Source organism: Canis lupus, chromosome 1 (genome assembly GCF_048164855.1).
Source record: "Canis lupus baileyi chromosome 1, mCanLup2.hap1, whole genome shotgun sequence".
Lineage (NCBI taxonomy): Eukaryota > Metazoa > Chordata > Mammalia > Carnivora > Canidae > Canis > Canis lupus.
The window spans coordinates 118,213,543-118,333,204 of record NC_132838.1 but is presented as its reverse complement, the minus strand read 5'-3'; the positions used below and the strand labels follow the sequence as shown (position 1 = coordinate 118,333,204).

The window sequence follows — 119,662 nt, the reverse complement described above, 5'->3', positions numbered from 1 at the left end:
ACTCTGCCATCTAGGTTATTAACTCTTACTCCTTGTTTTGTATCATTTGTAAATTCAGCATGTAATCAAAGCCTTCAGAAAAATCATGTTGAACAAGACTCCGCCCTCAGGAGCCTGCCGGTTGATGCCTGCAGGATGGACTGACTTCCAGCCTTCAGATACAGCACTGAGCTAGCTGAATCCCACCTACAACTGTATGAGTGTATGAGGTTCTCTTTGCCTTTAGAGTCTTACAAGATGTTCCATTTTCCTCCAGGCGAAAAAAAAGTCTCAAAATTATAAAACTATGTAACAGACAATAATGAAATATTCTGGAAATCCACCTCTCAGAAATGTTTTGGTTAACTGGTTGGTCACTGGTGATCATGTTCAATTTTGAAATTCCATTCCTAAAACCTCATACGACCCTTTTAGACTTCATTATCAATGTATTTTTCCAGCATTTTATATATTTCTTTTATTCTTTTCCATTTATATGTACATGGCAGTAAGTGCCAGTTTGACCTGTAGAGTGAGGTTTCTGTTTTGGGAGACCAGTGGTTTTTTTTTTTCTTTTTTTCTTTTTTTTTTAACCTCTGCAACAACTCTTATAACTACCTTTTCCAGCAGGTTCTGTCCATTTTGTACCTGTTTCTATAAAATCAGGGTTTATCAGCAAGGCTGGTCCAATGCAAGGGACCCAGTAGACTGAGCAGATCCAAGCTGCCTCCACACCCCTGGAGCATGGAGACACTTTAGATGTGGCCTGGTATTGGTGGTTCTCCTGTGCAAGTTGTCTTCTCAGTTGGGGAGCTAGATGCAGAACTCGTCAGGGGCCTTTCCCCAGCAGCTCTGTCCTGAAATACAGTCTGAAAACCATCTTCCAGCCTTAATGGGAACGGTCTGGTGATTCAGGTTTACCATCTAGTCTATTGTCCCAAAGATCAGTCCGCATACTGCATACTTGGCATGCATGAGAGGACTTGGTGTTTTAACATACAGCCTGACCCTTTAAATAACCAAGCAGACATTAGTGGATGCCAAAACCTTTCATAAAAAGTTGTTGAGGAACAGAATCTTTACGGTGCTCAAGTGTTGCTGTACAGAGAACTCGCAGAAGGGGAAAAAAAAAATCAGCTTTTGACCATGTGCTGGTCTTGTCACCACTGTAATCGCCTACTCAGACCTGGCATCAGGAACGGGACAACGGGACGTGTGCTTCCCAATGAGATGATAGACTCAGTCAGCAGCATGGAGACAAAAACCATGTTAACCTGAACCTAATGCAGCTTCTAGACCTAACTTCCAGCTGGCAGGAAATGGGGGGGGGGGTGGTAAGAGGAGCAAGCTAAACATTAGGAAGAAACGGACAAGTACAGAATACGGGATGTTCTCGAACTCAAGTTCAACATACGTGACTTTAGCAATTCTTGTGACAATTGGAAATGGGATATGGTGGTCATGAAAGTATTTTTTTAGGTATGGTAACGTCCTTGTACTTTTGTAGGCCAGTGTCTATTCTTCGAATATTAGGGATGAAGCTTCATAACAACTTTTAAATGGCTCAGCAAAATACACAATACAGGAAGAAAAAGATGAAGTTACCCATTTATTGAATCTAGGTGGAGCCTACATATGTTCATTGTACTATCCAACTTTTCTCTGAAAGCCTTCGTAATAAAAGTGGAGAGAGAGATATATATAGTCTGTATTTTCATTCTGTGCCTATGTGACTTTCAAGTTTTGTAATGAATATATCCTATGATTTAAATCAGAAAGGCAATAAAGATTATTAAAAATATAAGTTGGCATGAAAAAGTGTTGCAGTGATTCCTGGGTCCAAGATTGATGAAGTCCGCTTTGTTCATTCTTGTTGCTAGGCTGTGATTTAGGAAGAATTCTCTTTCATTTGATCCTCCAGAGAACTCAGATGAGAGCCAAGTTGCTCCCAGTAGATTAATGGTTCACTTAGAAGTTCCAGAAAACATTTGGTTCATAATAGATGTTCCTGTTCCTGGAAATTGCCCATGGGTGGCACACATGTCTAAGTGGACTTGCTCTGTGGCCAAAGAACATTGGCAGATGTAAGCTTCCTACTAGCCTTTTGTAACGTACAGAAGAAAATAGAAACTTAAAAGGAAGTAAAGGAAAACCCAAATCAGGGGAGAAAATGTGACAGATGTTTCTAGTCACTGTGACTTGGGAAAGGAGTAAAGGCCTGGAATCTCCATTTGACCATTTGCAGGAGGATATATTTAGAGAAGTATTTTTATAGACCCTTTCATGCTGGGAATACATTATTTGCATTCTGCACACAGAACTTTTTTCCCCTGCATCTAATTTAAAATAAATTCCAGCCAAAAGTTTGAGAAATTTTTGAACTGTTCTCAATAAAAAAGATCATCTGAGTTGAACTACAGAACTGTGATGATGCTGTGCAGTTTGACTATCCTGAAGATATGTTTTCCTGATAAAATAACATTTTTGGGGGGTTTTGCTGAATATCTGACTCAGCTTTACAAACTCTAAATCTGGGGCATGTGGGTGGCTCAGTGAGCGTCTGCCTGTGGCTCAGGTCGTGACCCTGGGGGTCCGGCATCGAGTCCCACATCAGCCTCCCTGCACAGAGCCTGCCTCTCCCTCTGCCTGTGTGTCTGCCTTGTTTGTGTCTCATGAATAAATCTCTTTAAAAAATTAAAACTTTCCTAAGAAAAATTAAAAAATAAATAAAAATTAAAAATTAAAACTTTCAATCTTGCAGCAAGTGATGACTTACGCAGGAAAGGGCTCTGAGGAAAATTTTACTAGAAGTACAAGTGCTCCAAGTAGGTCCCTCGGGCTTTTACTTTGAAACACACCAACAGTTCACGTTCTCTGTCCCAGAAAAGTGTACTCCTTGTGCACGCTGTCATTCACTTGTCCTATAAACGTGTACTGCATCCCTACTCTGCACTATGCTACACTTAGAAGACCTTGCCAACCTCGCCGGCCTGGGTAGAAATCTTTGAAAGCAGTAAGACACTAAGGGCTGGTGTTCACAGAAACTTCTTACCTACGCAGCAAGAGGTGGTGGTGGGATGGGGTTCCCGTGTGTTGTCCGGCTTCCCAGTTGCTCCTGTCAACTTCTAGCAGCACTAAAAATCATGAACACCCAACTTCCTGCTCAAAAATGTGCTAATGGACGCCTGGGTGGCTCAGCAGTTGAGCATCTTCCTTTGGCTCAGGGCGTGATCCCGGGGTTCGGGGATGGGGTCCTGCATCGGGTTCCCTGCAGGGAGCCTGCTTCTCCCTCTGCCTGTGTCTCTGCCTCTCTCTTTGTGTCTCTCATGAATAAGTAAAATGTTTACCAAAAAATATAACAAATCTGTACGAAGCAGCATCCCCAAATGTCCTGGCCCATGGAACTGCAGATGGCTGGGAGTTGGCCCCGGACAAAGTTTGTGTACAAATTCCCTTTCCTGGAAGCAGGGCAAGATAGTAAAGTAAAGGTCATTCCAAGGTGGCCACTTTCTCCCCGATGAAGGAAGCAAGCTGTAATCATCGGATCCTAACCCTGATTGTTAGATTGGGGAGCCAAGCCTGTCCATGGTTTCAGCTGTCAATGCTTTGACCCTCCTGTGTCCCTGAAGGGGATACCAGGACCAGGGGAAATTGGTGGATGCAAGTCTGGTTGAAAGAGCCGGGCCTCCAAGGAGAAGATGGAAAAATCCCTTTAGGCACAGCTCCCAGTAAGATGTCCTGCCAGGAGAGGAGCATCACAAAGAACACACCTTGGGTCTGCGTGGGAAGACTGGCTCTTAGGAGCTGAGCCCGAGAGGTACGGGTGGCCTTCCCCACTGCTCTCCCCAGGAAGCACTATTTTATGAGGGTAAAGATCGTTGCAGGCTGGAGAGAGAGAGGAGTGGATCCCAGAAACTCCTCCACGGGGAGTTTGGCCATGTGCCGCCATCCCTCTTCCCTAGGAACCCAAGTTCAACAGCCACACCTGATTGGCATCTGAGTGTGTCCTAAGACTGGGGAAACTCCTGACTTGTGTGCATAATGGGGGTCCAGACAATACAGACACTACAGGGGGTCTGAGGGAGACAGGAGGGGGGATCTTGAAGTCCCCGTTAGTGTAGACCTTCTGTGTAGGATCGGCCTCTGGGGAATTGGAAGGAAAAGACTACGGTTTAGGACTTGGTGTGAAACTAGACTGAACATGCCCTGAGTGTGTCCCCATCCCCAGAGCATGGGATGAGAGACAGAACCCCACAACTGTGTCGTGAACCGGCTCCTACTAGCTTCGGAGAGGTGATTATACTCCTTTCTTCCCCACTCCACGCAGTAACCCGCTTGAAATTGCCCACGGTGGTACTGCTGAATGCTACAAACCGGGGCTCCCGGTTGGTACGATTCTCCCCAAGAGCACTGGTTGTTGAACAGCTCTCAGCGCACCCCGGGCCCAGGAAGGAAGAGGCCGCAGAGAGAGGGGAACGCGGGGAACATCCCTACGTCGGTGGAGGGCGGAGAGGGCCTTAGCGGAGGTGGGAGCGAGAAAGCAGACATTTCAGATGGTTTGTGGGCATTCGTTATCAATTAATTAATTAATTACCATTAGAGCAGGCAATGTGTGTCGCTGACTCCAACACGCTGCTGAAGTCTGGTTGAAGGCTCTGGTTGGGCAGGTGGGGATGAAAGGGTTAAGAACTACCTGTGAGGGCGGAGAGGTCCTTCGCAGCAGGCCAGACGTCCTGGGACTGGATAGACTACGTCAAGAGGAGGAGAAACACTTGTGCTTGCGTCACCGTCTGCAGTTTGGACGCCTTCCCCAGAACAGTCTCGAGCATCGCTGCGCATAAGAGCGCTTTGGTTTGTTGATGACACTAAGACCGCGGAATCGCTCCTGCTGACGGGAGGCACCCACTACCCTCGCGCGGTGACACGCACGCCCGCCGGGCCACAGTCTTGCCAATGCTCCCATTTTTAAATAGTAGGTAATGTGCTGGGTGACAGGCGATGTTGCATTGGCCATTTTAATTTGCTGGTCTTCGAGCGGAGATCATTTCTCATGGGATGGCTCCTCTGGGTGTTTGCTCCCCCAAAACGCTTGCGTCCACCTGCACCTGCCCCCACCCCCAGCTCGGCTGCCTCGCACCGTCGAGGCCCGAGGTCCCCCCTGGTCAGGCTGCGCCACCACCGTCCCCACCCAGGCTCCCTGCCTCCCCGACCTTCCTGAAACTCTCTGAGCCTTTGGGGGGGCGGTTCCTGCCAAAGAGAGAAACCCTTCCCCACTCGAGTGGTTTTCCTGGGGCCACAGCAGGTCGCGCGCGGCGGGTGACGTTCGCTCTTCCCTACGAGCTGTTTGAAATACACCACAAGGGCTTTGTAGCTTGTGCCTCGTTCGCCTCCCTCCCCCCGGCGAGGTCCCCGGGGCTCCACCGTGTCCCAGGGCCTGCCTCCTTGGCGCCCCCCAAAGGCTCTGAGGGCAGCTGGGGGGAGAAGGGGGTGCCCCCCCCCGCCCCGCCTGTGGCCCCCGCCTCTGGGCTCCCCGCCCCCGCGGAGCTTGAGGCTGCTTCCGGCCTGCCTGGGGGTGGGGGGGGGTGTGAGGGTGGGTGAGGGGGTGTGGTGGGGTGAGGGGGTGAGGGGGGGTGCGGGTAAGTGGGGGTGAAGGGGGTGGGGGTAAGGGGATGAAGGGGGTGGGGGTGTGGGTGGGGGTGAGGGGTTGGGGGTGAGGGTGTGTGTGGGGGTGAGGGGGGATGGGGTGGGGATGGGGTGAGGGCGCGGAGCTTGAGGCTGCTTCCGGCCTGCCTGGGGGTGGGGGTGGGGGTGTGAGGGTGGGTGAGGGCATGGATGTGGGGGTGAGGGGGGCTGACGGTGTGTGTAGGAGGTGGGGGTGTGGGGGTGAACGGGGTGGGGGTAAGGGGATGAAGGGAGTGTGGGTGGGGGTGAGGGGTTGGGGGTGAGGGTGGGTGGGGTGGGGGTGGGGTGGGGGGGTGAGGGTGTGGGGGTTGAGGGTGGGTGGGGGTAGGTGGGGGTGAGGGGGGTTGGGGGTAGGTGGGGGTGAAGGGGGTGGGGGTACGGGTGGAAGTGAGGGTGGGGTGGCGGTGGGGACCCTGCGCACAGCGGCCCCCACGGGCCCGGCCTCCAGCCCCCCTCCCACCCCCACCCCCCGCCCCCACCCCCCGCCCGGGGCCGCTGCGCCGCCAGGGGTCCGTCGAGGGCCCGGGGTCCTCCGGGGTCCGGGGGCGGCCGGCGCCGGCGAGGCGGAGGGGCCGTCGGTGGCCGCAGCGCGCAGCCCGGAGCCCGGAGCCCGGAGCCCGGAGCCCGCCCGCCGCCGCCGCCGCCGCCGCCGCCGCCACTCCCCCCGCATTCCACAGGCCGCAGCGCCGTGTCCTTCCTCGCATTCCTCCCCCACAAAGGAGTCCCTCCGCCCCGCGGCCGCCGGGGAGGGCGCGGCCCGGGCTCGCAGCGCGCCTCCCGCCGCCGCCGCCGCCGCCGCGCGCGCCTCCCCGCGGAGCCCGCGGCCCCCGGAGCGACCCCGGCCCGCGCGCGCCCCGCCCCGCCCCGCGCCCAGGGCTCCCGGGGCGGGCTCCGGGCTCGGGGCGGACGATGCGGCGGCGCGGCCGGAGCGGCGGCGGGAAGCGGAGGCGGAGGTGACGCGCCGGGGCCGCGGGCCGGGCCATGCAGCGCTCCCGGGCGGCCGCGGACCAGGCGGCCCTGCTCCTGGCCGGGCTGGCCCTGCGGGAGCCCGAGCCCGGCGGCGCCTCCCCGGGCCGGGGGCGGTGGGGGCCGGGGCCGGGGCCGGGGCCGGGGCCGGGGGACGAGGCGGCGCCCAAGCCGGGCCGCAGGGGGAAGGGCGGCGGCGGCCCCGAGCGAGGCCCGCGGCGCACGGCAGCCGCCGAGCTCCCGGCGCAGCCCGCGAGCAGCCCGAGGGCCAGCCTGGCGGCCTCCGACGGCGGCAGCGCGCGCTCCAGCGGCATCAGCCTGGGCTTCGACCAGCGCCACGGCAGCCCGCGCTGCGGCCGCCCGGACCCGCGCCCCGGCCCCGGCCCCGGCCCCGGCCCCGGCCCCGGCCCCGGCCCCGGGCCGCCGTCGGGGGGCAGCGCGCGCTCCAGCGTGTCCAGCCTCGGCTCCCGCGGCTCGGCCGGCGCCTACGCCGACCTGCTCCCGCCCGGCGCCGGGCCCGCGCCCGCCCGCTCCCCGGAGCCCGCGCCGCCCGCCGCCTTCCCGCTGCCCGCGCTGCAGCTGCCCGCGGCCCGGGACGGCGGCCCGAGCGCGGCCGAGCGGAGGCTGGAGGCGCTGACCCGCGAGCTGGAGCGGGCGCTGGAGGCGCGCACGGCGCGGGACTACTTCGGTGAGCGGCGGGCGGCGCGCCGTCGGGGCGGGGGGAGGCCGGGGAGGGGGACCCGCGGACCGGGGGGGCAGGCCCGGGGGGACCCGCGGAGGCCGGGGAGGAAGGCCCGGGGGCGGGGGGGGGGCCGCGGCGGCGCCCGCCGTTCCCGGGGTAGGTCGTGGCCGGGAACGGATCGTGCCTCCGTAGCCCTCAGCGCGGGCCTCTGCTCGGCCTGCACCCCGCCAGCCCCAGCCGGGTTGGGGACCCTGGCCCGCATCCCCAGGCTGACCCTGGCCCGCATCCCCAGGCTGACCCTGGCCCGCATCCCCCAGGCCGACCCTGGCCCGCCTCCCCCAGGCCGACCCTGGCCCGCCTCCCCCAGGCCGACCCTGGCCCGCCTCCCCAGGCCGACCCTGGCCCGCATCCCCCAGGCCGACCCTGGCCCGCCTCCCCCAGGCCGACCCTGGCCCGCCTCCCCCAGGCCGACCCTGGCCCGCCTCCCCCAGGCCGACCCTGGCCCGCCTCCCCCAGGCCGACCCTGGCCCGCCTCCGCAGGCCGACCCTGGCCCCCATCCCCCAGGCTGACCCTGGCCCCCATCCCCCAGGCTGACCCTGGCCCGCCTCCCCAGGCCGACCCTGGCCCGCATCCCCCAGGCCGACCCTGGCCCGCCTCCCCCAGGCCGACCCTGGCCCGCATCCCCCAGGCCGACCCTGGCCCGCATCCCCCAGGCCGACCCTGGCCCGCCTCCCCCAGGCCGACCCTGGCCCGCCTCCCCCAGGCCGACCCTGGCCCGCCTCCCCCAGGCCGACCCTGGCCCGCCTCCCCCAGGCCGACCCTGGCCCGCCTCCCCCAGGCCGACCCTGGCCCGCCTCCGCAGGCCGACCCTGGCCCCCATCCCCCAGGCTGACCCTGGCCCCCATCCCCCAGGCTGACCCTGGCCCGCCTCCCCCAGGCTGACCCTGGCCCGCCTCCCCCAGGCTGACCCTGGCCCGCCTCCCCCAGGCTGACCCTGGCCCGCCTCCCCCAGGCCGACCCTGGCCCCCATCCCCCAGGCCGACCCTGGCCCCCATCCCCCAGGCTGACCCTGGCCCCCATCCCCCAAGCTGACCCTGGCCCGCCTCCCCCAGGCCGACCCTGGCCCCCATCCCCCAGGCTGACCCTGGCCCGCCTCCCCCAGGCTGACCCTGGCCCGCGATCCCTAGTTCCTTGGAGACCTCGTAGGACCCTCCCTGCGTCGCTGAGAGGGAAGCAGGAAGACGAGGCACCTGGCCGGGGGTGGGGGGTGGGGGGGTTCTCACGCCCAGGGAACTCCGCGCCCCATCCGTGTGCTTCGTGCGTTCGCTCCCGCGGGCAGCTCAGGACCGCCCCGAGCTGGATCTCGACACAGGAGGGTGTGTAGGGGCCAGGCCAGGCCTGGGGGGCAGTCCAGGCGGAGGAAGAGTGTGAGCCGGGGAGGCGGGGAGCCCTGCGCTGCACCCCTGGCTCCCAGGGTGGCCGCCTGGGAGGGCCCAGGTGTTCAAGGGAGTGACTGGGCCACGGGTGGGTGGCCTTTGGGAGGGGGCGCCAGGAAGGGTTTCAGGCCCTCCGGGGGGGTGGGGCGTTAGGGTGAGAATCTGCAGTTTGGTAGGTCTTGTGGCTGCTGTCAGGTGGCCTTGGGGGCACAGAGATGGGCGAGGGAGCTGTCGCCTCTCATGCAGGGCAGGTGCACCCGGGGGAGGGGGGGGTCTTCTGGAGAGAATGACTCCGGTGCTCTGGTCTCCTGTCCCCCCCTGCAGGGCCCCGGGCGGGGTGGGTGCTGCAGGGCCTCTGCAGCTGCTGATGGCATCTTTGTGTGAAGCGAGGTGGCCGGACCCAAGCAGGTGGTGGGACGGTGGAGGGCGGGTGGCCCGAGACCTCAGAGGCCGGTGGTCATCCTCTCTAAAGGGCCCCGAGGGGTGGGAGGCGAGTGATGCTAGATCTTTTTTTGATTTTGTTTTTTTCCCCAAGGGAAGCCAGATCTAGGGAACATTTTCCTAATTTCGAAAAACTCGGGCAACTATCGGCTTGAATTGCTGATGACTTAGTGCTGATACTTGGCCTTCTGGAGCTCTAAAAGGTGGCTCTTTCACACACTCCACCTTGAAGAACGCAAAGTTCTGCAAAAGGAAGCGTGCAGGTAGCGTGAGCTCAAGCCGTGTGCGGGAGTCCACCCCCGCAGGGTGTTTCTTCCTCTCCTGCCGTCCCCCCTTCTCCGGGGCCCTGACGCTCACTGACCTCCTGGGCCTTCTCTCCATTCATTTACATCTTTAGAACTTTCCCGTCTCTCCTCACAGAGTTCCGCGGCCCTTAGCCAGCCAACAGCCTCAAGCTTCCAGAACCTTTTTTTTTTTTTTTTTTCTTTTTCCAGAATCTTTTTAACTTGGGCCACCTCCCTCCCTCCCTCCTCTGGAGCCACCACGGCCTCCCAGGGCCACACTCTGTTTTTGCTTCGCTGAGACGGCCACCTGGTCTCCCTGGTGCCTCAGTTTCCTCAAATGACCTCTGCTCTGCAGAACCCCGACCCCCAGTCAGTGCCCCAGCACCCTTTTTTGCTGCTACACCGGCTGGCGGGGTGCTGGTCTTGAACCTCTGTGATCTGGGCACCACCCGTCGCGTGGCCCTAAGCCTTGGTTGGATCCCACTTTTATTCCCTCAGTCATCTTCGTGCCCTTCTGGCTCCTGCACTTGCCTTGTGCTTTGCTGCAAAACTTGAGGTCGGCACATGCAGGCGGCCTGGTACCCTCAGGGTGTCAAGTCCGCGTCCAGATCTGAGGACCAGGGTCATTCCGCCTCCAACCCCACCTCCTCCATCTTCGGCTCTCCTCTTTCCATTGGTCTTTTTCTTTGGTTGTAAGTATATCAAGGGTCTTTCATTAAAAGAAAAAGGGGAGAAAGAAGCAAACCCACCCCTGCGTGGCCACCACGTCTCGCTGGCGTGCTCACCTCCTCCCATCGCCACACCTGGTTGGCACTGCCTTGCTCACCTGCCCCCCTTCAGGCTCAGCTCTCTGTCCCCCCTCACGGGACCGAGCCAGCTCTTGCATAGGACCCTGGTGACGCCCTGGCCCCGCCGGCGTTTGCCAGGCCTGGTCTCACCATCCCATTGGTAGAGTCCACCCTCTTCAAAATGCTGCGCTCCCTGAGTTTTGTGGAGACTGTGCACTTGGTTCTCCTCCTTTGGTGTCCTTTTTTTTTTTCTTATTCATGAGACACACAGAGAGAAAGAGGGAGAGACAGAGGCAGAGGGAGAAGCAGGCTCCCTGCGGGGAGCCCGATGCGGGACTCGATCCCGGGACCCCCGGATCATGCCCCAGGCTGAAGGCAGGTGCTCAACCGCTGAGCCACCCCAGCGTCCCTTCGGTGTCTTTTTATGAAAGTGATGCAAGCGCATATTTAGAAAAAACCCAAACCGGAGCAAACACTAGTCATACAAAGTCACAGCCTCCTGCGCTGCTTCCACGGCCTGGGGACTCTCGCTCTTCAGAGTGGCCTCTGGTAACGTAGGAAGCGCCCGGCGGGGCTCCCAGAGCCCGGGGACAAGAGCTAGGGGCAGGGCCTGGGTCATTTTCACTTTAGAAGGAGAAGCGGTGGGCTGTTGGGGGCCAGGCTGCAGGACACCCTGGACGTGGCCTTTGGGAGGAGAATTGGGGACTTGCGTCAGGCCCGGGGAGGGGGGCCCGAGAGGAGGGAATGGAGCCAAAACGGGAGAACAGAGGAGCTGCGATTGAGAGTCGGAGGGAAAAAAAAAAAAAAAAAAGAGAGAGTCGGAGGGACCCGCGCACCCTGGACACCCCGAGCGGGCCCGGGGGCGAGAGCAGGTGGGGCGCGGGGGCGGGGGGCGTGGAGCCGCGTGTGGAGCCCCACGGGCCTGCTGTGTCCTCTCCTGCGTTTTCCAAACCTCCAAGTCAGCAGTTGAGGTCCCGGGGTGACCTTTCACGGACGGATCTCGGTTTCCAGCTTCTTTTGAAAATCCTGACCCGTTAGCGGTTCTGGGCCTGCGTTCCCCCAGCAGCCGGGCGTGGCGGGGACCCCGGCGGCTCTGTTCTCCGGCCCCCTGGGCCCCCTGGGTCCCCCCTGGGCCGTCAGCCTCCCTTACGTTCCGGCCCGGGGAGGCCAGGCCCGGGAGCCCCCAGTAGAGCTGGGGCCGGGGTGCGCCAGGCCCCCGACGCCGCAGAGGAGGAGCCGGCGGCCCCCAGCAGCATCGGGCCGGGAGGTCCGCGGTCGGGACGCGGCCACCCCGGGCGGCGGGACGGGGACAGGCGCAACCGTGGCTGATGTCACCACCCCAGAGCTCTGGGGGAGACCGGAGGGAGAGCGTGAGGGCAGCGCGTCCTGGAGCACCCGGGAGATTAGGGTCTAGAAGGCCCGGGGAGCCCGTCTCCCGGCTCTGGGAGGGATGGGACACCCCGGGCGCTGAAGGGAACTTCGGACTTCAGGCTGGGCGCCCCGTTCTGGGTCCCAGGAGTCCCCCGGGACCAGTGCCTGGCTTCGTCCTGCCATTGCTGGTCACCTTTTTCCTTACCACGCACCCCTGACTGCTGGGCACCCCGGCCTGTGCTGCTAGAGGCGCGTCCCTCATCCCACCCAGTAATCCCAGGTGGCACCTTCCTCCCCAATTTCGTCCAGACCTTAGCTCAAATGTCACCCTGGCACTGGGGCCTTCTCCGTCATCCTATTGAAAGCTCACACGCTCAGATATATACTTCATCAGCCTTACGTCCCCCCACAGCGCTTGTCTCCACTGGAGATACCGCTTACCTGTGGTCACCCGTCCCCCGTGACCCCCCTCCCCGGCATAGAGGCTCCTCGAGCCCGGGGACTTCCCTGGTGCGTGGCCGGATCTCCAGCCCCTAAACCGTGGGACATGTGACAGGCCAGCAGTGTCGCTGTGCTGATGTGGGACTCAATCCTGGGTCTCCAGGATCACACCCTGGGCTGAAGGCAGATGCTCACCCACGGAGCCACCCAGGTGTCCCTTCTTTCTGGCTCATAGACAGCAGGAAGGATTTTCTATCAATCCAAGACTCTGGTCACTGGTGAAGGGGCTCAGAATGACTCTCAAGTATAAACGTGTCACTCGTGGGGCCCCCTGGGTGACTCAGTCAGTTAAATGTCTGTCTTCGGCTCAGGTCATGATTCCAGGGTCCTGGGATCGAGCCTGGCATCGGGCTCCCTGCTCAGAGGAGAGTCGGTCTCTCCCTCTCCCCCTGCTCGGGCTCTCCTGCCCCTCAAATAAATAAATAAAATCTTTATTAAAAATGTCCTTACTATTTTTAAAGATTACTTATTTATTTATTGGGAGAGAGCGTGTGTTTGAGGGTGCATGTGAGCAGGGGAAGGGGCAGAGGGAGGGAGAGACGCTCAAGCAGGCTCTGAGCTGAGCAGGGAGCCCGACGTGGGGCTCGATCTCCCCACCCTGAGATCACAACCAAGAGTCAGATGCTGAGCCGACTGAGCCACCCAGGCGTCCTGCGTGTCGTTGGTATTTTGATGCCAAGGGCGGTGCTGGGGACTCTGCTTACTTCTTTGAATCTCAAAGAGCAGCAGACACAAACCCAGGACACCCTCGTGGTTCCCACGTTAGCTGTTAGCTGTTAGTACCTGAGCGATGGAGGCCTTGGGAAGCTCATTGGCCCCAGGTGAGGCAGCCTTAGGTCGGGGGCTGACCTCTCCTGCTTCTCTCCCGTAGGCATTTGCATCAAGTGCGGGCTTGGCATCTATGGAGCGAGGCAGGCCTGCCAGGCCATGGGGAGCCTCTATCACACGGATTGCTTCACCTGTGACTCCTGTGGTAGGTGACCTCTTCCTCGGCCCTCTGACACCTAAGTGCCCAGCACCTGCCACCAGCTCTGGCCCAGGTGGAGTGTGGAGGAGGCTGAGTTGTGGCCCCTCTCCTTCTGGGCCTGGCCTGCTTGGGAGGTCCAGGCCCCCGGGGAGATCCGCTGGGCCCTGGGGAGGGAGGTGTGGAACCAGGAGGGGAGCCCTGTGCCGCCAGAGGGAAAGGCTGCCCCTCGGGCCCTTGGCCTTGGGGCCCCATGTCTCCTGGCTGCCTGGGTGGGGTGCGTGGTGCTAGAACTGTGCTTCCTGCCTGGGCGTGGGGCTGCTATTTCTTTTCCCTGCAGTTTACTTATTGTTTTTCTCCCAAGTATCAACTAAAATGTTATAATTTAACCTAGACGAAATTCTAAAAAGAAAAAAGTAGCTATTATCCAACCAACCTAATAAATCTTCACTCTTGATTCCACCCCCTTTTCTTCAAGCTTTGCCCCGAAGCAAATATCTTTCATTTATTGATACTAAGCACTTTAATATTTTATGTTACAGGAGTGTAGTACACGCACAGTGTTAAGTCAGAGTGTCCTGAGAAGCTGTTTTTGCCATAGCAGAAACCACTCCTCTTTCCATTTCTGGTCCCATTCCCCAGAGGCAACTGCTTGGTACTTTTTTTTTTTTTTTTTAGCAGTTTCTAGAATCTAGTACACATCCCTGCATCTGTAACAATCATACACTGCTGTCTCTTTTTCTTTTTTAAAAAAGATTTTATTTATTTCTTTATTCAGAGAGTGCGGGTGGGGATGTGCCATTTTCAGACTTATTTTTGCTTTGACAGATGAGGAACAGGTTCTTACACTGCCCACTTCTCTTCCTTCCAGTTTTCTGAGTGTAATTCCATCATAAGTTGTGGTCAAGGGACGCCTGGGTGGCTCAGTGGTTGAGCATCTGCCTTCAGCTCAGTCATGATCCCGGGATCCTGGGATCGAGTCCTGTGTCAGGCTCCATGCGAGGAGCCTGCTTCTCCCTCTGCCTGTCTCTGCCTCTCTCTCTCTCTGGGTCTCTCATGAACAAATAAATAAAATCTTTAAAAAAATTAAATTAAATAAATAAGTTGTGATTAAGTCAATAAGCCAGGTTTATGTTACTTTGAGTATTTAAAAATTCACGGCAGAGCCAAAAATTATACTGTGATCACATTCTGTAGTTTTTTACGTTTCCTTTTTTTTTTTTTTCCTTTTTTAACCTTTTCTTTCCCTTGTATTGGCTTGTTTCATCCTATCTTTGTCCCTCCACCTCCTTCCCCAGGCCCCATTATATAAGGCATCCTACTGAATTTCCACTGGGAGGCCCTCTGGACCCCTGTGGAGTGCCCATTCATTGCTTTGCCCTGTTGTATCCTCCCTGCATTGAATCCACTCTTTCCTGGAAGCTTTTAGCTGGGGAGAACAGAGATGCTGCTGAGGAGGCTTAAACTCAGAATATTTTTTGGCTCCCTGAACTGGGAACCCAGAGATAAGGGCTGGCTTCAGGTTGTGATTGATCTAGTGGCTCAGGCCCTATGAGAAGCTTGGCTCGGTTTCTCTTGGGTTTGGCTTTTGCCTTGGGGCAGCTTTTTTTAGGGTGGTGAAATGTCTGAGGCAGCTTGAGACTTCCATTGGTGCCCCGCTGGTCTGGAGGAAGAGGGGACATCTGTTCCGGTCACATTTTTGGAAATTTCTTTTCCAGAAAGCACCTAGCAAATATCTCTTTGTATGTCATTGGCCAGAGCATCTCACACATCCATTCCTGAGCCAGTCTTTTTGGCGGTGGGGAGTGTGATGATTGATTGACCGACTTGCCTGCGTCTCTGAGTAATACCGTAATAAGGGAGGAGGAGTTATCTTTATACTAATCAAGCCCATCGAGGGATAAGGGGAGTGGATTCAGGCTTCCCTTGAAGGAACCAGGCTGTGTGAGGTAAGGCTGGCTACTGAACAACGTGGAGGAGAAAGAAAGAATCAAAGCTGTGAAGCATTGCCTACGAGATTTTGCTCCCGTTACCTAAGAAAGGGCACGTGGGAGGTCAGTGTTCTGAATTCTGCTCTAAAATGCCTTTATTCTATGCTCATACATCGTAGTTTGGAATAGATTCCTAAATTTGAAACATTTTTCACTCCGCATTTTTTTTAATCTTTTTTTTTTTAAGATTTTATTTATTTATTTGAGAGAGTGAGTGAGAAAGAGCACAAGAGGGCGCAGGAACAGGAGTGGGGATGAGGGTGTGGGGAGGAACAGAAGGAGAGGGAGAAGCAGGCTCCCCGCTGAGCAGGGAGCCCAGACTCGGGGCTTGATCCCAGGACCCTGGGATCATGACCTGAGCCAGAGGCAGCTGCTTAACAGACTGAGCCACTGAGTGTGTGTGTGTTTGTGTGTGTGTGTTTTAAAGATTTTATTTTTAAGGAATCTCTACATCTGACTTGGGGCTTGAACTTACTACCCTGACTGTGATCAAGAGTCCTACTCCCCAAGGCCTCAGCCAGCCAGGCGTCCCTCACTCAGCATTCTGAGGTCGTAGTTTTACCTTCCAGCGGCCACTGTTGCTGCTACGTTCTGATGCCCTTCTGATTCACGTTTGTGTGTGCGTGCTCCGGGTTTTCCTTTGGGGAGCTCTTGGGAGGACTGTCACGTTGCACAAGTCCTGGCTACAGTGGCCTCTGGGCAAGGCCGTGTGCTGCCCAGTTCCAGGTGGTGTCACTGACCTCGATACAACGGCAGCCGTGCTCTTGAAGTTGGACGATACAGCTTGTGTGTTTTATTTATGTGTGGTGTAGGCTTTTTACCACTGCGGTTGTCCTGGGCACACACAGAGCCCTGCGAGACTGGAGATTTGCCCCCTTGGTTCTGGGAATTTTTTGTGTGTGTGTACTAGTTATTTTATTCCCCTTTTTTTCTCCAGAACCGAATTCACCAGTGTATAATCAAGATAATACATTATGTCCAAGTTGAGTTTATTTGAAGACGACTAGGCCGGATTCACATTAAAAAACTCATTAATGTATATATAGATGCCTGGCTAGCTCAGTCGGTAGAGTGTGCGGCTCTTTTTTTTTTTTTTCTTTGAGAGAGATTTTATTTATTTATTTGAGAGAGAATGAGAAAGAAAGAGCACAAGCGAGACTCCATCCAGGACCCAGGGATCATGACCTGAGCCCAAGGCAGATGCTTAAGTGACCGAGTCACCCAGGCGTCCCTAAAGTTTCAGGTCTTTTATCAATTTAGGGAAAAATCTTAGCTATTTTATTTTCAAAAATTGCTTCTCTCCCATTCTATTATTTACTTCTAGAATTCAAATTCGGAGTAGTAGACTTTCTTATTCTATTGGGTCTCTTAATCTCTTCCTCTCATATTATCCATTTCTCTGTCTCCAATTCTGTTTAATTTCCTCAGATCTGTCTTACAGAAACTAGAATCCAGATCACTTATTTTTGTCTTCAGCTGCGTTTTTTCTCTTTAAAGATTTATTTATTTATTTATTTATTTATTTATTTATTTATTTATTTATTTATGATAGACAGAGAGAGAGAGAGAGAGAGAGAGAGAGGCAGAGACACAGGCAGAGGGAGAAGCAGGCTCCATGCAGGGAGCCCGATGTGGGACTCCAGGATCGTGCCCTGGGCCAAAGGCAGGCACCAAACCTTTCAGCTGCGTTCAACCTCCTACTGAACTCTTTCATTGAGTTTTTCATTGCATTAATTGGATTTCTTTTATTTCTAGAAGTTCTCTTTGGTCCTTTTTTTTAAAAAAAATATTTATTTATTTTTCCTTTGGTCCTTTTTTCAAAATTTGCCTCAACATTTTTGATAGTGTCTTGCTTTTTTTTTTTTTAGGATTTTATTTATTTACTCATGAGAGACACGGGGGGGCGGGGCAGAGACACAGGCAGAGGGAGAAGCAGGCTTCCTACGGGGAGCCCCATGTGGGACTCGATCCCAGAACTCCAGGATCACGTCCTGAGCCAAAGGCAGATGCTCAACCGCTGAGCCACCCAGGCGTCCCAGAAGATTTTCTTTTTAAGTAATTTCTACACTCAACATGCGGCTCGAACTCCTATCCCTGAGATCAAAACTCACATGCTGTACTAAGCCAGCCAGGCACTCCTATACTTTTTTTTCCTAGCAATGGAGTTTCTGGGTCCTGGAGTAACATTTGTGTCACTTTAATATATGCTGCTAAGCGGTTTACCACAGTAGACAAAACAATGTATTATCCCACTGGCAATGTATTAGAATTCCAGTTTTTCCTCTTTCCCACCAGCAGGTAGCATCGTCAGTCTTCCACCATTCGAGTGGGGGTGGTGTGGTATATTAATGAGATTTTATTTTATTTTATTTTATTTTATTTTATTTATTATTCTTTAAAGCTTTTGTTTATTCATGAGAGACACACAGAGGCAGAGACACAAGCAGAGAGAGGGAGAAGCAGGCTCCCTGTGGGGAGCCTGAGGCAGGACTTGATCCTGGGACCCCAGGATCATGCCCTGGGCCGAAGGCAGGTGCTCAACCGCTGAGCCACCCAGGCACCCATGACACTCTGTTTCATCACATGGTTTTGTAATTTTTGATTGTGGAGGTCAGCCTGTGGGAATTGGGTGAGGTCTGTGTGGAGGGAGATTTCCCCGGGGGAGTATTTTTTTTTAAGCTTTTATTTTTTTAAATATTTATTTATTTATTTTTAAAGACTTTATTTATTTAATCACGAGAGACAGAGAGAGAGAGAGAGAGAGAGACAGAGAGAGGCACAGGCAGAGGGAGAAGCAGGCTCCATGCAGGGAGCCTGACATGGGACTCGATCCCGAGTCCCCTAAGTAACCTCTGTACCCAATGTGGGGCTCCAACTTGCATCCGCGAGATCAAGAGTTGCACGCTCTACCGTCGGAGCCAACCAGGCGCCCCCCCATCCATGTATTAGTAGCTCGCTCCTTTTTATTGCTGAGTAGAATTTTATTGTATGAACATACCACAGTTTGTGGTACGTTCACACACTGATAGATTGTGCTGTGAACATTCTCGTACAGGTCATCTGTGGACAAATGTTTTCATTTCTCTCTCGGGTAAATTCCAAGGAGTGGAATTTCTGGGTCATAGGCTAAGTGTATGTTTAACTTCATAAGAGACTGCCAAACTTTTCCAAAGGGGGTTGTGCCATTTTCATACTCCCACTAGAAATGTTAGAGTTGGGTTATTCTATGTGTTTGCCAACAAGTGGTATTTTCGTCTTTTTAATTCACCCATTCTAATGGATGAGAAATGGTATCTCTTGGTTTTAATTGCATTTCCCTGATGACTAATAAGGTTGAGCGTCTTTTTTGTCTGCCTCTTGGCCATTTATATCTTCTTTTATGAAGTCTGTCCGGGTCTTTTGCTCAGCTTTTGAATTGAGAGTTACTTGTCTTTTATTACTTAGACTATATATATTCTGAGTAGAAGTTTTTTTCAGATGTATGTTTTATGAATATATTCTCATGGTATTTTTTTTTTAAGTAGGCTCCATGCCCAGCATGGAGCCCAGCATGGGGCTTGAACTCACGACCCTGAGATCAAGACCCGAGCTGAGATCAAGAGTCGGACGCTTAACCGACTGAGCCACCCAGGCACCCCTCATAATGTACTTTTGTGTATGGTATGAGGTGAGGAATTGAGTTTCATTTTTGTTCCATATTTCATTTTTTCCCTTCAGTTGTCATAGCACCATATGCTGAAAAGACTTTGCTTTCCAACTTGTGTGTTTATTGAAATATTTATGGGTCTATTTTTGCATTCTGGTCTGTTCCACTGATCTTTAGGTCTTTCCTTACCCCAATATTACACTGTCTTGATTACTTGAAGTCTTAAGATAGGCAGTGTAAGTCTTCCAGAATTGTTAATCTTTTGCAAGATTATTTGGCTATTTTGGTTCTTTGTATTTTTTTTTTTTTTTTTTTTTTTTTTTTTTTTTATTTATGATAGTCACAGAGAGAGAAAGAGAGAGGGGCAGAGACATAGGCAGAGGGAGAAGCAGGCTCCATGCACCGGAAGCCCGATGTGGGATTCGATCCCAGGTCTCCAGGATCGCGCCCTGGGCCAAAGGCAGGCGCCAAACCGCTGCGCCACCCAGGGATCCCCGGTTCTTTGTATTTTTATATAAATTTTAGAATTGGAAGGCAGCCCTCAACGCAAGGGTTTGAAAGAAGAAAAGAATGAAACAGAGTAGAATGGCATGTCAGTATCCACAAAAAAATAAGAATGCTGGGATCTTAATTGTGTAGTGTTGCACGTACAAATCAATTTGGGGAGAATTGATGACAGAACATTTGAAGCCACGAAGATGATGGTCAGGGACTGAGAGGTTTTTTTTTTTTTTCCCTACGTGCAAGCTGATGAGTTTGTCTGCCACTGTTCCACCGATGCTGACTGAAGACATGAGTCTCCTGGGGCAGAAGCTCACAGCCCTGCAGGCAGGATGAGCCTCACATTTGAATCCTTGTGCATGCCCTCAAGTCCCATGGGGGTGACGCAGGGGGGGCCAGGCGGGTGCTGCAGAGCAGTGGGTCTCTGTCAAGGCTGGGAGCCCTGAGCTTAGGGAGCCCTCATGTTTTATAGTGGGCTGCCAGCAACGCTATGTGACCTGTGTTTCTGAGAAGCACATTATCTGTATAAACTGGACGGCAAACAAACCTGCTTTTGACTTCAGAGGGACATAAGCCATCTTTGTTTTCTAAGCCGTTTGTTCCACAGATGTCCTTGGGGAGGTAGTTCTGAACGAAAGCTGCAAGTTCCCTGTAACATATGCAGAAGTGTGAGAGACCCAAGGGGGAGCTGGTCTTCCAGCAACGGTAGATTGTTCTACTTATGGAGGGTTTTTTTTTTTTAAGATTTTATTTATTTATTCATTCATTCATTCATTCATGAGAGACAGAGGCAGAGAGACACAGGGAGAAGCAGGCTCCATGCAGGGAGCCCGACGCGGGACTCGATCCCAGGACTCCAGGACCATGCCCTGGGCCAAAGGCAGGCGCTAAACCGCCGAGCCACCCAGGGATCCCCTATTTATGGAGGTCTTTTGAAATTCCTCTCATCAAAGTCTCGTTTGGCAGAGTGAGGGTCACACATATCTCTTATTAAATTTATCCCTCAATATTTTGCAGGGTTTGGGGGAGGCTGTTATAAATGCAGTTTTAAAAATTGTAAGTTCTTTTTCCACTCATTCATTACAGGATATACAAATATATTTGGTTTCACATTTCACATTCTACAACCCTGCTAAGCTCATTTATTAGTTCCGGTAGGGTTTTTTTCAGGTAGATTCCCTATGATTTTCTATATAACACAATCATATCCTGAAGAAAGATAGTTGTACTTTTTCCTTTCCAATTTTTAATTTTTTTCCCCTGTCATATTGCACTGTGTAGGGCCTCTAGTCCCATGCTGAATCCTAAGGGGAAGGAAAAGCCTCTAATGTTTCCCCCTAATGTCTGATGGCAGGTCACGGTTTCTCGCAGGTGCCCTTTATCAGGGGAGGAGGCTCCCTCCTGTTCCTGGTTAGGCGCTGTGGTTTTTCTCCTGACTCCGGTGGGCTGCCTCTAACAGCAGGCAGGTCTGCTGGGGCTCTTGTTTTGACAGGAACACCCCTTTCACGAGGGCCTTAACTGGTGAGAGTTATACTTCTAATGTTCACAGATTATGACAATTCATTCTGGAACGTCTGCTCTGAGTCCCACTGAAGTGATTTTTTAAAAAACATTTTATTAGGGATCCCTGGGTGGCTCAGCGGTTTAGCACCTGCCTTTGGCCCAGGGCATGATCATGGAGACCCAGGATGGAGTCCCACATCAGGCTCCTTGCATGGAGCCTGCTTCTTCCTCTGCCTGTGTCTCTGCCTCTCTCTCTGTGTCTCTCTGTCTCTCTCATGAATGAATGAAATCTTTAAAAAAATTATTATTTTTATTTTTAAATATATTTTACTTATTTATTCATGAGAAACACAGAGCGAGAGAGGCAAAGACACAGGCAGAGAGAGAAGCAGGCTCCACGCAGGGAGCCCGACGTGGGACTCAATCCCGGGTCCCCAGGGTCACGCCCTGGGCCAAAGGCGGCGCTAAACCGCCGAGCCACCCGGGCTGCCCCTTAAAAAACACTTTAAAAATATTTATTTATTTTAGAGAGAGACAGAGATCATGGGCGGGGGGGTGTACAGAGAATCTCAAGCAGACTCTGCTGAGCACAGAGCCTGATGCGGGGCTTAATCTCATGATCCTGAGATCATGACCTGAGCTGAAACCAAGAGTCAACTGACTGTACCACCCAGGCACCCCTGAAGCAATTTTTTTTTTTTTTAAGATTTGTTTATTCATGAGAAACACAGAGAGAGGCAGAGACAGAGGCAGAAGGAGAAGCAGGCTCCCTGCGAGGAGCCTGATGTGAGACTTGATCCTGGGACTGTGGGATTGTGACCTGAGCCAAAGGCAGATGCTCAACCGTTGAGGCACCCAGGGGTCCCACAAATGTATTTTTTTTTAAAGACTTTATTTCTCTGACAGAGAGAGAGAAAGTATAACCAGGGGGAGCAGGAGAAGGAGAAGCAGACTCCTCACTGAGCAGGGAGCCCGATTCAGGACTCGATCCCAGGACCCTGGGATCATGACCTGAGCTGAAGGCAGACGCTTAACTCATTGAGCAACCCAGGCGCCCCAGCAAATGTATTTTTAAAAATTGACCAGAACAGCAGTTTACACATGAAAAGCACTTCCTTATATATTTGCTTTGAGAACCTCTTACAACAATCTGTCAGTGGGTTCTGTTTAATTTAAAAAATATATTTGTTACTTTATCTTTTTTAAGATTTTATTTATTTATGATAGAGAGAGAGAGAGAGAGGCAGAGACACAGGCAGAGGGAGAAGCAGGCTCCATGCAGGGAGCCCGACGTGGCTCGATCCCGGGTCTCCAGGATCGTGCCCTGGGCCAAAGGCAGGCGCTAAACCGCTGAGCCACCCAGGGATCCCAATCCCCTATTTATTATTTTAATAGTAATGACCTACTAATAAAGGGAAATGTTAAAATTTGCCCATAATCTGCTTCTCATCTGTTGGAGAAGAGTCCTGAGAAATGGAACCAGGGGCTCGTCGCTGGGTTCCAGTGGCCCAAGGCCCCCTTCTCGATCCCCGTCCTTGCAGGGAGACGACTCCGAGGGAAGGCGTTCTACAATGTGGGTGACAAAGTCTACTGCCAGGAGGACTTCCTGGTGAGTCGGAGCTGGGCCCTGGCTGGTGCCTTGGGTGGGAGCAGGGGAGGGGGCCCTCCTGCTTCACAGGGAGACCTGGGGCCGGGAGGCAGGTGCTGGCTGGGCAGCGAGTGCCCCTTTGTCACCTAACATTCTGGATCCCTTGTGTCCCGTCAGTACTCCGGGTTCCAGCAAACAGCCGACAAGTGTAGCGTGTGTGGACACCTCATCATGGAGATGGTGAGACCCTCCCCCAGCCTCCTGGAGCCCCTCTGACAAGAGCGGTCTTAGGACCCCCCGTCACCTGTTGCAGACCTGCCAAGGGCTCAGAGCCAGAGCCTCTTCGGGGGCTGTGCTGAGCCTTCCGTCTGCACTGACCCTTCAGTGCCTCCCACCTCCAGATCCTGCAGGCCCTTGGGAAGTCCTATCACCCAGGCTGCTTCCGGTGCTCGGTGTGCAACGAGTGCCTGGACGGGGTGCCCTTCACAGTGGACGTGGAGAACAACATCTACTGTGTCAGAGACTATCACACGTGAGTCCCGGCGCCGTGGGGCAGGTGACCCCCGCCGTTTCTCCCGCCTCCCCGGGAGCATCTTTCCCCCCTGCCTGTCTGGATTCTCCATTCCTGGCCTTTCCACCTCCAGCCTCCCCATCAGTCGGTCCTCAGTGGTGGGCGCAGGGCCTGGATCTGTCTGGAACCCTCTCTTGGATGATTCAGCGCCAGTCGTCTCTTTCCTCTCCCTGCCTTTGCCTGCATGTTCCGTCTTCTTAGTTGGCGGTGGGGGCGGGGCGGGGACACTCTCCTGGCTGCCCCACCTGCACCTGTCCCTCTGCTCCCAGGGGCCGACCACCTCCCTGGGGGGGGGGCTTGGAGCCTCTGCAGAGTCCTTTCCCTGGCCGGCTGGCGTCCACGTGAGCAGCCAGTCCTTTCCCCCAGCTGTGGCTCCAGGCCCGGCCTGCTGAGCTCTGGTCCCGTGCGGCTGCCGCGCGTGGGGTTGGTGCCCTGCATGGATCACGAGTACTCACTGTGGAGCTGGGCTTTGTGGGGGTCTCAGCTAGGGGAGCCCCCCTACCCCCGGACAATTAGGGGAGAGGGTAAGGAGAACCTGAAGCCATCCCGGAGGAGCTGATGGGGTGGCTGTGAATTGGGGAGCCAGATGAAAGGCCCAGAAGGCACCGCAGAGGCTGCCCCCCTGCAGTGTGTCCACATAAGGAAAGGGGTCCTGAGGCTTGGGGCCATGTCGAGGGGCTCCCGTGGGTAGGTGGGTCTGCCTTTCTGCCCTTGGCCTCTGGCCACTCAGGGGTCACTCCTGGTTTCCTTTATTCTTCCAGGGTTTTTGCACCAAAATGTGCCTCCTGTGCCCGTCCCATCCTCCCTGCACAGGTAGGAACCACTCACGTGGAGATGACCAGGTGCCTGGCCCAGCCTTGCCTGGTTCTGCTCAGGCTGGCCCCAGGCCTTGGGACCCCGGGGGAGGAGGAGCAGATGCTCCTGCCCCGTATCCCTCAGGGCCGAGGGCTGTGTTGTGCCCATAAGCGCCCGTGTGTCCCAGCAAGAGTTAGAAGTGGTGGCCCTCAGCTCCGTTGCCCACGGACGTAAGGATGGCTCCGCGGGTCTGTTCGCCCTGCAGGCTGAGGTGGTGGGGGGAGCAGGCGAGAGAAGGTTGCAGTCTGTGCAGGAGACATCCTGGGGGTGCTCTCCGGCACCGTGCCTTCCACCCACGCTGGCTCTGCCCCAGGCTGGTGTGCCTGGGGAGGCAGGACTGGCGGTGGCCCTTCCTGACTGCAAAGAACTGAAAAGAACATGTAGACACACGTAGACACTCACGTGACAGCTCTCACGGATGCGTGTGCGTGCTCTTGGGTGTCGCTGCGGGGGGACATCCATTCGTGTGCACCTGCCGATGCCCGTTCTGCCCGTGGGAGCACCACAGGCAGGGTCCACATGGGCACGAATGCGCACCTGCCACGACCAGGCCGTGTTGTGTGGCGTGTGCACCCCACACAGGTCGCCCCAAACCCCAATTTGCTGATTGTGTCCGAACTTCGTCTCTTCCTCCAGGGCTGTGAGACGACCATCCGTGTGGTGTCCATGGACAGAGACTACCATGTGGAGTGTTACCACTGTGAGGTGAGCCTGGGCCCCCCCGGAATGCTGGTGGCTGGGCAGCCCCCCTCCATGTAGGACCCTTTTTTTTTAAAAAAAAAAAAAAAAAGATTTTTATCTGTGAGAGAGCACGAGTGGGGGGGCGGGGAGAGGGAGAAGCAGGCTCTCCACTGAGCAGGGAGCCCAACACTGGACTCGATCCCAGGACCCCAGGATCCCGACCAGCGCCGAAGGCAGCCGTTTAACCAACTGAGCCAGCCAGGTGCCCACACGCAGGTGTCCACTTCTCTCGGTGTCCTGTGGGCCCAGCTCCCCGGCTCTGGTTCTGTCCCGCACTCCCCGCCGCCCCAGGGGGCCCTCTCCCTTCTCCCCAAGCTATGTCCTCAGCCCACTTCCTATTGGATCAAATATTTACTGAGGGTCTCCAGGGGGTGGGGTGCTGGGGATGCACAGGGATGAGCCTGGAGCCCCCACTCTTGCAGCAGGGATGAGTGCTCTGGCAACGTCTACACAGGTCGTTACCGCAGTCACGGTGACTTGTCAGAGTAGGTGGGAGGCCTTGGAGAATCAGGGAAGGCTTTCAGGAGAGGGGGACGCCCCAGCTAAGACGGTGCCAGGGCGAAGGTGCGCAGCTGAGTCAGGAGGAGTTGGCAGGAGCTGGGACGTGAGGCTGAGGACCACGCACTGATCCTGGGGGCGGTGGAAAAGGGTGACACGGTGGCAGGAGCACTTTGGGGAGGGGGCTCTTGGCCGTGCGGAGAAGGGCGGGGCTGCGGTCCTGGCTCGGGGTGGCTCGTGGGGTTGCGTGCTCGCCAGGCAGTTAAAAGGGACTGGGTTTGGTCAGTGACCGGACAGGGCAGTTTGGGGGTTAGGAGGTGGCCACGGGGAGCCCTGGAGAAAGTGAGGGCGTGGGGGGGAGCGGAGAGGTGCCCTCATCTGGGGCCCCGGGGACGCCCGAGTCCAGGGGCAGCAGCTACACGGGCTGGAGTTCAGACTCTGGCTGCGGGCCTAGGAATTTGGGAGTCGGGGCACCCATAGGTCTCTCTTCTCTGATACTCTCCCCCGAGGTCTCCAGTGGTTTGGGCCCCCCCAAATTTTCAACTCAAGGACAGTGGGCCCTCTTTGGGGCCTGGAGAACCTCATGAGGTGGTCACCTGGGCACTTGTAGGGCTCACCCCTCTGCTCCCCCGTCTCCAGGGCCCGAGGGTCCGTGTCGCGTATCTCGCACCCAGAGCAGGGGACGTAGGGTGAGACCCAGGCCTTGCTGCCGCGTGGCTGGAAGCCCGAGGCCCGAGGCCCGTGTGGGGGAGGCCAGGGCGCGAGGGAGTCTCCCAGGGAAGTCGCAGCGGCAGGAGAGGGGCCCAGCACAGCCCAGCAACGGCGACCTTTGAGGGGTGCTGAGGGGCCATACGGGGAGGCCAGGCCGAGTGAGCACAGGAGAGGTGGGAGAAAAGCCGAGAACAGCATGTCGGGCCTCAGCCCCAGGGAGAAGCGGGAGGGAGGGTCAGCGAGAGCTTCAGTGGCACTCAGGGGACGGCCTGGAAGCAGGTGGCCCTGGTGGGGGCAGGCGGCCCAGCGGGAACTGGGATCCTGCTGCGGGACCCGGGAAGGAGGCGCCCTAGTTCCCCCGTGGCAATGACAGGGCGTCCTGTCTGCTGTCCTGGGGGCCGTGGGGTCCCCCTGGGGCCTCTGAGCACTAGAGCGGGCGATCAAGGCAGGCTTCAGGGGTGGGGCGCCAGGGCCGGGGAGACCCTTGTCCCCAGGCCTCCCTGGTGTGTGGTGGTTAGCGGCAGGGCCCGGTGCGAGCAGGACAGGTGTTGGGGTCAGGGCTGCGGAACCGTCAAAGCAGGTTAGCCCTGGGTGTGGTGGGAGTGTGACCAGAGGGGGCTCCTTGGGGAGGGGACGGAAGAGGTTGTGTGGTGGCCTTGCCCTCCATGACCCTCGTGTGTGTGGGGGCGAGGGAGGCAGGAGGGAACCCCTGGGTGGGGAGGCAGGAGGGGACCCCTGTGGGGGGGGCAGAAGGCACTTCTCAGTTGTCACTGTCCTGCTCTCAGTGGCTTTCTGCCGTGGACCCTCCCTCCGAGACTCTTGAGACTCTTCGCTGTGCCCTCGGGTCCACCCAGTTTGGGTTTTTTCTAACTTGGGCCCCATCCCTCCGGCTCAGCTCCGCCTCCCCCTCCCCCCCCCAGGGAGTCTGGGCGCCTGAATCCACTTCTCTTTTCTGGTTCTCTGGGCTCCCTGCGCTCCCTGGGAGGCGCTGTTTGTTGCTGTTTTTAATTTCTTTGAGGTGGGGGGAGAGGGAGGGAGAGAGCCCCCGAGCGCGCGGGGAGGTGGGGGGTGCGGGGTCGGGCAGCCCCAGCGGCCCCTCGGCGTGGGGTGCGCGCTCATCTCCCCGCCCTGAGGTCGCCCCCTCCGCGCCCCATCGCGGGTCCTTACGAGCCGCCCCCTCCGCCCCCTCCGCGCCGCGGCTCCCGGGCCGCCCCCCCAGCCGCCCTCCCTCGGGCGCCCCCGCGCCCCGCTTACCCGCCGGCTGTGCTCCCCCTAGGACTGCGGGCTGCAGCTGAGCGGGGAGGACGGACGCCGCTGCTACCCCCTGGACGGCCACCTGCTGTGCCGCCGCTGCCACCTGCGGCGCCTGGGCCCGGGGCCCCTGCCCTCGGCCGTGCACGTCACGGAGCTCTGAGCGGGGCGGGGCGGAGCCGCGCGGGGCGGGGGCGGGGCCGGGGCGGGGCCGTGTCGGAGCCGGGCGTCCGCCCCCCGCGCCCCCCGCGCCCCCCGAGCCCCCCGCCCGGCCGAGGGGCCGGCCCCCGGCGAAGCTGCTGCTATTTATTCACCGTCTGTGCCTGCCGGCCGCCCTGCCCTCCTCCGTCCTCCCTCCTCCCTCCTCCTCCCTCCCCTCCTTCCCTTCCTCCCTCCCCCCCCACGCCTGCCGTTCCCGGGTCCCCCGCGCCCCTCCGCCTGGGGCGGGCACCCAGACCGCGTGCAGGGGCGCGGCGTGCGGGGCCGGCCCCCTCCCTCCCGGAGCGCCCTCGGGGCAGGGCTGGTCTAGCAGGCGGGGGCCTGGCCGAGGGCCCGAGGGCGCGCGTGTCCCGGCGGGTGGGGGTCCCGGGCGGGTGGGGCCCCCTTGGGGCGGGGCCGCGGAGGAGCCCCGCCTTCGGCCGCCGCGGGGTGGCCCCCGGGGTTCCGCCGGGTGTTTGCAGGCGCGGCCCCGCCGGGGGACCCGATCCCGCGCCCCCGGGGACCCGATCCTGGGCCCCTGCAGCCCTGGGCGGGAACTCGCGCGACTGCAGCCGCAGGGCTCGGTGGACAGAGGCCGCGAGGGGGCGCCCGGCCGCGTGGTCAGGCTCCGGGCACCCGCTACTCGACAAAAAGTGTATGATTTGACTTAAATTAAGTTTTTCCTTTGAGAATATTTTCATTTTCTTTAAAAGAATATAGTTTTCTTCTAAAAAAAGCAAACTTGGCCCCCGGTTGTTATTTCTTAGAAAAATTACAAGAAACTCACAGGTGTCCCCTTTGGAGGTCGCATAGCTCCGTTTCAGGGGATAAAAAAAAAAAAAATGTGTTTTTAAACTTTTTTTGTATGAATCCCTCTGAAATCCCAAAGTAGGTGTTTGCTTGTCAGGCTTCGGAATAATGTGGGGCTCTGTTTGTGGGGCTGTCTGAAGGGCAGTGGCCTAATGGGATGTGGTTTGGGGAAACTAGGAGAATACCCTTTCTCTGAAAGGCGGCGCATCAGGGTTGGGAAGCGGGGACTTGCAGGGGGGGGGCCCTGGGGGGGCCCTGCGGCCAGAGGCGCCTCTGGATATTTGGACTTAAGTCCCTTTGTGCCTGGACCCCCCCATACCCGGACCCCCCTCACCCCTCACACCCCCACCCCGGCTCCTGGCCTTGCCCTCCCCTAGTAGGTGCGGTCTCTCTGGTCTCTCTGCCGGTAGGGTCGGGCCAGTAGGTCGCGGCCAGGGAAGCAAGGCTGTGGGACTCGGATCAGGCCCTGGCGCGGCAGTAGGGTGCCACAGTGGGGTGCCACCAGGGCCCAGCTGGAAGGCCCCCTGGAGGACTGAAGAAGCACCTCCCCGGGTCGTTGGGTGTTGGGCAACCAAGTACCTAAAGGCAGAGGCTGCCCTGGGACGGGAAAGCTGTTTTCCGAGAAGGGGACTGACCTGGGCAAGATCAGGGAGGCTTCTCGGAGGAGGAGGAGGCGATCCCAGCGAGAACGTTTCAGGAAGGGGGGGCTGGTTCTGGCTCTCGCTTACTCTTGAGCCGGCTGCTCTGCTCTCTAGCCAGGGCCTCCCAGGCTTCCCCCTTTTTCGCCTCTGATGTCCAGGCGGCTTTGGCCTCGGTCCCTCCTGGCTGCACACTCAGCCCTCCTCCTTTCTCTCCCTTCGTGGGGGCCCTGGAGGCACGCTTGTCCGCACTGCCCACGGGCTACCATGCTTCCCTCGGCGGGGGGCCCGAGTCCTCCCAGCCGAGCCCACCCCAGTTGGTGTGCCACACTTGGTTGGAAGTCGCAGCAAGGGAGCGCGTGACCCTGGGTGGGGGGCAGTGGCCGCATCTCTGGCCACGGTGGCCTCTTTTCTCCAGTTACTACACGTCGCTGAAAACCCAGAATTTTGGGCCATGCTCTCCACGCTCATTTGCCAAAAGCAGCATCTTCCAGGCCACTTTCAGGAGTTAGTGCTGCCCCGACGGTTGTTGAGACCGAGGGAGCCGTGGGAGAGCTGGACTCTGAGCCACGTAGATTGCCCATGACCCCCCGCCGGGGGTGCCCACCTGTACCCACCTGCCCCTGGGCTGCCTCCCCTGATGTTGGCGCCTGGTGATACTAGCTGCGCCTTTGTCACTGCTGTACTTCTGTGTATCCCGTTCGTGTCTGTCCTCTCACTGGACTGTGAGCCCTCCAGGCCAGGGTGTGTCTGCGCGGTTCGCTTCTGTGTCTCCCCCGTGCCTGAGCCACACCTGCCCTGGCCTTCCGGGTCGCAGCTCAGGACTCACCACCACCTTGCTTTGCACGTTCACACGCAGCCTTAGCTGCCCAGTGGAGGAGCCACGGGTGGAAGGAATATGAAGACCCAGGAATAGGAGCTGAACACAAATGCTATACACTGTGCACATCAGGTGTGTGCGGGTGTGTCCCAGGCAGTACACTCCCAGCTGTGCCTCTGTGCCAGGGCCGCAGTTCAGTACTCCTGCCTCAAGGCCCAGACTTTTGAGTGCTGGGTCCCCTGCTCTGTGTGTGTGTGTCTGGGATGGTGGGCTCTTGGAGGGTTCTGGGAGTGGTTCAAGGGCGCGGGGTGTCTTCATGGTCCTGGGGTTGCAGGGGACGGTGCTGACCCCTCCTGGTCAGTGCTTCCTGTCCCTCTCTGGCCAGGAAACACAGATGAGCACCCGCTGAGCTGCAGATGAACTTGGGTGCCTTTGGTGGCCTTGCTCGGGAGGATCTAGAAGGGGTGGGCAGCTGGGGCAGTGTTTACGGGCCCTGGGAGGGGCTGGGCGTGGAAACCCACAGAAGCCATGTGGGCCCAGGAGTGACTTGGGGTCTGTGGGCCAGTCTGTGGCGGTAACAGGGTGAAGCAGCGGCGAGTGGGGCTGTGCTCGCCACCAGCTCTCTCACCTCGCCCCCCTCTCACCTCTGGTTAGCAGCTGCTTCCTGCAGCTCTGGGGGTAGGAGTGGCCTCGGCCTGCAGGGGCTCCTGGAGGGCTGTGGGTTGGGATCTGAGGCCAAGTCTGCAAGTGGGGGCAGCACCTAGGTTTGCTGGTGACCTTCCACCCAGGACAGCTCTGGGGGACCTGGCCCTGCATGCTGCGTGGTCTCTCTGCACCCTGAGTGGATGTGGTGGGTCCCCCGACTAGGGGAGGAGTGCATGCCCTGAGGACAGGGCAACTGCTTAGAGGAGGCCTGGGTGGGGGGCTCACAGAGGGAGGGGCCCATGTGGCCTGGCTGGAGGTGGGGAGGCTCCCAGGAGGGATTCTGTGTGACAGTGTCTCCTGGGATAGCAGGACCATTCTGAGGCTGTAGGCACTCACCCAGTGCTTGGTTCCTGGAGACACAGCTGGGGAAGTGTGTGGGGTCCCAGGGAACCTGGAAAACCCAAGAGGGATACAGCTGGAGTGGCAAGGTGCCTTCTCCCCTTCCATCTTTTTTTCTCTGGCCCCGACAGCACTGCTGGGCTGCCCTCCCTAAGCCTGGGCGGGGGTGTTACAGGTTGACCCTTTCCTGCAGAGGACAGCCTTGGGAGGTACCATGGGGACAGGGAGCAGAGAGGTGGCCCATGCTGTCGTGTATGGGGGTCAGGGACCACTCGTGAGTGAGGAGCCACCAGGTCCTAGGGGAAGACCACAGGAGCCCTGGGTGGGAGTGGGGGGGGGGGTGTCTCACCGCTAGGGGTCAGGGGGGAAGGATTGCATTTAGCTGTGAGGTGGGCCCACCTTTTCTCTCTGTCCCCTTCTTTTTCCTTTTTTTCTCTTTTTTATTTATTTATTTTTAAAGATTTCTATTTAAGTAATCTCAACACCCAACGTGGGGCTCGAACTCATGACCCCGAGATCAAGAGTTGCATGCTCTTCTGGCTGAGCCAGCCAGGCACCCCTCTCCTCCCCCTCCTCCTCCCCCTCCTCCTCCTCCCCCCTCCCCCTCCCCTTCCTCCTTCTTTAAGTATTTAAAAACAGTCGTATTTGGTCTGATTGGGGAAACAAAGAATAACTCACTGGCTTTTGGACTGAGCACCTGAGTGGATGTGTCTTACCCCTTCCTTGGAGGGGAAGCATGTGGTAGAAACAGGTTCTGTGTGGGAGTGTAAGTTGAAAATTCCACTTTGCCACATGGAGGCAGAAGACAGACGCCCCTGTGTATGTGGCACAGGCCGTTGGGTATTTTAAGTGTGGAGCTCAGGGAGGAAGTCAGAGCTGTAGATACAGAGGTGTTCGTGGCTGAGATCACGGGGAAGGAGGGTGAGACAGAAAAGGGAATGGGCCCTACATCTAACTCGGCAAGGGGGTTGGAGCAGGGGTGGCTAGTGGGGCGGGCTGGCAGGGTGGGGAGGGTGGACAGGTGGCATCGGAGAAGCCTTGCAGAAAAAGGGCAGGGCCTGCAGCGGGGGTTTGGGAAAGATGGAGATCACTGTGACCTGAGTAAAGGTGTTGCAGGGCAGCAATGGGGCAAAAGCTCCCTGCCCGTGTCTGTGAGAGCATGTACGCCCCACATGGGCATTCCCAGGGTTGAGTTGGTTGAGTGGGTCAGTGAGGCTCTGAGAGCACTAACAGGTGCCTGACAAATGCTCAGTAAAAGCGAGTTACTGTTGTCTGGTGGATGGGGAAGTAGCCGAGACTCCGTGGCAGCCCTTCTGGAGGTCCTGGTGCCCCCATGTAGACTGGGGTGGTGGCTCCAGGTCCCGAAGGATGGAGGCGTTGGAGATGCCCAGCAGCACCTGCAGGCCAGCTTCGGGAGTCCGTGCTGAAACTGATTGCACCACCACCCAGGAGCTCCCAGCTCCGTTACTTGCCCCAGCCTGGGGGAGACCCTGGAGGAGGGGGCTGACTCCGGGAGGAGTCATTTATTGGACCTCACCGGGACAGCTATCCTCGCAGATTCATCCTCCAGCCACTATGGTGCAAACTGGGGGCGCCAACAGCTTTGTGCTGAATGGGGAAGCATCCAGTGGTGGCACCGTGAATGGGAGCCGAGGACTGTCACCAGGGGGCCTTTTTGACCTCCTGTCTGACCAGAGAGATGCGGATCGCCACCGGGTGAGGAATGCCCAGATTCCCTTGTAGACCAGCTCAGTGCCACTGGAAGATGAGCCTTAGGACTCCAAACGCTAGTGGAGATCTACAGGCAGATGCACAAGGATGACGGCTGCAGACAGAGCTGAAGGAGCCGGACTGGCAGAAAAGCTCGAGCGGATCCAGGCTGCCCTGAGAGCCTGGCTCCAGAGGAAGCTCCGGACCAGAGAGCGGATTGGGGTTAACTGCTGCTCCACACCCCTGCCAGTCCCACGGGTCTGAGGCTTCCAAGGTATCGACTTGCTCCCTGTGGAAACCATTCCTGCCTGGAGCCTCTTGACAGACCAGCCTACGGAGCTGCGATGGTCCTGTTCTGGAGCGAGTTTGGCCATGTGGTGGTGGCTTTCTGGGGCTGAGAAAGGAAGTTGAGAAAGGGAGAGAGCTGTTTTCGTCTTCCTCTCAGGAAGGCAAGACTGAAGAAGCCCCGGGAGGCAGTGTGGTTCCCATTCCATCCAAACCCAGGTTAACCCTGACGAACGGAGGACCGAGTTCTCAAGTTCATGCTGGCGGATTTTAAGTGGGGTCTCGCTTGGGCCTGGCTTCATAACAGAACTTCCTTTCTCCCTTAGATGCTCACCTCAGAAGCTTTATGTTCTGTTTGCAAAAATAAATGTTTTAAATTAAATTCAGATACTATCAAATAGCATATGTTTATGATACTAGAAAAGAAAAAAAAATCCACAGCCACTTTATTTTAACATGTTGAACGGTAGTTTCCGGAGCTACAACCTGCTGTGTACAGCCGTGTGTTGATGCCCACTCTGCTCTGTTAGAGACGTGAAATGGCGTTGGTGACTGTCTGAGATGTTATGGAGAGGTTTAATTGTAATTTGTAATAAAAGGTTTACCGCAGTCTGAAAAAAAAAGTGAGTTACTCTTATCACTTAGGTGAGCGAAAGGAGGATCGGGCATTTCTGCGGTTTGACTGCACTTGGGTCCCTATGTGGCAGTGTCCGTGTCACTTCAGCAGTGGTGTGGGCACACCTTGTGTCCATGAGACCTCTCACTGCACAGCTAGGACCACCTGCCAGGAGAGGACACTGGGCCGGGGCATGATGTGTGAAGACCTCCAGGCTCTTGCTTTTGTGATTCCAGAAAGATGTTGAGGTCACAGTGGTGTCCCTGACTCAGGTCAGCTCCCCCCTCAGAAGGGGCCACCGAGCCGGCTGTAGACCTTCTGCATGTCACCCCCGGCACCATGTCCATGTGGGAGGTGGGTCTTTGGGGCCAGGGCCCTCTGAGCAGCCCCCTGTGTCGGTCCTTCCCTGGGTCTCATGGCCATTCTCCATCACTTCCCTTCCTCTCGTGCCACAGGGGCTCAGCGCACCCCTTGGTGCTGCTCTGAGCCCCCTTAGTGTGGTCCTGGTTACCTCCCTTCCCCATCCTGCTCAGGGCTGGGGCGAGACCTTTCCCTATGTCTTCATCAGGAGGAAATGTGCTGCTCTCAAGGTCCAACATGGAGTCATGGTTTTCTTGTCTTTTTTCATTTTATGATTTTTTAGAATTTTATTTCTTTCAGAGAGAGAGAGAAAGCATGAGCAGGGGGAGGGGCAGAGGGAGAAGCAGGCTCCCTGATGAGCAGGGAGCTGGGTGCTGGGCTCCATCCCAGGACCTTGGGATCATGACCTGAGCCAAAGGCAGATGCTTAAGCCACTGAGCCCCCCAGGTACCTCTCTTTTTTCAGTTTATATTGAGAAATAGATCATGTATACTGAGACTAGAAAACATCTATGTATAATTTAAAGAAAAGAACACATGCCAGTGGATCTACTTCCCAGCTTGAGAATAGAATACAACCTGGATCCCACATGTGCCCTTACCCCGGGCAGACCCCCTGTAGCTCCCCTCTCGGGCATAACCAGCACATGGAGTCATGTGTTGACTACCCCTGTACTGTTCTATATAGTTTTGCTACCACGTACCCTTAAACAATGTATTATTTAGTATTGAATGCTTTAGGACTGTCTTATATTAATCGGATCACCCTGTATGTTTTCTGTGTGTACTTCTGCTCAGTCTTACATTTTATTTTATTTTATCTTTTTTTCAGTCTTACATTTTAAAGATTCATCCATGTGCTTATGTGTGGCTGTAGTCATTCATTCTGGATGCTGGGTAATATTCTTTGTTTCTTTTTTTTTTTAAATTTTTTTATTTATTTATGATAGTCATACAGAGAGAGAGAGAGAGAGAGGCAGAGACAGAGGCAGAGAGAGAAGCAGGCTCCATGCACCGGGAGCCTGACGTGGGATTCGATCCCGGGTCTCCAGGATCGTGCCCTGGGCCAAAGGCAGGCGCCAAACCGCTGCGCCACCCAGGGATCCCTCTTTGTTTCTTTTTAAGATTTTACTTATTTATTCATGAGCGACACACAGAGAGAGGCAGAGACACAGGCAGAGGGAGAAGCAGGCTCCCTGTGGGGAGCCCGATGTGGGACTCCATTCCAGGACCCTGGGATCACAACCTGAGCCAAAGGCAGCCGCTCAACCACTGAGCCACCCAGGCATCCCAAGTCTTTAATCCATTTTGAGTTAATTTTTGTGAGTGGTATAAGATAGGCACCCAATTTCATTGTTTTGCATATAAATATCCAGTTTTCCCAAGACTATTCGTTGAAGAGCCTATCTTTTCCCCATTGAGTGTTTGTGGCTCCTTTATCAAATATCAGCAATGACTGTGCATGCACGGGTTTCTTTCTGGGCCTTGGATTCCGTTCCATTGATCTAGGTGTCTGTCTCTCTGCCAGTGCCATGCTGTGTTGATCCCTACAGCTTTGTAGTATAGTTTGAAATCAGGAAGTGTGGTTCCTCCAGCCTTGTTCTTTCTCAGGATTGCCTTGGCTATTCAATCTCTTGTGCTTCCGCATGAATTTTTGGATTGCTTTATTTTTGTGAAACATGCCATTGGAATTTTGATAGGGATTAGGATTTAATTATTAACTACATTGAATTTGGAGATGTTTGTCGTATTCCGGGTTTTTTTTTTTTTTTTAAAGATTTTATTTATTTATTCATAGAGACACAGCTAGAGAGAGAGACAGAGACACAGGCAGAGGGAAAAGCAGGCTCCATGCAGGGAGCCCGATGTGGGACTCGATCCCGGGGTCTCCAGGATCACACCCTGGGCTGCAGGCGGCGCTAAACCGCTGCGCCACTGGGGCTGCCCCGTATTCCGGTTTTGGAGAAAAAAATAACATACATTTATTTAGCGCAACTTTTGGAAACTACGCAAACTGTAACTGGGTAAGAAGCATTTTTCTACCACTGATCCACTAAGTCATGAACTGTAATTTTCTTTCAGTTTCTTAATGATACGCACTCATCCAACAAGCTCCCCTTCCACATACAGCTGAGAGTATGTTGGCCGATTTGAGTTTTTAATTGTTATCGAAATTCTTATTCTCTAATATATCATCAAATGTCTCATAGTCAACACTGGTACTATTTAGTATTTCTGGAATTTGTTAGCTGAATGCACATTTTGCTTTCTGTTGTTTTTCATTACATTTCATTACAGAAGCTTTATTTGTCAGTACTTTGGATCTTTCCTCTAATTTGGGAGCGTGGAGGCAAATTGTATCTAGTTCTTCAGAGGTTTCTGGATCCTTAATTCAGTCAAGCCCTCCTCTGAGCTCTCCATGAACAGAGCTGGGAATAGATGGGCCAATTGGAGTAAGTTTTGAGGACCTGATGAACTTCTTCACCTGAGAGGATATCAAATCTGCTAAACCAAAAATTATGTTCGTTAAGAATGTCTGCCATCTGCTTGCTGAACCCGCCACATGGTTCCTGAAGAGTTCCTGTCATGAACAACCTGCAGGGAGCAGCCTGGGTGAATTTCTTCAGGCTTGGTTGACATCTTTAGGATCCTTCCTACCGCTAGGTGGAAAGGAACCACCTAGATGCATGTCCCTGAACTTTTTGGATCAACTCTTGCGTGTGTGCATCATCTAATCGGTCAGTTTTCTGAGAATTCTTGAAAAACAGAAAAGTGGGAACTCATTTCATACCTTTTAGATATGTCAGGAACAGCTTTAGTTTCCAGCTTTATAGACGACACTTGGGGGTGTTCTTTGGCTCACTCTGCCATTAAGTTGTTCATCTGGGTACACTCTGGAGCCTATGGTGCCTAAAAATAAAGCACAAGGAGGGACTTGGCTCTGAGGTGCAGCAGCTCCTCAAAGTGTCAGGCCAAGCCAACCTCCACCGTGACCCCTGTTGCCTCAGCAGCCCGAGGGCAGGCTGCTGCCACCAGACCGGGAGTAAATTTATAGACAGCTTTGGGTGGTATGGACATATTAACAATATTCTTCTGAACCACGAGCATGGGTGTCTTTCCATTTATTTGTATTTTCTTCAATTTCTTTTTTTTTAAGGTTTTATTTATTTATTCATGAGAGACACAGAGAGAGAGAGGCAGAGACACAGGCAGAGGGAGAAGCAGGCTCCATGCAGGGAGCCCGATGTGGGACTCGATCCCAGGACCCTGGGGTCACACCCTGAGCTGAAGGCAGATAGATACTCAACCACTAAGCCACCCAGGTGCCCCTGTTTTCTTCGATTTCTTTTACATCAGTGGGCAGGTCTTTTGTTACTTTGGTTAAATTTATTCCTAGGTATCTTATTCCTTTTGATACAATTATGAATGGATTTCTTAATTTCTCTTTCTGATAGTTTATTAGTATGTAGAAACACAACACATTTTGTACATTTCTTTTGTATCCTGCAACTTTACTGAACTTGCTGGTTAGTTCTGTTTTGGTGGAATGTATAAGGTTCTCTATATAATATGTCATCCGCAAATAGCAACAGTTTTACTTCTTTCTTGTTTGGATGCCTGTTATTTCTTTTTCTTGCCTGATTGCTCTGGATGGGACTTTAAATATCATGTTGAGGGACGCCTGGGTGGCTCAGCGGTTGAGCATCTGCCTTCAGCTCAGGGCATGTTCCTGGAGTCCCAGCTTCGAGTCCCACGTCGGGCTCCCTGCACGGAGCCTGCTTCTCCCTCTGCCTGTGTCTCTGCCTCTCTCTGTGTGTCTCTCATGAATGAATAAATAAAATCTTTTAAAATAATAATAAAGTAAAATAAAATATACTTTGATATTGAGGGAGAGGGAGTCGAAAACAACCCCTATACTGGGCCCTCCTCAGTGGCAACTTTTTGTTGCATGGGGTTAAGAAAGACTGAGGATATAAAAATTGTTTGGAAAAAATCCAGATGTGGTTGGTTTGTATGTGGTTACGGGTAGAAGGAATGAAGAAGGGCACCCTGGGTGGCTCAGCAGTTTAGTGCCGCCTTGGGCCCAAGGTGTAATCCTGGAGTCCCAGGATCAAGTCCCACGTCAGGCTCCCTGCATGGAGCCTGCTTCTCCCTCTGCCTGTGTCTCTGCCTCTCTCTCTCTCTCTCTCTCAATCTGTGTTTCTCATGAATGAATAAATTTTTAAAAAATTAAAAAAAAAAAAGAAGGGATGAAGAAGTGAAATGTGAAGGCCCCTTACACCCTCCATATTGTTTCAGATTGTGTTATGGAAGCCTGGAGCGGAGCAAGCATCGCTTGCATTCCTGCTTCTTAGGCTTGCTGATGGCCACCTAGTGATAAAGAATGATAAGCAGGAGGAGCAACACTCCTGACGTGTTGGCAAGGATGGCAAACTGTCTCTGTGATCATCCTGATTGGCTGGGCTTGGCTTCAACCTGGTGTGTGACTAGTTCCATAGGAGACCATAGGAGTTCCAAAAGGTGTGTCCGTTTTGTTTATTGCTTCAAAAATCCAGCTCTTAATTTCAGTAATTTTTTTGTTTGTTGTTTCTATTTCATTTATTTCTTCTGTGATCTCTATTTCCTTCCTTCTGCTAACTTCGGACTTAGTTCTTTTTCTGGTTCCTTTATAAATTGTTTGAGATCTTCTTTCTTTTTTTGGAGATTTTATTTATTTGAGAGAGAGAGAGAGAGCGAGAGAGAAAGCATGAGTGGGGATGAGGGGAGCAGAGGGAGAGGGAGAAGTAGACTCCCGGCTGAGTACAGAGCCTGACACAGGGCTCGATCCCAGGACCCTGAGATCCTGGCCTGAGCTGAAGGCAGATGCCTAACTGCTTGAGGCCCCCAGATGCCCTAAGGTCTTTCTTTTTTCTTAATATAGGTGTTTATTGCTATAAACTTTCCACTCAGTACTGCTTTTGCTGCATCCCACAGGTTTGGTGTGTTGTGTTTCTATTTTCATCTGTTTCAAGATATTTTTCGACTTCCTTTTTTTAAAAAAAAATTTTTATTTATTCATGAGAGAGAGAGAGAGAGAGGCAGAGACACAGGCAGAGGGAGAAGCAGGCTCCATGCAGGAAGCCCGATGTGGGACTCGATCCTGGGACTCCAGAATCAAGTCCTGGGCCGAAACAAAAAGGAAAAAGAAAAAAAAAAAAGAAAGCTGGGGGGTGGGGGTCTGTATTGCTGGAGGCTTGGCCTGTGAGCCTAAGAGCGGCTCAACAGCCCCTGGGGGCAGGGAAGGCCTGGGAAACCTGAAGAGTGATGCAGGGGTCCGAGGAGGGGGGGATCATCTGCCCCAGCCTCAGGGAGCGCAGGTCGGACTTTGTGGGGGTGGGGCAGGGCTTTTACGATCCCGGAGGCAAGGGCGGGTGAGCATCAGAATCAGAAGCAGAAAAAATACCCTCAAGTTTCTGACACGTACCCTTCAAGCCATTGGGATTTGGATGTCCAAATGGGGTTCAGAAGGGCATCTGAACTTTTTTTTCTTTTAAGATTTTATTTATGTATTTATGAGAGACAGAGAGAGAGAGGGACAGAGACAGAGACAGAGACAGAGACACACGTAGAGGGAGAAGCAGGCTCCATGCAGGGAGCCCTGGGCCGAAGGCGGCGCTAAACCCCTGGGCTACCCAGGCTGCCCTGAACTTGGTTTTTTTAAAAAGATTTTATTTATTTATTAGAGAGAGAGAGAGAGAGAGAGAGCGCACAGACGGGGAGGGACCGAGGGAGCCCGATGCGAGGCTCCATCCCAGGCCCCGGGAGCATGACCTGAGCAGAGGCAGACGCTTAACCGACTGAGCCCCCCAGAGTTCTCACCCTGGCCCCAGGTTAGCCAAAGATTGCGGAGGGCGGGGGAAGGCAGTGGGGGGAGGGTGCCGGGAGCCCCCGGGAGCTGAGCAGCAGTGGGGACACTGGTTGGCTCCGTGAGAGCGAGATGCCCATCCCCGACTCCTCACCCGGCCGGCGCCCCTGGCTCCCTGCACTTGCTGCGGGCCGTGGCGACACTGGGAGAGCCCCCCCCCCCCCCCACCGCTCATCCCCGCGGGGCCGGCTCTCCTTTCAGTATGCAGAGGGGGTGCGGAGCCCCGGGGTCACATGTGCCAGGCGACGAGAGGGGTCTCTGCCCCCGCCTGCTCACGCCCCGGCCGCCACTTGCCATCACGGGGCAGTTTCCCACCTCGGGAGCAGCCCCCAGCCACCCCGGGGGGCAGACGGTGGGCCCCGCGCTCACAGCGGGCAGGGTGGCCCCCCAGGGTGTGCTCCAGAGCGGGGCGCCCCGTGGGGGCCTCACCCCGAGGGCCGCAGAGCTACCCCTCCTGGGGGGCGGCCTGCGGTGTGAGCTCAGCGGACGCCTCGGGGGAGCGCCGGGCGGTGGGTCAGGGCGGGGGGACACGGCGGGGCACAGGGCCCGCGAAGGCTCCAGAACCGTGGCGTGGAGCCGAGCCTGGGGGGGTCCTGCGGCTCCAGGACCCCGCCGCGCCCCTGAGTGGTAGAGGGCGAGGCGGCTAAATCCACGGGGAACTGCGGCAGAGGCCGCCAGGTTCAGCACTTGCACTTTGACCCTTGGTTTTCTCTTTTGGGTTGGGGGGTCCGGTGCTAAGGACCGGGCCGCCTCCCATGATTTGCCCCCGGCCCCCCCAAAGAGGCCCTGGACAGGGGACTCCTTTCTGTTTCATAGGTGGGAATCAGAGGCCAGACGAAGACTGTTCTATGCCCAGGCTTGCGGGGCATTGGCTGAGCCTGAATCCCAGCTGAGCCAGAGTCCCGCAGGGGCTGGGCAGTAGGGGTGTGGGACCAGCAGGTTCTGTCGCCCCCAAGCAGGGTCACCTCTGGCAGGTAGTGACCTCTCTGAGCCCCAGGGCCCTCGCTTGTGAGCTCCCAGATGTTACCTAACACCTGGTGGGTACCGCCCGTGACCGAGGGCCCCCCGCTGCTCTGGCTGTTCTAAAGGTCATCACCACTCCCCGTGGGAGTCAGTGTGGGAAGAACGTGGGACCGCGTGGACACGCAGCCGCACTGGGACCCCCTCCGTCCGGCCCAAGACCAGCCCAAGGAGCAAGCCGCTGTCCCTGGATTCAAGGCTTTTATTGCTGGAATCATCGAGTCAGACACCGGATGTGGCAGGCTGCTGAGATGACTTAGCCAGTGATCAGTTAAGTGACTTCCTTGGGCCCCCCCCCACCGCGGCACACATGGCTCCGTCAACACAAGTCACTTGCGTATATTTTATCCTGCAAAGAGAAGGTCGGGACACCTGGTGAGGCCTGCAGGTGTGACACACGCGGCTCTGCCGTGCTGGCCGGACACACCGTGGGGAGGGGCCTGCAGGCCTGTTCCCAGGGGCGCTTCTGGATCTGAGCAGGCAAAGGTACATTCCTCCCAATCTCCCGCACCACGAGAGAGTCCCAGGGTGGGCCTAGAAGCTTCATCCAGTGGAGCAGAGTGAAGAAGGGGGGTCACCGTGGTGGGGTGGGGGCGTCCTGGGGCGGGATGGAGAGAGGTGCTGAGAAGGTCCTGGCGGGCTCCGTTGCACCTGCGGGCGCCTGGGAGTCTCGGGCTGCCCCGTGGACGCTTGCTGCCGAAGCAGTAGCTTGTTCCCACTCGTGGGACAGCACAGGGAGGGGGCACCGTGCTTTTCCACTCGGGGCATTGCAGGCCTGGGAAGGGCCAGAGGGGGCTTTTGGAAGCTGCCTTCTCCCCTCCCCTCTGCCCCCCTCCGCCCTCCCCCCCTCCTGGCATGTGAGGCACAGAATGGCTCTCCAGGACTGAGGGAACGAAGACAAATGGGGGTCTTGGGGGGAGATGGAATAGGGAAGTTAAGGTAAGGGAACCCAGGAAGATGCAGGCTCACGTGCTGCAGAGGCTGGAGTCAGGGAGGCCAGAGCTGAGGGCCTGAGAGCGAGGCCAGGCGATGCCAAGGACGCAGGAGGGCCAGGGCCAGCCCGAGGGCTCAAGGGCTGGGCTGAGTCTTCCCCACCCCATCCCCCCTACTTGCCCATCCATGAGGTCTTTCTCCTCTTGAATTCCCGGGGAGGGCCTCGGTGGAGAAGAGAGATGCCCCCGCCCCGCCCCGGCCCCAGCAAGGCCCAGAAGGCGCCAGAGGCGCGGACACGGAGCCAACCCACCAGCACCGAAAGGGCATTCTGCTTGTCGCCGTCTGTCATTTTCCCATCCACGCACTCCTTCAGTAGTTTCGCATTTTCCAGTATCACAGGGCTGCTCTGGTACCGCGCCACGTTGTCCACGTAGTCCTCGGTGGAGCCCGTCAAGAACAGGCTCACATCGTCCCGCACGGCTGGGCAGATCCTACAGTCTGGAACAGAGAGAGACGCTGCCACTGCCTCCAGGGACCCTCGTGGCCCTTCTTGCCTTCCCCTCCCCGCCTTCTCCCAACTGCCCCGACAGGACCGGCCGCGCCCACCTCCGCCCGAGGCCAGGAGCAGGGCAGCCCCGAGAAGCAGCAGCGCCCCGACCCGCCTCATGGTGCAGGTGGCAGGTGCTGCGGGGCGACGCCTTTATAGCTGCGCGGGCGGAGGGGCGCGGCCTCTCGGGGACACCCGCCAGGCTGCGGGGAGGGCGGAGCTGCGTGTGCCCACGAGGCCCTGAGGCCCCCAGTCAACAGGAGGCGCTAACTTGGCCTCCCTTCCGCACCTCCAGGGCTCTGTCCAGAAGCTTCAGAACTGAAATTTCCTGGCTTGACGGGGGAAGGGGGCGGAGAGTCTCCCAAATCAGGGCCAGTGTCGGCCTCTCCTGACCCGTGACCTGGAGGACGGTGTTTGGTCTCAACTTAGGGATTTTTCAGGACACCCAGTGCTTGGCTCGTGGTCTCACAGCTAGTAGATGCCAAAGGAAAGCCACTCCCTGGTGGCCCCTGCCGTGCCTGCATCAAATCTCTGTCCTTGACCTGCTCAAGTGGCCTCCCTTGAACCAGTCCTTTGAATCCGTTTCTGGAGCCCTGAATCCTCCCCTGTGTGCTAGCCCAGAGGTTCTACTTATCTGTTGACCAAGTCCTGGCACCTGGTCACTTGGACAGCACCTCAGTCTGGCTCAGAAAGGTCATTTTTCCCCAACCGGTGTCTTTTTTTGAGTTTCTCTGTACCGTTCACGCAATTCCCTCTCCACAGATGGAGTCTGAGGAAAGGCCAAGCCGTTTCTGTGGCCCACAAGCCCTCGTGCTTCGTGCAGCCAGGGCCCTACCAAAAGCCTGCTGCCTCCGAATTCTTCCCATTCTCTCCTCCCTCACTGGTCTCCTTTCCACTTCTTGACTGGGCCAGGGGTCAAGGGCTTTGTGTTCCAGTTGTGTGTGTGCAGCAGGGCCTTTGCATGAGCTGTCCCCGCTGCCTGGAATGTTCTTCCTCCAAGTACACGATTCATGACCTAATTGCTCAGGTCTCTTCAAATGTCACCTTATCAGAAAGACTGTCCCACCTGCTTGACCCCTTAGGTCAGAGCCCCCCCTCCCCCACAGCACTCACAGTTCTCCCCCACTTCATGGCCCTCCATAGCTCTCCTTGTCATTCACTGGGGGTCTTCCACTCCCTCTCAGATGCATACTGAACTCCCAGAGGGCAAGGGCTCTGCTGGGTGCACTGCCACCTCCCCCGGACAAGGACACATAGCAGGTGCCTCACAAAGGTTTGTTAGATGAACAAAAGGACTATCCCATTCCTGAGGAGGTGGTAACCAAGAACATTTTTACTTACGCTTACTCGCTGGAGGCTCCTGTCTGGCCTTTTCTCTGAATCATCTGTGACAGGATAGGGTTTGCTGAAACCCAGAGCTGAAGGTAAGACAGAAGTTGTATCACCCCAGTTGGAACCCTATGCCAAACAGGATTCACATCCGGTAACTGCTCTTGGCTAAGAGGCACCCAGTCCTGAGCTCTAGCTGTCAGGCGGTTATCATGGAGCGACTCCAGTCATGATGCCCAGAGGCCATACCTATGAAGGTCATCTCATGAGAGGCTCTGGTTATGACAGATGTCCTTCAGAGGTTCCGAGGCACCTATCAGCCCGGGAAGATGAGCACCATATGCCCCAGATTGGACACTTGCTCTTTCTCTACTGGAACGGAATTTCAGTGTGTGGGACGGGCAAGGGTTGTATGTCTGCTGTCCTTCACTGGGACTTCCTTCAAGTCCTCCTCAGCTCTGTGAGATGATGTGAGAGGAGGAAGCCAGAGTTTGGAGGGCTGGAGTAGCACAGCACGCTGATGTCCATCCAGCCCCACTGGGTGCCATAAAACTATCTGAGGTATCTCTGAATGTGGGGATATTTGCTGAGGTCAAGGGGAACTTTCTGGACAAGGCCTTGCAGTGTATGCAATGTGGCTTTTTTAAAATATTTTTTATCTGGGGTAATTCTAGACTCACAGAAAAGTTGAAAAGATTTGTCAAAACCAAGATATTGACACTGGCACACTACTACTAACTCAACTCCAATCTTTATTTGGATTTCACCGTTTGTCCTTTAATGCCCTCTGTGTGTTCTAGAAGCTAATTCACATCCTAAACACACTGCATTGATTGTGAGGTTTCTTCTGAAGTTGTCAGTCTTTCCGTGTTTGTCATGGCCTTGATTGTCTTGAAGACTGGCCAGGTACTATAGAATGTCCATCAAGCTGATTTTGCCTGTTTTTCTTCTAAATTAGACTGGGGTTCAGACCTTGGTTTTGGGGGGAGACACTAAAGAGGTCACATCACATTGTGGCATACGTGACATCAATAGGTCTTACCACTGGTTATATTAGCCTTGATCATTTGAATAATGTTGGGTTTGCTAGGTTTCTGCATGGTTTTCCCCTTTCCCTACTCTTTGGAAATGAGTTGCTAAGTGCAGCCACTCCCCAGGAGGGCAGGGCAATAAGCTCCACCTCTTGAAGGGAAAGTGCATTATTTGGAATGTTCCTGTGAGGAATATGTCTCTTCTCTCTTCATTTGTTTATTTAGTAAATTATTTATTTATATCAGTATGGACTTACAGAATTTTTTACTTTGGATTATCCTCCAATACTATATTATTTCTTTTGCTGCTTATACTCTTCCAGATTTGGCCACTGGGAGCTTCCTTCTAGAATTTTCATGGACTATCTCATCTTGTTTGTGCCAGTAAACTACTCTCCTAGAGTAGAAGTTTGAGTTTAATTCGAGAGGGTTTAAGCAGACGGTTGCCATCTCTGGTTGACCTAGCACACTGGTCTACAGAGCTCCAGCTCACAGTGGACACGGGAGACAAACTGTAGAGCTCCACAACTCCTCACTGATGTTTCTGGATGGGCTATTAAGCCCAAGCTCCTGTTGGGACCAGGTTCACTGATGGAAGAGGGCGAGACAGGGCCAAGGCTGGACCCACTGGGAGTTAAGAAGAGGCGCAGGACTCTTTTAAGAGTGAGAGGGAAGCAGGTAACATGATCCTAAATTGGAGTCAGCCCTGGAGGAAGCCCTCCTGGCCAGGAGTTCTGAGACTTCCCTAGTAGGGAGTGCTTCAGAGCCCAAGGATGGTGTCCACCCATCCTCGGGGCTTGATCTAGAGACTGCAGAGTTAAGGTGCTCAAGAGGCTCTAGGTGGGCCCAGCACCCCATACTTAACTCCAGGACTTAAACTTAGGCTTGAACCCTCCTGTGATTTTCATCTGCACATTCTGGGAGAGTGCTGCATTTGGAGCCAGGATGGGTTGGGGGAAGGAGTAGCAGGAAACAAGGGTCACAGTTGGGGCTGGGACGACAGAGCAGTTGGTTCAGGATGGAAACACTTAGACATGTCAGCTCCTCTTGGTCTTTGGCAAAGGAAAAACCATATCCTCTCCAAGAGGCTTTTAGCCCAAGGACTGAGGTAGCGACATGTGCCAGTTCCCTGCCCACAGGCCTTTGGAGTTCTAGGAGGGATGTGGGCTGGGCTCAGGGAGCTAGTAGTTCATAAAACAGCAGAAATTCTGCCCTGAGTGGAGCATTCTGGCAGTTGACACTATGAAGGGGACACTCCTCGTGTTGACCTTGCTGGTGACCCAAGACCTGGGCATCGAAATGGGTGAGAGGTTTTCAGTGACTGAATGGAGGAAGAGGTTTGGAGATGGAGGGATCATTAGTTGTGCACACAGTAGGGGATGGTTTGTTGGGGGTGGTGGGGCTTAGCTGAAGGTCGGAGCAGCGGGCAGGCTGCTATGCCTGGAGGCAGCAGCCAGGGGCCCCTCTCCCTTCCCTTCTGCTGAGAGTGCTCATAGAAAATGTTTTCTGTCTGGGATGTAAGCAGCCCGGAGTGGGGGGTTCCTGTGGAAGGTGAGTCAGAAGAGCCTGGATACGTGAATTACTTTCAGGTGGTGGGGAAGCAGGAGTCTCCTACCCTGGTGATTGTTAAGGTGTTTTCTGTTTGTCTCCAGCGAAAGCCTGCCCCCTTTTCTATTCGGTCTTTGGTACTTTGGCCATTGGAAAGGAGCTTCCGCTGAACACGGCCCTTAGACTAGCCAATGCTACTGAAGCAGAAAAAGCAGCCATGGGAAAAATCCAGGACTGCTACAATGAGAAGGGACTCGATGCCAAGATATTGGATTTGATTGTCATGGTAACTTACTATCCTTCCCCCACCCCCACCCTGAGGACACACATGCAGCCTGTTGACAGATGGCACATGGAATAGACATAGCAGTCGGGGGCTACACGACAGTAAGAGCTACAGACAATCAAGCACACAAGCCTTTCCTCCACCCTACGGCATATATTACGCAGCCACCTGCCACACGCACATCCAACCCATCCTTCTACCACACAGGTCCCTTTTGTGCCAATTTATACACAGCTGGATGGACATCAGTGCAACATAGAAAGTGTGTTGACCCTTGCGAATTTTTTTCTAGGTTAGGGGAGCCCGCCTTGCAGGAGTAGAATTTTAACCTTTGGGAGGAAAGAAAAAGTCCTTAATTCAGCTGCTGCGCATGGAGGGGTCGTGTCGGTTCTATTTTAGGAATATTGAAACTGATCACCTGCCCTTAGACCGCCTTCTCGGGAAGGGTCTCCTTGGACTCGTAAGGCTTCTGGGTTTTGGCCTGTTTTACCCCCTTTGATGGCTGTTCTCTGGCTCCTAGTCTTACTTCCCATCTCTATCATCTCAGTGCTTAAAGCCAGAAGTTGTACTCTGTTATTTTGGGGCCTGGAGCTCCTAAGGCAGCCTCTTGCTACACACATCTGCTCCCCAGGGCTGATCAGTGTATTATTTCCTGATGAACTCTCTTTTTCTGTTATTGTTCTTGTTGCACAGTTATGTATATATATATTAATTGTATTTATTTATTAATGAGAAGCACAGAGAGGGAGAGAGAGGCAGAGACACAGGCAGAGGGAGAAGCAGGCTCCATGCAAGGAGCCCGACATGAGACTTGATCCCGGGTCTCCAGGATCAGGCCCTGGGCTGAAGGTGGCGCTAAGCCGCTGAGCCACCCGGGCTGCCCTATGTATATATATATTTTAAAGATTTGATTTATTTATTTGAGAGAGAGTGTGTGTGTACAAATGGAGAGGAGAGGGAGAAGCAGGCTCCCTGCTGAGCAGAGGTCTGATGTAGGGCTCTATGCCAGGACCCTGGGATCATGATCCCAGCCAAAGGCAGCTGCTTAACCGACTGAGCCACCAGGGCGCCCTAGTTATGTAGATTTTGATTAATCTGTCTCTTACTCTATTTTCCCATAAGGGCTGATTCTGCAAGATGAGAGGTTATGAAGAAGTGGAATTTCTTGCATTAATGTGCCACAGGCACATGAGATTGTTTACAACACACACACATCCATATTCCATATGTGCCATACACCTGACAGGTGGGTCTCAGGTGCAGGAGACATCACGTGGACCCAGACTCAGCCACCTTGCTCCTCGCACAGGCCCAGCCTCCATCACACCCTTCAGAATCTTCTGATCTCTGCTTTCCTGGCTTGTTGTTCAGACTCCCTCCTGACACCTGTGTGTGGGTGACCTGGGAGTCATCTTCATCTTTTATCCTGTTCTGATTTCAGCTCCCTCTCCAGCAGTCAGTCTGTGGGCCGGAGGTCCTGGCTGGAGCTGGAGCTGAATCACTGAGGATGAGGAGTGGCGGGGCCCGGGGAGGATGGACAGCTCTGCCATGCGCTCCTCATCTTCCTCTCTCCCAGACTACCATCACCACCAGCAAGAAATGCATCTATGAAGCAGTGGACTCATTGAAGGAGACCTTCCACATAGCCCCTTTGGGGAGATGAATCTTTGCCACCAATGCCCGATCTGAGCTCCATCCTCCCGCTCCTTTCTTCATACCTGAAGCTAGAATCCAGACACCTATCTTTGCCTAATTCATCTTTAGCAGGCTGGCTGTAATAAAATAACTGCAGTGTAGCTCTGTGTGCCGTGTGTCTGTGTGCTGAGCAGAGAGCATGTGAGGCTTGGCAGGAGGTCCTGGGACGTGGCGAGGGGAGGTGACCTGTGTGGTTATTGAGAACATGGGGATGGGAGTCAGGCCGAATCAGGAGCAGGTAAGAGTGGTTTCATCTTTCTCAGGCTATTCTTTCATCTGTAAAAAAAAAAAAAAAAAAAAAAAAAAGGAGGACTGTGTGTGACAAATGAATTAAATAACATCTATGTAACCCCAGGAAGGTTAGAAATGTTGTCCACGTGGCATATTGCTGACTCTGGCATTTGTCACGTTGTAGAGCCTCTAGCCCCTTACATGTTACCCTGGTTGTTGAAGGGTGGACTCAAGCGATAACCTGAATGGGCTTATCACAAGTCCTCCCCATCTCCCAGTGGCATCCACCCTTTTCTGCTTCTTAGGAGGATGTCTTCTGAGGAGGCCAACCTTTCTGCAGGAACACCCTGTTCCACTGCTGTTCTTGGGTTCTGCTAGTAGAACCAGGACCACCACACAATCTTGGCTCAGGAGAAAGGGAGAAGGGGAGTGGATGGAAGAAACTAACCCAGAGGGAATGCTGCTGCCATGGGGAGCCCAGCTCTTAAATCTTTGTAGGATGTGGAACCTGTGGCAAGTTCATGAACCCTTTTCCAAGTTCATGAGCCTACTTCCAAGAGCATCAAATTGGCAATTATATGTATTTAGTAGGCTACTTAGGAAGCTACAAGGCAAGAACTAGGTGTTACCTTTATATATTTCCTAGAGACTAGAGCAGTGTTGGGCTTCAGTGAGTATGGCTCACAAAAAAAGTAGCATAGCAGGTGACATCTCTTATTTTTTTTAAGATTTTATTTATTTATTCATTCTACACACAGAGAGAGGCAGAGATACAGGCAAAATTCCTATTCCTATTTTAGGAATATTTAGGAATATGCAGAGGGAGAAGCAGGCTCCCTGGAGGTAGCCTGATGCGGGACTCGATCCCAGGACCCCAGGATAACGCCCTGAGCCAAAGGCAGATGCTCAACCACTGAGTCACCCAGGTGCCCCAGGTGACATCGCTTTAGTTTCCTGGGCCATAATAAGGTCATATTCAGAGTGTTGAACTTGGGACATGCTAACAGGCTAGAGGCTTGAGTCCTAGCTCTTATTCTCTGGCCTAATAGTTGAACTTAAACATTTTAATTCACCTGTCTGCTCATTTTACACCTGGATTTTATACCTACCAAGTCCGCTAGACCTAATATTTATACCTACCAAGTCCGCTAGACTTAATATTAAGTGTTTGCTCAGGTCATACTAAAGATCTAAAATTTTATTGAGAAATACAAAATAAAATTTGAATTGATAAAAGGCTAAATCATATCCTTATATGAGATAAATTGACACTAGAAATATCAACTATTCCCAAATCCATCTAAATTAATCTTTGTTCTGGGCAGCCCCGGTGGCTCAGCGGTTTAGCGCCACCTGCAGCCCAGGGCCTGATCTGGAGACCTGGGATGGAGTCCCACGTCGGGTTCCCTGCATGCCTGTGTCTCTGCCTCTCTCTCTCTCTCTCTCATGAATAAATAAAATCTTAAAAGAAAAAAAAAATCTTTGTTCTGCAAGATGAGAGGATTGATTTAAAGTTTATCCAAAAGAATACATTCTTGAATTGAAATCAAGCAAGAAAATTTAGAAAAATAAGAATTATGAGCAGGATCTTTCTCACTAGGTATTATAACGTGGGTATATATTTATGACTAATTGTCTAGTTTTAGTATAGAGATGGTCAGTGTGATGGAGAACATATAAATAGACTCAAAGATAGTTTAAGATATTATAGTGATGACTTACTGAATTATGGAGAAAGAATGGATTTTTAAATTTTATTTTTTATTTAAAAAATGGTTTTTAAGAATGGATTTTTAAAAAATGGCATTGAACAAAATGAGCAAATATTTAAGAAAAGAAGATGGGCCTGCCAAGCCTTTTTCTTGTGGATTAATGTGGACTAACGATTCCATTGCCATAGTTTCAACAGTTAATTATCTACTTGACATGACATCTCTCTCCTCCCACCACCCTCCCCCACGACTTTCCTTTTTTCTTTTTTTAAAGATTTATTTATTTATTTATTTATTTATTTATTTATTTATTTATTTATGAGAAACACAGAGAGAGAGAGAGAGAGAGAGGCAGAGACACAGGCAGAGAGAGAAGCAGGCTCCATGCAGGGAGCCTGATGTGGGACTCGATCCCCGGTCTCCAGGATCACACCCTGGGCTGCAGGCGGCGCTACACCGGGGCTGCCCTCTTTTGACTTTCCTGATATCATAGTCTGTTGTTTTTTCTCTACCTTATTGGAGGATCTTTCTCAGCTTCTTTTCTGGTTATTTGTGTCTTTTACCAAGGATCATTTTCTTTGCATCTCTTTTCTACATACACTCACTTTCTTAGTGATATCCACAACTTCCAAATTTAAATCTCCAAACCCGGTACTAATTTTCAAGGCACAGAATTGGCTCTCACTAAATATCTGTTGAATTACTGAATATTGAAGCAACTCTAAATTCCTCCTAAAGGACAAATATACACAGAATTTAAATAAATGAAGAGACTATTGAACGGGAATTTTCAACAGGATAAAGACTTACATATTTAAAGAATGAGACCGAAAAATCCCATAAAAAGTCTTAGAAAAAATTATAGAAAATTTTCATAAACTCAGAGTACAGACTTTCCAAAGGATATGTATATTTATATATATTTATAATATATAATACATTATTATATATTTTATATACATACAGAGAATATAATACTTTTATAAGTTTTTCTTATAAAAAACTTGTATAAAAACATTAAAATTCCATTTGGAATAGAAATGACTTGTTAAAAGAATAGAATAATAATATATATTGGGATTGATAACACGTATAGAAATAAAATGTATTACACAATGGGCAAATGCCAGGGGAAAAGAAATGGATGCCTACTGTTCTTGTGGTATTTTAAAATATTATATATGAAGGGATATAATATCACTTGTATGTTGATTGTGATAAGTTAAAGATATATACTATAAATAAAACCACTTTGTTTTTATTTTTTGAGAGAAGGTGAGAGCATGTGCACATGCAAGCAGTGGAGAGGGGTGGAGGGAGAGGGAGAGAGAGCATGGAGAGAGCATGGAGCCTGACACACAGAACACTCATCAGGTGCCTGGGTGAGACAGAGAGAGAGAGAGAGAGAGCAGAGACATAGGCAGAGGGAGAAGTAGGCTCCCCACAAGGAGCTCGATGTGGGAGTTGATTCGGTACCCCAGGATCATGCCCTGAGCCAAAGGCAGATGCTCAACCACTGAGCCACCCAGGTGTCCCGTGGAAACCCACTTTAAATATAAAGACAAATATAGGTTAAAAACAAAAAGGTGGAAAAAGATATGACACCAAGAAAAAGAAAACCAGTGTTCCTACATTTGCACCAGATAGAGTACGTATCAAAGCAAAGACAAGGAATAAGAAAGATTATTTCATAATGATAAAAGGGTCAATTCAACAAGAAAATATACCAACCCTAAACATTTTTGCACCTAATAGCAGAGCTTCAAATTATATGAAGCAAAAGCAATAGAAATGAAAGGACAAGTAGACAAATCTGAAATTATAGAGACTGCATCATTTCTCTCTCCATTATTGCTAAAACAAGCAAACAGAAAAATCGATAGGATATAGAAGATTAAGGCAACACTAAACTTGACACATTATCCAATAATATACTTAGCATCACTCAAATAATTCAAATTATACTCTCTGAATCAATGGATTTAAATTAGAAGTCAATAATCAAAAGATATTTGACAAGTGTTCAAATATTGGGAAATTAAATCATATGCTCCTCGACAATCCAAAAGTGAAAAAGGAAATCAAATGAGAAATTAGGAAATATTTTGTTCTGAATAAAAATCAAAGAACACTCATCAGGTGCCTGGGTGGCTCAGTCAGTTGATCCCAGGGTCCTCGGATTGAGCCCTGCATCAGGCTTCCCTGATCAGTGGAGAGTCTGCTCCTCCTTCTCCTTCAGACCGTCCCCCTGCTCTTGTTCTCTCTCTCTTAAATGAATGAATAAAAAAAGAACCGTCACCAAGATTTGTGGGATGCTGCTAGCACTTATGGGCAAATTTATAGCGCTAAATGCCAATATTAGAAAATGTTTTCTGTACACCACAATTTATGATGAGAATTAAGCTGTCATTCTATGACAATATTCCTGTATATAATGTCTCATTTTTCTCTGGCAGCTTTTATGATTCTCCTCTTCTCTCCCCTCAATTTATTGAGATATAATTGACATATAACATTATGTAAGTTTAAGGTGTATACTGTGTTGATTTGACACATTTACATATCACAAAATGATCACCACCATACCATTTAACACCTCTGTCCAATTATGCAATTACCATTGCTTTTGTGTGGTGAGAACATTTAAGACATCACAGCATTTTTCAAGTATGTGATATAGTATTATTAGCTATAATCACCATGCTATTAAATTCCTAGAAGTTGTTAATTTTATAATTGGAATTTGTACCCTTTGACCAATATCTCCCATTTTCTCAACCTCCAGAACCATTCTGTTTCTCTGAGTTTGGCTTTTTCAGATTCCACATATAAATGAATGTATATAGTATGTCTCAGTCTAACATGTCACTTAGCATAATGCCCTCAAGTTTCATCCAGGTTGTCACAAATGACAGGCTTCTCCTCTTTCTCATATCTGAAAAATATTCAGTTTGTGCGTGTGTGTGTGTGTGTGTGTGTGTGTACATGATCAGCGATTCAAGTACCTTTTCATGTACTTGTCAGCCATCTGTATGTCTTCTTTGGAAAAGCGCCTATTCATTTTCTCTGTTCTTTTTTTTTTTTTTAAAATAGGTTTTTAAAATATTGAGCTGTATGAGTTATTTTTATAGTTTTTGGATATTAGCCCTTTATCAGATAGATGATTTACAAGTATTTTCTTTCATTCCATAAGTTGCCTTTTCATTCTGTTAATTTGTTTTGCTATGCAGAAGCTTTTAAGTTGGATGTAGTCCCACTGTTAATTTTTGCTTTTGTTTCTGTTTTTTCAGTGTCATATCCAGGAAATTACTACGTAAGGAAGTTTTCCTCTATTTTCTTCTAGGAATTTCAAGCTTTCAGGTATTATGTTTAGTCCTTAATCCATGTTACACAAATTAATTAATTTTTAATTCAAGTATAATTAACATACAGTGTTATGTTAGTTTCAGGTGCACAGTATAATAATTCAACAGTTCATGTCAAGTTAGTTTTTGTGAATGGTGTGAGATAGGGGTCCAATTTCATTCTTTTGCATTGTGGATATCCACTTTTTTCAGCACCATTTGTTTTATTTTATTTTTTTATTTTTTATTTATTCATGAGAGAGAGAGAGAGGCAGAGACACAGGCAGAGGGAGATGCAGACTCCGTGCAGGGAGCCCCACGTGGGACTCGATCCCGGGTCTCCAGGATCATGCCCTGGGCTGAAGGCGGCACTAAACCGCTGAGCCTCCAGGGCTGCCCCAGCATCACTTATTGAAGAGACTATCTTTTCCCCATTGTATATTCTTGGCTCCCTTGTCAAATATTAGTTGATCATATATATGAGGATTTATTCCTGAGCTTTATTTTTTCAAGATGTATGTATGTATGTATGTATGTATGTATGTATGTATGTATGTATGTATTTATGAGAGAGAGAGAGACAGAGCACATGAGCAGTGGGGAGGGGCAAAGGGAGAGGGAGAAGCAGACTCCCCTCTGAGCAGGGAGCCCAGTGTGGACTCGATCACCAGAACCCTGAAATCATGACCTGAGCTGAAGGCAGATGCTTAACTGAAAGAGCCACCCACCAGGCACTGCTCTGGGCTTTCAATTCTGTTCTGTTGTCTGTGTGTCTGTTTTCATGCCAATGCCATACCATTTTGATTACTGTCGTTTTTAGCATAGTTTGAGATGGAAATGCATGATGCCCCTGGCTTTATTCTTCATTCTCAGGATTGCTATGGCTCTTTGGGTCTTTTGTGGCTTCACATTTTAGAATTATTTTTTCTATTTTTGTGAAAATGCCACTGGAATTTTGATAGAGATTGCGTTGAATCTATAGATGGTTTTGGGTAATATGGATATTTTAACAGTATTAATTCTTCCAGTCTATGAACATGGGCTTTCAATTTGTTCATGTTTTCTTCAATTTCTTTCATCAAAGTTTTGTAGTTTTCAGCATACAGATCTTTCACCTCCTGGGTTAAAATTATTTCTAAGTTTTTAATTGTTTTTGATGTTATTGTAAATGGGACTGTTTTCTTTATTATTTATTTTTCAGCTGTTTTATTGTTAGTGTATAGAAGCACATTTGTTTTCTGTGTGTTCACTTTCTGTCCTGCAGTTTTATTGAATTGAGTAGTTTCCTCATCTGGTTTTGTTAACAAGATAATGCTGGCTTTATAAAATTAAATTGAGAATGCTGCTTCCTCTTCAATTTTTTTGAAGAGTTTTAGAAGGATTGGAGTTAATTATTCTTTAAATGTTTGTTAGAATTCATCAGTAAAACCATCTGGTCCTGGGGAATTTTTTAAAATTACTGATTCAACTTCCTTACTTGTTTTTGATCTGTTCACATGTTCTATTTCTTCATAATTCAGTCCTGGTAGATTGCATGTTTCTAGGAGTTTATCCTTTTCATCTGGGTTCTCCAGTTTGTTAGTGTGTGGTTTTTCATAGAACTTGTCTTGATCTTTTGTATTCCTGTGGTATCAGTTGTAATATATCCTCTTTCATTCCGATTTTAAGTTCTCTTTTTCTGAATTAGTTTAGCTAGAGGTTTGTCAATTTTATTCTTTAAAGATCCAGTGTTTAGTATCATTGATCTTTTTTTTTTTTAAAACTTTTTATTTATTTATGAGAGAGAGAGAGAGAGAGGCAGAGACACAGGCAGAGGGAGAAGCAGGCTCCATGCAGGGAGCCTGATGTGGGACTCAGTCCCGGGTCTCCAGGATCAGGCCCCGGGTCGGAAGACGGTGCTAAACCGCTGGGCCACCCGGGCTGCCCTTCATTAATCTTTTCTATTGATTTCCTGGTCTGCATTTCACTTATTTCTGCTTTGATCTTTGTTATTTCCTTCCTTCTGCTAACTTTGGATTTATTTTGTTCTTCCTCTTCTAGCTCCTTGAGTTGTGAAGTGAGTTTGTGCATTTGGAATCTTTCTTATTTTTTAACATGACATTAATTGCTATAAAATTCTTTCTTAGAACTGCTTTTGTAGGATCTCATAAGTTTTGAAACGTTTTGCTTCTATTTTTACTTGTTTCAAGATATTTCTTGATTTCCTATTTGATTTTTCGACTTGTTGGTTGTTCAGGAACATGTTGTTTAACCTCCGTATATTTGTGTATTTTCCAGCTTTCCTCCTGTTAACTGATTTCATGTTTTATCCACTGTGGTGGGGAAAGAAACTTAGTATGATTTTGGTCTTATTTTTTTATTTCAAGTTTTTATTTAAATTCTAGTTAGCTAACACATATGGTAAAATTGGTTTCAGGTGTAGAATTTAATGATTCATCACTTACATATAACACCCACTGATCATTACAACAAGTGCCCTACTTAATGCCCATCACCCATTTAGCCCACCACCCACCCACTTTCCTCCAACCTGCAATTTGTTCTGTCATTAAGAATGTCTTATGGTGGGCAGCCCCGGTGGCGCAGCGGTTTAGCGCCGCCTGCAGCCCAGGGCGTGATCTGGAGACTCTGGATTGAGTCCCACATCAGGCTCTCTGCATGGAGCCTGCTTCTCCCTCTGCCTGTGTCTCTGCCTCTCTCTCTGCATCTCTATGAATAAATAAATAAAACCTAAAAAAAAAAAAAAAAAAAAAAGAATGTCTTATGGTTTGCTTCCCTTTTTTCCCCCTTCCCCTACATTCGTCTATTGTTTCTTAAATTCCACGTATGAGAGAAATCCTATGGTATTTGTCTTTCTCTGACTTATTTAGCTTAGCATAGGACATGTTAGCTCAGCATAGGACATTTTAGCCCCATCCACATCAAATGGCAAGATATTGTTCTTTTTGATGGCTGAGTAATATTTTTAAAAAATATCTTATTTAGGGGATCCCTGGGTGGCTCAGCGGTTTAGTGCCTGCCTTTGGCCCAGGGTGCGATCCTGGAGTCCTGGGATTGAGTCCCATGTCAGGCTCCTGGCAGGGAGCCTGCTTCTCTCTCTGCCTGTGTCTCTGCCTCTCTCTCTCTCTCTCTATCATAAATAAATAAATAAATCTTAAAAAAAGACAAATGTGGGATCCCTGGGTGGCGCAGTGGTTTAGCGCCTGCCTTTGGCCCAGGGCGCGATCCTGGAGACCCGGGATCGAATCCCATGTCAGGCTCCCGGTGCATGGAGCCTGCTTCTCCCTCTGCCTGTGTCTCTGCCTCTCTCTCTCTCTCTCTCTGTGTGACTATCATAAATAAATTTAAAAAAATTAAAAAAAAAGACAAATGTGTCAAACATTAAAAAAAAAAAGAAGATCTTATTTATTTATTCATGAGAGACACACAGAGAGAGGCAGAGACATAGGCAGAGGGAGAAACAGGCTCCATGCAAGGAGCTGAAGCCGAAGGCAGATGCTCAACCTCTGAGCCAACCAGGTGTCCCAATGGCTGAGTAATATTTTATTGGATATATATATACCACATCTTTATCCATTCATCAGTTGATGGACATTTGGGGCTCTTTCCATAATCTGGCTATTGTTGATAATGCTGCTATAAACATCAGAGTGCATGTATCCCTTCAAATCAGTATTTTTATATCCTTTGGGTAAATACCTAGTAGTTCAATTGCTGGATCATAGAGTAGCTCTATTTTTAACTTTTGAGGATCCTCCATACTTTTTTTTCCAGAGTGGCTGCACCAGTTTGCATACCCACCAACAGTGTAAGATGGTTCCCTTTTTTCCACATCTTCACCAATATCTGTTGTTTCCTGTGTTGTTAATTTTTGCCATTCTGACATGTGTGAGGTGGTATTTTACCAAGGCTTTGATCTGTATTTCCTTGATGATGAATGATGTTGAGCATATTTTCATGTGTCTGTTAGTCACCTGTCTTCTTTGGAAAAAAGCCTGTTCATGTCTTCTGCCCATTTCATGACTGGATTGTTTGTTTCTTGGCTATCGAGTTTGATAGGTTCTTTATAGATATTGGATACTAGCCCCTTATCAGATATGTCATTTGCAAATAGTTTTTCCTATTCTGTAGGTTGTCTTATAGTTTTGTTGATTGTTTCCTTTGCTGTGTAGAAGCTTTTTATCTCTCTCTTTTTAAAATATTTTATTTATTTATTTATTTATTTATTTATTTATTTATTTATTAATGAGACACACAGAGAGAGAGAGAGGCAGATACACAGGCAGAGAGAGAAGCAGGCTCCATGCAAGGAGCCCAACATGGGCCTTGATCCCGGGACTTCAGGATCACACCCTGGGCTGAAGGCAGGTGCTAAACCGCTGAGCCACCCAGGGGTCCCCCGACACTTTTTATCTCAATGAAGTCCCAATAGTTCATTTTTCCTTTTGTTCTCCTTGCTTCCAGAGATGTGTCTAGTACAAAGTTGCTACGGCCAATGTCAAAGAAGTTGCTACGTGTGTTCTCCTCTAAGGTTTTGATGGTTTCCTGTCTCACATTTAGATCTTTCATTCATTTTGAATTTATTTTTGTGTATGGTGTAAGAAAGTAGTCCAGTGTCATTTTTCTGCATGTGGCTGTCCAGTTTTCCCAACACCATTTGTTGAAGAGATCTTTTTCCATTGGATATTCTTTCTTGCTTTGTCAAAGATTAATTGACCATATAGTTGTGGATTCATTCTGTTCCACTGATTTATGTCTGTTTTTGTGCCAGTATCATACTATTTTGATGACTACAGCTTTGCCATATCACTTGAAATCTGGAATTGTGATGCTTTCAGCTTTGCTTTTCTTTTTCAAGGTTGCTTTGACTATCTGGGGTCTTTTGTGGTTCAATACAAATTTTAGGATGGTTTGTTTTAGCTCTGAAAAATGCTGGTAGTATTTTGATAGGGATTGTATTAAATGTGTAGATTGCTTTGGGGAGTACAGACATTTTTTTTTAAAGTCCAGACATTTTAACAGTATTTGTTCTTTCAATCCATGAGCATGGAATTTTTTCCATTTCTTTGTGTCATCTTTAGTTTCTTTCATAGCTGTCTTATGGTTTTCAAGTACAGATCTTTTACCTTTTTAGTTAGGTTTAGTCCTAGGTGTCTTATGCTTTTTGGTGCAATTATAAATGGGACTGATTCTTTAATTTATCTTTCTGCTGCTTCATCATTTGTGTATAGGAATGCAACAGATTTCTATACATTTATTTTGTGTCTAGCAACTTTACTGAATTCATAAATCAGTTCTAGCAATTTTTTGGTAGACTCTTTCAGGTTTTCTATATAGAGTATCATGTCATCCGTGAATAGTGAAAGTTTGACTTCTTCCTTGTTGATCTGAATGCCTTTAGTTTCATTTTGTTGTCTGATTGCTGAGGCTAGGAGTTCCAGTACCATGTTAAATAACAATGGTGAGAGTGGACATTCCTGTATTGTTCCTGACCATCAAAGAAAAGCTCTAATATTCCTCACTGAGGATTATATTAGTTGTGGGTCTTTTGTATATGGCCTTTATGGTTTTGAGGTATGTTCCCTCTATTCCTACTTTGTTGAGGGTTTGTATCAAGAATGGATGCTGTACTTTGTCAAATGCTCTAAGTGCACCTATTGAGAGGATGATATGGTTCTTATCCTTCCTTTTATTAATGTAGTGTATCACACGATTGATTTGTGAATATTGAACCACCCTGAAGCCCAGGAATAAGTCCCACTTGATCGTGATGAATGATTCTTTTAATGAACTGTTGGATTCAATTTGCTAGTATTTTATTTTATTTTTAAGATTGATTATTTATTTATTTATTTATTTATTTATTTATTCATGAGAGACACAGAAGGAGAGAGAGGCAGAGACACAGGCAGAGGGAGAATAGATATTAGCTCTTCTTTAAATGTTTGGTAGAATTCCCCTGGGAAGCTATCTGGGCCCGGACTTTTGTTTGTTGGGAGAGTTTTGATTACTGATTTAGTGTCTTTGCTGGTTATCTGTCTGTTCAAATTTTCTATTTCTTCTTGTTTCAGTTTTGGTAGTTTATATGTTTCTAAGAAATTATCCCTTTCTTCCACACTTGTTGGCATATAATTTTTCATACCATTCTCTTAGAATTGTTTCATATTTCTGTGGTGTTGGTTGTGATCTCTCCTTTTACATTTGTGATTTTATTTACTTGGGTCCTTTCTCTTTTCTTTTTGATGAGTCTGGGTAGGGGTTTATGAATTTTATGAATTCTTCTGAAGAACCTGCTCCTAGTTTCAATCATCTACTGGTTTTTGTTTATTTCTATAGCATTTGTTTCTGCTCTAATGTTTATTATTTCCCTTCTGCTGGCTTTTGGCTTTGTTGCTCTTTCTCTAGCTCCTTTAGGTGTAAGGTTAGGTTGTTTGAGATTTTTCTTGCTTCTTGACGTAGGCCTGCATTGTTATATACTTCCCTCTTAGGATTGCTTTTGCGGCATCCCAAATGTTTTGGACCTGTGTGTTTTCATTTTCACGTATTTTTAAAATTTCTTCAACTTCCTGCTTAACCCATTCATTCTTTAGTAGAATGTTTTTTAACTTCTATGTATTTATAGTCTTTCTAAATTTTTTTCTCATGGTTGATTTCAAGTAAAATAGTGTTGTGGTCAAAATCTTAAAAAAAAAAAAAAAAGGGAATCCCTAGGTGGCTCAGCGGTTTAGCGCCTGCCTTCGGCCCAGGGCGTGATCCTGGAGATCCGGGATCAAGTCCCACGTCGGGCTCCCTACATGGAGCCTGCTTCTCCCTCTGCCTGTGACTCTGCCTCTCTCTCTCTCTCCCTATGAATAAATAAATAAAATCTTTTAAAAAAATAGTGTTGTGGTCAGAAAACATGTATGGTATGACCTCAATCTTTTTATATTTGTTGAGGCCTGATTTGTGACCCAGTATGTGATCTCTTCTGAGCATGTCCTGTGTGCACTCAAAAAGAATGTGTATTCTGCTGCTTTAGGATGAAATTTTCTGAATTTATCTGTATGTCCATCTTGTCCAGTATGTCATTCAAAGCCATTATCATTAATAATTTCCTTATTAATTTTCTGCTTAGATGATCTGTCCATTGCTGGAAGTGGAGTGCTAAAGTCCCCTACTATTATTTTATTGTTACCAATGAGTTTCCTTATGTTTGTTATTAATTGATTTATATATTTGGCATAAATTTTTACAATTATTAGATCTTCTTACTGGATAGACACCTTTATGATGATATAGTGCCCTTCTTTATCTTTGTTACAGTCTTTGATGTAAAATCTAATTTTTCGGGGATCCCTGGGTGGCTCAGCAGTTTGGTGCTTGCCTTTGGCCCAGGGCGTGATCCTGGAGTCCCAGGATCAAGTCCCACGTTTGGTTCCTGGCATGGAGCCTGCTTCTCCCTCCTCCTGTGTCTCTGCCTCTCTCTCTCTCTCTGTCTCTCTATCATGAATAAATAAATTTAAAAAAATCTAATTTGTCTAAGTATGGCTACTCCAGCTTTTTTTTTCTTATGTCCATTGGCATGATAAATGGTTTTTCACCCCCCTCACTTTACCTGCAGATGTCTTTATTTTGTTAAAAGATTGATTATTTATTTATTTATTTATTTATTTATTTATTTATTTATTTAATTTGAGAGAGAGAGAGAGCACACAAGCAGGCAGAGTGGCAGGCAGAGGGAGAGGGAGAAGGAGACTCCCGTTTGAGCAGGGAGCCCAACATGGGGCTCCATTCCAGGACCCTGAGATCATGACCTGAGCCAAAGGCAGATGATTAACCAACTGAGCTACCCAGGGGCCCAAGAAATTTTTAAATCCAGTCTTGACTTCTATGACTTTGCTTATTCTGTTTTTCCTATCACTTTTAGAATTCCCAACATGATGTTGTTAGTTTATCCCACTGGCACAACTATTTAGCATTGCATTTGACCAGGCTCATCCTTTGTTCTCTCCCTTCTCTATCCTTCCTCATTCTCTTAATGGTTTCATTCAGAATCATGACTTGAAATAGAACCATAAGAAACCATTCTTTTATATTTCCAGTCCAGACCCCTCTCCTCAAATTTGGTCATATAGAGTGAATTGCTTACATGACATATACACTGTGATGTCTCACAAGAATCTCAATATGAACACATGGAAAACCAAAATCCTGAGCTTCTCTCCAAACCTCCTTCATCTACAGCTTCCTTGTTTCAGCTGATGGTAAATGCATCTTACCAGTTGCTCAGGCCAAGAACTTAAGAATTATCCTTGGTGCCTCTTGTAATATGATACAGTGAGGGCTACAGGAGGCTGAGACTGGTTTCATTTGGGCCATCTGAGAAGCTAGAGCTGGGTAACCACCCACGTGTGCACGATCACAGACATATTCTAAAATGAGAACACAAAACACTCACTCAGGATTATTGAGGGGCTAAAGTTAATAAACATGAGACAATTGGTAACAGTGTGTAAACACACTGGTCAAGTGCAATGCTAATGATAATTTACTTTAATCTGCCATTGGAAAAATTAATGAGTTTGTATTTATTGCTAGGAAGATCACATTTCTGATTGGAGACATACAACGTCAAACACACGATTCTCTTTAATGTTTGTATTTTTCTATCAAACAATTGTATGATTATAATTCTGTCACAGTTTTCAGAGGTATCTGCAAGTGAGACACTGTCCTGCAACAAGTTAATTGCTCTCACGATCCACATGCAATCCCATAAGAAACCTAGTTGGACTTTTTTTTTTCAACATACATAAAGAATGTGAACACTTTTCATCATAACTGCAGCAGCCGCCTGATCAGAAGCACATTCCCACTCACTTGGATGGGTGTATTATTCCTCTGAGTGCACTCATTTCTTTTTTTGTTTTGTTTTTAAAAAGATTTATTTATTTATTTATTTATTTATTTATTTTTATTTATGACAGAGAGAAAGAGAGAGAATGAACAGGAGGAGGGGGAGAGGGAGAGAGAGAATCCCAAGCAGACTCCCAGTTCAGTGTGGGCTTCATCCCAGGACCCTGAGATCATGAACTGAAGTCAGAGGCTTAATTTACTGAGCCACCCAGGTGCCCTTCACTCTCCATTTCTAATGTTAATGCTCATTCATGATATAACGCCTGATAGGAGTCATGAACAGGTCCTATCCTTCTACTGTTTAAATCCCTGCTTCTAACAATTCTCAAGGCAGGAGTCACAATAGTTTATTAACAATATAGACAGGTTCTGTTCTTCTGTTCCTGTCAGGGTTCCCCAATTCACTGTCAGGGTTCCCCAATTCACTTGGTGATATATAAAAATTCCCTTTAAATGGCCTGCCATGGTATATGTATCTGGCTCCTGTTAGATCCTTTACTCACCTCTTTCTATACTCCTCACTCACCTGGTTGAACATATACCACCCTCCTTGCTTCTTCTAGAATGGAACAGGAATTATCTGAACTTAGGGTCTTTGCCATTCCTGTTTCCTCTACCTAGTTATCTTGCAAGATACCTACATAATTGAGACCCTCACTTCTTTTAATCTTTCCTTAAAATGCCCTCTTACTAATGAGGTCTTCCCTTTATAATCTATGCCTGCAAACTCTTAAAATATTTCCAGTTAAACACCTTTAATGTTTTTTTCCTTACTATTTTATCACATATAAAATATAATTTGCCAGTGTGCCATTCGTGTTTACTCTCTATTTAACTTGACTAAAATGTAAGCCTCATCAAAGCAAAGGTCTTTTTGTCTCTTTGGATCTTGATGTGTTCCTTGCACCTATAGTAGTGTCTCGAATGCAGTAGGGATGTAAGAGCATTCTTTAAGTAGGGAGTAAATATAACAATGTTTTTTTTTTTTAAATTTATGATAGTCACACACACACACACACAGAGAGAGAGAGAGGCAGAGACATAGGCAGAGGGAGAAGCAGGCTCCATGCTCCGGGAGCCCGATGTGGGATTCGATCCCGGGTCTCCAGGATCGCGCCCTGGGCCAAAGGCAGGAGCTAAACCGCTGCGCCACCCAGGGATCCCTAAATATAACAATGTTAAACAAGGGTGCCTGGGTGGCTCAGTGGTTGAGCATCTGCCTTTGGCTCAGGTCATGATCCAGGGGTCCTGCGATTGAGTCCCATTATCAGGCTCCCTCCAGGGAGCCTGCTCCCCCTTCTGCCTGTGTCTCTACCTCTCTTTCTGTGTATCTCATGAATAAATAAAATATTTTTATTTTACAGCATGAGCAAGTGGGAATTTATAGCCAAGAAGCAGGGAGGGGGGTCAGCGGTTCGAAAATTACTAAGAGGAAACATTAGAGGTATTGGCTAAAATGATCTAACAGGGTTCTTGCTGAATATAGGTCAAGGTGATCGACATGAGCTGGGAGATGATAGAGGATGAGGAACCTAATCAGATATTAAGAGTGCTCAGATTTTTTGGTATATTTTTTTTTTTTACTGGAGTTCAATTTGCCAACATACAGTATAACACCCAGTGCTCATCCTGTCAAGTGCCCCCGTCAGTGCCCATCACCCAGTCACCCCAATCCCCTGCCCACCTCCCCTTCCACTACCCCTTGTTCCCAGAGTTGGGAGTCTCTCATGTTCTGTCCTCACTGATGTTTCCCACTCATTTTCTCTCCTGTTCCCTTTAATTCCTGTCACTATTTTTTATATTCCCCGAATGAATGAGACCATATGTTTGTCCTCTGATTGACTAACTTCACTCAGCATAATACCCTCCAGTTCCATTCATGTCAAAGCAGATGCTGGGTATTTGTCTCTTCTAATGGCTGAGTAATATTCCATTGTATATATGGACCACATCTTCTTTATCCATTCATTTTTTGATGGACACCGAGGCTCCTTTCACAGTTTGGCTATTGTGGACACTTCTGCTATAAACATCGGGGTGCAGGTGTCCCGGCGTTTCATTGCATCTGTATCTTTGGGGTAAATCCCCAGCAGTGCAATTGCTGGGTCGTAGGGCAGGTCTATTTTTAACTCTTTGAGGAACCTCCACACAGTTTTCCGGAGTGGCTGCACCAGTTCACATTCCCACCAACAGTGCAAGCGGGTTCCCCTTTCTCTACATCTTCTCCAACATTTGTTGTTTCCTATCTTGTTAGTTTTTACCATTCTCACTGGTGTGAGGTGGGATCTTATTGTGGTTTTGATTTGGAAAACTGTGTGGAGGCTCCTTTGTGCTTCGCTCAAAGAGGCAAGTCTGAGAGCGCCGCTTGCTGTGACTCCCCGTGGGGGGTAGGCTGGGGTGGGGGGTTTGGCTGAACCTAAGTCGCCCACTCCTCCTTGCTTCACCAAGCCGCAGACTCTCCGGCAGCCTCATTGAGACCTCGCGCAGGTTGATGCTATGTGTCCAGGGCCCTGACCTGTCTGGATCCCACCTCTGAATCCTCAGCCTCTCCCCTTTGTTCAGGACAGCGCAACGTTCCTGGGGGTAGTCCCCATTTCTGACACCCCCTGTGATGACTGGAACAGGGTTACATGTAGAGGGACCAGCATGTGCAGAAGTATGGAGGTGCGACGAATCTTCTGTCCACAGGAAACCTCACGTGTGGATGAGCCACATGTTAAATGGCAGTCAGCTGAGCATCTGGGCTTGTGTTCTGAGGGCGCTGGTAGCCATAGAGGGTTGTGAACAGAGACACTGGAGCTGAGTTTGAGTTTTATTTATTTTTTAAAGATTTTATTTATTTATTCATGAGACACACACACACACACACACACACACACACACACAGAGACACAGGCAGAGGGAGAAGCAGGCTCCATGCAGGGAGCCTGATGTGGGACTCGATCCCGAGACTCCAGGATCATGCTCTTGGGCCGAAGGCAAGCACCAAACTGCTGAGCCACCCAGGGATCCCAGAGTTCGAGTTTTAAATGATTCCTAAGGATGCTCAGAGATGGGAGTGGGGGTGGAGGTGAGGTTGATGAAAGTGGAGATGGGGTGACTTGTGGAGGCTACTGCAACAGACTCCATGGCAGTTACCACAGGGCTGGACCAGAGAGGTAGCTGTAGTGCTGAGAGAACAGATGCAATTACGAGATATTTTAAAAATAGAAAACTAGCATCCACTCAGCCAGCACAGTGCCTTCTTAATTTTGAATTTAGGAATTGCTATGAAACAACCATTCATTTCAGCATTAAGTGATCAGTTCTAAATGTGTAACAGGTAAGCAATTAAACACACATGTATGCGTTTAACAGTTAACTACGCAAGCGTTTAACATTTGGCTCACACCGCAGTATACCACAAAGCACTATGTTAAGACACTAAAAAGTCTTAAATATTACATTTTCTTAAATGCCCAAAAGTTAAGTATAACACAAGTCCAAACTTTCAAAAACCCATCAAACCATTTGACCTGAAAACCTTAAAGCCTTAATTCTGTGGACAGTAACAGCTTACATTTGGCACTTGACATACACTAATACTTTTGATATCAACACCAGTCCTATAAGGTTGCTGCCATTTTAAAAAATATATATAAATATAAATATTTGTTTATTTGAGAGAGCAAGCATGAGCAGGAGGGGCACAGGGAAATGGAGAGAGAATCCCAGGCAGACTCTGCACCTGAGATCAGGACCTGAACCAAAACCAAGACTTAGATGCCCAACTGTGCCACCCTGGTATCCCAAGGTTGCTTCCATTCTTATGCCTGTTTTATAGATGAAGACACTGAGCCACAGGGAGATTGGGTTCTATCTAGTCTTAGGTCACACAGCTAGTAAGAGGCAGCAGCAAGGACTGAAGCCCAGGATTTATTTATTCATTTATTTTTAAATTTTTAAAAAAGATTTTATTTATTTATCCATGAGAGACACACACAGAGAGAGGCAGAGATATAGGCAGAGGGAGAAGCAGGCTCCATGCAGGGAGCCCGATGTGGGACTCAGTCCTGGGACTCCAGGATCACACCCTGGGCTGAAGGCAGGAGCTCAACTGCTGAGCTACCCAGGCATCCCTGAAGCCCAGGAATTTAAAGAGTCAGCTGGAGGTCACCTTGCTTCAGGGAAGGCACTAGACTGGGTCAGCCCTTAGGACTCCAACATGCATGCCCTTCCTTCCCAATCTCACTCTCTCCACATGTTTCCATGGCTTCAGAAGCACTTAGGAGCCATGCACAGGTGAGTAAATATTGTCTCAGGCCCTCACCTGCCCCATCTCCCATTTATGATCTCTGGGATGCATTCCAGGAATCCATGCCAGCCACTCTAATGCTGTTGGTTCTGAGGCCTCTCCTTAGACTCAGGATCCTGAACCCAGGTGAGGGGTTATATGGAGAGGTCCTGATTTCTGGCCACCAATAGACTGTCTTGTAGAAGGTATTACTGGCATAGGGATCACCATGTGCATGGGCTTGCAGGTGAGACAGAGTGACAGCCACAGGTCTCCTTCATGACTGGTGGGACCAGACAGCCAGGATGCAGGAGGTCCTGAAATCGCAGGCTGAGGAACTGTGCCTCTACTTCGACCTTGGAAGATTTGGTATAGAAGAGGGGAGGTCTTGATAGACTTTCTCTGGTTGCAGAGTAGAGAACAGACACAGGGGTGAGGGAGGCCACTGAAGCAGTCTAGACAAGCATGGGGACAACTGGACCAGGTTGGTGGCTGGAACACAGTAGCGGCTGTGGAGAAAACATACAGTTTCTGGATTTGTTTTTACAGTAGGTCCAAAGAAGCTGATGTGGAAGGGGAGGGAGAAAGGGAGGAGTTTGGGATAAGCCTAAATTTTGACCTTTGCAGCTGGGGGAGATCCATCAGCTGAGAGATGGGGAAGTGAGTAGGAGTTCTATTTAGGATTATTAGGAGTTCAATTTTGCCCATGTTGAGTCTGAGATGTTGTAGTGGAGTCACTGAGTGAATAGCTGGACACATAGGTCTGGAGTTAAAGGAAGGATTCAGGATTCAGGTTGGAGACATCATGAGGCGGTGGCCTATGTGTGGACAGGGGTGGAGCTAGGAGTCACATTAGGAGGAGATACGTTCAGATCATGGTGGCTAAGGGGCAGAAAAGCGGAGGACCTGGCTAGAGGACTGGACCTGTGTCTTGGGCATCCGAATGGGGTTGATGAGCATCCCAAGGACAGATGACCGGGAGTAGTGGGTGTGGGGGGGAGGTGGGTGTGGGAGAGAGGTGGGGCTAGAAGGGGGCTGAGGCTGGCACAGGGGAGTGGACGTGGGATGGACGTGGAAGCACAACAGTAATGGGAGTGAGATGACAGGGAGGCCAAGGCCGGTGCTTCCTCAGCCCTCTAAGGGCTGGCCAGGCTTCTGTGGTGACCTTGTGGGGCCTGGAGAGCCTTACACAGGCTGGTAGATAAACTCAGCAGCAGACAGGAGGGTCACTGAAGGCCAGGGCCAGTGGGGTGGAGTATTGGGTGAGACTTGGCTGGAAAGAGGAAGGGTTGACTGTGGTGAGGGGACAGTGCATACAGCACACAGCAGGAGAGGCTTAAGGTATCTGAGCCCTGCATGTGCTTCCAGGTGGCTGAGGCCTAAGCAGGAAAGGGCGTGGTGGAGAGGCCTTTGAAGCAGGGCTAGGGGCTTCCCCTGGCATGTGCGCCACTCCGGGTCCAGGGCAGGAGGGATCCTGATTGTATTTGCCAAGCACTCTCTGGCAGGACAGAGTGGCATGTAGAGGCCAGGAACATACCATGGATGTGGGCTGGGGTAGAGGAGGTGGCCATGACGGAGTGAGGGTGGGACCTGGGGACAGGAGGGCAATGTGGTCCATGGAGCAATGTGCTCAGTGGAGAGAGGGAGAACTGAGGGTTCCATGGCCTTGCTCATAGCAGCCTAAGGGGGGAAGCTGAGCCCATGTTTGGTTGTGTCTGGGAGGTACACGCTGTGGGAACCCCTGAGGAATGTGCTAGCAAGAGAGGTGGGGCCTTTCATGTCAGGCCCAGTGCTTGAATGACATTTATCTGCCTTCATGCCCGTGTGGGCATGATATGCGGTGACACAGTGATCAGTAGGACAGAGGGGAGAGTTAGTGCCAGTGGCATCTGGGCCTTGCAGATCCTGTGAGTTTTGGAGCTGGGGTAGGCGGCAGGGAGTGGATGTTTGGTGGGTAGACTGAAGGTCGCAGTGAGAGGTGGCTCAGGGACATTGCTCTCCCCATCATGGTAGGCTGCAGTGACCTTTGAGAATGTGGCTGTGGGCTTGTCTCAGGAGGAGTGGGAGCTACTCCTGAGGGATAGGACTCAGAGACTCCTGTACTGGAATGTGATGCCAGAGAACTTTGCACTTGTGGACTGGGTAAGTCTCTCACCCTCACCCCAGCATCCCTGACGGGGCTCTCTCCTTCCTCGTTTCTCCAGGGGCTGCTCTTTCCTTCTCACAGCCAGACTGTGGACATTGCTCCCTTCTAAATTTTCCTGTGTAGGCACTGTGGGTGCCTGGCCGGGCAGATCACACTTCCCCATCCTCTCCCCAAGCCCTTGGGCATCCCTGAAGATGTGCAGGGAAGGATATGGGGGTAGGAAGTCTTTCAGTGAAACCAGTTGGATCCCACCAGACTTGGCCCCACTCTGGCAGTGACTGTCCAAATTCATTGCAGCTCTGCCCCGGATTCTAGCCACTTCTCTGTAGCTGGCATTTCCCCATGTCTGAGTGGGCCGGAAATTGAAAGCATTGACGTATCACTTCTCGTAGGCACCACTGAGCTATTCCTGTAGACACTCTTCCAAGGTTCTTTGGTAATATTCCATTTTCATTCCTGTGGTCTGTCATGGAGCGGGTCGCTCTGTGCCAGGGCTGTCCACTCCCTTGTCCTTCCTTTAGGACTTGTATCTTCCCAGATATGCATAGTTGTCCAACTGGGGCTACAGGGAGAGACATGGGTGCCTGATAAAGCAGATGTGACTCCAGTCACAGCAAGAGGGGGGCTGGCCCTGGGAAGTGGGAGATGGCTCAGTGTCAGGCTGGGTTCACATCATACCAGGAACCTTTCCAATGCCCACCATTGTATTCATATCAAGGACTGGCCATAAATCATTTCTGTCTTTTAGTGCCACTCTTGACATTCTGCCCTGTTATCATTCCTCCTCTGACTTCTGGCCAGGGCTAATCCACCCGTGTCTGGCCTCCAGGTTTCCCTATTCCTTTCCACTGCTCCCTCTGAAGTGCTCTCCAACACTGGGCTACACAGAATGGGCTGTGAGATGTGCACATATCCTAAGTGGTTCATGAATACAGATACTGGGTTGCAGTTGGTTTTCCAGGGTCCAAACACCCTTCTACACATCACTCATGTGCCACCAGCAGACAAGCCCCTGCTGAGTCATTTGTAGAGAATTGAGTTGGGAGACCCAGCCTCTGTCCTGTGCTGCATCCTATTGCTGTTCTTGCCTACAGTAGACCTCCGCATGTATGTTCTTCATTGTATGGCCCTGCAGGCTCAGTACTGTGTGACAGACCCTCCTCACCCTAACTTTAGCCCCTTGTCCCCCCGACCTGTGTGCTTATCCCTGGGTTTGTAAGGTAAACCTTAGTGATGGAGCTGCCCTCTCCCACTGAAGTCTACGTGTAGTTCACCATTTTTCTGCTTTCAGGTTGTCAGTTTTGAGTGGAGGATGGGGAGACACACTCTCAAGGCATGTCACAACTCACGATTCTCAAGGCAGGTCCAACCACCCAGAATATCTATCCTTGTGGGATGTGTGACCCAGTCTTGCAAGACATTTTACACCTGGTTAAGCACCAGGAAATATCCCCCAGGCAGAAATTACCTATGTGCGCAGCACATGGGAGTCAGCTCTGGCTCAGTGTAAGTATTCACCAGCGACAAAAGCGGCACAGTGCAGAGAAACACCTCAGAATGGATGGAAAGTGGGCTTTGTTTGTTAAGATTGCGGAGTCCAGGGCAGTCCAGGTGGCTCAGCGGTTTAGCGCCGCCTTCAGCCCAGGGCGTGATCCTGGAGACCCGGGATCGGGTCCCGCATCAGGTTCCCTGTATGGAGCCTGCTTCTCCCTCTGCCTCTCTCTCTCTCTCTCATGAATAAATAAATAAAATCTTAAAAAAAAAAAAAAAAAGATCGCAGAGTCCACGTGTCAGAGAATCCCTTCACCTGTGGGGATAGTGGAAAGAAGCTCCTCCTTAGCTTGGACCTTCTCCAGCACCAGACCACTCATAGCAAAGGGAATGCACCCAGAAGCATTGAGTGCAGGGAGGTCTTTTACACTAGAGAAGGGCAAGAAAGGTGCACTGAGTGTGGGAGAACCTTTAGCTATAAAAATAGGCTTGTTAAGCACCAGAGAGTTCACACTGGAGAAAAACCTTATGCATGCAGTGAATGTGGGAAAAACCACATCAGAAGGGCCTACCTTGTTCCACATAAAAAACTTCACACAGGAGAATGAAGCTAGTGTGGGAAAACCTATAGCAGCAAACACACATTTGCTTAACACCAGAGGGTCCACACTGGAGAAGGGCCTTATGAGTGCAGCAGATGTAGGAAATTGTTTAGTTTTAACTCCAGCCTTATGGTACACCAGTGAATTCACAGTAGAGCAAGGCCATATGAGTACAGTGAATGTAGTAAATTATTACTCCAACCTTATCATGCACTGAAGAATTAGTATTATAGGAAGGCCTTATGAATGCAGCAGATGTGGGAAAGCCTTCAGCTACACGCACAGACTTGTTCAACATAAGAGAATTCACAATGGAGAAAGACCTCATGAGTGTAGTGAATGTGATAAAGCCTTGAGCCAGAAATAGACTTGTTCAGCACCAGAAAAGCCACACTAGTGAGAGATCTTATGAATGTAGCAAATGTGGAAAATTCTTTAGGCAGAGCTCTGGCCTTACTGCCCACCAAAGACAGGTGGGACAGCCTTAAGCTAATGGCCTTTCCTTTTTTTTTTTTTCCCCCAGATTTTATTTATTTGTGAGAGAGAGCACACAAGCAGTGGGGAGAGGGAGAAGCAGGCTCTCCACTGAGGAGGAATCCCAACATGGGACTTGGTCCCAGGACCCTCAGATTATGACTTGAGCTGAAGGAAGCCACTTAACCGACTGAGCCACCAAGGCACCCCTAATGGCCTTTCCTTATTTGATACTGGAATGTTCAAACTGGACAAAGGCCTTTGGAGTGCAGAGTGTGTGCTATCTGCTTGGTTAACATGCGTGGCACCAAGGAGAAGTTCAGACAGTAGCCTTTCTGAAGTACCCATGAACCAGAAGGTATATCTCATACATCTGAATAAGCTTTCGGGACCTGCATTGCACTTTCTGACCTGCCCAAAGCCCATGCCAGAGTTAAATCACTGCCAGTACCTGTGGCAGAAACCATCTCACCTATACTGGCTGACAAATGTACATCAGGTTACTCAATGTGCTCAGGGAAGGTGGGCCTCTCTACTCACTCTTTCCATTTCCCTGGAGGAAATCATGAGTTCACTGGCCATTGAAGGTCACCATAATTACATTCACACACTGAGTGTGATTAGTAGAGTTTGGGAAGCAAACTAGAGAGGACATGCCCCCATCCAAAGGTGCTTCCAAAAATATTCTGGTCACTGTAACAGTGAAGGATGAGGATATAGAGATAGTCTCACAAATTCTAGATTTATGTCTCTTATTGACAAGGTCGCTGGCAGAGCAAATCTTAAAGTATTCTGAATAGCTGATGCTATTTGGTCTTTTTTACTTCAAAGCTGCCATTACACAGGCAAGAAAATGGAGACAGGAATAAGAGAGATCATAGCCCAAAGGTGTGACTTTTGTGACTCTCAGACTGTCTTTATTCTTTCTTTCCATTGAATCAGGGCTGCTGCCAAGGGATGAGGATAATTATGGTTGATCCGGTTTTTCAAGAGAAGCAGGAAATCCAGATTTTTATCCGGAACTATTTTTTAAAAGCTCTATTGAGATATCATTGATGTACCATGAACTGTGCACAAAGTATAAAATGTTATGTTTTTTCTTATGTATATGCCCATGAAACCATCACCATAATCATGATATCGAATGTATTTTTCACTCTCAAAATTACCTCATCCCTCTTTAGAATCCCTCTGTCCCTCCCTCCCTGGTTCCCCATACTCATGAGCATTGATTTTCTATCTTCATTATAAACTTCCTTTTCCAGAATTTTATATAAATGGAATACAAAATGTTTACTCTTTTGTCTTTTTCCCTCTGACACAGTAATTATTTTAAGATTCCTCCATGTTACATGTACTTTGTTAGATATTTGGGTTGATTCTAGTTTAGAGCTTTTATGAATATAGATGCTATGGAGATTCATGTATGAATCTTTCTCTTGGGTTAATACTTAGGAGCAAAAGGCTTGAGTGTCTCATCTGTACCCATGGCATTTTAATTTATGGAGGTGATAGAGTGACGACACAGCGGGGTCAGTGCCAGGTGAAAGAATTTTTTACTTTGTTTCCCAAGGGAAGAGGGAATACCATGCTATGCGGGGCCACACAGCACCAGAGTTGGTCAGGATGCAGATAAAATGAGGGGAAGGCATAGACCACAGCCTTCATTGGAGTTTCATCAGGAGGGGCAAGGCAGGACAGAGTAAACAGTTAAGGACTGGCTAGTTTGAATAATCCCCATGGGCATTAGACCATAAAATTAATCTCTAATTGTCTAGTATCTGACCCTGGGATGATTTATACCAGACGAATACTGGCTTGGTGTGTCTGAGCCAGTATGTTAAATAAGGGGTAGTTGAAGCCTTGGACTCCGGTTTGTTGGTTTGTATATGAGAGACATGCTCCTGGCTAAACCCTTTATTATCTCAAGAACAGGATAGCCCTGGGACGCGTGGTCTCTTCTTGGACAGCAAGTTTTTTAAGATGTCAAAACATCAATAACGAAAAATTTAAAAATGATAAATGCACATGGGTCAAAGGGTAAGCAGACGTGTATCTCTTTATGAACTGAAAAACTGCTCCAAAATGCTCATACCATTTTGCATTCCCACCAGCAGTGTATGAAAATTTTAGTGCCATTAATAGCACTTGATATGATCAGGTTTAATTTTAGCCATTCTTGTTAAGTGTATAGTGGTATTTCTGTATGACTTTATTTTGTATTTCCCTAATGACTCATGTTTAGAATTTTTATATATGCTTACTGCCACCCTTCTCTTTGCTTAAGTGTTCACATCCTTTGCCTGCTAACATTTCATTCTTCTGTTACTGAGTTTTGAGAATTTTTTAAAAAGATTTTGTTTATTTATTCATGAGAAACACAGAGAGAAAGGCAGAGACAGGCAGAGGGAGAAGCAGGCTCCATGCAGGGAACCTGATGGTGGGACCTGATCCCGGGACTCCAGGATCATGCTCTGGGCTGAAGGCAGGCACTAAACCGCTGAGCCACCAGGTGTCCCCTGAGTTTTGAGAGTTCTTAATAACTTAGGTTCAAGTCCATAACCAGATATTTGTCAATGTAGTATGGCTTGTTTCTCTGGGTTTTTATTTTTTGTTGTTGTTGTTCTCTTAACAGAGTTCCTCCTGTAGCAGAAAATTTTAATGCTGAGTCCAGTGTATTTTTTCCCCCTTTTACTAAATGGTGTCTTATATAAGAAGTCTTTGCCTAACATGAGAAAATTCTCTCCTGTGTTCTTAATGGAGGGTTTATAGTTTTAGGCCATTTTGAGGTAATTCTAGTATTGTGTAAAATTTGGGATCAGAGTTCTTAAAAAAAAAAGACACCTAATTATTTCATAACATTCATTGGAAGGACTATCTTCCAATTCTAATTAATTGCCTTTGCTCTTTTCTTAAAAATCAATTGATCTTAAAAGCTACTCTTTCTCTGGACTTTTTTTCAATCTACATTTTTGCAAATATCTTAAAGTTTTAACATGATTTTTAAATATTTCTTAAAATCAGGCAATGTGGTTTTCTAACTTTGTGATTCTTAAATTTGTTTCAGCTATTCTAAGTCCTTTGCATTTCTATATGAATTTTAGACTCTTCTTGTCAATTTCTAAAGCATGCTTGGGTTTTGATTGGGATGAGAAATAGATCTTTCTTACTTTTTAATTCAAGTATAATTAACATGCAGTGTTATATCAATTTCAGGTGTAAAATATAATGATTCAACAATTCTGTACACATTACTTAGTGCTCATCATGTTATCTTTATCCCCTTCACTTATTTCACCTATTCCCTCAACTCCCTGCTGCAACCACTAGTTCTCTGTGTGAATCTTTTTCTCTTTGTTCATTTGTTTCCTAAATTCCATATATGAATGAAGTCATATGGTATTTGTCTTTCTCTGCCTAACTTATTTCACTTAGCATTATACTGACTCTATCCATTTAACAAATGGCAAGATTTCATTCTTCATTCTTTTTTTTTATTTCATTCTTTTTTCATGACTAATATTCCATTGTGTGTGTGTGTGTGCGTATCACCTCTTTATTCATCTATAGATTGATACTTGGGTTGCTTATATATCTTAGCCATTGTAAATAGGGGTGCAAATATCTTTTTGACTTTATTTTTGTATTATTAGGGTAAAAGCCCAGTAGTGGAATTACTGCATCATATGGTAGTTCTACTTTTATTTTATTTTGTAGTTTTATTTTTAATTTTTTGAGGAACCTCCATACTCCTTTCCACAGTGGCTGTACCAATGTGCATTCCCAGCAACAGTGCACAAGGGTTCTTTTTCCCTCACCAACATTGTCTCCTGTGTTTTTATTTTAGCTATTCTGACAGGTGTGAGATGTTACCTCATTGTGGTTCTGATTTGTATTTCTCTGATGATGAATGATGTTGAGCATCTTTTAATGTATTCATTGGCTATCTGTATGCTTTCTTTGGAGAAATATCTGTTCATGTCTCTACTCATTTTTAAATTGGATTGTTTTTTGGTTTTGGGTTGTGTAAGTTCTTTATGTATTTTGGATACTAAACCTTTATTGGATATATCATTTCCAGATAACTTTTCCCATTCAGTAGGGCTTTTTGTTTTGTCAGTTATTTCCTTTGCTGTGCAGTTCATTATTTTGATGTACTCTTAGTAGTAGTTTGTTTTTGCTTTTGTTTCCCTTGCCTTAGGAGACATATTTAAAAATGTTGCTATGCCCAGTGTCAGAGAAGTTATTCCCTGTGTTCTCTTCTAGGATTTTTATGGTTTTAGGTCTCACATTTTTGGTTTTTAATCCACTTTGGGTTTTTTTTGTGTGTGTGTGTGTGTATGGTAATAAGCGGTCCAGTTTTCCCAACATCATCTGATGAAGAGACTCTTTCCCATTGCATATTATTACCTTTTTGTAGATTGGCCATATAATCATGGGTTTATTTCTGACCTCTAGTCTGTCTTACTGACCTATGTGTCTATTTTCATTCTAGTACCATACTGCTTTGATCACTATAGCTCTGTAGTATTATCTTGAAATCTGGAATTGTGATATCTCTAGCTTATTTATTTATTATAGAGAGAGAGCAAGAGAGAAAAAGCAAGCACACAAGTAGCGGGAGGAGAGAGAGAAACAGGTTCCCTGCCAAGCAGGGAGGTTTGGACCATTGTGTTTTCATTTTTATTTGTTCCTATGTACTTTTTTTTTCTTTAGAGATCTTATTTATGAGAGAGAGAGAGAGAGAACAAGCAGGGTGAGAGGCAAAGGGAGAGGGGGAAGCAGACTCCCCACTGAGCACAGAGACCAATGTGGGACTTGATCCCAGGTCCTGGAGATCATGACCTGAGCTAATGACAGACACTTAACCATCTGAGCCACCCAGGCACCCCTGTTTCTATGTAACTTTTATTCTTTAATCTCCTGGTTGACCCACTCATTGTTAGTATTTAGTTCCATGTTATTTAAGCACCCTGTATTTATGGTCTTTCCAGATTTTTTCTTGTGGTTGGGTGCATAAATAATTTACAATCGCTATATCTTCTTGTTGGATTGTATCTTTGTAATAACATAGTATCCTCCTTGGTCTCGTTACAGACTTTGTTTTGAGATCTATTTTGTCCAATTTAAGTATTGCTACTCTGCTTTCTTTTGACATTGATTTGCACGATGTTTCTTTACCCCCACTTTCAATTTTCAGGTGTTTAGGTCTGAAATTAGTCTCTTGTGGGCAGGATACAGATGGGTCTTGTTTTTTTTATCCATTCTATCACCATGTGTCTTAGGATTGGCATATTTAGTTCATTTGTATTCAGAGTAATTATTGATATGTATTTATTGTCATTTTATTTGTTTTGTGGGTGTTTCTGAATATTTCTCTGATTTATTTTAAATATTTTATTTACTCATGAGAGAGAAAAAGAGGCAGACACATAGGCAGAGGGAGAAGCAGGCTACTACCCATGAGGAGCCTGATGCAGGACTCAATCCCAGGACCCTGGGATCATGACCTGAGCCGAAGGCAGATGCTCAACCACTGAGCCAACCAGGTACCCCTCTCTGATTCTTGTCTTTCATGGCTTGCTGATTTTCTTTCGTGATATATTTGGATTTCTTTTTGTTTCTTGCATATATATTAGTGCTTTTTGATAGTTACTATTAGGTTTATATAGGACTTCTTCATAAATCTACATTAAGTTGATGGTTGTTTTAAGTTTGAACTCCTTGTTTACCATTCTTCTCAAATTTTAGGTATATGTTGTCATGTTTTGCATCCTTTTACCTTGTGATTTCCTTGATTTTTTTTTTTCACAGAAGTTATCTATTTTTACTGCTTTGTGTTTCCTATGCTCATATTGTCACTTTTGGTCTCTCCTTTCCACCAAAAAGTCTCCTTGGATATTTATTGCAAGGCTGGTTTAGTGGTCATGAACTCCTTTAGTTTTTGTCAGGGAAACCTTTTTTTTTTTTTTTTTAAACAACAACAACAAACCTTTATTTATTTGAGAGGGAGAGCACAAGCAGGCAGAGAGGCAGGTAGAGGGGGAGAGAGAAGCAGACTGCCTGTTGTGCAGACAGCCTGACATGGGCCTGACCCTGGGATCATGACCTGAATCAAAGGCAGACACATAACCAACTGAGCCATCCAGGTGCCCATGTCTGGGAAACTATTAATCTCTCCTTCTATTCTGAATCATAGCCTTACTGGATAGACTGTTCTTGGCTGCAGATTTTTCCTATTTAGCACTTTGAATAGATCATGCCATGTTCTACTGGCTTGCAAAATTTTTGCTGAAAAATTCCATGCTAGCTTTATTGGGTTTCCCTTGTATGTTACTGTTTTCTTTTGTCTCTTTTAAATTTATTTATCACTATATCATGACGTGGGCCAAAGACAGCCCAGACTGAGCCACCCAGGTGCCCCTTCAAATAGATTTTTGTGTCCACTTCTCTTTCTTCTTCTAAGAACCGTGTAATATGAATGTTATTACATTTGATGGAATCACTGAATTCCCTAAGTCTATTCTTGGTTTGCATAATTCTTTTCTCTCTTTCTTCAGCTTGATTACTTTCCAGTACTCTGTCTTCTAGGTCATTAATTTGTTCCTCTGCTTCTTCCAGCCTGCTGTTCATTCTGTCAAGTATGCTTCTCATTTAGTTTGAGTTGACGTTGTTCTTCATCTGTGTGTTAAGGGTCTCATTCGTGTTTTCCACTCTTCTGAAGTCCAGCAAGTATCCTGATTGCTTTCTATTTTATTGCTTATCCTATTGCTTTTCTCTATCAAGCATGTTACTTATATCTGCTGCTTAAGTTAGACCTCTGGCTGTGGTCTTGTCCTATTCTTTCATTTGAAATAAGTTTCTCTCTCCTTACTTTGTCTCTCTGTTTCTCTGTTAGGAAGCACATCTCTGTCTTCTTGCCCTTGAAAGTAGTGACTTTATTAAAAAGAGGTCCTGGAGTACCCTGTAGTGCAATATTCCCTGTTCAGAATCTGGCCCTTCAGAAGAGTATCCTATGTGTGTTGCTTATATCCTGTTGCATCTGAGTCACTTTTTCCTTTCACCGTGGTAGTGTGCACTGACTCTCTGCCAATTGTGGGCTATGCTTGTTCTCTGTGGTGTTACTGGCCCCAGGAAGGCTCTGAGCTTGGTTATTTTCCATTAGTCTTCCAGGTCATTAATTTACTTCTCTGTGTCACTGAGACTACTATTTATTCCATAAAGTGTGTTTTTAATTTATAGCATTATTGATCACTATTCGGTTCCTTTGTATCTCTGTGTTAAATGTCTCAACAATTTCCTCTATTCTCTTCTCTAGTGAGTATCTTTATCATAATTAAGTCCTCTATCAGGCATATTACTGATTTCCATTTAGCTTACTTCTCTTGCTGTGGTTGGTCCTCTTCTTTCATTTAAGACATATTTCTGTTTTCTCATTTTATCTAACTCTGTTTCTGTGTTTTGAAAAATAAGCTTCTTTTGATGTTAATAATAGTCTTATGAAGATGTCATCCTTTATTGCTCTACAGAGCAGTGTTCCCTATGTTTGTTATGCGTGCTCTGCTATTGAGTATTGGCCTCTTTTTCCTTCAGTCCAGTTGTCTGCAGATGCTTTCCTTGCCTATTGTGGGCAGTGTTTGATCCCCAGTGGGAGTGGGGAGCATTTTAACAAGGTGTGCAGTGGTCTGCCTGTGAAATGATAGCTGTCCCTGCTGGAACTGAGGTCCTGCCTGCAAAACACACAGGTTGGGACATGTGGCATTGGCAGGGTTTGTGCTGGTCTTCTAGTAAATGGGGTCTACAGCACCAGGAGTAAGGTGAGCAGGACTAGAAAGGGCAGATCTGGTGAAGTGTTGTAGGAGTGGCAGGCAAGTTAGGTAATGAGTATTGGTGCTATATTGTTTCCCTCAGGTAGCTGTTGTTTATGCTGAGGTTGGAGAAGGGAAATGGTGCCTGGCAGCTCCTTTGTTCACTCATGATTCCTGTCTGTTCAGGTCATGCTCTGGGATGAGCAAATCACTCTCACTTCCCTCTGCTCCTGGTTTTCCAAACTGCTGGTTCTGATATTCCTGTATTGGCTGTTTGTCATGCGCTGTCTCTTTAAGGATGGGGATCCTGCTTCCTAACATCCTCTCTGCTCTCCCAGAGCCAAGCCATCTATTCTTTGGAATTCCAGTCTTTAGCTCCTGCTGGTTACAGGAATTCTTCAAGTTTTGGTCCCTCTTGCTTTCAAAGGTAAATGTTATGCATACCCATCCTGTATGTGGGTTTGTGGGGTGAAAGTCTGTTTTTCATCCTTCTCAGTGCTATTAACCCCCTCCCTACCATGGATGGCCATGTCCATTTTGCTCCTAAACCACATCTTCACCTTGCCTGCCTTCTTTGATGTGGTCTCTTTTCTACCTTAAAAAAAATTTTTTTTAAAGATTTTATTTATTCATGAGAAACACAGAGAGGGAAGCAGAGACATAAGCAGAGGGAGAAGCAGGCTCCCTGTGGGGAGCCTGGTGTGGGATTCAATCCCAGAATCCTGGGATCACAACCTGAACCAAAGGCAGACGGTCAACCACTGAGCCACCCAGGTGCCTCTAAGAAAAAAAAATTTTTAACATAGGCTCCATGCCCAATGTGGGGCTTGAATTCATGACCCTGAGATCAAGTGTTGCATGCTCTACTACGCCAGCTAGACACCTCTCTTTTCTACCTCCACCTAGTTGTGGAGTTTATTCTGCTAGTTTTTGGACTGTCCTGAGTTATTTCCACTGATGTGTTATCTAGTTGTATCTGTGGGATAAGGTGCAATTAAGGCCTCCTGCTCTGCATCTTCACAGCCCCATAAGTTCTTATTTCTTGTATAATAAACTATTAGTTCCTTTTAGTAGATTCTGGTAATATGTTACTAGGTCAAAGGATACATGTATCGTACATTTTAAAGTGCTGGTTGCCAGATTACTATTCAAAATATTTATAAAGGATTGACAGCTCCACCAGCAATACAAATTCTTGTAACAGTTGATATTGAGTCATTTTACTTTATGACACATTTTAACTTTTATTGTAAGGGGTTATATTACATCTCTTGCTAGAGGAAAACTTTTTCCCATGCTGTGAGAATTGAAGGTAGTATCATGTGTTTGTAATAAGTAGTGTTACAACTTGCCTGCCATCTGTCCAACTTGCTTGCCATCTGAAAATTTAAGTTCCCCAAGTTGTGTAATAAGTTTAAAAAGTGTTATTTTTTAAAACAGAATCCAATTTTAGGATGAGACCTATTTATGCTAAATATAGTTTGACCATCTGCCTATGATAGGCATGGTCACATTTCTCTTAATTATGCAGTGATCAGCTTTAATGCTTTATTCATTTAGGATAGCACCCCTAGCATAGGAGCTGGAATTCACTAATATGAAGAGTTGAATGGTCTTGGACAATAGAAGGATCCCCAACCCTTATCTTTAAGGAGGCAGGGTTAAAAAGTTAGGAGAGATTTACCAGGGCTCATAACAGTGAGCGGATACATGAGGAAAAGATTGAAAGGAAAGCACGGGATTCTACTTGGCTCCTTGTTGCATGTAAATACTGGGATTTCTGAATTTGAATCCATATGCAAAATGAATTTGAGAACACTTACCTTGTTTTGTGCCACACTTTCTGCTATGTTGCACATTATTTTGGGATTGATTGGTTGAGGCTGTCTTGTTCCTGATTCTGTCCACAATCACACTTAGTTATAGTTAAGTGCTTAAATAATTAGAAGAATGAGTTTTGTTTTTTGGGGGGTGGAGCTAGATTTTGTTTTTGTCATACCTGAAACTAGTGTCCCACTTAAAACCTTTTTTAAAAATTATTCAAGTATAGCTGATGTGCAAGTGCTAGGCAAGTTTCAGCTGTACAACACTGATCCCACAATTCTACACATTTAGCAATGCTCACCATAAGTGGAGTTACCATATCAACATATATCATTGTAGTATTACTGACTGTATTCTCTATACTGTGCTTTTTACCTCTATGACTTATTTTATAACTGGAAGTTTGTACCTCTTAATCTTGTTCACCTATTTCACAATCCCCTCCCTCACCTGCTCCCCGTGGCAACCATCAGTTCTATATATTTATGAATTTGGCTTTGTCCATTTTGTTTTTTTTAGTGTATTTTTTTTAAAGATTTTATTTACTCATGAGACACACACAGAGATAGAGAGAAGCAGAGGGAGAAACAGGCTCCATTTCCATGCGGGGAGCCCAACGTGGGACTCGATCCCCGGTCTCCAGGATCACACCCCTGGCTGCAGGTGGCGCTAAACCGCTGAGCCACACGGGCTGCCCTGATTTTTAGTTTAAATGTGTCGGTGAAATCATATGGCATATGCCTTTTTCTTTCTTACTTCACTGACTGTAATACCCTCTAGATCGATCCATCCATGTCATTATAAATGGCAAGATCTCATTCTTTATGGGTGAGCAATATTCCATTGGATATACACACACACACACACACCATATCCTTACCCATTCATTTATCAGTGGACTCTTAGGTTGTATACATATTTTGGCTCAAAAATACCCTTAATCCTTCAATCAACATAGGGGTGCATATGTTTTTTCAAATTAATGTGTTTGTTTTTATTGGGCATATACCCAGTAGTGGACTTACTGGATCTAATATTTCTATTTTTTCAAATTTATTTTTTAAGATTTTATTTATTCATGAGAGACACAGAGAGAGGCAGAGACAGGAGAAGCAGGCTCCATGCAAGGAGCCTGATGTGGGACTTGATCCCAGGACTCTAGAATCACGCCCTGAGCTGAAGGCAGACACTCAACCATTGAGCCATTCAGGTGTCCTTGATATTTCTATTTTTAATATTTGGAGGAACCTCATACTGTTTTCCACAATGGTTGTACCAATTTACATTTCCACCCATTTCCACATGTTTGTCTATACTTGTTATTTCTTGTGCATTTAATGCTAGCCCAAATGAAAGTGGTATCTCATTGTAGTTTTGATTTGAATTTCTCTGATAATTAGTGACTTTGAGCATCTTTTCATGTCTCTGTTGCCCAGCTGTATGTATTCTTTCATAAAATGTTCGGGTCCTCTCCCCATTTTTAAATTGGTTTTTGGTGTTGTCTAAGTTCTTTAGATATTAGCCCCTTATTAGATATATCATTTGCAGATATTTAGTCCCATTCAGTAGGTTGCCTTTTTGTTTTATTGGTGGTTTCCTTTGTTGTGTAAAACCTCTTTATCCTGGTAAACTCTCAATAGTTTGTGTATTTTTAGGGACACCTGGGTGGCTTAGCAGTTGAGCGTCTGCCTTTGAGTGTAATCCCATGGTCCTGGGATCAAGTCCCACGTCGGGCTCCCTGCATGGAGCCTGCTTCTCTCTCTGCCTACGTCTCTGCCTCTTTCTGTGTCTCTCATGAATAAATAAAATCTTAAAAAAAAATAGTTTGTGTATTTTTCTGTCAGTGATACAGCTTTGTAGTATATCTTCAAATCTGGGATTTTGAGATCTTTAGTTTTGTTCATTTTCAAGATTGCTTTGACTATTTGGGGTCTTTTTTGGTTTCACAGAATTTGTTCTAGTTTGGTGACAAATACTATCGCTTTGTTGATAAGGGACTGCATGAGCCTGTAGATTGCTTTGGGTAGTATGGACATTTTAACAATATTAATTCTTCCAATCCATGAGCATGATGTATGTTTTCCATTCATTTGTGTCATCTTCAGTTTCCTTCATCAGTGTCCTTTAGTTATTGATGTACAGGTCTTTCACCTCCTTGGTTAACTTTACTTCTGGGTGTTTTATTCTTGATGCAATTGTAAATGGGATTGTTTTCTTAATTTCTCCTTCTGCTACTTCATTACTAGTGTATAGAAGTGCAAGAGATTTCTGTATATTAACTTTGTCTCCTATAACTACTGAATTCATCTGTCAATCTTAGTAGCTTTTCTTTTGATGGAGTCTTTAGGTTTTCTATGTATAATATTACGTCATTAGCAGTAAGTAACAGTTTTACTACTTCTTTACCAATCTGGTTGTGTTTTCTTTCTTTCTCTTCTCTGATTGCTGCAGCTAGGACTTCCAGTATTACTTTGAAAAGTTGTGAGACTGGACATCTTTGTCTTACTACTGATCTTAGTGGAAAAGCTTTGTTTTCCTCAGAAAAGAATGAATTTTCAAGTGAACACCACTCAGAAGCATAAGCTCTAACTTTTATAGTGCTCTAACCAGTGTGGAGAAATGTTTTATCCTTTCTGTTGATGTGCACAGAGGGGCTGAGAGTGGGGAAACTTATAGGAATAAGTGCAATGGTATTCCCCAGCCACTAACTGGGTTTATCAAAGTGAGACATATAAAAGGTAAAAAATGAAGGCATTAAAAAGAGAAAAAAATGCTCATAAAGATAAGGATGCTCTGTGTGGCTCTACTCTGCCCTCAGTGGAGCATTTTTTGATAAGTTTTTGATATGAATGTTATAGGACATTCTGCTTATGTCTGTATAAGATAAACACCATGGTGCCATTGGCCTAAACCACAATGCCAAGACAATGCATCACTGGAAGAGAGTTTATTTTTATTTATCCATTCATGAGAGACAGACAGAGAGAGAGAGAGGCAGGCAGAGACACAGGCAGAGGGAGAAGCAGGCTCCATGCAGGGAGCCCAACACGGGACTCGATCCCAGGTCTCCAGGATCAGGCCCTGGGCTGAAGGCAGCACTAAACCACTGAGCCACCTGGGCTGCCCTGCCTTACTAGAAATGTTAACAGAATTCTTTAAGGGGAAAAGAAATGGCCATAATTAGATATAATAAAATTATGAATAGAAAGAAAAATTTAAGAATGTGTTAGAATTTTTATTTTTCAGATTTTATTTATTTGACACACAGAGAGAGCACAAGCAGGGAGAGGGGCAGGCAGAAGAGGTAGAAGCAGGCTTCCTGCTGAGCAGGAGCCCGACGACATGGGGCTCGATCTCAGGACTCTGGGATCATTATGTGAGTTGGAGGCAGATGTTTAACTGACTGAGCCACCCAGGCACCCTAAGAATGTGTTTGAATTTAAATGACCATCAAATTAATTTGGAATGCTCTTTATTTAGGATGGTATATATGAATCTCATGGCTCATGGTAACCACAAACCAGAAGTTATGATAGATACACAAAAAGAAAGCCAAACAATGCTTTAGATACTCCTCAACCACAAAGCAGCAAGGAGAAAGGAAATGAGAACTATAAAAACAAAACAAAATAGCAAAAGTACATATATATCAATAATTATGTTTTTAAAGTTTTTAAATTTTTAATTCCAATTAACATACAGTTTTATATTGGTTTAAGGTGTACAAGTAGTGATTCAACACTTCCATACACCCCCCAGTGCTCATCACAAGTGCAGTCTTTAATCCACATCACTTATTTAACCCATCCCCCCACCCACCGCCCTTCTAGTAACCATCAGTTCTCTATAGTTAAGGGTCTTTTTCTTAGTTTCTGCTTTTTTTTGGTTCCTTTGCTCATTTATTTCTTAAATTCTACATATGAGTGAAATAATAACCACATCTTCTTTTTGCATTCGTCAATCGATGGACACTTTGGCTACTTCCATAATTTGGCTATTATAGATAATGCTGCTATAAACATCAGGGTGTGCACACACCCCTTTGAATTAGTATTTTTTTGTATTCTAAGGGTCAATATTCAGTAGCGCAGTTGCTGGATCATGAGGTAGTTCTATTATTACTATTTTTTTTTTGGTAGTTCTATTCTTAACTTTGAGAAATCTTCATACTATTCTCCAGAATGGCTGCACCAATTTGCATTCTCACCAACAGTGCAAGAGGGTTCCTTTTCCTCCACATCCTCACCCACAAAGTGTTAGTCTGATTTTAGCCATGCTGAGAGGTGTGAGGTGATGTCGCATTGTAGTTTTGATTTGCATTTCTCTGATGATAAGTAATGTTGAGTATCTTTTCCTGTGTCTGTTGGCCATTCTTTGGAGAAATGTTTGTTCATGTCTTCTCATTTTTTAAGTGGATTGTTTTTTGGGTGTTGGTCTGGATCAGTACTTTATATATTTTGGATACTAACCCTTTATTGGATATACCATTTGCAAATATCTTCTCCCATTCAGTAGGTTGTCTTTTGGTTTGTTGACTGATTCCTTTGCTATGCGCAAACTTTTTATTTTGTTGTAGTTCTAGTAGTTTATTTTTGCTTTATCTCCTTTGCCTCAGGAGACATATTTAGAAAATGTTGCTATGACTGATGGTAGAGAAATTACTGCCTATGCTGTGTTCAAGGATTTTTCTGGTTTCATGTCTCACATTTAGTTATATAATCCATTTTGAGTTTATTTTTGTGTACGGTGAAAGTGATCCAGTTTCATTCTTTTGCATATAAGCTGTCCAATTTTCCAAGCACCATTTGTTGAAGAGACTTTTCCCCATTGTATATTCATTCCTACTTTGTTGAAGATTAATCAGTCATATATTTGTGGGTTTATTTCTGGGTTTTCTGTTCCTATTGAGCTATGTGCCTATTTTTGTGCAAGTACCATACTGCTTTAATTATTACTGCTTTATAAGAGAATTTGAAGTCTAGAATTGTGATATCCAGTTTTGTTTTCTTTTGCAAGATTGCTTTAGCTATTTGAGGTCTTTTGTGGTTCCATAAAAATTTTAGGGTTGGTTGTTCTAGTTCTATGAATCCTATTGGTATTTTGATAGGGATTGCATTAAATGTGTAGATCACTTTGGGTAGTATAGACATTTTAACAATATTCGTTCCTCCAACCCATGAGCATGGGATATCCTTTCCATTTCTTTCTGGCATGTTCAGTTTCTTTCATCAGTGTTTTATAGTTTTCAGAGTAAACATCTTTCACGTTTTTCATTAAGTTTTCGTTTTGTGCAATTACAATTGGGATTATTTTATTTCATTTTTTGCTGATTCATTATTAGTGTATAGGAATGCAACATTGTTCTGTATATTGGTTTTGTATCCTGTGACTTTACTGAATTCATTTATCAGGTCTAATAGTTTTTTGGTGGTCTTTAGGGTTTTCTATATATAGTATCATGGTACCTGGAAATAGAGTTTTCCTTTTTCCTTTCCAATTTGGATGCCTTTGATTTCTTTCTGTGTCTAATTGCTGTGGTTAGGACTTACATGACTATGTTGTATGAAAGTAGCAAGAGTGGACATCCTTATCATGCTCTTGCTCTAGGGAAAAAGCTCTGTTCATCACCATTAAGTATGATGTTAATTGTGGGTTTTCCATGTAAGGCCTTTATTATGTTAAGGTATGTTCCCTATAGACCTACATTACAGATGTTTTTATCATGAGTGGATGTTGTACTTTGTTGAGTGCTTTTTCTGCATCTATTGAAATGATATGGGTTTTATCCTCTTATTGATGTGACATATCATTGTTGATTATTTTATGAATATTGAGCCACCACATTCTTTTTTTTTTAAGATTTTTATTTATTTATTCTTAGAGACACACACAGAGAGAGAGAGGCAGAGACACAGGCAGAGGGAGAAGCAGGCTCCATGCAGGGAACCCGATGTGGGACTTGATCCTGGGTCTCCAGGATCACACCTCAGGCTGCAGGTGGCGCTAAACCGCTGTGCCACAGGGGGCTGGCCCGAGCCACCACTTTCATCCCAGGAATAAATCCCACTTGATTGTGGTGTATAATTTTTTTTTTAATGTATTATGGGATTCAGTTTGTCTCTATTTTGTTGAGGATTTTTGCATCTATATTCATGAGAGATATTGGTCTGTAGTTCTCTTTCTTCCTGGTGTTCTTATCTGTCTTTGGAATCAAGGTGATACTGGCCTCACTGAATTAATTTGTGAATTTTCCCTCCTCTTCTGTTTTTTGGAATAGTTTGAGAAGAGTAGATGCTACCTTTTCTTTAAATATTTGGTAAAATTTGCCTGTGAAGACATCTGGTCCTGGACTTTTACTTTTTGGGAGGCTTTTTTTTTTTTTTTAATTATAGATTTAATTTTATTGCTGCTAATTGGTCTGTCCACATTTTCTATTTCTTCCTGCTCTGGTTTTGGTAGGTCATATGTTTCTAGAAATTTATCTATTTCTTCTATGTTGTTCGATTTGTTGGTATATAGTTTTCCATAAAACTCTCTTAATGATTTTGTAGGTCTGCGGTTGGTGGTTATTTCTCCTCTTTCATTACTAGTTTTGTTTATTTGGGTCCTCTTTTTCTTTTTCCCCATGAGTCTGGCAAGAGGTTTATGAATTTTGTTGATTTTTTCAAAGAACCAGCTCCTGGTTTCATGGATTTGTTCTATTGTTTCTTTAGTTCCTATGTCATTTAATTCTGTTCTTATCTTTATTATTTCCTTCATTTTGCTGGACTTGGGTTTTGTTTTTTATTCTTATACTCCTTTATGTGTATTTATTGAGATTTTTTTTTATTGAGATTTTTTTCTTGCTTCTTGAGTAGGCCTGTACTGCTAGAAGCATCCCTCTTAGGACCACTTGTGCTGCACCCTAAAGATTTACTTATTTTTGAGAGATTGAGAGAGCTTGAGTGGGAGGGGCAGAGGGAGAAGGAGAGATTCCCAAGCATGCTCCATGCTCCAACTTGGAGCCCAATGTGGAGTTCAATCTCACAACTGTGAGAGCATGACCTGTGCCAAAAACAAGAGTTGGACACTCAACCACTGATCCACTCAGGTGCCCCCCTCTCCCCCTCCTAAAGATTTTTGACCGTTGTGTTTTCATCTGTTTTGATGTATTCTTAAAATTTCTTCTTTGATTTCTTGGTTGACCTGTACATTGTTTAGTAGCATGTTATTTAACCTCCATGTATTTATATTTGTGCTCTTTCCAGCTCTTCTGGTTGGCTTGTGGTTTCATAGCATTGTGGTCTGGAAAGATGCATGATATGACTTTGAATTTTTGGGGACTTGTTTTGTAGTCCAATGAATGTTTCTTTTTCTTTCTTTCTTTTCTTTTTTTTTTTTTTTTTTTTTTTTTAGATTTTACTTATTCATGAGAGAAACAGAGAGAGAGAGGCAGAGACACAGGTAGAGGGAGAAGCAGGCTCCACGTCGGGCTTCGATCCCGGATCTCCAGGATCACGCCCTGGGCTGAAAGCAGCACTAAACCACTGAGCCACCAGGGATGCCCTCTTTTTTTTCTTTTTAAAGATTTTATTTATTTGTTTGACAGAGAGAGACAGAGCTCAAGTAGGGGGAGCAGGAGATGGAGAAGTGTCCCTCTTAGGACACTCCCCACTCAGTGGGGAGCCTAATGTGGGACTCAATCCCAGGACCCTAGGATCATGACCTGAGCTGAAGGCACTCAACCAACCAAGCCACCCAGGTGCCCCCAATGAATGTTTCATGTGCAGTTGAAAAGAATGTGTATTTAGTTTTTGTATGACATGTTCTAATATGTCTGTTAAATCGTTCTGTTTCAGTGTGTCACTTAAAGCCACTGTTTCCTTGTTGATTTTCTGTTTGGATGACTTACCTATTGCTGTAAGTGGGGTGTTAAAGTCCCCTATAATTATTATATTAGGGATCCCTGGGTGGCGCAGCGGTTTGGTGCCTGCCTTTGGCCCAGGGCGCGATCCTGGAGATCCGGGATCGAATCCCATGTCAGGCTCCCGGTACATGGAGCCTGCTTCTCCCTCTGCCTGTGTCTCTGCCTCTCTCTCTCTCTCTCTGTGACTATCATAAATAAATAAAAATGTAAAAATAAATAAATAAATAAATAAAATGATTTAAAAAATTATTATATTAGTATTGATTAATTTATTTATGTTTGTCAGTAATTGTACGTATCTGGCTTCTCCCATGTTGGGTGGATATTTACAGTTGGTGTATTTTCTTGTTAGATTGTCCCCTTTATTGTTATAATGTCTGTGTCTTGTTAGTTTTTGTTTTAAAGTATTTTGTCCGGTATAAGTATTGCTACCTCAGCTTTCTTATGCAGGTGTTCTTCCATATAGATGGATCTTGTTCTGTCACTCTGAGTCTTTTGGAGTATTTAGTCGATTTACAGTCAAACTAGGTTTTGATAGATATGTATTTATTGCTATTTTGATACTTGTTTTGTGGTTGTTGTTATAGATATTCTCTGATCCTTCTCTTGCTTACATTCTTTGTTACTTTCTTTAGTGATACTCTTGGATTCCCTTCTGTTTATTCTTTATATATTACTGGTTTTTGTTTTGTGGTTACCATTAAGTTTGTACAGAACATATGCATACAGCGGTCACTTAAGGTTGAACCCATTCTTTATTCCACCCCTTCTCATGTTTTAGGTACATGGTGTCATATTTTACATCCTTGTATTTTCTTTTTCTTTTTTTTTTTAAGATTTTATTTATTCATGAGAGACACAGAGACAGAGAAGGCAGAGACACAGGCAGAGGCAGAAGCAGGCTCCATGCAGGGAGCCTGATGTGGGACCCAATCCCTGGTTCTCCAGGATCATGCCCTTGGGCTAAAGATGGCGCAAAACCACTGAGCCACCCAGGGATCCCCTTTTCTTTTCTTTTCTTTTCTTTTCTTTTCTTTCTTTTCTTCTTTCTTTCTTTTTCTTTCTTCTTTTCTTTTCTCTTTCTCTCTCTCTCTTTTTCTTTCTTTCACAGTTTTATACCTTTATTTGACAATCAGCGATTAGTTCTCATCCACATTAACAGTCTGTAGATTTTTGAAAGTGGTGACAGGTACGTAGGTAATCAGTGTGTAGAGCTTGTTTGGTGAATCTTCATCCTTGTGACGTTTTCTGGACAACCACACATGGATACGGTTGGAACATTCCTTATTCCTTTGGCCCAGACAGCTTTGTTGAGCCTGGTGTCAATGCGCACATCTGGAGTTCCCATCTCCTTCATGGCAAATTTCCGGATCTCTTTGAGTGCCCGAGGGGCACACTTCTTGAAACCCACTCCATGGATACGTTTGTGAATGCTGATGGTGTATTCTCTGGTCACTACCTCGTTGATGGCAGAACGGCCCTTCTTCTCGACACCCTTCTTTGCGGGAGCCATTATGCCAGGCCCTAGTTGGAAAGGAGTCAGCTACTAGTTCTTCAAATAAAATTTCTGTCCACTTTTTTCTTTCTCTGAGAATCATGTTTTTACATTTGATGGAATCATTGAGTTTCCTATATCTATTATTGTTTTGTGTAATTCTTTTTTCTCTCTTTTGTTCAGCTTGATTATTTTCCATTACTCTGTCTTCTAGGTCATTAATTCATTCCTCTACTTCTTCCAAATTGCTATTTGTTGCATCAAGCATGTTTCTGACCTTGCTTGCTGCATTCTTCATCTGTTTATTTCTTCTTTATCTATGTTAAGGGTCTCATTTATGTCTTCCGCTCTTTTCTCAAGACTGGAAGTGATAGTCCCTATGATCATTGCTTTCAATATTCCATCAAACATGTTACTTTTTTTTTTTTTTGCTTAGATCTCTGGTTGTGGCCTTGTCTTGTTCTTACATTTGAGACACATTCTTCTGTCTTCTCATTTTGTCTCTCTGTGCCTGTTTCTCTGTGTTAAGAAAGTCATCTACATTTCCTGTTACTGAAGTAATAGCCTTATGAAGAATAGGTCCTGTAAAAAAAAAAAAAAAAAAAAAAAAAGATAGGTCCTGTAGTACCCTGCCATGTAGTGTCCTTTGTTCCCCAGGGCCTGATGCTTCCAGAAGTGTCTCTAGTGTGTTCTGTGTGTGAACTGTTTTGTCCTGGTCACTTTATACTTCAGGCCAGTCATCTGAAGAGGCTCTCTGCCTGTTGTGGGCAGTATTTGGTCCTGGAGTTAATGTGTCATGTTTTTTGTTTTGTTTTGTTTTGTGTTTAATTTTTATTTATTTATGATAGTCACAGAGAGAGAGAGAGAGAGGCAGAGACAAAGGCAGAGGGAGAAGCAGGCTCCATGCACCGGGAGCCTGACGTGGGATTCGATCCCGGGTCTCCAGGATCGCGCCCTGGGCCAAAGGCAGGCGCCAAACCGCTGCGCCACCCAGGGATCCCAATGTGTCATGTTTTAACGAGGTTTGCTCTGTTCTGTTTGTGAAATGAGACACTTGCTACTGCTGACAGAATCAAAGCTCTGCAAAACTCCTAGGTTGGAAAACAAGGCATTGGCAGGTGTTTAGGCCCATCTTCTGGGGAAGGAGGCCTGACATGCTGGGACTGAGGCAGGCATGACTGGAACAGGAGCTTTCACTAGAGTAGGGGGTGAAGCTTGGCGTAAGCAAGTTAGGTAGCAAATGTAGGTATTGTGCTGGCTTCCACTTGTGGTTATATGTTTATGCCAAGAGATATGGGAGGGAAATGGTGCCTGCCAGTTCCTTTGCTCCTTGAGGGGCTTCTCTCAGAATGCTGCCTCTGTGGGACATGCTCTGAGATGAGCAAATATAACCTCCCCAATGTGTGCCCCAGGTGCTCTTTAGATCACTGTTTCCACACTTGTGTGTCCTGGGCTATTTGCTTGCCTTCTTTCCAAGAGTAGTGCAATGCTCAGTAGTTTCCCTGAGCCATGCCTAAACGACCTTTAGAACTCCAGACCTTAAGCTCTGCTGGTTGCCAGAACTCACAAAATTTGGTTCCTCTTGCTCTTCAAGCCAACTGCTATCAGGATTCATTTACCCCATGCACTCATATCTGTTAGTTTCTCACCCTTCTTTAGGACTGCAGCTTCTTTTCCATGAATGCATTTCACTCCCCCTGCAGTGGCCATGATCTGTTTCTCTCCCAAACCATGTCTCCCCACTTCCTACCTTCTTCAATGTGGCATCTTCTCTACCTTTAGTTGTGGAATTTGTATTTAGGATGCTTTGATAGTGATCTAGTATTTGTGGGAGAGGTGAGCTTGGGGTCCTCCTACTCCACCACCATCTTCTCATTCTTTATCAATAATTACTTTAAATGTAAATGGCAAAAAAAAATGTAAATGGCCTAAATACTCCAATCAAAAGACACAGGGTGGCGGAATGGATTAAAAAGCAAGACCCACTTATATGCTCCCTAGAAGAGACTTACCTCATACTTACACATACAGACTGAAAGTAAAGGGATGGAAAACATTTACTATGCACATGGAAGCAAGATACGCTGGGTTAGTAATGCTTTTACAAAATAGACTTTAAAACAAAGACTATTACAAGAGACAGAGGAGGGCATTACATAATGATAAGGGGATCAATCCAATAAGAATGTAAATATCCACATACCCAACACAGAAGCACCTAAATACATAAATATTAACACACATAGAAATTAATGGTAATGCAATAATAATACAGGACTTTAACATCTCACATCAAATGATAAATCATCCAGGCAGAAAATCAGTGAAGAAATAATATCTTTTAATGGCACATTAGACCAGATAGACATAAGATATATACAGAACATCCCATTAAAAACCAACAGAGTATGATATGGAACACTCTTCAAAATAGGTCACACATTAGACCACAAAACAAGCTGCAATAAGTTTAGAAAGACTGAAATCATACCATGCATTTTTTCTGATCAGAATAGTATGAACCTAGCAATAGACCACAAGGAAAAAAAGCTAGAAAAAAACAAAACACAAACATGGAAACTAAACAACACAATATCAACCAATGGGTCAAAGAAATAAAGAAGATAAACTACATGGAGACAAAACATAATGGTCTCAAGTCTTTCGGACAAAGTGAAAGTTCTGAGAGGGAATTATAAAGCAATGCACGCCCACCTCAAGAAACAAGATAAAGCTCAAATGAATAATCTAAACTTAAACATAAAGAAACTAGAAAAGAAGAAAAAAGCCCAATGTGAGTAGAAAAAAGGAACTAAAGATCAGAGCAGAAATAAATGACATAAAGAAAAAAAAATCACTGAAACCCAAAAGCTGGTTCTTTGAACAAGATAAACAAAATTGATTAAGCCAGACTTATCAAGAAAAAAAAGAGAAAGAGTCCAAATAAATATAATCAGATATGAGAGTAAAGTTACAATTCACACCATAGAAATTCAAAGAATTGTAAGAGAATACTGTGAAAGTATATGCCAACAAATTGGATAACCTTCAAGAAATAAATTCTTAGAAACATACAGTTTTCCCAAACTGAACCAGGTAGAAATAGAAAACCCAAACAGTCCAATGACAAGTAATAAAACTGAACTAGTAATAAAAAAATTACCAAAATGTAATAGTCCGGGACCAAAATGATTCACAGGTGAATTCTATCCAAACATTTAAGTAAGAGTTAATACCTGTTTTCCTCAAATGACTCCAAGAAATCTAAGAGGGAGCTCTTTCAAATATATTTTTTGAGGCCAGCATTATTCTGATACTAAAACCAAAGAGCACAAAGGAGAAAACTAAAAAAAAAAAAAAAAAAAAGAGAGAGAGAGAGAGAGAGAAAGAGAGAACAGGCCAGTATCTCTGATGAACATATATGTAAAAATCCTCAACAAAATATTAGAAAGATGCATACAACAATAAATTAAAAAGATGATTCACCATGATCAAGTGGAATTTATTTTGAGAATCCAAGGATGGTTTGGTATTTGCAAATCATTCAACGTGATATAGATAGATCAACAAAGGATAAAATCACATGGTCTTCTCAATACATGCAGAAAAAGCATTTGCCAAAAGGCTACATTCATAATAAAATCTCTCAACAAAGTGGGGTTAGAGGGAACATATGTCAACATAATAAAAATTATATGCAAAAAACCTACAACTAACATCATACACAATGCTGAAAAAGTTGAGAGCTTTTCCTTTAAGATCAGGAAGACAAGGATGTCTCCTCTTTCCACTTTTATTCAACATATAGTGGAACTCCCAGCCACAGCAATTTGACAAGAAAAAAACAGCTACCTGTATTGGTAAATAAATTAAACTGTTACGATTTGCAGATAACACTATAATGTACATTAAAAAGCCTGAAGAATCTACAAAAGACCTACTGTAACTAATAAATGAAGTCAGTAAAGTTGCAGGATACTTATTACCCAGAGGTCAGTAGCATTTCTGTACACCAATAAAGAATTAGGAGAAAGAGAAATTAAGAAAATTATGCCATTTATAATTGCACTAAAATGAATACCTAGAAATAAACTCTTAACAAAACAGGTGTAAGGCCTGTACTCTGAAAACTATAAAACACTGATAAAAGAAATTGAGGATGACATATAGAAATGGAAAGATATTCCATACTCATGGATTGAAAGAATTAGTATTGTTAAGATATCCACATTACTTAAGGCAATCTACGGATTCAATGCAATCACTACCAAAATACCAAAAGCATTTTTCACAAAACAAGAAAAAAAAATACTAAAGTTTGTGTGAAACCAACAAGACCCCGAATTACCAAAACAATCTTGAGAAAGACGAACAAAACTGGAGGCATCACAATCTCCGATTTCAAGATAATACTACATAGCTGTAGTAATCAAAACAGTATGGTACTGGCACAAAAATAAACACACGGATGATGGAACACATGAATTGTGTGGTCAGTTGAGCTATGACAAAGGAGGTGAGAAATAATAAAGATTAGAGCAGAACTCAACGAAATAGAGACCAGAAGAACAGATCAACAAATCTAGGAGGTGGTTCTTTGAAAGAATTAGTAAGACAGGTAAATCCTGAAAAAAAGACTCTAATAAAATCACAAATGAAAGAAGAGAGGTCACAACCAACATCAAGGAAATACAAATGATTTTAAGAATGTATTATGAGGGATCCCTGGGTGGCTTAGCAGTTTAGCACCTGCCTTCGGCCCAGGGCGTGATCCTGGAGTCCTGGGATCGAGTCCCACATCAGGCTCCCGGCATGGAGCCTGCTTCTCCCTCTGCCTGTGTATCTGCCTCTCTATCTCTCTGTGTCTCTCATGAATAAATAAATAAAATTTAAAAAAAAAGAATGTATTATGAGCAATTATATGCCAACAAATTAGGCAATCTGGAAGAAATGGTTGCATTTCTGGTAACCTACAAATTACCAAAACTGAAACAGGAATAGAAAACCTGAACAGATCAATACTAGCAAAGAAACTGAAGCAGTTATCAAAAACCTACCAAGAAACAAGAGTCCAGGGCCAGATGGCTTCCCAGGGGAAATTTAAAGAAGAAATAATACCTATTCTACTGAAGCTACTTCAGAAGATAGAATTGGAAAGAAAACTTCCAAATTCGTTTTATAAGGTCAGCATTACCTTGATCCCAAAACCAAAGACTCCATCAAAAAGAATTAAAGACCAGTATCCCTGATGAACTTAGATGTCAAAATACTCACCAAGATATTAACCAACAGGATACAACAGTACATTAAAAGGATTATTCACTGCGACCAAGTGGGATTTATCCCTGAGATGCAAGGGTGGTTCAACATTCATAAATCAATGTGATAGATCACATTAAAAAAAGAAAACACAAGAACCATATGATCCTCTCAATTGATGCAGAAAAAGTACCTGACAAAATGCAGTATCCTTTCTTGATTAAAACTCTTCAAATGTAGGGACAGAGGGAACATACCTCAGTATCATAAAAGCCATCTACAAAAGGACCATACTGAATATCATTCTCAATAGGGAAAAACTGAGAGCTTTTCCCCTATGGTCAGGAACACACCAGGAATGCCCACTCTTACTACTATTGTTCAGCGTAGTGCTAGATGTCCTAGCCTCAGCAATCAAACAACAAAAAGATAAAAGGCATTTAAATTGGCAGAGAAGTCAAACTGCTCTTTGCAGATGACATTATACTGTATAGGGAGAACCCAAAATACTCCACCTCAAAATTGCTAGAACTCATACGGAATTCAGCAATGTGTCAGGATACAAAATCAATGCACAGAAATCAGTTGCATTTCTATACACTAACCATGAGACTGAAACAAGAGAAATTAAGGAATTGATCCCATTTACAATTGCACCAAAACCATAAGATACCTAGAAATAAACCTAGCCAAAGAGGTAAAAGATCTGTACTTTAAAAACCACAGAACACTTAAATAAGAAATTGCGGAAGACATAAAGAAATTGGACAAAAAAACAAAAAAACAAAAAAAAATTAGAAAACATTTCATGCTCATGGATTGGAAGAATATTGTGAAAATGTCTATGCTAACCAGAGCAATTTACACATTCAGTGCAATCCCTATCAACATACCATGGACTTCCTTCAGAGAGTTGAAACAAGTAATCTTTAAGATTTGTATGGATCCAGAAAAGACGCTGAATAGCCAGAGCAATGTTGAAAAAGAAAACCAAAGCTGGGGGCATCAAAATGCCTGACTTTAAGCTATAATACAAAGCTGTGATCATCAAGACAGCATGGTACTGGCACAAAAACAGACACAAAAACAATGGAACGGAATATAACACAACCATAAAAAAGGAGACTGTGCTATCTGCATCAACATGGATGGACCTGGAGGGTATTATGTTAGGTGAAATAAGACCAAAAAAGACAAATACGATATGACCTCATACAAGTGGAATGTAAAACAACAACAAATCAATAAACAAAAAGCAGAATATATAGGGAACAGAAACAGGAAACGAACTAATGGTTGCCAGAAGGGAGGGATATGGGAGGTAGGGTAAAATGTATGAAGGGGAGTGGGAGATACAAGTTTCCAGCTTTGGACTGAATAAGTCATGGGAATAAAACACACAGCATAAGGAATATAGTCAATGGTAGTGGTGAACATAGAATGTATAAACTTGTTGAATCACTGCTTTGTACGCCTGAAACTAATGTAACATAGTGCATCTACTATACTCAAATAGAAAAAAAAAACAACAAAGAAAGGTTCCATTAATGACTAAACAATGATTTTACAGGTGTAGTCTTATAGTTGAATGAAAATGCTGACATTCAGGATGTAATAGGGATGAATTATTTCAGAGTACAATACCAACAGAATAATTCACCATAACCAAACTGGATTACTTAGTGTAAGAACCATGAAGTATTAGGACAACGAAGCTGAAGATTCAGTTGTGTTTCAGTGAGGAGATTACAGCAGATATTATAAAACATTACACAGACTACCCCAAGCAATAGAGTATGAATATGAATATGAAAATAGAACTGCTAAATGAGAGATTTTAAAATTAAACTTAGGGATGCCCGGGTGGCTCAGCGGTTTAGCGCCGCCTTCGGCCCAGGGCCTGATCTTGGAGACCCGGGATCGAGTCCCACATCGGGCTCCCTGCATGGAGCCTGCTTCTCCCTTTGCCTGTGTCTCTGCCTCTCTCTATGTCTCTCTCATGAATAAATAAATAAAATCTTTAAAAAAAATTAAATTAAACTTAAAAAAAGTTTAGGGGGCAGCCCAGGTGGCCCAGTGGTTTAGTGCCACCTTCAGCCCAGGGCGTGACCCTGGAGACCCGGGATCGAGTCCCATGTCAGGCACCCTGCATGGAGCCTGCTTCTCCCTCTGCCTGTGTCTCTGCCTCTCTCTGTGTCTCTCATGAATAAATAAATAAAATCTTAAAAAAAAAGTTTAGTTTTAGATAATGCAATTGCCTTCTTTTTAAATGAAGATTAAATGAATACTTCAAATTATTATATGATGCTCAAATAGAAGTATATAAAAATCAATACTTTTCATTTATCTCAGCATTAAAAAATATGAAAATATATTTAAAATACATATTTTCTAAGTCCATTTTCAATGTCCACTGAAACTCTGAATAATGAAGACAATATTAAATACATCAATACTGAAAATAAAAATAATTCTTTTTATATATATATATATACATTTTTTTTTTATTTATGACAGTCACACAGAGAGAGAGAGAGGCAGAGACACAGGCAGAGGGAGAAGCAGGCTCCATGCACCGGGAGCCTGACGTGGGATTCGATCCCGGGTCTCCAGGATCGCGCCCTGGGCCAAAGGCAGGCGCCAAACCGCTGCGCCACCCAGGGATCCCTGAAAATAAAAATAATTCTTAAAGCACTGATAGAGTCCATAATACTCACGGACACACTTTGTCCCTGGATCTGACCCACTGGTAGGGACTCCAGTGTTTAACAACAAATCTGTAACACCACTGCAGTTCTAATCAGCTCTCAGAATATTTCTAAGTGCTTACATTTTAAATTATCTATAGAATAATTAGACTAATAAATGTAAATTGGCAACATAAAAATTATTTAAAGAATTGCTAGGAGTTAAGATGACCAGCAATTGGGTAACCCTGGGCTTGCCTCCTCCCTTGAACACAACTAGATAAATATAAAATTATTTTGAACACCCAGGAAATTCATCTGAGGACAGAGAAAAATCAAAATGAGCAATTAGAGCCGAAAAAAAGAAACCCTGCCACACTGTGGAAAGTAGGAAAAGGTGGAGAGTGATTTGGGGGAAAGAAGAGCTGTGGGTGCAGTGATGGGGAGGGGACTCTGATCACAAACAGAGGAGAGGGGGAGGGAGAGGAAGGGAGAGAGGAACAGAAGTGCCTTTGGGGAATTACACAAGAAAAGTTCTTCTCCAAAATTCCTGACTGAAAAGGAGAGATGTGGAATACTGCCAGTTTTTATAAACAATGGAAAGCAGAGTTTGAAGTTTCAGAAGTCCCCTGACATCAGTGGTGCTCCAGTGGGGAACAAGGGCAGAGACCTAGAAGCAGAGATAGTGGTCTGAGGATCCTTTGGGTTGCACTGGGAGAGGCAGCTGCGCAGCCTGGAGTGCATTTGGGAGAGGAGGTGTGACCTTGCCCAGGCTAAGGGACCAAGCAGGTCCTAGTGAGCAGCCCCTTTCTCTACCATAGGGACAAGGTGCTAGTGGAGGGCAGTCAGCCTTGATCTAGGCTTGCAGCTGGACTATGCCAGAAACTGCGCCAGCACGCAGCTAATTTCTGGGACAAACCAGGCAAAGGGCTGCAGCACAGCGAGACCTCCTCCCAGAGGATTGACGTGGTTGCTTGCCTGCATGTATCTCTAATATCTGGAGTTTTGGAACACAACTGTGGGCCTGAAATTAAAAAATGAGGGCAGTTGCACAGGGAAAAACAGTTCCCCTCCTTGGTGTGCATTTGGGAGTGGCAGCAGGGGCTCTCTGGGGACACTGCCTGAGGGCGGTAAGCTTTGGAACGGGCTTTCTCCTGTGCTTTGCCACAAGTTTCAAACACAAATCAGTCATCCCATCGCTTTTCTGGGATAAACCAGCAAATGGCAAAAGCATGTCACCCTCCCCTGGAAGAACATCCTGGGTCTGTACCTCAAGAGTCCCTAATATTTGTAATTTTGAAACCCAGCTGGTTGTCTGAGATAAAACAAAGGAAGGCTATGAAGTGGACTTTTTGGATATAGACAGGGTGAGGGCAGAGATCTGAGGGAAACCATAACAGGGGAAGAGTAATTGTTTACACTTTTGTGGGGGTTTCTTGAAGAGTAGCCTTGTAAGCTTTCCACTCTAGGGACAAAAGAGCAGGGCCCTGCCAATGCCTACCACCCCCACCCCCATGGCAGCTAAACAGCGCCCCCTAGTGGAGAATGGAGCCAATTATACCAAGCCCCTGCAGAAGCAGTTCTAGGAGGGCAAGCCCACCTGACAATCTGCAAAGCAGGCCCCTCCCCCAGAAGACCAACACAGACCCCTTGCAAGCACCAAATCTACTGATCAGAGAGTGCTATAAGCATCAGCTCTATGGGAAATAGGATCTAACTTTCTTTTCAGTCTTTTAAAAATTTATTATGATTTTTCTTCTTAAATTCTTAATTTATCTTTAAAAAAATATTTGTAAATATATTTTTTATTCTCCCTCTATATTTTTTCTTTAATCTGGACAAAATGCCAAGACAGAGGAATTCTCCCCTCAAAAAAGAACAAGAAGAAACCACAGCCAGGGATTTGCTTAAAACAGATATAAGTAACATATCTGAACAAAAATTCAGAATAACAGTCATAAGAATACTAGCTGGGCTTGAAAAAAAAAATAGAAGACTCCAATGAAAGCCTTGCTGCAGAGATAAGAGAACTAAAATATAGTCAAAATAAATAAATAAATAAATAAATAAATAATAAAATATAGTCAAGCCAAAATTAAAAATGCTATAACCGAGATCCAATCCTGACTAGAGGTAATCACAACAAGGGTGCAAGCTGGAGAGAAATCAATAAGTGATACAGAAAATAAAATTATGGAAAATCATGAAGCTGAAAAGAAGAGGGAAAGAAAGCTATTAGATCATGAATATTGGGAAGCCTGGGTGGCTCAGCAGTTGAGCATCTGCCTTTGGCTCAAGGCATGATACTGGAGTCCCAGGATGAAGTCTCATAATCGGTCTCCCTGCATGGAGCCTGCTTCTCCCTTTGCCTGTGTCTCTGCCTATCTCTCTCTGTCTCTCCCATAAATAAATAAATAAAATCTTAAAAAAAAAGATCATGAATATTTACTTAGGGAATTCAGCAATTCTTTTTTTTTTAATTTTTTTATTTATTTATGATAGTCACAGAGAGAGAGAGAGAGAGAGAGAGGCAGAGACACAGGCAGAGGGAGAAGCAGGCTCCATGCACCGGGAGCCCGACGTGGGATTCGATCCAGGGTCTCCAGGATCACGCCCTGGGCCAAAGGCAGGTGCCAAATCGCTGCGCCACCCAGGGATCCTGGAATTCAGCAATTCTATAAAGATATGTAATATTCATATTATAGGAGTCCCAGAAGAAGAGAGGGGGGAAAAAGGGACAGAAGGTATATTTGAACAAATTATGGCTGAGAACTTCCCTAATTCAGAGAAGGAAACAGACATTAAGTCCAAAAGGCATAGAGAACTTCCCTCAAAATCAACAAAAACAGGTCAACACCAGGACATCATAGTGGAAGTTGCAAAATGCAAAGTGAGAATTCTAAAAGCACCTAAGGACAAAAGATCCTTAACCTACAAGGGTAGACACATAAGGTTAGCAGCAGACCTGGCCACAGAGACTTGGAAGGTCAGGAGGGAATGGCAACATATATTCAATGTTCTTTTTTTTTTTTTTTTTGCCCCTCCCCCCCTATATTCAATGTTCTAACTGGGAAAAATATGCAGCCAAGAATACTTTATCCAGCAAGACTGTCATTCAGAATAGAAGGAGAGATAAAGAGACCAAGACAAGTAAAAACTAAAAGAGTTTGTGAACACTAACCCAGCCTTACAAGAAATATTAAAGGGGACTCTGTGAGTGGGGAAGAAAGAAGACCAAAAGCAACAAAGACTAGAAAGGAACAGAGAACATCACCAGAAACACCAACTTTACAGGTAACAATGACAGTAAATTAATATATTTCAATAATCACTGAATATAAATGGACCAAATGCTCCAATCAAAAGACACAGAGTATCAGAATGGATAAAAAACAAAATTCATCTATATATATATTTCCTGCAAGAGACTCATTTGAGACCCAAAGAGACCTGCAGATTGAAATTGAGGGGGTGGAGAACCATTTATCATGCCAATGGATGTCAAAAGAAAGCTGGAGTAGCCATACTTATATCAGACAAACTAGATTTTAAGCCAAAGTCTGCATTATATCATGATTAAGGATTCTGTCAAGAAGATCTAACAATTATAAATATTTATGCCTCCAACTTGGAAGCACCCAAATACATGAATTGATTTTTTTTAAAGATTTATTAATTCATGAGAGACACACAGAGAGATAGAGACATAGGCAGAGAGAGAAGCAGCCTCCCTGTGGGGAGCCTGATGTGGGACTCGATCCCAGGACCTGGGGATCACTGGGTCCAGACCAGAGCCAAAGGCAGACACTCAACCACTGAGCCACCCAGGCATCCTATATGAATTAATAATAAACATAAATTCATTGATAATAACACAATAATAGTAGGGGGCTTTAAACCCCCGCTACAGCAATAGACAGATTACCTAAGCATAAAATCAATAAGGAAACAATTTCATTGAATGACACACTGGACCAGATGAACATAACAGATTTACTCAGAAAATTTCATCCTAAAGCAGCAGAATACACAGTGTTTTCAAGTGCACATAGGACATTCTCTAGAACAGATCACATACTAGGTCACAAATTAGTCCTCAACAAATACAAGGTCAGACCATGAATATTTTCAGAACACAACGCTATGAAATTTGAAGTCATCCACAAAAAAAACTTGGGAAGACTACAAAAATATGGAGGTTAAAGAAAATCCTACCAAATAATGAATGGATTAATCAAGAAATTAAAGAAGAAATTATAAAGTACATGGAAACAAATGAAAATGAAAGTATGACCGTCCAAAACCTTTGGGATGCAGCAAAGGCAGTCCTAAGAGGGAAGTGTATAGCAACACAGGCATACCTCAAGAAGCAAGAAAAAATCTCAAATAAATAACCTAACTTAACCTAAAGGAGCTAACAGAACAGCAGGTAAAGCCTAAAGTCAGCAGAAAAGGGAAATAATAAAAATTAGAGCTTACATAAATGATACTGAAATAAAAAACCCCTGTAGAATAGATCAATGAAACCAAGAGCTGGTTCTTTGAAAAAATTAATAAAACTGATAAACCCCTATCCAGACTCATCAAAAAGAAATGGGAGAGGACCCAAATAAATAAAATCACAAATGAAGGAAAAGCTACTTGAGACCTAAAGACCTGTTTGAGAAGGTGGCAATGGAGCAAGGATCTGGATGACAAGAAAGAACAGCAGTGAAGTCATGAGGATGAAACTCCAGGCAGGAGGCTTGTTTAAAGGCTTGAAGGGGCATAAGCTTGGCTTATGAGAAGCAGAGAAGGCAGACCATTGAGTTCACATTTGTGTCTTTGTAAGCAAGGACAAGAATGGAAGGAGGCAGAGTCATACTAGGTCTGGAAGCCAACATAGAGTCTGGGTTATATTCTTTGGGAGATCAGAAGTCATTAAAAGACATTGTGAAATGAAATCCCATTTATGTAGTTTAAAAATCATCTGATTTGTGTATAGAGTGGACTGTATGGATGCAAGAGTGAAAGCATGGAGACCAGTTCAGCAGCCACAGCAGTGTTTCAGGTGAGAATTTGATATGAATAAACGAAGGCTGATATCCTATCACTTCAAGGCAGAAAACAACCCTGTCTGCTAGAATGGATGTGTTGAGAGGATAAGGGAGGACAATAGAAGAATAAAGAAGAAAAAGAATTTAAAAATCTGGATGTTCAGCTTTAGCGAATAGCTGGGTGGGGATTCTATTTATTAAATATTAAGAGCGTGAAAGACAGTGAATAAGGAGATAATCAAGACCTCTGGGTGGGCCTCAAGAAATATATGGAGTTTGAGTTGAGAATGAGCAACTAAAATGGGCTAGGGAAATAAAAAGCCAGGTATATGGACTGAGGGTTCTGGGGAGAGGCAAGGTTGGAGTACAGATAAAGACCTAGGAGTCATTTTTAAAAGAGGCTTTATAGAAATAGCCTGGGAAGATGGCAGAGGAGGGGGATCCTAAGCTCACCCCATCCCACAGATATACCTATATAACAGTCATACAAGAGTAACCCAGAAAACAAACTGAAAACTAGCATAACAAGCTCAATGATTAATTGTAGAGAGAAGGCTACATTGCAAAAGACAGGAAGGGTAGAGATGCCATCACAGGAGGAACACCACAAACAGGGAGAAGGGAAAGGAATAGACCCTCCACCAGGCACCCCAGACAGGGGGACCTGCCCTAGGAGGATATAAGATTTGGCTTTGAAAACCAGTGGGGCTTAATGCAAGTTTTTACAACCAGTGGTGCTTACCTTCAGGTACTTAAAAAATCAGCAGGCTTGGCTCTGTGAGAGGCCAGGCCATAAGAAACAGTCCTGCCTTTAAGAATCGGCATAACAGGGGGATCCCTGGGTGGCGCAGCGGTTTAGTGCCTGCCTTTGGCCCAGGGTGCAATCCTGGAGACCCGGGATCGAATCCCACGTCAGGCTCCCGGTGCATGGAGCCTGCTTCTCCCTCTGCCTGTGTCTCTGCCTCTCTCTCTCTCTGTGTGACTATCATAAATTAAAAAAAAAAAAAAAAAAAGAATCGGCATAACAAACAACTCAGAGAGGGAGCATTGAAGCAGCAGTTGGAAAGGTGCCTGGGGCATATATACAGATTTATTTACTAATCTCAGAATATGCGCTGGAAGGGCAGGGATCTTTATGAGAATTCAACAAAAGACCTAATGGGCACTACTTTTCTCCTTGCCACCAGCCTAGATGCAGATACCCCAGACACCTGTGGGAACTAGTGAGAACAGTCACCACCTTGCTTGCTAAAACACCATGCCCTCAGTGCTCTCCTGCAAACACGCCCCATCTAACCAGCCCCACTCGCAAGGAGTCCCTCCAAACTAACTCTGGTCAAGTCTCATCCTGCAAGGAGACCTGTTAATACCTTGCTAACACCATGTGCCATACCCCTACCTTCACTTGTGGATCTGGTCCATCCATTTCACTCTACTGGGCTTCTCTGGGCAGGAGTCCCTCCAAAGTAATGCCTGACCCATCTCATTCTCCAAGCAGCACTGACAGTGGCCAGCACCACTCCAAAGTGACTCTTGCCCTGAGGAGAGAAGATAACCACATACTATTCGATTGCAGCCTAGCAGTAGTAGGCTGAGGGCAAACATCTGATCTGACTGCCAGCACTGTCCACCAACAAAAACTTCACAGGGGGTATCACAAAGAGAGAGCCCTGAAGTTTGGGGTCACTGTAACCTCAACAGACAGATTAGGGCCAGACCCTGGGTCTGACTTCAGGTCCCACTCAGAGTATAATGCAGGGACAGCACCATATAGTTCCATGTGATCCTAGTTCTGGCAGACAGGTTGAGAGCAGGCCCAACTACAAGTCCAAGGCAGCCCCCAGACTGGCCCCATAGAGCATAGGACCAAATCCTACCACAGCAAAGAGAGCCATTCCAGATGACTGGACTGAAGGCAAATGTGGCTCAACCACATTAGAGTGTGTGCAACGCATAGAAGACACCCTGAAGGGACGCCTAGGTGGTTCAGCGGTTCAGTACTTGCCTTAGGCCCAGGGTGTGATCCTGGAGTTCTGGGATCAAATCCCACATCAGGCTCCCTGAATGGAGCCTGCTTCTCCCTTTGCCTGTGTCTCTGCCTCTCTTTCTCTGTATCTCTATGAATAAATAAATAAAATCTTAAAAAAAAAAAAAAAAAAAAAGAGGTAGAGAAAGGGAAACCCCATGAAGTTACTGGCTGGTTTTTCAGCAGAAATGTTGCAGGCCAGAAGAGAGTGCATGATATATTCAAAGTGCTGAAAGGAAAAAGTCTGAAACCAAAAGACTATTGTTCAAACTAGAAAGACATATAAAGAGTTCCCAGACAAACCACAAGCCAGCTTTAATAGAAATGTTAAAGGGAATTCTTTGAATAGAAAGGAGAGGACATAATCAGGAGTAAAAAAAATTATGAAAGGAAAAAATTTACACATATGTACAAACATAATAAAACTAGAAGATAAAACCACTTATAAACCACTAATAAGAGATGCCTGGGTGGCTCAGTGGTTGAGCATCTGCCTTTGGATCAGGGTGTGATCCCAGGGCCCTGGGATTGAGTCCCACATGGGGCTCCCTGCAGGGAGCCTGCTTCTTCCTCAGCCTAGGTCTCTGCCTAGGCTGTATCTCTCATGAATAAGTTAAATAAAATCTTTTTAAAAAATTGTAAAAACCACTTATAAAACCAGTATGAAGGTTAAGTACAAAAGCAGTAAAGTCAATTATATCTATAAAAATCAGTTAAGGGATTCACAAAATAAAACATGTAACGTATGTTATCATATACAGAAAATGTTGCGGGAGGGTGGGTAAAAATCTAGTGTTCTTAGAATGGGTTCAAATTTAAGCGATCATCAGTCTAATATATACCGTTATGTGCATAGGATGTTATATGCAAACCTAAAACTACAAATCAAAAACCTACAATAGATATGTAAAAAATAAAGAGAAAGGAATCCCAGAATATCTTAAAGAAAGCCATCAAACCACAAGGGAAGAGAGCAAGAGAAGAAATAAGGAACACAGAATTACAAAAACAACCCTAAAACAAGTAACAAAATGCCAATAAGTAATACCATTCAATAATTACTCTGAATGTACATGGATTAAATGTTCCAATCAAAAGACACTGGGTAACTGAATGGATAAAAAAAGCAAGACTCATTTATATGCTGTCTATAGGTGACTCACTTCAGTCCTAAAGACAAATGCAGATTGAAAGGGATGGAAAAACACTGACCATGTAAATGGAAGCAAAAAGAAAGCAGGAGTAGCAATATTTCTATCAGATAAAATAGACTTTAAAACAAAGGCTGTATCAAGAGATGAAGAAGGACATGCTACGTATTGATAAAGGGAACAATCCAACAAGAAGATATAACAATTGTAAATATTTACACACCCAACATAAGACCACTGAAGTACATAATGCAACTACTAACAGACGTAAAGGAATAAATTGATAGTAGGATGCCTGGGTGGCTCAGCCGTCAAGAATCTGCCATTGGCCCAGGGTGTGATCCTGGAGTCCCAGGATTGAGTCCCGCATCCGGCTCCCTGCATGGAGCCTGCCTCTCTCTCTCTCATGAATAAACAAACAAAATCTTAAAAAAAAAAAAAAAAAAAGGAATAAAAGTAGGGGACTTTACTACCACACTTACTTTGAATGACATATTGGACTGGATGGACCTAAACAAATATATTCAGAACATTCCATCCAAAAAACAGTGGAATATATGATCTTTACAAGTCCCATGGAACATTCTCCAAAACAGATCACACGTTAGGCCACAAAATAAGTCTCAGTACATTCAAAAGGACTGAAATCATATCATACATCTTTTCTGACCACAAAAGTATGAAACTAGTAATCAACCATAAAAAACCCCCCTGGAATTTTTGGTATGTACCTGGAGGTTAAGTAACATGCTACTAAACAATGAATGAGTCGATCAAAAAATCAAAGAGGAAATTAAAAAATACATGGAGACAAATGAAAACAAAAACACAATAGTCTCAAATCTTTGGGACACAGCAAAAGTTGTTCTAAGAGAGAAGATTAAATAATATAGGCATATCTCAAGACACAAGAAAAATCTCAAATAATCTAATCTTACATCTAAAGTAGAACTAGAAAAAGAACAAGCAAGGCCCAAAGCCAGTAGAAGGAAAGAAATAATAAAGATTAGAACAGAAATAAATGAAAAATACCACTGAGCCACCGGGGCTGCCCTAATGTCCTAGTCTCTACACTCCTTTAAAATCTTGCATTTTTCTTATAGCTTGCATTTTAACATCAAAAAGGCCTTTGCTCTAAAAGAACAGTGACCAAAAGATATGCAATTCTCAGAGAAGGAATTATCAAAGCCAAAAGACACATGGAAAGATTCTCAATCTTATTTAACCACAAAAGAACTGCAAATTTAAGCCACACTGAGCCACGATTTCACATTTAGCAGATTGGCAAAATTTGAAAATATCACAAAATCAAGTAATAACTGGCAACCAAAATAACTATGAACTCGGCATCCCGGGTGGCTCAGCGGTTGAGCGCCTGCCTTCAGCCCAGGGCGTGACCCCGGAGTCCCAGGATCGAGTCCCAGGTCGGACTCCCTGCATGGAGCCTGCTTCTCCCTCTGCCTGTGTCTCTGCCTCTTTCTCTCTGTGTCTCTCATGAATAAATAAAAAACAACAACTATAAACTATGGTACGAGGGCAAATTGGCACAATTTTCGACAACAATTTGTCATTGCACAATGAAGGCGTGGATGGGAATACGCTTTGCATTTGCAGACTACTCTTGCTCCAGGAGTTCAATACCACGGCCGCGAGAGATTTGCCAAGGTGGAAGCACTGTCTAGTGGATCTTAACGCACCTAAGCACTTGACATATACAAGAAAATTCACATAGTATAATTCCAAAATAAGCAAAATTAAAATGAAATGATTAATTATATGTAAAATTAAATAAAAAAAAAAAAGTAAAGGAGACAACCCCAATATACACCTGCAGCAGGCCGCTTTGGTCTCCGTCCAAGTACGTCCAGGGCGCGTCTGGGTGGGGCTTGGGGGAGGGGCGCGAGGACGCGCTTCTGGGGACCGAAGTGGGGCAGGCCCCGCGGGTTACGGGGGCAGGTAAAGCCTTTTCCCTTAAAGCACTTACCTGAGGCCGCCACTGCTGAGACCTGTACACCAGACGGCGGCAGTCAACAGCCGTGACGCGGCCGCACGAATGTCCAGGGAGTGTCGTTTGTCCGCTGACAACTGTTGCCATGACAGCCAGGACACAGGGCGTTTTAGGGACCACAGTCCCGGGCAGGCGGGCGTCAAACGCCCAAGGCCCCCAAGAGCTGCCGAGGAGCGGCCCAGGGCGCAGCACCGAGACCTTCGGCGGGAGCACGCCCACCCGGGGACGGCCCACGGCCCCGCAGGAGGGCGTACGCGCCAGCTGACCCGCGACCCGGAAGGTCTTCGCGGCCGCATCACTTTCTGGGAAGTGTAGTTTCGTGCCCTGGGCGCCCCTGTACCTAAGAAGCAAGCGTAGGCCGGCCCTGCCGTCCTCTTGACGCTCGGCGTGCGCGTCCTCGTGAAGGCGCATGCGCCTTTCTCTCCCGTCGCCCAAAGCGCGCGCGAACGCGCAGCCTTCTGGGAAGTGTGGTTTTACGGGGCGACGTGCGAGGCGCAGGTAACTGGTCGCGGAGACGGAGGGAGCTGGGAAATGTCGCTCCGGTGCGGGCTCCGACCTCCGTCCGCCTCGCGGTAATCTCAGGCAGGCGGCGGAATTCCCCCCGGGTAGCGCCGTCCTCCCGACGGCGGCGGGCGCGGTCCTCTCTCTCCGCGGTCTCGCGTGTCAAGTACGCGGAGGGGCGGGCTCGGGATCCCCGGGGCCCGGGCTTCAGGGCCAGGGAGGGCCCGCCGGGGACTGAGGCAAGTGTGGGTCCCGGCAGGGCCTTGGCTCCCTGGGCCCGTCCGCCCGGTAAAAGGGGTGTCGCTTTGCGGCGTGCGCACCCAAAGAGAACCCGGTCCGCGGTGGTTCTTGGGCGATCCAGTCTCGAGCGCGACGCTCTTGCCTTGGTGCAGCCTTCCACAGACTGGCCGAGTGTGTGTTCCCATCGTTTAGGAAAGGAACGCGGCGTCTGTGAATGTCTGCCATGCGTAGTTGCGAAGACCGGACGAGCTCGTAACGTTATTACTGCTGTTTTGTGAGTCTGTCTCAAAAAAAAAAAAAAAAAAAAGAAAAGAAAAAAAGAATGTCGTAGTCGGTTTCACACGCCGCTGGCACCTGGTGAACGTGCGGCGGTGAATGTGCTGGTTCCGGGGGAGAATGCAGCCCTAGCAGGTGATTCCCGGTGTGCTTTTCCTTGCAGATGTGTCCCAGCGCTGCAAGATAAGCCTCATTTCTTTTCATGGCTCCTTTTTGTGTGTGTTCTTGATCTGCCTTCTCAGGACACTACTCTTCTTTAAGACAAGAGCCTGGGAAGGAGGACTGTGTTGACAAGTCATGTTCCAGGTAAGTCGTCGGTGTCCCCCCCGGATCTTCCCGAAACACCTTAGCAGGACTCTTGAATGTTTGCTTTGCGTCTCTTGCTGGTTCCTGTGCGTTTAGGGACCGAATGGATGATTCCTCTCACTGTAGCAAAGAATGCAGCCCCCAGAAGAGCTCCAAAGTGCTGTCTCCTCTCATTGCTCCTGTCTTCTACCATTTTTCTGCTCCAAGTCTCTGTAGAAGTTTGAGCAAAATTGTTGTTTTTATTACAATTCAAAAATTCAGGTTTGGAATTTTGGGTTATTTGCTTTCTGGTTGTCAAAGCGGCATTTTGTGGTCTCAGTCAGTGGTAGATCAATCCTTTCAGTTGTTCAAGTCACGAGCTATTTGGAGTCCTCTTCGATTCTTTCCTTTCTCTTATGACTTACATTCAGACACTCTAGTTGGATCTAACATACAGGATATACACAGAATCTGACCAACGGTTACACCGTCACAGCCACCACCACTGTCACCATCCTGTCGTTCCTCAGTTTAAAATTCTTCCTTTGGGCAGCCCAGGTGGCTCAGCGGTTTAGCACCGCCTTCAGCCCAGGGCCTGATCCTGGAGACCTGGAATCGAGTCCCACTTCGGGCATGGAGCCTGCTTGCTTCTCCCTCTGCTTGTGTCTCTGCCCCTGTCTCTCTCTCTGTGTCTCTCATGAATAAATAAATAAATAAATAAAATCTTTAAAAAAATAAATAAAATAAAATTCTTCCTTTGCTCTAACTCAGACGTTAGAGTTCTACAGTGACTTAAGCTTTGTGCAATTAGGATTTTACCTCTCTGATCTCATCTTCCATGTCCCCTTGTTCCCTGTGAGCTCTAGCCACTGGCTACTGCTTCCAGGCCTTGGAAATTGCTGTACCCTCTGCTTGGAACAGTCTTCCCCCAGATCGGTACAAGCTTGCATTCTTTCCTCCTTCACATCTTTGCTCTGTGGTTACTTTCTCAGTAAAGCTTCCCTGCAGTCAACTTTTTCTAACAATCCCTTCTCTTCCTCACTACTTTGTTGTTTTCCGCAGTGATTATCACTCACTAGATAATACACTCTGTTTGTCATTGTTCATGTTTTCCTTCTGGGAGGGATTTTTTTTTTTCTTTTTTGTTGACTGTTTTCAGTACCCAGAGTGGTATCTGGTACAAAACAGATGCTTAGTAAATAGTTGTTGACTGAATAAGCTTTGAAGAAATGGTGGGTAGAATCATGGGGTGGAAGGTGAAGCATGCACAGAAGGCACTAGTGGCATATGTGCATGTTGGGCAGAGTCTGGTTTCCTGGGAATATTACATAACTAGAATTGAAAAACTTTTTTTTTTTAAGTAAAAACTAAAGTGAACTAGTTCCCAAAATCATTCATTGATTCATTTTTTTAAAAGATATATTTATTTAATTTAGAGAGAGAAAGAGCATGAGTGAGAGTGGGGCAGCAAGGGGCAGAAGGAGAGGAAGGGAGAGGAAGAGAGAGAATCTCAAGGAGCCTCCTCACTGAGTATGGAGCCTGAGCAGGTCTCTATCCCAGGACTCTGAAATCATGACCTGAGCCAAAATCAGGAGTTGGATGCTTAACCGACTGAGCTATCCAAATGCCCTTGATTCATTTTGTAGACCCTTATGAAGTACCTGTTAGGAAGAATCATACATGGGTTTGAGTGTACACTGACGTGTAGGACTTTATGATGTAGGGCAATACTGAGAGATCTTTCTATAGTGGTGGAGGTGTTCTTTATGTGTGCTGTCCAGTATGGTAGCCACCAGCTCCATATGATTTGAGTCCTTGAACCATGACTAAAGTGACCCAGGAACTGAATTTTAAATCTTTTAAAATTTTTATTGATTTAAACTTATATAGCCAAATGTGGCTACTGAGTGACTTTATTGAGCAGTACAGGGCTGGTAGAAAAGTAAGAAAGCATAAGAAATTAAGATAAGTGCTGGGGCAAATATCCTAAATTCTTCTGGGGACAAAGATGAATGAACATCCCAGGTTGCCCACGCATTGAAGGGGAAGAAAGAGTTGACACATCCCTGGGGAAGCAAGGCTGGAACTGGTTTTGGTGGCCCATGGAACCAGGGAGGCAGAGATAGAAGTGAAGTTACACTAAACTCTGAAGGAACACCTTACGTATAGGTAGAGTAAGAAAAAAAAGAGAATCTTTTAGGGAACTGGAAACATTTTCTAAAGGGGTGGTTCTCAAACAGGGGTGATTTTGTCCCTCTTAGCCCTATCCATAGGGGACATTTGATAATGTCTGGAGACATTTTTGGTTGTCACACCCTGGGCAGGGGGAGGGCGGAATTGGCTACTAGTGTCTAATGGGTAGAGGCTAAGAATGCTACTAACTACACATTCTACAAGGCACAGGGACAGCTCCCACAACAAAGAATTAACTAACTTAAAATGTCAGTAGTGCCAAGGTTAAGAAGCCCTGATCTAAGTAAAGAACAAAGGGTATCTATTAATCAGATTACATGAGTTTTCTTTTTTAGACTTAAAATACAATGATGTTCATCAATATGTGTTCAAAACTGAAAATATGAAATATCTTTGCATTGGTGGAGTAAAATATAGTGTCATGCATTAACTTAATACTGATTTTTAAAAGAAGATTGATTGATTGATTTTAGAGAGAGAGTATGCATGCACGGGAGGGGAGGGGCAGAGGGAGAAGGCAAGAGCAAATCCCAAGCAGGCTCCCCACTGGGTGTGCAGCCTGATGTGTGTGGGGATCAATCTCACCAATCTGAGATCATGACCTGAGCTGAAGTCAAGAGTTGGATGCTTAGCCAACTGAGCCACCCAGGCACCCCTTAGTATTGATTTTTATTTTTTTTATTTTTTATTTTTTATTTTTTATTTTTTATTTTATTTATTTATTTATTTATTTATTTATTTATTTATTTATTTATGATAGTCACACACAGAGAGAGAGGCAGAGACACAGGCAGAGGGAGAAGTAGGCTCCATGCACCGGGAACCCGATGTGGGATTCGATCCCGGGTCTCCAGGATTGCACCCTGGGCCAAAGGCAGGCGCCAAACTGCTGCGCCACCCAGGGATCCCTGATTTTTAAATTTGATTTATCAAAGTGGGATTTGTAAAAACCAATCATTTGAAACCATTGCAGAAAGTAGGAAAAGATGGGAAACTTTGAAATTCATATAAGGCTACCATAACCTTAATACCTGGGTAAGAGTAAATACAAATGGAAAAAGGAATTTTCCCTGATGCCGAAAGGGAAGAACCCCCTCCCCCTTTTATTAGAATATTTCCTTTGAGGAAAACTTGTAACTGTAAACATGTTCTCCGTCCCTTTGAGATGCTTGTGAATCTTTTTCAAAGCTAAATAAGGCTCTGCCAATTTTTCAGGGCAGTAAAGTCTTTCTTAAGGCTTTGGAGCCATCTCTTTGAAATGAAAATATGAAGGACGCTGCACCTCTATCTCCCTGTCTGTGTGGGAGCTTAGCCTAGGCTCCTGGCTTCCAAGTTCTAACTACTCATTTGTCATACAGATGGGCGAAGTTTTATTTTTCTTGGGGCAAAAGCAATTAACACTACTGGCCACTCCAATTACCAGGAGAATTTAGGATTAAATGTATTAGCAAATGATGATGCCTAGTCCGCCTACTTGAGGACAAGTTATTATTTATTTTTAAAACATCTATGTAGTGGGTTATACATGCCTGGTTTTATAAGGGTGGGATTTCTTTCTGTCCTTGCATTCTCATTAGTGATTGCCTATGAAGTGTGTTACAGTCCACTGTAATGCTTATTCAGTAGTAAAACTGTTCTCTTTTTGACATTGTGGAGAGGATTTTCTGCTTGGCAGATTCTTAATAGTTTCCCAACACCTCACAAAGGTAAATTCCCTTTTTATGTATTTATTTATTTTAAAGATTTTATTTATTTATTCATGAGAGAGACACACAGGAAGAGACATAGACAGAGGGAGAAGCAGGCTTCCTGTAGGGAACCTGACGCGGAACTTGATCTCAGGACCCCCAGGATCACGACCTGAGCCCAAGGCAGACATTCAACCACTGAGCCACCCAGGTGCCCTAAATTCCCTCTTTAAAACCAAAAACCAATATCGCTAATGAACATACATGCAAAATATCCAAATAAAGTAATAGAATATTGAATCAACCACTCTTGGAATGAAAAATTTATCACAGCCAATGTCTGTTTCACCAATGAAAGATAATAATAATGCCATTTAAATGCCTACGTTTTTTGTATATATTATTAATTCGACTAACAAACTATTACTGTACGTTTAAGCTGTTTCTAAAGTTTTGCTATTTTAAATAATATCATGAGTTGGTACTATTGCCTTAGAATATTTTTCTTGAAATGTGTCCTCTAATTATTTGCCCTACTTTAAGGTCCAATTCAGGGACTGCCTATGGCATGAAACTATTTTAGTCCTCTTGCCCAGGAGTCTCAAATGATTTTAATTATAGATTATCAATACAAGGTTTAATTATATACCATAAATGGTTTTTGTTTATTAATTTAGTTATGTATGTAGGACCTGGGTGGCTTGGTCAGTTGTGTCTGCCTTCTGCTCAGGTCATGATCCCGGTGGGATCATGCCTCGCGATCGGCTCCCTGCTCACTGGGTGGGCCTGCTTCTCCCTTTCCCTTTGCCACCCTGGCTTGTGCTCTCCCTCTCACTCTCTGTCTCAAATAAAATCTTAAAAATAAATAAGTTCTATATGTGTCTGTATTTAAAAGTGTCTTTTCTGAATTTATTGGATCATTTTTTCAGCCTTAGTGGATCATCATTTTTTATTTACTCATCATGTAAACTATAAAAAACACAAATAAGCACTTGGCTATATACTGTCAAATGTTGAACGCTGCTTTTTAAAAATTTTAGAATTCTTCCTTTGACAGAATTAACTCTCCTGAAGCAAAGTGCTTGTATTTGTCTTTTACTGTTATAAAACAATGCCAAACATGTAATCATCCAATTACTACTTAACTTAGATCAGATTCCTGATCATTGCCGCAACTACTGAATCTTATTCCCTTTCTTCTATAGCCAGGGTAATTTTACCCCTTAACCAGTGACAGAAGTGGCCTTGGCTGTGATTGAGCCTAAATATGTTTGCTATTTCAGGTGACATTTAGTGATGTGGCCATAGACTTCTCTCATGAAGAGTGGGGATGGCTAGATTCTGCTCAGAGGGATTTATACAAGGATGTGATGGTCCAGAATTATGAGAACCTGGTTTCTGTAGGTAAGCATATCTCCCTCTTCACCCCAATGAGGGAAATCTTCTGTTACTCAGAATTGCTAGAAGTTCTCTTGAGTAAATGGCTGAAATTTTATTTCATGTTCCCAAGGATGTGTAGAGTTCTTTGTGCCCTCCCTGAAGCTCGTCTTCCCATTTCAGTGACCATCCTTCAAAACTGCCTTTGGTTCCTTTTATGACGGTGGCCTCTCCTCCATGAGGACCACAGTTTAAACAGGTTCTATATTTTTCCTGTAAGCAGGTCTTTCCATACCTAAGCCATATTTGATCAGTTTACTGGAGGATGGGAAAGAACCTTGGATGGTGGAGAAAAAAACGTCAAAAGGTATGTTTCCAGATAAGTCATGGAGAATCAGGCAAGAGAGGTCTTTGTTAAACATCCTTGTAGAAAGTATGGAGGTATTTTAGGATATTTTAGGGATACTGTCTTCAGAGATTGCAAATGTCACAAAGTGAGGGATCCTTACTTAGATTTTATTTATTTATTTTTTTTTATTTTATTTTATTTTTTTTTAATTTTTTTTTCTTACTTAGATTTTAAAACAGCCATTTTTCCATCCCAAATTATTATCTTTATTTATTATGTTATCTGATCAAAAGTGAAGGTTTTTGCCATCATAATAATTCAAATTGTTATTTTATTTGAAACAAAATAAAGTTGTTCTTTTTAAGACCACCTAGGGAAAAATATACCAATGATTTTAGGTGAAGAAAGGCTGTCAGAAGGGAAATTACTTTTCCCCTAAAACTGAGCTTCAGAGATCACATGTGAACATAAGTGTTAGAGGAAATAAAGAATGTATAAAAAGATTTCTAGGAACAATCTTTCCTAGTGTCCAGTACATAATATGATTTTACACAGACCCTACACAAAGCCTAATAAATCTTTCTGAGGTGATAAAGAATATTGTGTTCATTGTTAACTTTTTAATGTACTTACTACTATAAAAATTGTGCATTTTAAGCATGCTAATCTGACAGCACATTGAGATTAATTGAAGGTTGGAGAACCAAGGCTGTGAGACAAAAGGTGGTCTTTTACATAAATGTAGGTACAGAGTAGAACGTTGGGTTGGAATCCAGAATACCTGTGTGGTATTTTTCTGATAGTATCATTTTTATTCCACATATTGATTGCCTGTATTTAACTCACTTCCCTTATTACACTCTGTTTCCATCTTTGTGAGCTATCTCTATTCTCTGCTCCATTTGAACTTTGTTCAGAAATTATTGAATATATGAGAATTGTCAGTCATGTACTTTTTGGGGGTGGAGATGTGCTCTATTTTTTTTTTAAATTGCTTTTTCTTACCATAGAAGTTTCTTTTCAAGAAGTACAGAAAAAGCAGTGTTTTGCTTTCTTGATATATTTCAGATTGGGAATCAAGATGGGAAAACAAGGAATTACTAATGAAGGAGGATATTTATGATGAAGATTCACCCCAAATGGTAAAAATAGAAAAAGCTATAAAACAGAGTCATGAATTTTCAGATTTTAACAACGACTGGGAATATATAGATGGGACGCATGAAAATCAGGTAGAACATTTCAGACCAGTGACCCTCACCTTTAGAGAAAGTGCCACTGGGGAAAGTGTTTACAAATACGATACATTTAGAAGCATCTTCCATTTAAAGTCTATTCTTTCTGAACCACAGAGAATTTCTGCTGAAGGGAAATCACATAAACATGATATATTTAAGAAGAGTTTACCAAAAAGATCTGTTACAAAAAATGAGGAGATCAGTGGTGGTGAAAAGAAACTTTTGAATTCTAAAGAAAGTATGGCAGCTTTCAGCCAGAGCAAATCTCTTACCCTTGATGAGACTTATAATAGAGAAAAAGTCTATACATGCAACGAATGTGGGAAAGCCTTTGGCAAACAATCAATCCTTAATCGCCATTGGAGAATTCATACAGGAGAGAAACCATATGAATGTCATGAATGTGGAAAGACTTTTAGCCATGGCTCATCCCTAACTCGACATCAGATAAGTCACAGTGGAGAGAAACCTTACAAATGTATCGAATGTGGGAAGGCCTTTAGCCATGTGTCCTCACTTACTAATCATCAGAGTACTCACACTGGAGAGAAACCATATGAATGTATGAACTGTGGAAAGTCATTTAGTCGTGTTTCACATCTCATTGAACATCTGAGAATTCATACACAAGAAAAACTGTATGAGTGTCGAATATGTGAGAAAGCCTTCATTCATAGGTCATCTCTCATTCACCATCAGAAAATTCATACTGGAGAGAAACCTTATGAATGTAGTGAATGTGGAAAAGCCTTTTGCTGTAGTTCACACCTTACTCGACATCAAAGAATTCACACTATAGAGAAACAATTCGAATGTAACAAATGTCTCAAAGTCTTTAGCAGCTTATCATTTCTTATTCAGCATCAGAGTATTCATAATGAAGAAAAACCTTTTGAATGTCAAAAATGCAGGAAATCCTTCAACCAGCCAGAATCCCTGAATATGCATTTAAGGAATCACTCTCGATTGAAACCGTATGAATGCAGCATTTGTGGGAAAGCCTTCAGTCATAGGTCATCCTTGCTTCAACATCACAGAATTCACACTGGAGAGAAGCCCTATGAATGTATTAAATGTGGGAAGACTTTCAGCTGTAGTTCAAATCTTACTGTACATCAGAGAATTCATACTGGAGAAAAGCCATATAAATGTAACGAATGTGGGAAAGCTTTTAGCAAAGGCTCAAATCTTACTGCCCATCAGAGAATACATAATGGAGGTAAACCCAGTAGTGCACTAAGTGTAGAAAAGTCTCTAGGCCACGTGAATCATTATACATGTGAAAAATCATACAAGAGAGAAACTGTATGAATGCAATATTTGTCATAATACACTTCAGCCATAGATCTTTCCTGAAAATTTATACTGGAAAAAAGAATGTAATGAATATGGGAAGGTCTTTAGCCAGTGGTACAAGCCTTACTGTCCATCACAGTTCATACTGTAGAGAGAACATTTGTTGCCTTCATAGGAAAGTCTTTAGCCCATATTAATCCCTTAATTGGCATAAGTAAATCCACACTGGAGAAAAACCCAATATGTGTAACATGGGAAAGACAGGCAATATGCATCTCTTCTTGAATACACACAGGAGAGAAGGAAAACGAATATAAAAACTGTGGGAAGTCTCAGTTAAAGTGTATCCCTTATTCTATATCATCTCACACTGGAGAGAGCTCTAGGAGAAATGTAGCAAACCATTCACTAAGAGTTCTTATCTTGCTAGACATCAGAAGATTAATGCTAGAACAGCATGAAGGATGTAGGAATTATGTGTAAATCTTTCTTTGCAATAATGCCGTTTGTAAGCAGTTCTACAGGAGAGCAAATGAGTAGATTATAAATGAATATGCCTTTCTGATAGCAGTAAGCATGCAATTTTACTCAAGTCCTACATAGAAGTTTTGTTAGCTAATGGGCATGTAAAGATATTTAGTCAACCAGTGGATCCAAAAAATGTTTTTAAAGTTAAAAATTAAAGCTGCAAAAGAAGTAAAAGGTGGTGTGAATAAAGTTTTTGATCTCTAATAAAACCAATTTGTATATAATACCCTCTCACTGTGACACTGATACTTCTTGCAAAATTTCCTACTTTCTTCTTGAAGAATTAAGCCTTACTGGGGCACCTGGGTGGCTCAGTGGTTGAGTGTCTGCCTTTGGCTCAGGTCGTGATCCCGGGGTCCTGGGATCAAGTCCCGCATCAGGTTCCCGCAGGGAGCCTGCTTCTCCCTCTGCCTATGTCTCTGCCTCTCTCTCTCTCTGTTTCTCTCATGAAAAAAAATAAATAAATAAAATCTTAAAAAAAAAAAAAAGAATTAAGCTTTACTATATCCTTTAGTGGGAGACTAAGGTAGAGAAAAATGGCCTGATCTGTGTTCTAAGAATACCATTATTTTGGTGTCTGTTTCACACATTTTAATTTTTACAAGTGCAGTGAGAACATAACCAAGGAAAAGAGATAAGAGCAGGCTTAATGGTGGATGTGCTTTGCAATCTGAATCCTAAAGGGTGAGTACTAATTGCATAGCTCTGTGCAGGCACATGCACTCTGGGAGTCATTCTAGGCAAAGTGCACAGCTTGTTCTGTCACGTTTGTTGCATCTGGACTCCATGATCTTGTGTCTAGTGTCAAGTTTTGTGGCTTTGAGCTATTACCGCTGGCATCATTACTGGTAACAGCAACAGTTACCTCTCCAAGCTGGATTATAGTTAAGAGAGTTTACATTGAAATAAATCCAGTGATTATTATTATTTTTCCTCCAGCCTGCCTACCAATTTTGAAAATAGTTACTTGTAATAGATGTCTTTTTGAAATACTTAAGACCTTTTATTTTCTATACCAAACCCTGACAGATAATTATGGTTTGTAAAGAGGCTGGCTTCAAATAGTCTTAAGTTTTAGATAAATTGAATAATCTTGCTGGCTCCATGGTTTCCTGTCTGTGACTAGGAAAGTGAAACATAACAACGATTAGAACTGTCTGGATGGACACTTGGAAGTAAAGGGCACTTATATAGCTTATATTTCAGGTTATGTTTTCTGGCATTTGATGTTGTAAGTAAATTATCTTAAAAAGGAATTATATCACTGATATAATTCTGATGTGGAATGAGTGATTAGGTTTCCAACTTTAGACAAAATAGTCTGTTCTCATACATGAGCTAACTTAACTGAAAACCAGGAGGTAAAGCACATTCCATAGCAAGGTAGTGAGTTTGGAATGGGATGGTGAATTTTTAAAAAGGGATTTATCCTTCCTTTGATTTAGTTTTATTAATAAGTTTTGGAAATTCTGCAGAATGTTGAAGGATCTTTGAGAGACAAGGAAGCATGGCATGGTATCAATTAAGAACTGGGGACGCCTGGGTGGCTTAGCGGTTGAGCATCTGCCTTTGGCTCAGGATGTGATCTTGGATTCCTG

The 119,662-nt window shown here is 46.2% G+C and overlaps 2 protein-coding genes, 1 long non-coding RNA gene and 1 pseudogene across 20 annotated transcripts; 2 read left to right on the top strand and 2 right to left on the bottom strand.

Moving 5' to 3' along the window:
* Positions 1-6,627: 6,627 nt before the first annotated feature.
* Positions 6,628-33,080, top strand: WTIP (WT1 interacting protein). Its single transcript, XM_072781894.1, has 8 exons — positions 6,628-7,315; positions 13,003-13,104; positions 22,278-22,345; positions 22,502-22,564; positions 22,726-22,856; positions 23,657-23,708; positions 24,387-24,455; positions 26,977-33,080. The coding sequence occupies exons 1-8, from the start codon at positions 6,643-6,645 to the stop codon at positions 27,112-27,114; spliced, it is 1,296 nt and encodes a 431-aa protein (XP_072637995.1). The 5' UTR covers positions 6,628-6,642; the 3' UTR covers positions 27,115-33,080.
* Positions 32,538-36,602, bottom strand: LOC140607378 (uncharacterized). Its single transcript, XR_012009436.1, has 2 exons — positions 36,223-36,602; positions 32,538-32,807 (listed from the first exon to the last, which is right to left on the bottom strand). It is a non-coding gene; the product is annotated as an uncharacterized lncRNA (long non-coding RNA).
* Positions 34,388-36,162, bottom strand: LOC140608683 (glutaredoxin-3 pseudogene; annotated as a pseudogene).
* An 8,450-nt stretch (positions 36,603-45,052) lies between the features above and the next one.
* Positions 45,053-118,288, top strand: LOC140607211 (uncharacterized). 18 transcript variants are annotated; one of them, XM_072781764.1, is made up of 6 exons: positions 45,053-45,499; positions 52,959-53,028; positions 109,274-109,416; positions 114,560-114,680; positions 114,934-115,020; positions 116,071-118,288. In XM_072781764.1, the coding sequence occupies exons 3-6, from the start codon at positions 109,408-109,410 to the stop codon at positions 117,549-117,551; spliced, it is 1,698 nt and encodes a 565-aa protein (XP_072637865.1). In that variant the 5' UTR covers positions 45,053-45,499; positions 52,959-53,028; positions 109,274-109,407; the 3' UTR covers positions 117,552-118,288. The 18 variants fall into 18 exon arrangements, with proteins under 18 accessions (XP_072637865.1, XP_072637985.1, XP_072637855.1 ...); XM_072781844.1 differs by lacking the exons at positions 45,053-45,499; positions 52,959-53,028 and adding exons at positions 108,525-108,591; positions 109,027-109,108 and having other exon boundaries at positions 114,937-115,020; XM_072781864.1 differs by lacking the exons at positions 45,053-45,499; positions 52,959-53,028 and adding exons at positions 108,560-108,591; positions 108,987-109,245 and having other exon boundaries at positions 109,353-109,416; positions 114,937-115,020.
* The last annotated feature ends 1,374 nt before the right edge of the window (positions 118,289-119,662 follow it).

Bases quoted from the DNA above. Each gene is read 5' to 3' on its own strand.
- WTIP (XM_072781894.1), top strand. From the start codon at position 6,643: ATGCAGCGCTCCCGGGCGGCCGCGGACCAGGCGGCCCTGCTCCTGGCC. The intron at 22,565-22,725 runs GTGAGACCCTCC...TCCCACCTCCAG, and splicing joins GACACCTCATCATGGAGATG to ATCCTGCAGGCCCTTGGGAA. The intron at 22,857-23,656 runs GTGAGTCCCGGC...TTATTCTTCCAG, and splicing joins TGTGTCAGAGACTATCACAC to GGTTTTTGCACCAAAATGTG.
- LOC140607211 (XM_072781764.1), top strand. The intron at 114,681-114,933 runs GTAAGCATATCT...TTTTCCTGTAAG, and splicing joins TGAGAACCTGGTTTCTGTAG to CAGGTCTTTCCATACCTAAG. The intron at 115,021-116,070 runs GTATGTTTCCAG...GATATATTTCAG, and splicing joins GGAGAAAAAAACGTCAAAAG to ATTGGGAATCAAGATGGGAA.